Raw genomic sequence first — 123,010 nt, 5'->3', positions numbered from 1 at the left:
TTATAGAAAATGATAGATAGTTCCTCTGTAACATAATAACTGTAACAAACGGGTATTATTTGTGAGGTATAAAATATTCATTTGTTGCATTTATTATGTTACGGAGTAAGCATATGAAAATCATTGTACTGCGACTGGCTCGAAAGTAACAGCGGACTATTTAGAGCGCAACTCTATTAATAGGTGAACAGATTTACAAATTAGCTGATGTTATTTATATGGAACTATGGAACAAATAAAATTAAGCATCCCAAAGTAGATTCGCAGAAGTTGTGAGAATGACATTAGAGATTTGTTTTGCAAGTCAGTTGTTATAAGAGTAGTACTTTGTTGTTTGATTCCTTCAATTCACATGATGAGTCCTCCTTCACCAGTTGGTGTTGGAGTTTATAATAAATGTTTGTGAAGGAAACTCAAGAGTTGCTTCAAAAGAGAATGTGAAGAGTCCCACATTGATAGAATAATAGGTAGTGTAAGGGGTTTATATACATTACTCTTTCTATACCCTTTGAGTTGTGTGACAAAAGGACTTTTAGTGGGCATGTGGTGAGTGGAGTCACCACGCCCGGTCTGGGCCAGGGCCATGGCCATGGGCTTTGGGCTTTGGGGAATAAACTTAACTTAACTAAAGTTTTGGGTTAAAAATCTGTGGTTTTTAGCCAGTAATTAGGTTACCGTTTTTTCCCGAATTTCCTCCCTTAAGGAGCCGTTATTTCCTAATTACGGGCCATTATCTCCTCCCACTAAGTCGGCTGGTAACCACGTTTTAACCCTATTATCCTTTTATAAATACGTAGGTTACTGTTCTCTAAAACACACAGAAAATCAAAAACACCTTCTTCTTCCACTCTCGAAAATCTCTTTCTGGGCAATATTCAGGATCGTTCTCAATCTGATTTTCCATCTACACTGGAAACTCAGAGACCGTGTACCCCTGGAGGTTGATTGCTAAGAGGCCGTGTGTTGTAGCGGGGCAAATTCAACTTTAGGACAGTGAATTCTTCACGCCACGGTTTTCAGATAAGTTAAATTTATATTGTTAGCGGTTTTAGTTCCTACAGTTGGTTGATCTTCCTAGAAAGAACAACTAAAGATGCCTAGGATTTGGTCTGATGCTGTACTAGGAACCAATTTAATCTCATCTTTTTTAATTATTCTCATCTTTGGATTTATAGGAATCATCATATCTTTTGGAGGTTCAATCTCAAAATAAGTGCAAATGTTAATTTTGTTTTATAAAACAGAACCAAGTGTTCCAACAAAGGCAGAGACTACTGAAATGCTCTGATCATACTATTCGGTGAAACTACCTACAACCCATAAATTTATATCTACATAATCAAAAGTAGGATTAGTTTAAAAAGATTAGTGAAACTTCGGATAATTTCTGTTGGTTTTTCACACTATAACTTTAGCTTTCGTAGAGTCGTGTCGGGGTGAAACCATAACATAAGATTATATCTCATTATATCGTTGTTCTTTTGGCTCACTATACTCTAAAATAATGATTTGTGTATGAGCAAAACTCATGTTCACTTACGACTTTCACGTATGCACCTTTCAACATAGAGATCAGATGATTAATGCTCACATTTGAGGGTGTTCCAACCACAAACTTCACCTGATTATTACAAATTTGTGCACACTATAGGAGAATTGATACATTTATCCGTCGGGTCATCCACCAATTGTAAATGGAGAATAAAAAAAATATATTGTCGAGTTGAATTCCTCTAATTCATTGTTCAATTTCTTGTGGGTAAATTACCAACTAGGCAAATAATTTTTTTTCCAGATTGCCAGGAGCCTTGAAGGTTGAAATGACATCAAACTATTCACATATTAGTATATATATATATGATGGGCCGAAATTACAATAAAACCGATAATGCATATATTATTCATATATTAAATATGATGTTCTACAACATAGAAGACCAAAGCATACAACCCCATACTCTCTCTAGGTGCTTGAAATTACCTTCAGCACTTCATTGCCATAACTGGCCACAGAACATATTCAATAGGACGAGGGAGGCGAAGGGGACGATACCGAAATGGGGCAATTTTGAAAAAGAATACCCTAAAAGAAAAACACAGCTGAGAATTTGAGGCCTTCACCACATTAATATTGAGTGATCTGCAAGCGAAATTCTCAGGAACTTCTCACAGAAGCATAGATGGAGCTGTTTATACCAACATTGAACATAAGAAACACGGACAAATCCGTTTTAGGCCTAAGACTTGCTGAAGTAAGACTTTGCTGAACTGAATACGTCTCCTTTCTGCCTCTTGTATTCATTGTAGCGCATGAAGAAATAACTCAGATAATCAAAATCTATAGGAGACATCTTTGCCTGTCATTAAAGAAGAAAATCAGAAAGATATAGCTTAACATGATGTTTTTCGATAGGTACCATTTAGTTAGCAGAAATTTAGGTACCTGAATCAGAGCCCATAATGCCCAATACACATGAGAAACTAACATGAAAGAGTTTGTCTCAACATAAAGTGCTTCCAGATCATCGTCGAGTACCTGTAAAAGCAAAGACCAGTATAAAACTATTAATCTTCCCTCACCAAAAAAGGAAAAAAGGAGTAGAAAAGGATAGTGAAACTAACAATAAACGAATAGAACAAAGGGAAGAACATAGATACTTTGCTGGACTGATGAAGTGCGCGAGCTATTTTAAGTGACAATTTTACATCTAATATTATTATTAATGATTTTTATTTCGGAAGGGGGGAGGAGGGGGGAGGTTGTTCTTACACGAATTGAAGTATGGAACTGCATATGTTCAGCATGATCTTCAGTAAATTGCGATCAAAACAAACATTAATATATTTCTATACCAACTCGAAGAATTAGACTACATCTAGTCATCTGGTGTCAGTGTCACTATGTCAAATTTTTCTCCCACTTCTTTCGCAGTTCTACCAAGATACTAGCCATAGCAATAAAGAGCAAGATCACGCCCATATAGAATGATAAAACAACATTCTGCAACAAGCTCATCAATACACCCAAATTTCTGTTTCCAATATACACCAAACACAAAGCAATAAACTATAGAACTCTTATAATCTTCAAAAGCCCTAGTCTTCAAGATAAAAATTTCGCAGCCAACAAGTGACCTCCTTCCCCAATTACGACCTGATATATTCCTTCATAAAGCGTGCTGCTCTAGATCCTCCCAAATCGGCCTTCCAAACCCTGGGGATTTGATCCCAATCGCATACTAAGCACCACCACAGGTTGCTGAGACAAACAACATTGTTTCGGTAATTCCTGTGTTCAATGCACACCATAGACAAGATTGCACCTATACTAAAGCACACCACAAGGTATGTTGAGGGCTGAGGCACAAAATTAGCCTTCCATATCTGAATTAAGAGAAAGACTCAGGTCAAGAGACAAAGAATGCCTAAATAATGATTCTCTCCATTTATTTTTTTGACTTTGCTCTATTGTAATCGTTGAAGCAAAGATTCTTCTTTCAAGGTCAGTTGAGGGCTGAGGCACAAATGCTGATATTAACTGAAATCACTCTTGATTATCTGACCTCAAAGTTAAAGCATCATAATTTCCTTTTCTACAAAATTAATGATGCATCATGAACATCATTTGCTTGAACATTCTTTTCACCAAAATCCCAATGTTCTACAAGTCACAGAAACTAGTCCTCCATGAACATTATATATACAATAACATTTGCTAAAAGCCAAAATTCAAAGAAAAACTGAGGGGAATATGTGTGCACTTGGATTTGTACTTAAGGTGGGAAGGGGAGAAGTGTGCTCGAGGGGGATGGGTTTTTTCCCTTTTTCTAGAGGGGGAGGATGGGCACATGATATAACATAGCACATTATGTTTTATAATTGAGGTTGAGCAATTTTCTTTTTCTTTTTCTTTTTGGACAGAGGAGGCAAAAGAAAACTTGATTCATCCTCGAGGAGTTTCCTGGCAGCACATAGGCCCTTAGTTCACTAAATGACTGAATAAATAGCCAAAAACCACAAAAGCAGCAGATCTTTTAATAAAATTGCATTTTAGCTAATCAGATCTAAATGGGTGATATGATCAAGTGGTAGCTAATGGGAGCACCTCAACATATTTGTACATATTATACATATATGACCATATTCTTAGTCTTATCTAATGTACAAATTTATGTTACCTACTTACCTATGCAGCAACCATTACATCACGTCATAATCGAAGATATAAAATACACCATAGACTACCGCATAAAAAGGTCTTCAAAAGCCAAGGGCATAAAGGCTGTTATATGATTGACTCTATACTATTCAGTATTCAAACTTTTAGTATACTGACCTGCCAGACGTACTTGGGAAATGGCATCCCTCAAGGCAAAGAATAGTGTTTACCGTAGCAATAAACATATAGGGGCAAGGGAAAAAAGAATTCCCTTTCTTTTTTCTCTTTTATTTTTGAGAGGGAGGCTTACAGCAATACAAGACTCCTATATTATTTTCATTGATATTGACAAATATGTCTTCTGCCCACATGGATAATTCTTCTTAAAATCTATCTGCCACGACTCCCTCCTTCGAAAGAAGAAAAGAAATACAAGAAAAAAATACCAGATATACAGTGCATTTTCCTCCTATTATCATAGATGAGGTGATCTAGAGATGAGTAAGCCGTGAAGACACAACCCATCCAAGGTCGTGGCATCTTTCCATCCTTACATACCTCTTGTGGTGCATCAGGAAGTAAGTAGTGCCTGAAGAAGTGGTACTGTTCATCTTTGCTAGGGTATCTGCAGGATAACAAATTACAGATAAGTGGTCTGCACTTCAAGCCACTTCCTCATATCCAAAAGGCACTTCAGATGAGTAAGAAATGTTACGTACAGGCTGTAATCGCAATCATATCCAGCATATTCATTGAAATGATTACCAATATCAAAGCCTCTGTAGTTATATGAACCATACTCGAAATCTATTATGTACAGCTTCCCTGCCAGTCGAAGTCAAATGAAGTAAGATAAGTACTCAGGGCACTTAGTATGGGTGTTTTATGTGATCTATTAGTACATGTACCTTCCTCTTCGTTCAGCATTAAGTTCCCAGAAAGCAGGTCATTGTGAGAAAATACCACTGGAGCATCAAGACGGTCCGTTAGTGCCTGGCATACAGCTAAAATACATTATTAGCAATACTTTGACATTCAAAGAAATCTGAATTAGTGAAAACGATTATAACCTACGAGAACAATGAGAACTCAAAACAGACAACAAATATTGCAAATCAGCCACTTTCAAAGAAACACACATATGCTTCTAATAAAGAATTCAAAACAAAAAAAACCTGCATAACATAGGCAGAACAAGACCAAACACCAGGGCACGCTGTCACGGATGGCATTCCACGCCCCGCAATGTTCGCTGGGCTGCGGCAGTGGGCTGGGCGCCCTGCGCTGGCCCAACGGAAGCTGAAAACGCCACAAGGCGTCTGGTGGGCCAAACGAGCTCCAAATGGGCTCAAATTTTGGGGTTCGCCATATTTTGGGCCAATGAAGATAATGGTCGAGCCAAATTTTCAATTTGAGGCCCAAAAACAGGTCATGGTGCACGGGTATTCTCGGTGGTGCACCGGAAGCTTCTAGAAGGGCCTAGCAAGGTCTTGGAGGTGAGCTTCTAAGCTAAGGTACTTCTAGAATGTGTTTAGAGTTTTCCTTGCTGTACATATGTATTGTAGATTATCTAGATTGTTCTAGGCAGCATGTGTGTAGAACCCTCCAATTGAGGAGGTGAGGAACTTTCTAGAATTTAGGGAAAGGAGGGATGGAGGCCTATAAATAGGCACCCCCATTCATTTGTACATAAGATCCAACACTTGTAATTTTCTCTCAACCAATTTAAGAGCTTTCTCTTAAACCCTCCCTTATTTACTTACTTTCGTAGGCATCTTGGACACGTACCCATGTCGGACATGGGTATCCAAGTCTGAGCAACATAGCTACGAACAGATGTCATAAAATTGAGCAGATTGGCTCACTATAATTCTAAATGGTTGTCAATGATAATCTTCAAGTAAAACAATGATAATTACAGAATAATAATGTTACCTTCAGGTCACTAACTTCACTCTGAATTTCTTTAAATGAGATGGTTTGATACTTCTCCTGTTTCTCGACGTCATCAAACTTAAGATTTGATGCTGCAGCATACAGCCAAAAATTAAACATGGGATTCAACAGGCAACCGAGCAATAATGTATAACTGCACAAGAATACATGAAAACTGATGTGCATTTTTCACATTATTTTCCCAACACCAAATTCTAAAACTTCTCCTTCAGTTTGTGTATGTGTGTTAAGGGGAAGAGGGGAGCAATTTCTATTATTCAACTGTTGAAGATGCATACAACATCAAAGAAATAAATTCATGCATCCAATTTGTTTTCTCTATAATTCATCTAAAAAAAATTGAAGATTATGATAATATTCAGATCCTCGGGTCACTAAAACGCAACCAATTTTGAAGGTAGATTTAAATAAAAACGTGGATTTTCACATCGATGAAGTTTCAACAGATCATAGAGAATAGGGTAAATGGGTCAACGAAAGACAAAAAAATAAATTGTCAACAAACAAGCGTTGATAATAAATACATCGATAGTATAATATTCAGGTAGCGAATCAGTCAAGAACCAAACCTTTCTCAAAAAACTTCGATAGATCAATCCACAACTGGGACTCTTTAGAACCAGGAATTTCCACTTCATGAAACCTCCTCAGCTCCTTAGCTATTACAGCTGCCAGCTTTGGTTCCCTCATATCTACCCCATTATTTTGAACATTAAAAATCAGTAGATTAATAGCTATTTTGAACATTAAAAATCAGTAGATTAATAGCTATAAGTAATCCGGCAAGCAAAAACATTATGATTTTCCAGTGATGCCCATACCTAAGAATAGGACCACTATGCATACATCATTGATTTGTTCTTGAGGAGACTCACTCATTTACCCATAATTTTTTTTTTTACTATCAAAACATGTCAGGGTACCAGATCCTTAAGATTTTAAGCCAATCACGCCATTTCTAAGATGGAAACGCAGAAAGATATAGCCAAAGAAGATGAGATAGCTTACAACCCCACAGTACAATACCCATTTAGGAGAGCTAATAAGATGGAGTAAGGATGAAGAGTCCGTACAAGAACTTATATGATACTTACCCGGTGGAGTAAGAGTTCGTGCAAAGATGAAAGACTGAACCATGCCATTTCCAAAAAGCGCGAGCAACTTGGCACCAAATCCTGCAGCTGAGAGGTATCTAATAGCCTATAGCCAATATGCACTAACAAATCAATCATTGAACACGCAGTGTGCACAACACAAAGCAATTCAACATAAACTGGCCATATCAGCAGAAACTAACTATTTCTCCAAGAAGAATAGATGCATATAATGTATGGAGAGAAGAATTATATCCACTCAAAATAAGTTCAAAAATAAAAGCATGCTGCATTCAAGTAGATTGTTCCTCAAATTTCTAATCACAAATGAATAGCATACCTATTCCGTCTTATACGATTCTCACATTTTTCTATACTAACCAAGAAAGATATTTATTACACAAACTAAAAACATGACCTGTAGAAAATGTTGGTCCATTTGAGGAGAGAGCAGACACTAGAGGCATGAAGGGCAAAATATGCTATACAATATACTTCCTCAGTTTTTAAAAGAGTGCAACATTTTAACTTTCGCATTATTCATGTATCAACTTTGGCTCGAAATTTTTTGACTAGTATATATAACAAGATTAAGTAGGTAAGAGGTTGTTGGATTTGTCTTATTATATAGTTACAAAATATCAACATTTTATAATTTACAATAATAGATATGTAAAGATATTGATGGCCAAAATTACGCATCGGCAGGTGTGTAAGTCATATTGTTGCATCCTTTAGAAAACGGAGGAGCTACAACCCAAAAATCTAAACCTGCTTCTAGAAATGCTATAACACTGAAAACCTCCCCAAAATGACTCAGGCAATTTCATATTGTAGAACTGATGTCTAGTTTACTGTCATCCTCACCCAAGAAATGGATTAATTCAGAAACAGTCCAGCAGAAAAGACATTGGCATACATCTCTTTACACAGTTTCATGGTATGCATTTTTCTAAGTGATCTGCTGAATAGCCAAAGCTTAATAAAAGTCAATGTTCTTGGGAAGCAATATTGCGAAATAGTACAGGACCTACCAGCAGTTCCCTCTCGCGATTGATAACATAGTCGGTATTTGGTCCATACAACCTAACAGTTATCGACACCTCATTGCCGGCTTCCTCCTTGACCGTAACCTTCAACACTAAAACAGATGTCAGACAAAAGGATAACTTACACTAATCAGCCCAAAATGTACTCCAATGAATCAAACAATATACCCAATACATACCCTCCATCAGAAAGTAATTGTCACCTCACCAAACTCCTTTATAATTATGAATATGCCATAACTTTACTAGAATTACCTTTTATAGTAGTTGGTCAATATCACACTCTCCCAATCACTCGTTCAAATCAACAGTATATTGAGAAATCCAATCATATATCATTACTATATTACGAAATTAAACAACATTTTCTGATCATATATTAATCACACTATCACAGTTAAAGAAAATCACAACTTTTTTTTATAACTTCAGATGGTAACTGTTATGAGTTTACACTTTTTCAAAAGCTAAAAACATAATCTTGAAACAGAAAAAAGTGGTTTCCAGTTTTCTCGTTGTCATTTTTCAAATTTAACATGATTTACACAAAATATTACTACTGCAAAATTCATTAGAAACTATTAACTATACATTATACAAGTATTAAGATATTAAAACCAAAAACTAAAAACTTATACGATGTCGAAACTCGAACATATATAGTAAAACAAATGAGAATCACTCACATAAATTGGTAATGCCTCCAGAAACAGTCTTCACAGAAAAGCATGAATCATCCAAATTCGCCCATTTCTCGAATATATCCTTACATAACTCTCTGAATCCAATACAATCAAATCATATCAGATCAAATCACACTAATTCATTCACACAATAACATACTAATTTAATCTTTATTTTACCTTCCAAAATCAGTGAATCACACTATTCATAAGTAGCATAATTCATAATTTAGCTCCAAATTTTAGGTCAAAAGAATACTAATCGAAAATTCAAAGATTTCTCAGTCACTAAACCCTAATTTAAGAACTAAAAGAAGACGATGAACAATTACATGATGCGAGGTTTCATGGCGGGAAGAGGGAGAGAAGTGTCAACGGAGAGAGAAGAAGAAAGGATCTCCGAGCTTCCATTAGAACGAGCTTCACCTGCTTCTTCAATGGCTCCCATGTTTTCGACTTTTTTTCCAGTAATGGTGGAGAGAGAGAGAGTAGGTGGTTAACAATGGCGGAAGTTTTGGGTTTGTTTGGATTGCCGGGAAATTATTTTATATTGGAAATGAATGTTTTGGAATTGAGATCTTTTTGTGGTGGGTTGAAATGTTGTGGGCCGAACTTTCACTAGGAATGCCAAACGTGTCCTAAGATTGGATTTGGACCTCTTTTGTAAATGTTGATTGATGTGTGTGTATATATAAAAATACAAAAAATATGTGATAATGGTTATGGCTTTTTAAAAGTTGATAAAAAAAAAATAAAAAAAAAAGGGGCCCCCAAAAAATTTTATTAATGAGAGGTGACAAATAAAAGACTATTTAGTAATCATGGAAGCTTTTTTTGTTGCTATTATTACATTATTTTGGAATTGTTATTAGTAAATAAAATTACTTGAGATTTTGCAATAATTGTCTCAAGTTTGTGAGAGTAGAGAGATGATAACAACAACGAAGTTTTGGTTTGAAATTGATTTGGGATTGGCTAATATAAATTGTGGAAATAGTCTTCGTGACAAATGATATAAGAAAAGTAACATCACATAGAAAATGAGTTGTTTAAATAAATGTTTATAGATATTATAAAATCAATGTTATACTTTGACCAATTTAAATTATTAGTTGCTTGTACGTAGAAGATAGTTCACCAGATTTAGTTTCTAAAGTAATTGAGTTGCTCACCCTTATTTCTTGTAGGATTCGACAAACCTCGTCATCTCAAATTAAAAGTTATTAAATGTGAAGAATAGTTCATGCAAACCCATACAAACTATACTTAATAGTTAATCCAAATTTTTACTTGCTCATAGAGCAGACGAAGTGCACCTAACAGAATCAACTAAAAGTTGAAAATCATTAACTAGAGGATTAAAATTAATCAAGAGTTAATATTTTATGTTTGAAATGTCCTTATTTATGTACACTATACAATAATACAACTACTGAGCTAACTTGATTTGAGTCATAAAATTTGTTTGTGAACTTGGTCCAACTTTTGACCAATTAAGCAATCTTTTGTAACCAACTATATTGTGTCACCACTATTTTACCATAAAATCTGGTTACACCTGAGAATTACTATGCTTGACACTTTTCTGAAATATAAACAATGGTGAGTGGGGGTTTTTAAACTCTCATAAGTCATATCTTACCTTATAAAAATAACCAAAACAAAAGTAGACCTTCATTATTTTAGAATTATTTCTTCGGTAGAAACTCTCTTGCTTATCGCACGCAAGATCACTTGTTCGCTTCAGGAGACTCTAATTCCAACGAGTAAAAAAGAATGTCATAACGCAATGCAAAAAATAAACAAGAGCATCATCATACCACTTGATTTTGCTAATAACAGTAATGCGAATAGGGTCGGGGTTAGGATGTTGGGGGCCTGTGCATATTCTTGAAATGGGGCCATTAAATCTCCACTTTTTAAAAAATAAATTGTTTTAACATAAAAAAAAAAAAAACTTCAATGGATTATAAATAGAATGTCAAATTACATAAAACATTTACTAGGAAAGTACTTGAGATATTCAATTAAAAAGTGAATAATTAGTGGACTAATTAATTAAGCTATAGATTTTGAATTTTTTTGGATGGAAATAGGAAAGGTGAAGTATCAAAGATTATGGTGGAAATAAATGAGGGAAGATGAAAAAATGAGGGTCAATGAAAAGTGGTCACAAATCAAGGTGAGAGAAAGATAAATTCTGAAAATTTGTGACCCTTCTTGAAAAAATATATTACTAAGATTTGACCTTTAATATTTCGGGCCCTTTCTACCACCCTAGTCCAAATCAATTACTGCTTCTAAATCATAACAATAATAATATATACAATTTTTTCAGAGGCTCTGTGCAGTCGAGCACCTTACACAGGTTAAGCCTCGCCTTTGAACTTGGATGTGATTAGCAAATCGATTTTTGTTGAATGGATATAAGTTTGACGAATGGTGGATCAAATTTTCAAATGGGTCGTAACTTGCAAAAAGAAGACTAAACCGGAGGGTTTCTAGGCGAACTCGATGTTTAAGTTAGTTGCTTTAACAATGAAAAGCAAGAGAGTGAATAGAATTACCAAATGTATGTGTTTATTTTGCTAATTAAATTTACCCTTTCTTTGGTCACAAATGGACTACATATAATGGGGAATAGGTTTAGAGGGCCTTGGGCCAGCCCATCGTGTACCTTTATTCCCACTTTCCTTGCTGTGGGCCTGCTTCTTTCATCATGGCCTTTTTACTACCCACAAGGGCTTGGGCCAATATTTAGACCACAAGACCACCTGGTAAGTATATATATATATAAAAGCAAAATCTTGTCCCTTGATTCTTTAGAGTAATCAGCCAAAAGGAGAAGAAGACTAGACATATAAACTAAAGACATATATATTTATATAAATTTGGCTTGTTATCAGATTTGGAAGACTTGACATGCAAATTTTTTGGAAAATCAAAACTTTTGGACCTAAGATTTTAGATCAAAACTTAAATCTCCTCTATAATTAGGCCACAATAACTTTGATATTCCGACCTATAAGTCTTTGCAACACTTCGTATAAGATTATTGCAAAATGTCTTGTGAACAGGTTACAGCCAATTATGAATTCCATTATAGGCCAAAACCAAAATGTGTTTGTCAAAGGTCGATCCATAAATGATAATTGTATCATCGCGCACGAAATGCTATCATATGTTAGAAAATCTAGGAAAAGTCCAAATTATAGTGTAATCTTAAATTTGGACCTTAACAAAGCTTATGATAGGATAAGTTGGTCATTCATAAAGGATACTTTATTGGCGTTTGGTTTCCCGCCTCTATGGATTCACATCATTATGGAATGTGTGACTACGGTCACATACGCAGTGCTGGTTAACGGTGAGCCTTCGGGGCTAATCAAACCTAATGTAGGTTTGAGGCAAGGAGACCCGCTCTCCCCTTATCTCTTCATAATGTGTATGGAAGTATTGTCAAGGAAGATCATACAACAACAAAGCATAGGGCTCATCAAAGGTCTAAAAATCAGTCGCAAAGCCCCAGTGCTCTCTCATCTATTCTTCGCGGACGATGCGCTTTCTTCATGAAAGGGAAGATGGATAATATCTGGAACCTGAGGAAAATATTGGATTCTTTCTGTAAGGTTTCAGGGGAAATGATAAATATTCAGAAGTCCTACACTGTCTTTAGCAAAAATACACCAAAAAAATTCATCCGTTTGCTAAATAAAGGCCTCAAGGTGAAAAACAAGGAAAAGTTGGGCAATTACTTGGGATGCCCTATGGAGGTCACGGGTCACTCTCTCCACACTTTCAAAGATATTCCAGAAAAAGTCATATCCACCATCTCCTCGTGGAAATTCTCAGCCCTAAACCAAGCAGGGAAAATGCTACTCATCAATAGCATCCTGGTTGCTTTTTGCCTCCCACATAATGGCTACATACCTACCACCCAAAAAGATCCTCAACAAGACTACATCAATGTTCCTAAAGTTCTGGTGGAGCTCAGTCATGATAAAAAAACCAATCTATTGGAGGAAACGTAGCCTATTAGAGAAACATAAATGGGAGGGGGGCCTTGGGCTTAGGAACCTACAAGCTATTAACGAAGCGGTTTTATTTAAACAAGCTTGGCGAATCCAAAATAATCCACATCTCCTGGTTAGCCAAATGTTCAAAGCCAAGTACTCGGAGAAATGGTTCGAGAATAGCATGCGGGGGAAGATACATAGGACGAGCTCGTGGGGAGGTAGAAGCATCATGAAATGTGTGGAATCCATGGCTGCGGGAGTAGGAAAAATAGTGGGGAATGGAAAAACAACAAAAATCCTGGGCTCCAACTAGGTGGGGAACAACCAAATAAAGTTCAAAACTTGCATGCCACCCAACCAAGACAACCATCCGATATGGGTGAGCGACTTGCTCAATGAAAACAATAATTGGAATGAGGAAACCTTAAATGAATGGTTTGACCCTCAAACTATTAGAATGATCAAAACTACCCATATTCCAAACCACGACATACAAGACGAGTTCAAATGGAAGGGGACTTCACATGAAAATTTTGTAACAAGCTCGGGGTATTGGTATGCCATGAGCAAAAGTACTGGAAGCACAAATCCTAGTATATTCTGGAAGAAGTTCTGGAGCCAAAAATTCTGGCCAAAATGGAAGTATTTCTATTGGAAGCTAGCAAATGGTGCATTAGCCACCGGAGTAAACCTTAGAAAAAGGAAAATCCTAAACGAGAGTCCTTGCCCACTATGTGGGGGTAATGAGGAATCAGATACTCATTTGTTCAAAGATTGTGAGGTTACAAGGAGGATCTGGAGGTGTTCAAATCTAGGCATCAACTCTCAACAATCAAGCAATATATCGATAGCAATATGGTCTAGGAACTGGTTGTGGTATCTCATGGAAGAAGGAGCACAAAATGATGAAAGAACTTTTGAATTCATGGCCATCCTTTGGAGTATTTGGCTGGTTAGGAACAAAAGATGCTTCAACCACAACAAAAACTTTAGCCCTGAAGATGTGCTCCATATTGTGAAAAGTTGGAAGATTAGGGCCTCAAAAATTGTGTGGGATCTAGGCCACAACAAAAACGAGGAAACAATAAATCAATTGGAAACAAAGAATGACCCGATACACTGGAGCCTAAACTGGAATAGTCAATATGTCTACACCAAACTGCTTGTAGATGGGGCGTGGAAGAAAAATGCCGAGGAGAAGGATGATCCAGGAATAGCAGCGTATGGTTGGGTTCTACAAGACAGAAATGAAGAAATAGCAAGGGGAGGAGAAATCATCAATGCCAACTCGGCGGCCCAAGCAGAAGCATTAGCCACCCTCTTTGGTATCAAGGAAAGCTTGAACAGACAAACCATGAATCTGGAGGTGTGGACTGACTCAAGAATACTAGTGGATTGCATACGAGAAACAAAGAGAGCTCACGCTTCGTCAAAAACTATCATCCGAGATATCCAGTTTTTAGCAACAAAATTTAACTCTTTTAAAATTACCCATGTCAGTAGAGAAAAAGTTTCAAAAGCCCACCTAATTGCGGTAAAAGCAAGAAAGGAGGGAAGTAGGATGTAATTTTCTTTTGTTTGTTGTATTATGATGCTGTCAAAAAAAAAAAAAAACTTTGATATTGTTTTTTATGAGCTCTGATTGATATAACTAGGGGGCTTTAATGAGTTGCTCTTCTTTAAAAAATAGCAAAATAATATGAACCGAATAACTGAAGTGGATACAAGATGTGTATATTCACCGAACCCCCTAAGTGATATTTGTACTAGGAATGGGCCGATCAATCGAGCTTTCTCATATGACAACCTATAGAGATAAATGCAATCAATGAGAAGTGGATTTTAAATTATTGCAAATGAAACTTATCATCATAGTTCAACAAAAGTGGGAATTATATTATAAAAAAAAAGGTGCGAGTTCACATTATTTTTTAATTTTTTCCCCTAATATTCTTGCAAACTAATGCTAATTAAACATGATTTTTTTTTATCCATGTGAGCCACGAAAGCGGTACAAAGTATAAAGAAGGGGAGGGGTATTTGAACCTGTGACCTATTGTTCACAGCACCTCAATCTTAACCACTAGGCCAAGACATCATTGGTAATTCAACATGAATTTATAACATGACATAATTAAATTTGCATAAGAAAGTTGTTTTTCGTTAGAAATTTCTTAATTTTTAACATAAATAAGTTAGCATAATATAAAGTCTTGTAAACATGTTGCTCAAAATATGTGATCGAATTCTGTCTACACCACCACACCTAATCGCTCGTTAGTAGTCTTAGTACCCAAAAAAAAATAGTGTTGGTGACTTGGGTGTCAAGCCTTCTAATTCCCCAAATAAACAAAAAAAGCCCAAACTAGCCAATTGTTGCACACTTCCACAATTTAGGGATTTTGCCGTGACACCCAAGGGTGTGAATAAAATAAAAAAGAAACAAAATCAATCTCTCCCATATAAAAAAACTAACACATTTCACCATTTTTGTTCTCCTTCACTCTACATCTCATCAAAACGCACAACAATGGCGGATCTTCCATTAGATATAATAACCTCCATTCTTACCCGACTACCTACTAAATCACTTATTCGTTTCAAATGTGTTTCAAAATCTTGGAATTCTCTCATCAAAAGCCCCAATTTCGTTAATATTCATCTAACACAATCTCTCTCTTCCAAGAAGCAACTTCTTATCTTCAACTATGGAAGTTTCTTGGAGTCTACGCCATTAAAGTTGAGTTTATCTGATCTTCATGTTACTACTAGTGCAAGGTTTGATTTACCCACTTGTTTTTCTGGGTATGAAGTTTCAGTTTGTGGGTCTTGTAATGGGTTATTAGCTTTGGTTTGTAAAAATGTTGATGACCCATTATTGTTTGAGATTATTTTGTGGAACCCATCTACTAATATTCATTTTATACTGCCTCGTAATACTCATGTTGATTTTGGTACTGATTTTATGGGTGTTAGTTTTGGTTTTGGGTATGATTGTAATGTTGATGATTATAGAATTGTCAGGATTGTTGATAGATTTTACAATAGGGATCACTCTCATGCTCATGGTCATGCTCATGGTCCTGATGATGATAATGGTGACCTTGATTATGGTGATAATGGTGAGCTTGATTATGGTGATGGTGGTTTTGATGGTGAGCTTGATGATGGTGGTGGTGGCGGCGCTGTTGATGTTGATTATGGCGATGGTGGGGGTGATGATGATGATGATGATGATGATGATGGTGGTGGTGGTGGTGGTGGTGATGGTGATGGTGGTGATGGTGAAGATACTGATGGAAGTAATGAATGTAGTTTTGGTTTCATATACAGGGAAGTAATGGTATATAGCTTAAGAGAGAATACATGGAAAATGATACATGTTGGAACATTTGGTGATAAAATGGAATGGTTTTGTCCTGGTGCAGTCATAAACAACCACATAATTCACTGGATTTTCTGGAAATATCTAAAAGATGAGCCTCGCCTTCGAGGGTTTGATCTCTCCTCTGGTGAATGGAATAGATTACCCTTACCAGATTTCACTGGAAAACAGAACACAGATTGTCCTAATGATGCTGATTATGATTCCTTCAAAGCTAGTGATATAGTTGTTTTAGGTGTTTTGGATGAATGTCTATGTCTAGTGACTCGAATTCTCCCTCAACTTGACAATGTTTATGTTTGGGTTATGAAAGAGTACGGTGTTGAAGAGTCATGGACTAAATTGTTTAATGTCATTGAGGCGAATATTGTTGGACCATTGTCGAGTTCTCCACTTGCTTCTTCCTATGAAGAACATCAAGTTCTGCTGAGAAGAGCAGATGATGAACATGGCCTTTGCTATTACAACTTGAAGAGCAAAACTGTGAAATCTGTTCCTAGGATTTCTAGTAGTCTCAAGCTTCATGATGTCAACCTCTGTGTCGAAAGCCTTGTTCCTATTATGCCGAATATGATTGCAGAGTGATGAATATATACCCTGCTAAATTTTTGGCAGGATAGTTATGTTATTATTAGTTCAATTACATGAGTAGCTTTTTAATTTAGATGGTTCCTAGCTGATTGAAAAGTCCCTTGTCTGATTGCCTTTTAACAGTCTTTTTACATTGTGTCTTCTGTAGTATGTTAAGATCTTCTGGTTGTGTTGTTAATATATATACACTTACAAGTTATAGTTTGGAATGAATTATCTTTACATTTGAGCAAGCTTATGAATGATCTTCTTCTACAGGGCAACCTTTATATGCATGATATGGTTCCAAATGCTGCTCATTATGTAATCACTAGCCTATGTTACTCGAACACTTCATGATAACCCAGATATCTTATTCGATCCTTGGCACCCTGTGATAGGTACTTCATTATAGGCGTTAGGCACTTCTATGCTTCATTTTGAGCCAAAATCATGGAATTTCTTTTTGTAAAATAGCCTAGTCACAGTCGGACACACTTGTGGGTATGGGATGCAAAATTCGAATTCAGTTGTCTTTAGTTGATTTATGCCACTCTATATGCTTATCCTAGAGGCTGATGATGGCTAAGCGTGACTATAGAAGAATAAATAAGTTTCTTAAGTAGAGCAGGAACTCAATTGCTTAGAGGTTGTTTGCGAAACATACAATGTTTTCTTAATTGGTTGTTTAGTGTCATTTCTCACCTTCCAACTATGAAATTACTCCCTTTTTTTCAAGATTATACCATGATTACAATGTGCCCGGGTATGTTTCATGCCTTACCTCAAGATAATGTTGAATCTAACATAAACTTATCATGATTTTCTTCTAAATCCTATTTACCTCAAGATAATGTTGAATCTAACAAAATAGCTAATATATACGTGCATACTGCATGCTCAAAGGTTCAGCAGGATAGCAGATTAAATTTGATTCAAGGCATTAACAAAGAGATAATACAAATTCATCTTTAGGAGAATTTGATGGGAATTATCTTAATTGTCAAAAAAAAAAAAAAGTTTAACAGACTTTTAAGAATAATACAGTAATTTTAAATTTGACTAACTCACGTGACAAAATAAAGAGAAAAGAAGCCTTAGATTGTCAAGAGAGTTATTTGTGATCAATTTTCTTATATGGTCTGAATTTGAGATTATTGTTGTCAATTTTCTTTTATATGGTTAATGCCTTCTCCTGTTCAAGTTATTTTAACTTATTTAATATCTTATAAAATAAGATTAGATTAGATAAGATCAAATAAGATAAGATAAAATAAATAAAATGTTATGTTCAATATATCTTCACTCATCTGAGAAAAAAAAATTAAGATAAGATCAAATAAGATAAAATAAGTTCAGATAAGATAAGGTAAAATAAATTCAATCAAACGGACTCGAAATAAAAGATTTTCAGTCAAATTTTTTTTTTTTTTTTAATACAAAATAAGATATAAATAAGATCTGCATGGCACTGTAATTTACTTTATCATCGTGACTCAAAATTGCAAAACCAAACTCTTCTCACCCAATCAAATAACTCTATTTCCTAATGTTTGTATATTTCGATACATAATTTCCTATATATACCATATGTTCTGCTCAATTTGGTGAGAAACCATTCAATATATTTTACTCATCCTGCATTAAACATGGTTCTCATATTGAAAAACCATGGAAGTACTATTGTAATACCTTTAGAATTGGTGTTTCACATACTCTCAATGCTACCGGTAAAAACGTTGTTACGTTTCAAAAGCGTATGCAAAGATTGGTACAATATCATCAATGACTCTTATTTTATTAAACTCCATCTTTACCAATCCCTCAAAATTAATTCCGGTCATGATCGTTCCTTAGCTCATACCGATTTCAAATTACTATATCTTGTAGATGATATTGATTTCCCTTGTCAACAAACAATACTACATTGTCCGAACGAAGTCGGTTCGGACGAAATCAAACAGGTGTTTGATGTAATTGGCTCATGTAATGGATTGCTTTGCTTACGATCTTGGGGTAAGATTGATGGTTTCATTATATGTAACCCATCAACACGGAGTTTTAAATGGATCTACATGCCTATTACACATTTGGGCAAGACGCAATATTGGTTGCGATGTGGTTTTGGTTATGATAGTAAAAAGGATGATTTTAAGATTGTTTTGACACTAATGAAGGGGTTTGAGATAGTAGTGTTTTCTTATAGCTTAAAGTCAGATACTTGGGTACCTTCACAATCACTACCTCTTTACCAAAACATTATTTATCAAATTCAATGCGAAATTATATATGGAAACAACATGCTACATTACTTACTCCAAGTGAAAAATGAGAAGGATGAGTTGGTCCGAATTATTGCTCGTTTTAATCTTTGTTCTGAACAATGGGAGGCCGATAAGTTTTTTTTACCAAAAAAAATAACTTACGAGTGCAATAATAATTATAATGATACGGTACAATTAGGGTTTATAGATGGATGTTTAGGTTTATGTCATAATCATTCAAAATCAGTGGATATATGGGTGATGAAGGAATATGGTGTTGAAAGATCATGGACCAAATTGTTTTGTATTTCTCAGAGAGTACACCATTCATCTTATTATGATGTGATTGGTGTTGTTAATTCCACAAGGGGACCAGAAGATCTGTTGTTGTTTTGCCCTGCTGGTCTTTTTTGGTATGATCAAAAGCATAAAACATTCAAGAATTTTAAATATGAGACGTTTCATTGCCAAACAGTCCACACTTATGTGGGAAGCCTTGTTTCTATACCAGGTTGCTCACAAATGAGGTTGGAGAACAAGTGCTCTGAAGACTGAATGAAGACGAAGAAACAATCGGCAAGTAGGCCAGCAAGAGTAATGTAGTCCACTGGAGTGAGCTTAGGGCCAGCTTAGAGTACTGTAATGAAATATCAAGCTTTTGGTCCGGTTTGGCACTAGCGTTTTAGGTAGCGGCTAGCAGTTGGACAAGATCAAAACGCTACTTAGAAAAATTATGAGTGTTTGGTAAGGTAGTGGTGGTAGTAGAGGATAACAATATCATCTCTACACGTACGTCAGAGATTTATAGGTGGTAGTAAATAAACACTATATAATAGTATAAGATAGAATTGTTAACCAATGTTTTTAATTTCTTTTTCCTTTTATTGTTTATCAATTGTTTTATTTTACGGAATTCATTGTTTTTTTAATTATAATAGTAGTTATGTGATTTAAGTATTTATTTAAATATAAAATGTAACTAATATTTTACAATATTCTATACTCCTCATTCCGCAAGCATTTTAGTTAAAATAGGAAATATAAATTTTTTGAGGGTTGAATATAATCTTAAATGTATACACATCTTTGAGCAGTTAAAAAGTCGTATACTCCTTTTAGTGTAAGTTCTACTTTTGTCAAACACTTAAATAACTACTTTAATCACTAGCTAATCGCTAACAATTACTAATAGACCGTTAGTAGCTACCCCCAACAACTACAATTACTACAATAACTAACAACTATTAGAACTTCTAAGTTGCCAAACATGCCTTAGTATATTAAGCTATTTAAAATACTTGGTAGTGTACTGGTGTTATTACGTGCACTTGAGATTTAGAGTTAGCCGATTTAGTTTGAAGTAAAATATAAAAGTTATATGAGTGTTACTTTGATTTGCATATATAGTACAATATTACTTGAGTATAATTTTTATATGTATGTATTCTTGTGCCTTGTGGTTAACTGTCTTCTAATCATTCAATGTTAAGATTCATCTTTAAATGACTAACGGATGCTCCAAATCATCTTTATAACTTCCTTCTTGTCTAACAAAGGAGAGAATTGGTACGGGTGAAATTATTAGAAATACTAGCCTTATATGCACGTAATGTGGGCAAAAGGTAAAAGGAAATTCGGTTGGATAATAATATTATATACGATTTACGAAAATTTGTTCATAATGTTCATAGTATTTTTTCTTTTGTTATTTTAAAAAAATTAATAAATAGAAAAAGTTTGTAATAATATTTGTTAATTGAGGTATAATCGTAAAGTTTTATTTCTTAAAAATCGCGACTTTCATAAAACAAAGGAAGTTGCTTACTCGTATAATCGTATTCCTTAGATGGAGAAATTGTATTCAAGAGGATAAAGACATCATGTAGCATGCTACTCTATGAATTATCTGGAAGAGTATATAACTAAAATGGCAGACATCATCATAATTTAGAAGTCACGAAAGGTAATTAGCTGATAGTATATCTGAAAGTTTGCTTGAGGAAGGGAAACTGGGGAAAAAAAAGGAATGGTTTGGGAAGAAGATAGAAAAATTCATTGATGTGGGATTTGGAACAGTAAAATCAAATAACACACGTAATGTTGTAAACATGTGGAAAAGATGATTTAGGATCGTAATTAATGTAAATTATTGTCCTGGCTGCTCAAGAGTGAACAAAGGACAGGATGGGTGTTACCTAATTTGCTTTTGAATTCGCCAATTCACCTAAAATAAGTAAAAAATGAACCAAAATTGACGGTAATTTGTTTTTTTTATCTAATTCTAGTTACCATAAATGAAGACAATGCTCCAGAAGTATTAATGCATTCATACTAACAAAGTAAATATGAAAATTATATTTGTCAAATATTTTATCAATCAATACACAATTAAGTACTGCGTATTACATTGAAACTATAAACTTCAATCAATTAATAAAATGAAATAGTTTCATTTAACAAATATTATATAAATAAAAAAATGACATATTAGGTAAATACAAGCATGACAAACCTTTTGCTAAACAAACACTCAAATCAAAGAAATATAGTATTAAATTTTTTATTGACGCAACACCCTGTTCTTGACTTGAAATCAAATTATCCACTTTATTCGTAATTTATCAAGTAGTGTACCTAATTAAAAATCAACTAAAAAAATAATATTAGAAATCATAAATAAAATCAATAAAATTTCTTTTTTTGCTCTTAGAATTTAACATTGAAAAGTAAAAAAAATACTGGTAAGAGACTTAAGTGACAGTGACTAAACCAATCAAATTTTGTAACTAAAAAAAATTATGTTCAAAATTTGACACTTATTTATGCCGAAAAAAATCGAGTTTTTGTCTTGAAAAAAATCCAAGCTCCTCTTTTTTAATTAGAATGTCAATTTTTAATTAGAATAAGTGGCTCTTATATGGCAAATTGTGGGATAACATTACACTAATTTTATTGGAAGGTGTTACATGAGATGGACTAATCACTTAACCTAAGGTTAGATCATAATACTGAGAAAGAAAAATAAAGAAATGAACTATTATTAATATTTGCAAGTATAAAATGTAAATATAATGGACTTTTTTTTTTTGAAGGGAAACACGCAATAATAATACATTACTGTAAATCAAGCTCCACCAAAATTTGTAAACTTTTGGGGAAAAGTTTGAGTACAAATTAATTCCGAGTCTTCACCAATATTCCAACAAGCAACTAAATAAGCTACATAATTGTCTAACCTTTTTATATGCTTACAAGAGAAATAATCAAAAGAAGATGACAAAAAACAATTTCCTCATACATCAAATAGATGGGAGCAGCTCCTGTACTCCTCTTTTGAATGTGATGACTTATGGCAGACCACACAATGTACGCATAATGGACTACTACGATTATAAAATAGTGAACGTTAATCCCGGGTCTTTGTTCCCTCTTAAGCATCCATAAATATAATGCATGTTAACTAATCATTCAATCAATATATGTATCTATTTTGTGTTATGTAACTAACAATTATTTCAGCATTATGGGCCTAAGCAGAAGGCCCTCAGTCTCAAAAATAATTGTTCCATCCCATAATCTATCTATATAAATATACTAAAAGGCGTTCCAAAACAATGAATTATGCCACGTGGAGCTCTCTCGAAGAAGTTTTAGTTTATGAAATTTATGTACAATAAAAAAATTAGAAATTCCATAGTATATATTTTGATCCCATGACCTCAAGTTCATGTACTAAAGTTTTAACCACTGGACTAAGTTGTATTTAGTATTATAGTTTTAAAGTACAATATTAATAAATGGAACATTTTCTTACCCTGAACATAGCACGGGCCTAATAACTAGTTTCTGTGGAAATACCGATAATATTAGATGATATTTTTTAACATAAAAATATTAATAACTCGTAACATCACTTAGAACTAAAACTATTTGATTATTAATTACCTGCATTAATAATTCAATTTTGTTTATTCAATGATTATTTTTTAATACTCGAGTATAATTTAATAGAAGTTAGATTACTTCCATCGATAATTTAAATCTCGAGTATTGCTCATATGACCTAATCTAACCTACAAATTAGTAATGTTCCGAAGTAATAAGGTACTCGAATACAGGGAAGTAATCCTCCATATCTAATTTTGTCCTCGTCAAACCAACTTCTGGAACATTCAACATCTCCTTCAGATCCAATTTCCTCCCATAATCGTCTGACCAATTAACAAGCTTCCAATTTCAAATTACTATTTTTATTATCTCATTATCTCATACTTGGACGGTTCAAATTCAATGTTATTCTCAAAGGACCAACTCAATCATGTCAAAAGGACAACTCAATCAAAAGTTTAAATTAAATAATGGTTAAAATTGCCGGAATAGTTTTATACTTTATCAGCTACTAAAAAGTTTCATTATTGGTTTGACTTGGATTTTAAGGTTGCTAAATTGAGACAAAGGAAAGAACTCGGAATCTAGGATTAAGAGTGTAAGTGTTCAGACAGATAACATGTGTGGGATGAGTTCACTGGCATATAGATCAGAATATATAAATATATTAGCAAACTCATAATGATATACATAAACCTCCCTTAAACAACAATTTAAGGAAAGTCCCTAATCCTTAATAATCCCTCATGTAACCCTAAGCTCCTCTTTTCCCTTTGTTGTTGGCTGTCGGCCCTGCCTCCCTGATCAGTAACTAAGGTGTCGGGCCTCTGCCGCCTGCCGCCTCCTCACTCTCTCAAACTCTGTCTCATCTTGTCCGTAGCCTACTCACGAGTCACGGACAAGCTTGGTTTCTCTTTGCTCATCATCTGCCATTTGCCAGTTACCACTATTACTGAGCTTTATTTATTCTCTTGATCACTATATTCACTAATATATATAGTGATTTGATGAATTAAATTACAGTACTATTAGGGCTTGTTTGAGTTTGACAGACATAAAATATATAGTAAATAGACTTTTTAGGAAGTGGAAGAATGTGAAGTTATTTGGTTTAAAAAAATATATATAGGAAGTTTCATCGATCTCTTAAGAATTGCGACTTTCAGAAGTTGCTTACTTGTATTCCTTAGATGGAGAGATTGGATTCAAGAGAATAAAGACATTATGTAGCACGCTACTCTATGAATTATTTGCAAGAGTATATAACTAAAATGGAAGAGGTCATTATAGTTTAGAAGGAAAGGTGATTAACTAATAAAGATTTGAAAGTTTGCTTGAGGAAGCCAAAACTGGAAAAAAGGAGTGGTTTGGGAAGAAATAGATAGAAAAATTCATTGATGCGGGATTTGGAACAATAAAATCAAATAACACATAATGTTTTAAACATGTGGAAAAGATGACTTAGGCTCGTAATTAACGTAAATTATTGTCATGGCTGCTCAAGAGTGAACAAAGGTCAGGATAAGTGTTACCTAATTCGCTTTTGAATTCGCCAATTTACCTAAAATAGACTAAAAATGAACCAAAATCGACCGTAATTTTCTTTTCTCAATTCAAAATTCGCAGGGAATTAGAAAATTAGATAACACTGATAAGGATTTATGTAAATAAAGTTTTAGTTAGAACAATCTATACTAATATATTAAAAGACCTTCATAAGAACGTTTATGTGCCATGTGACACTCTCCTCTAAGATTCTAATGCATCTGCTCTATTTTCATGTCAAACGACCTCAACACGTGACCTTTGAAAGGAAAAGTGATAGATTAACCATTGATCCAACATAACATCATTGATTAATATTTCAAAATAAAATATAATAAGGTCTTGTAATTATATCTCATTAGACTATACAAGTAGTAGATATCTAACACATTAATGGTAATGATAATAGACTATTGTGGTCAATTTTTTTCTTACAAGACAAAAATTTAAAAAAAGAAACAACCCGGAGCATCGCCCGGGACACTCACTAGTTATTATATAAGAAGGTGAGAATATTCAAAAAGTAAGCCATTTTAGTGAAAACATATACTATAGTCCTTTCTTAACGGTCGATCACAAGGTAATCTTTTTTCTTGAAAATGTAATCATATAGACTGATTAGCCTGGCAAGGGAAAAAGTGATTACATATTTAGCCAAAATAACTTGTTGGTCAATAAATATAGCAATTAAGGATTCTCATGTTCTCATCATATAAGTAGAGTTAACATTAGAACCTATCCTATGTAAACTATATCATTTAATGTCTTTATTTTTCTCTCATCAGCATAATAATTTTAAATGGGGTAGTTACAAGTCGCTTGTCAACAACTAAAAATTAGAAGAGAATTTCAATTATGTAAATTGGCATTATTTGCTCTATTAAAATGTTAATTTGTACTAGATTACCAATTGATGATTAAAATCAATAAAAAAAATCCCCCTAGGAAAGCTAATAGAATTATTATTATTGGTTTAAATTAAATTTTTTAAATTTTTCTATAACACAAACTTCTAATCGAAAAAAACCAATTCTCTTCTTATATTGGAGTTTCACTGCATTTTCAAATATGACATTCTCAAATTTACCACACATTAATACCACATACAATAACAAAAAAAAAAACAATACATTATCATTAAAAAGACAAGTTAAATTCATACTAAATAAATTTTTCCATAACACAAACTCAATTACAAACACAAACTTCAAACCAAAAAAAAAAATCAGTTCTCTTCATAGATCAGAGCTTCACCGGATTTTCAAATATGACATTCTCAAATTTACGAATACTTTACTGTTAATCAGGTACATAATCTGTTATTGAAAATAAAAATTTGTTTGTAATGTTTATGTTCAGTAAATATTAAGAATATATAATATGTTCGAGTATATTTAAACTCAAAATACAGTAAATCTTACGAATATGTGTTGTGTTAGAATTTTTTTCAAAAAAAATTAGACTCAAATTACATTTTATTTAAAATTTCATTCAAGTATAGTTGAAATTCTAATTAAAATCACATTCGAATGGTCGGGGAAAAAAATCAAATTTCGTCAAAAAATATCTTCAAATTTGTGCCCAAATATTAAAAAAATTTAGACAAAATACTTCAACAAGAATTTTTTTTTGTACCAATATATTAAAAAGAATTTGAGAAAAAAATACTTCAACCCAATATTAAAATCAAAAATTTGTGCCCGTAACCAAATTTCAGCCCATCAACTTGATATTCAAAAATACATTATCGACGACATGAAGAGCATCGCCATGACAGCCAAAGCCAGCTCCAATGATGACGAAATCATAATCGAAGGTCTCAGGAGAGTGAACTCGGTTACTCGGGAGCTGAACTCGGCGAAAACTCATTGAGAAACTCAAATGCTTCTCTTCGAAGTCCACAAAAGCGAAGATTGAGCTAGAGAGGTTTATTGAGGAAGAGGATGAAAATAAAGGAGAGAAAAAGTAGTGACGACTGCATGCATTGTTTCAATTAAATAGAGAGGGAAAAAGAATTGCGTGTAATTTAGAGATGTGTTTGCGAATTGGAAGAGTACCTAAGAATTGAAGAGAGAGAAAAGTGATTGCACTATTTCTGTCTCTTTTTGTCACGGTTCATGGGGGTAGTTTAGAGCTTTCATAAAAAACTTTAGTTAGAGATACAATTTCATTACTTATACTTTTTTATTAATGTGTTTTTAAATACTATTTGTAAGTATTTCAATCTTACTCACAAAATGGAGGTGAATTTAGATACGAACTTCGCTTTTTTTGATTTGTTTACTACTGAGTAATAGTTATTCCTAAAATGTCGACGCACGCATAGGGTGCATAAAAAGCTAGTATAAACTATATCATTTAATGTCTTTATTTTTCTCTCGTTAGCATAATAATTTTAAATTGGGTAGTTACAAGCCGCTTATCAGCAACTAAAAATTAGAAGAGAATATCAATTATGTAAATTGGCATTATTTGCTTAATAAAATCTTAATTTGTACTAGATTACCAATAGATGATTAAAACCAATATAATAAAAAAATCCCCCTAGGAAAGCTAATAGAATTATTATTATTGGTTTAAATTAAATGTCTTAAGATGTATATGTCCTTCACCTTTGCTTAAAAAATTAAATCAACAAAAAGAAAAATGATATTGGACAAAATATATTAGATTTAGCATGGATAAGTTCAACGAAACTTAATTAAGGTTAACAACAATAATACAACTTGAGAAAAAAAAAATTAATATACATCCAAGTTGTGAAAAACAATCTAAGTCTTATACATGATAAATTGCCTTTTAAATCTAAGGATTATTTAAAGAACTTCATGAGGGTATCCCCAGCTCAAGGCCATGTGAATCCACCCTGAGGGCTACATAGTACTGACATGAACTACTGATATCTAATTCTAATTAAATGCTAAAATGGGTCCCAAGTAAATCTAAGGGCCTTCGTAGTTACTCGATAGACTATAAATAGGAGGTATTACATGCTTCATAAATCCTCACTACCCTAACAACTCCTCTCTTTCTCTTTCATTTTTTTTCTTTGAGTTCATAGAAATCTTTAATGGCAGCCATGGATAATCACTGCATCTTCCTGCTCATCATCTTCGCCGTCTCGGTATCATATACAATAATACAAACTTCAATGTCTATATATATCTTAATGCATGCTCATCATCTTCTTCTCTATTCTATTTTATTTTTGGCTCATGCATACATTTAATTTAATAGTATGATATTATCGTATATATGATCTTGATTATATTATTACTACGTGATATCTTAGCTTCAACTAGTTGCTGCTGATGTCGCTACTACAACTTCTCCAAGTGCAAAAGCTTACTGGAATATGAAATTTCCAGGAGTATCAATGCCACCAATTCTGGAGTATATGATGCCAAAACCATCAGGTACATATATATATATAGAGTTAATTTATAAAGAAATGGGTAAACTAATAAAGACCGGAGAGAGTATATCAGTATATATATGTATATTATGTATATATATATACATAGGACTCAATTAGTAATGATTTTGTGTTTGTGTTTGTTTATTGAATGGCCAGGATTTGATTACCAAAAAGGCAAAGCTAGCTTCAACAGGGACAAGACTATGGCCCTCTACAATTGGTACATATATATATATACATGATTTTCATCCTTGTATTATGGAAGTGCTTAATTCCATGTTAAGTAATAGTGCTAATAATGTACCTGCTGGTGAATTACATATATAGGTATAGCTATGATGTGAAAACATCTGGAACACAACTTAAAAACAAGATGTTTACCTCCATGTTCATCCGTGAAGATGACCTACTAAAACCAGGCACCATTCATGAGCTGCAATACTTAGGTCAATCCGACCTCGGACCATCCTTCATGACAAGGGATGAAGTCCAGAAATTACCATTCACTTCATCAAACTCACTACAACTACTTTCAGCTTTTGGCATTAACACCGCCTCCAAAGAAGCAAAATTGATGCAGTCCACTTTGACTCGTTGTGAAGATCCTCTCAAATTTGGTCACCATACATGCGCTCCTTCTTTAGAAGATATGGTTGATTTTGTTTCTTCAGAGTTCCATCCCTCAAATCCAAGTGAAGATCTTAAAGTTCTTGGTGTTACAGTCACCCCTCCCATGCAAGTTAACCAAAGGTATGCAATTATAATTGATGGATTATGAGCCTATAGAACAGATTGATCGTGTTCAAGTAATTAAGGTCGTGTAACTAATTATAATCTCGGATTAAATTCCATCTGTAAATAATAGGTACCTCATAACCGGAGTAGAGAAAGTTGTTGAGATTGGGAACCCTACAATAGCTTGTCACAAGGTGCATTCCCTTACGGAGCATTTATGTGCCACCGTATGGAGGGGGCAAGGGCTTATCGCGTTGAACTCCAAAGCCTTGACAACAACAATCTGAAGGTGGATACAGCTCTTGTAGGTTGTCACCATGACACTGACAAATGGAGTCCTTCCTACGCCGCTTTTAAGCTCCTTGATCTCAAGCCTGGACAGCCTATTTGTCATTTCTTGCTTGCAGACAATCTTATCTTCATAAAAAAGGTTGATGATATAAAGATGGTTGTATCGTCATAATAGCATATATAGCTCATGATTTTTCACATATATGAATTTACGTTTGTGAAAACTGGTTGTATAATTGACTAAGTATGTATCAAGTTGTACGAGTTGGTGATGAGTGTATGTCGTCTAAAATGTAATTTAAGAACCATCAAGGCTCAAGGTATTTCCTTGGCCAAGCTAAATCAGTTAATAAAACTCTCATCCCATGCTTTCTCTTGTTAGAAAGCTGATATTTAGCAAAAATAAATTCCCTTACTTAAATTAAGTCTACTAGTTTCTTGTTTCTATGTAATATTATGCTCCAAGATATTAAGGATCAATTCTTGTATGGTACTAAATGCAATTATCACTGTTATTAACAAGAAGATTATTTGGGGAGGAGTAACACTACTAAGCCCCAAAATAAGCAAAAAGCTAAATAGCTAAGAAAACTAACCAATGATTATCACAAGTTGGGCATTGACAAGGGTTTATATGAATTGGATCATACAAAGTAACTTTACATCCTTGGCATGGCTTCGCCAAGCTTTTCTACAACATTTTAGTATCAGTCAAGTTTTAAGTTTTAACGTTAAAAAAGCTTAATTGTTAAATACCTAACACTATAGAGAACGGTGAAACTGACAATATTTCTTTTAGTCATTTAGTGAAATATTAGATACTTCTTCTATTTAAAAAATAAAAGTTGTCAACAATTACTTTTTTGACGATCTCCAATACATTTTTTACGACTCTTAATATCTTTAATTAAGTATCTTGAGAAAAAGTTTTTATAATAGCGACTATTTTAAAATGAAAGAAGTATGTAACAGTTACGGATTTATCCTTCAATGCGCGTTTATTACAATACATATAAACCATAATCCATATGCATCCAAAATCTAGCTAAGAAGAATATACCCTTTTTGCATCAGTGGCAGATTGAATAAGTTTGATGGTGGTGGAAGCGGCAAGAGAGACGGCGACAATGAACGCAGCTGAAAGTAGCTCCACCTTTAACAAGTGCTACAAGTGGCTGGGGAACTTAATTCCATGTTTGTTTTACTTCCACTGAGGACTTTTATCGAACACTTGGTGGGCTCCTCTTATTCCTAGATTTTGCCGTACGAGAGACTAGTGTTTGTCCCGAATGTGCAGTTAGAATAAGTAAATAGGCTCTCCTTAGTCCTTAGTATAATTCGGCCCAAAGAAGGAATATTACACAACTGATAATATTAGATTAGTAGTAATGTGTTGTAACTTGTAACCCTAGCGCATAAATAGTGAATGGATTTGGGGATACTATTTTAATCATAGGGTGGATTAGAAGTCTCGTTGTAGACATGCAGCAGCGCTGCAGCGCCATGATAGATTGATAGTTCACCTCACAGGCTCACGCTATATATAAGGAAAATATACAACTACAACAATAACAATCTTCTAATTTTGATTAAATCTTTCTATATTAGTACAACACAATGTAATTTATGAGTGCAGATCTAATTTTCAGAATCACCTATTTTTTTGCATTTGATACAATTGCAAAATCACGCGACCCCTTATTGGAAATCCTGACTCCACCACTTAACTTGAGTGTATAATTAAAAACTTAAGGGTGGATAATTCGGATCAGGACCAACTTTGCCAGGTCTACTCTAAGTGTGATTTCTCTACCTGAATGACCCCCTTTAGGTGATGCATGAAGCCAAGCGATCAATTTGGTTCTAAGATTGACATAGGGCCAAGTACAATTTGTCTTTCCTCTTGAGTAATTCATTCTGCAATGTAAAATTCTGAACAAGTAGAGATGCATGTAACTGCTGCAAAATGAGAATTAAATAGTTATCTAAGGCATAACTTTGCTGAAATAAATTATGTAAATCTGATGAGAGCACAGAAATAGCCATGCATAAGAGAGAAGAGCCCTAGGCTCTAGAAAGTGCATCTGCAACCACATTCTCCTTACCAGCCTTGTATTGTATCTCATAGTAAAATCCCATCAATTTGGATGACCAAAATTGTTGGAAAGGTATGGAAATTTTCAGTTGTAGCAACCACTTCAAGCTTTTTTGATCCACCTTAATGATGAAATGATCACCCATCAAATATTGTTCTCATTTTTAAACTGCACATACAATAGCAAGCAACTCTTTTCATATATTAAAAGAGCTTCGCACTTTGGGCCCAAAGCTTTACTCAAGAAACCTATAGGATGATCTTGCTACATAAGCACTGCTCATATGCCTAACTTTGAGACATCAATCTCTACTACAAAGGTTTGGTGAAGTTAGGAATTGATAGGACATGTGCAGTAGTAAGAGCATGCACGTTTCAGTTGCTTAAAGGCTTGCTGAGCTTCATTAATCCATCCCCATGCTCCTTTCTTCAGCAGGTTTGTCAAAGGTTTAGACATCAAGGCAAAACTCTCTCACAAAATTCCTGTAGTAATCAGTCAACACCAAAAAGCTTCTTAAGTCCTTTACAGAAAATGGAGCAGGCCAATAACTCACTACATAAATCTTAGCTTGTTAGAATCTGTTTCAACTCCTTTTAACGGATATGAAATGACCAATGTACTCAACCTTAGTATATAGCAAAAGTTCATTTACTGACCATAGCAAACAACTTATTCTTTTGCATTAATTCAAAAACTTCAGCAAGGTGTGTCCAATGAGTCTCTAAAGAAGGATTGTAGACTAAAATATCATCAATAACACCAATACACTCTTTCTTAACAAAAGTTTAAAGATAGAATTCATCCAACCTTGAAAGGATGCAGGGGTATTATTTATCGTTGATTGCACAAACTAGTTAACATCTATACTAATATATTAAAAGGCATGTCTAAACCAAAAACAGTGCCACGTGGCGCTCTCCCTAAGGGAGTTTTACTCCGTGTAATCCACAACAATAAAAAATTTAGAAATTGCATAATGTAAGATTTGATCCTGAGACCTCAAGAACATACACTAAAGTCTTAACCACTAGACCAAATAATATTTAGTGTTATCATCTTAAATTATAATTTTAATAAATGAAAATTTTCCTACCTGGGACGTAGCCCGAGCCTAATAACTAGTTTGTTTATAATCATAGCAGCTAAAAGCTGATTGCTACATTATTATGTAAAATTACCAATAAGGACATGTATATAATTTATTGTTGTACATTTTGTTATTTATTAATGCAATTTTTAATAAGTTTAGGACATAAATGTAATTGGTCATTAATTCCCAAACCTCTGATGTCAAAAAGCTCCTCCTCCTTCCAAAAAGAGCTTTTAAAACTCAATAAATTAATTAAAACCTTTAATTTTACCTCAAATCTCTCTTTACCAAACCACACCAAAAATATGCAAAAGGGCAGTTGAGTCATTTCACAATGTCAGCAAACCACCTATTGGCATTCTTCGCTACAGTAGTAGTAGTACTGTACTACTTCCCACTCCACTCCACACTCTTTCTCTCTCCTCTATTGACGTTTCACCTTCACACCTCCAAAAACACTAAAGTTTTTCCTCCCATGGCGGAATTTTTCGATTCCCATTTCACCATTATTACTCCTCGTTTTTCCCCCTCCTTTTCTTTTTAATCCTCTCTTTAAATGGTGATTTTTCCCTGATCACGAAAAAGGCAGACGAAAAGTTTTTCTTTTGTTTAATATAATTATATAAACAACAACATTAGTACTACTCCTAGCTAAAAATATTTTAACTTTCTCTTCTTCCCAAAACAAAAAAAAAAATCCGAAACTTTTCTGATTCTTCTCTATTTTAAATGATTGATATATAATCTCTCATTTTCTCAAAAGGATGGGTGAAGGGTTTTGATTTTTTTGTTACAGTTTTTTTTTAGGGTTCTTCATTTTTATCTTTCTGGGTTATTTTCCTTTCTCATTTCCTTGTTCTGGGTTTTTAAAATTTGCCATTTTTGGTTACTAAGAAAGGTTTTTTATCTCTTTGCTTTACATACAAGTTTCCTTAAACGGTAAAAAAAACAAAGAAAGCGACAAAACAATGGCACCCTGGACCAACTATGATTTTCCTTCTCTCACATCCTCACCTCGTCCCTCATCTGGATCGACCCGTTTTTCATCTGGGTCAACCCGTTTTCCATCTGGGTCGACTCGTTCTTCATCTGGGTTTAGTGGGTCCCACTCGAATCATCGAGGTGGGTCCCACCGTGGTGGTCGTGGTGGGTCCCGAGGTTGGTGGGGTCAGGTGGGTGGTGGTAGTGGTAGTGGTGAGAAGTTTGTTGATGATGAACCAAACCCATTTATTGAAGAAGTTTGTGAGAAATTTGATGAACTAGAAGTGATTGAAGAGAGTAATGAAATTGCAAAAAATTTGAAAAATGAATCAAATATGATAAACTTTGATGCATATGAGGATATCCCAGTTGAAGTAAGTGGTGAAAATGTGCCAAAACCAGTAACTACTTTTGGTGAGATTGATTTAGGGAAAGCTTTAAATGAGAACATTAAGAGGTGTAAGTATGTTAAACCTACCCCAATTCAACGCCATGCTATCCCCATTGTTATGGATGGTAGGGATTTGATGGCTTGTGCTCAAACTGGTTCCGGAAAAACTGCCGCCTTTTGTTTTCCAATCATTGCAGGTATTTTGAAGAGGGTGCCACCGTATCGGCCACCGTTGTCTCGTGGTAGTAGTGCTAGTGGTGGTGGTAGTGGTAGGATGATTTGTCCTGTTTCTCTTATAATGTCCCCAACTAGGGAGCTTTCTTCCCAGGTGATTAATTTGATTTTGGGGAATGATGTTTTGATAATGATAGGATGATTATGTTTTTGATGTTGATTGTTTAGGTTTTATTTGGTGTGTAATGGTTTAATTTGATGATTTTGTGATATGGGTATGTGTGTTTTTGTTTGTTTGTTTGTTTAGATACATGATGAGGCTAAGAAGTTTGCTTATCAGACAGGAGTTAAGGTGGCTGTAGCATATGGAGGGACACCCATGGCGGATCAGGTATCCCAAGATCTTGGGGTTTCTGTTGTTTATATAATTAATGGTTTTATGTTGGAGTATTCATTGGAAGTTGCATTTTTTTTTGGACCCTTTTGAATAATGTTATGTTCTGTTTTCATGTTCATTAAGAAGATATTTGTTTAGTGCTCATATTTGTGGGGTCTACTTTTTATTTTATATGTGCTTGTTGCATTTGTTTTGGTTTATGATTATTAGTTTTCATGTATAAATAGTTTAAGCATATGTTTTAGTGCTTCCCCTGTTTCGAAGTTGCTACTCTGAGTAGGATATGGGATGTATTTGCCAATTACTATGCACTATTTAACCTGTTTTCTGTGCTTATACTTGAAAGAAAAATTGCTTTCTTTGCCTTTTTATTTTCTGTTGCATTCTCGTCTTTTTGAGCTTTCGTTTTCGTTTTCTCCTGTTAAGAGCATTTGTTCTTTATCTGGTTACTTTTGGTTCCTTCTCTGTAAACAAAGAAGCATGGTAGTAGTGGACATTGTGGACTAGTAGGATATGTGGTAAGTGCCAATGTATGCACCCACAATTACACATAGTGTATTAGTGTATCTTGAGCGTACGAAAAAGCAGTTCAGCCTCTTACCTGTTTTCATTATCATTAAGTAGCTATTTAACTGTTGTAGCTTGTTATTTCCATTTTGGAGTATCATTGAATATTTGAATTTCATTCCTTGTATAGATAACTCTTTCTGATTTAAGGGCTTTGTTTTTGGGCTTCTATGGCCTAATTTCTCTGTTAGGTTCATGCTTGTTGCTCAAACTTCTTAGATAATGTTTATTTATATCATCACTTTTTATGTGTTTGATATCTCCAGTGTTGGATATCTTCTATTGCCAACCTTGTCCTGATTTAAGATTGATAAATGTCATTTTCGGATATTCTTGTCACCTTTTAATTTCATATACTTTACTCAATATGCAGCTTCGTAAGCTGGCAAAAGGTGTTGATATTCTTGTAGCTACACCAGGGCGCTTGGTTGATATGATTGAGAGGGGCAAGGTTTCTCTTCGTATGGTCAGGTATTTGGCTTTAGATGAAGCAGATAGAATGCTCGATATGGGATTCGAGCCTCAAATTCGCAAGATTGTCCAGCAGATGGATATGCCTCCACCAGGTTCCAGGCAGACAATGCTTTTCAGTGCCACATTTCCTACTGAGATACAGGTTATTTCTTTTAACTATCTGTTGCAACCTCTTTATTGTTCCATGATGTGCTGTTCAATCAAGACTTGTGTCTTGTACTGTCATGTGAATACTTCTTTATGTTATGTTTTGTAGGCAGTTTTTCTACAATGTATGTGTTTTGTGAGAAATTAAGTGTTTGCTAATTTAAGAGAAACTGATCGCTTTTTCTTATAATTAATTTTACACCTCTAATTGGCAAGAGATTAAGAAAAGATGCTAATATTAGAGTAAAAAAAGATGACAGTGCTTTGTGAGAAAAATAATAAGTGATAATATCTGGAACTGAGACAGAGAATGTTGATGTGATGTAGAAGTTATGTTGAAGTTAATTCTTATTTCCATTTGGATGTGACATATACCCAACAAGGTGCTGTAGTAGGTTAACTTTTGCCTTAGTTGCTGAGCACTCGGAGTCAATTGTCCTTCTCATGCTTTCTTCAATGTGTACAAGTAGAAAAGTGCCTCTTAAATCCTGAACAAACATAAAATTTTGTTGCTCTAGCTCTGTTCCTAGATTGTTAATTATTTATTTGTTTGTGAAATCAACTTGTGCAGTGAAGATAATCGTCATTGTTTGGCTTGTTTCATGCTTCCTATCTATTAGATGAATACATTGATTTTCTTCGTCTCGTGTTCTAATTAATTTCATGTATGGTGTGGAATTAACTAATATTCATGGGGTTATTGTGCAGAGGCTGGCGTCTGATTTCCTCAAAAATTATATTTTCCTGACTGTTGGAAAAGTTGGTTCAAGCACGGATCTGATTGAACAAAAAGTTGAGTTTGTTGCAGATTATAACAAGAGACAGCATCTCAAGGACCTTCTTATGTCCCAAAAGATGAATGGAACTAATGGAAAGGTATACAATAATGCCAACAGATCTGTTCAGGGAAAAGTTTAGTGTCTTCTCTGTGTACAAAATTAAGGAGGATGATGCTTTACTTCTTTATTTTCCTTCTGTTGCAGCAAGCTTTGACCATTGTATTTGTTGAAACGAAGAGGGGAGTAGATGATCTAGAGTACTGGTTGTCTTCTAATGGCTTTCCAGCAACAGCAATCCATGGTGACAAAGTTCAATGGGTCAGTACTCATTCATATCCCGTATTATATATGACTTCTCTTGAAAAATTTCCTGCTGTTGCCTACACTTTATTAGCATCAAGATATCAAACGATGATGGTACAACTCTAATGAAATTAGTGGTTTTCTCTATGTCAAGCCTTTTGCTATATATGTTTGTTATAAGTATCATACTCTGTCAAATTAATATGATAATGCTAGAATTTCTGTGCTTGAATTGTTCTGTTTATATGATGTTCTTCAAGTAGATATTGTCCCAAATTCTCGGAATCAGAGGTACTCCCTCTGTTTTTTTTTATCATTCTCACTTTCTCTGGGCGCGTCTCCCAATGCACTTCTTTGAACTTAAATATCTTTCATTATATATTAGTAAAAATTATAACGATTGAATATTAATAATGTATTAATTGAGACGAATCAAACAAGATCCCACATGACTATATTTTTTATTATAGATTGAAAACAATTGAGAAGATTCTCTCTATGTATGAATAGTGCCAAGATTCTAAGTGAGAAAGATAAAAAAAAACAGAGGGAGTATGTTATTATTTTTAGAGAGAAACCCTTTATAAATTATAATAGCTGTTTTATGTAGTGGCATATGAATCATAAATTCAACTGCCGCAGTTTTATTCGGAAATGTGACTACTTTTTGCTATAAAATTTAAACAGTATGTGACTTGATTCTTGACTGAGGGAGTAAACAATCTTGTATTTCATATTGCATTTGAACGAGCTGGTAAATTTCACTGCTCTATCAGCAAATCGTAGCTTATATGTTTTTTGGCTTTTAGTTGAATGTTGTTTTCTGTCATCATATTCTTTAAATTATCTACAAGTCAACCATTATGGACGTGTTGCAGTTTTTCAAGTGTAGCTTTAGATTTTAAAGCTTAGCAGCTTATCATGCTTGTTTATCTGTTTCTTGGGTGTGATGTTCTCTCCCTTGTTTAATGTCTCAAACAGGAAAGAGAAAGAGCTCTGAAATCTTTCAAGAGTGGAGCCACTCCAATCATTGTCGCAACTGACGTTGCAGCACGAGGCTTGGACATCCCATGTGTGGCTCATGTCATCAACTTTGATCTGCCTCGAGATATCGATGACTATGTTCATCGCATAGGTCGTACAGGACGTGCTGGTAACTCAGGCCTTGCAACTGCTTTCTTCAATGACAAGAACCTCGGAATTTCCAAGGCACTCATTGAGATCATGGAAGACAGCCATCAAGAAGTTCCTTCATGGCTTGCAGAATATGCTGGGTCATCCTCATATCATGAAAGCGGGGGTGGCAGCAGTGGTGCTCGCCGTTCTCGAGGTGGCAAGTTTGGTGGCCGTGATTACCGAAGTTTCAATCAAGCTTCAAATGGGTATTCGGGTTATTCGGACTACTCCAATACTTATTCGGCTCAAGTACCAAGTGCTGAACCTTTTATCGACACTTCTGCTGCTGATTCTTGTAATACCCCGGAATATCGTCTGACTCATGGTTATGAGTCTATTGTGGCCAGTGGCTGGGAGTGATCATGGTAATCTTTAGTAGTATTTTGGCAGACTTTTAAGACTGAAACTACATAACTGATAGTAGGATGTAAATGGGGTTCAAGTTCGACTTTTGAATGAAGCTCTTTCAAACCAACCACAATAGCAAGGCAAAGTTGTAGTTAATTTTCTCTAGCTTTTGGGTGGCGTGGTGCATTAATTGACATTGGAAGTTTTTGTATAGGTGGTTGGTATATCTATGTTTTTTCACTGGTTTAGATTTCAGAACAGTATTTGAGAAATGTCAAATTGCTTGATATTCTGTTATGCTATGCATGATATCTTTATCTACTCTAGTTATTATAAATATTATAAAGGCTAATGGATTCATCTAATATTCAACATTTGGAATCTCTTTTAAATACCAAGTATTCCTATGCTTTATAATACTACAATATTATAATAATTTATACTTCTTCCTTTTTTTTTACATATTAAATTTTCTATTTTGAGTAATAACTTCTCTCTATTTCTCTTCTCTCCAAAAATTGCGTAGAGTCTGTAATTTGAAAAGTGTAACATGTAAGAAAATAACGGAGGAAGTATGTAAAAGAATGATACTCAATAAACAAGAGTATCAAGAAGTAAACTCTGATGAGTACATAACAGATGAATCAATCAACTACAAAGTTGACACAAGTGATCCTCGGTATTTTAGACTATACTTTCCATGCAATTTCTTTCCCAATTGCTTTGGTATACAAAGCTCTACCAATCTTCAGCGTGACATTCGAGCCTTCAATGTTAGCAATTTCAATTGATATCCTTGGAAGAGATATGATCTCATGAAGCACCTGAAATTAATTCATCAACAAAAGTTTATACTCAACAATGACGGAATGAAATCAATCAAACATTTATCACAAATTATAATGCAAAATAATAAAAGTAACATACGTGCATACGAATCTTTACCTTGTCAATGTGATCGACATTGATCTCAGGTCCAAAATCACGCGTAGCATCAGCTAGGATGTAAAGCACGACACTAGTTGGCAATATGCCATGCATATGGAACTCGATCAATCCTGCTACTGCTACACAAGCGTCCTCACTAGCTATCGGACTCGTAAAACAGTACTTTATGTTGACAAGGTATCCATCGACCTTGTCTAAAGCAACGATTGCCCCAAGCTTCCTATCTCGAGGCCGAACCTCTGTATCCAAGACATACTCAATAGTCTCCTCATTAGGGAACCTCGAAAGAGGACGAGGAATACTAGCTCTATGTTAAGAGGTTTGATCATCAAAGAAAATTGTTATCTATCTATAGTAAATACGCCAATACATAACAAATAAGCTGGATGAGGGTAACAAGCATATATGAAGGGAAAAAAATATGTCCATGTTAAATACTATATATATTGAAGATGTTGCAACTTGCAAATCAGCTAAAACAAACTACATAGCATGCATTTATGTCTCTAAAAAACTAGAATTAATCTTTGAACAGTAAAAACGTTAGTGGGAGAATATAATCTAACTAGTCTTTTTTTACTTGATATTTATTTGGGATTTGATCCCCATAAAGATAATAAAAAATTTACCTATAAAGTCTAATTCAATAGAATGAATTACATATTGAAAATATTGAATCTAATAAATATCATGAATATTAACATATGAACTATTATATCAACTCGCCATCACAAATTGAATATTATAAATTTTGAATAACTAGATTAGGAAACAATAATAGATATTAAGTGATGATTACTAGATTTGATAAAGCCTAGTACTATACCTTAATAGTACTCCGAGCGAATGTTGTTCTTGGAAGCCAAAGATTGGAATACGGTTTGGTGACAGAAGAAAAAACAATTCCAGCTAGGAGCTAGCCATATATATGTGCATTTGATGTTCTCAACAGAAGTTGATGTTCTTGATAGGAAGAAGCAAGTGGAGCAGGAGTAGTCGACAATATAATGGTCCAACACCAACTATATTGGCCTCAATGACATTTTAAGACGTATTTAGTCTTCAATACAATGTTTGCACTGATGCATAAATCAGTTTTCATTCACAAATCTAACACCAAACTGTCAATAAGTGCAACAAGTATATTGATGTCTCTCAATAATGAAAATCGCCACCGCCTTTTGCATACTACGTAAGTACATTAGTTAATGAGTTAAGTTATTCCTACAGACCACAACAATCTGGTTAGCTAAGATTGTCTAACCAACTGATCTTTCAAGTTTCAAAGTCAGCAATTGGTTTGCTTCCGCACTAAATTCTTTTGGAAGCCTTGGGACGACATCTTTGGTGAACTGATTAATCATGACAGATATAGCTTGCTCTTGATCAATTCCTCTCTGTTGAAAGTAGAAGATCTGGTCTGCGCCGATTCTGGAAGTACTGGCCTCATGTTCAACACGTACTGAAGGGTTCTTTGCCTGTTACACCTCGAACATATATTGGTAGCAAAAGAGAAATGAGAAACTCAAACATTTAATACCCTTAAGAATAAATGGAAGGTTGTTGAGATATTCTGGGCATGATTTGTTATGATTTGTTAGGATTATTTTTCTTAAATTGTATTCCTATCTTTTAGGAAGTATTCCTATCTTTTTGTATGTGCCTCCCTATTAATATAGGGGAGATTGTTTCACGTTAATAACACATGTCAAAATCTTCTTCCTTCTTCTACTATCATGGTATCCGGCATAAACAATCAAAAAAAGTGCAAAAAGAGTGCAAGATTAAAGTACTAAATACTTCAAAACTACACCACATATCATTCAGGCATAAACATTACTGAGTGATGAGCTAAAACTAAATACAAGCAAAATTATAAAGATACAAGCAAAATTATAAAGATAATGAGGTTTATCTACCCAAGTTGAACTGAGCTTGAATGCCTAAAACATTACTGATTAAGAATGCTAAATAAATCGACAAGATGCATAAACAAGTATATAGCAATCAACACTATAGCAAAACTTACAGATATAGCAATAAAAGTATATAGAATAAACTACTATATACTTCAAAACCACACATATTATTCAGGCATAAACAATCAACACTATACAAGCAACTTTATAAAGATACTAACAGGTTTATCTACCCAAGTTGAAATGAGCTTGAATGCCTAAAAAATTACTGATTAAGAATGCTAAATAAATCGACAAGATGCAATACCTCGATGTAAGGGTAAGTATTGGCGGAAGCTTGATCACCAACAAGCATTGAATCGCACTGAGATGAGTTGCGAGCATTAGTTGCGCCACTCATAATCTTCACAAGACCTCTATACACATTCCTAGAAGTACCAGCAGATATACCCTTGGAAATAATCCGGCTCCTAGTATTTTTCCCCTTGTGTATCATCTTAGAACCAGTATCCGCTTGTTGATGATTGGTAGTAACAGCAACAGAATAGAACTCCCCGATTGATTCATCACCCTCTAGAACAACACTAGGGTATTTCCAAGTGATGGCGGATCCAGTCTCAACCTGAGTCCATGATATCTTTGATCCTCGACCTGCACATAAACCCCTCTTTGTGACGAAATTATAGATACCTCCTCTTCCTTGAGCATCACCAGGAAACCAATTTTGCACAGTGGAGTACTTAATCTGAGCACCACTAGCAGCATACAACTCTACAACAGCCGCGTGTAGCTGTTTTGAGTGATGAGCTACAGCCGTGCACCCCTCAAGATACTCCACAACACTACCTTCATCAGCAATAATCAAAGTCCTCTCAAACTGACCAGTTTCAGACGCGTTAATCCTAAAATAAGTCGAAAGTGGAATCTCACACTTAACACCCTTTGGTATGTAACAGAAGGATCCATCACTAAACACAGCAGAATTCAATGCAGCATAATAGTTATCACTATTAGGAACAACCTTACCCAAATACTCCTTGATCAAATCAGGGTATTCCCTTACAGCCCGCGACATGGAACAAAAAATCACCCCAGCATCTGTCAAACTAGTCCTACTCTTAGAATCAGTATACGCAGTTCCAAAGGATTCACTATCATAAACAAAATCAATAGCCACATTAGTTCCAAGACGTTTCTTTTGAGTTAAGGGTAAATTCAACTTGTCCAAAAATTGTATCATATCAGAATCAACTTCATCTAGATTATCCAAATTGGGTTTTTTCTTAGGAGATGAATAATAACAAATGTCCTGGAAATCAATAGGTGGGTATTGATTATCAGACCAAATTGGTTGCACCATGTTTAAGAATTTATGGTATGAATTTAACCTAAAGTCAAGCATCCAATTAGGTTCATCTTTCAACTTAGAAATCAATCTAATTTTGTCTTCTGATATACCTTTTCCTATGGTAAATGAATCCAAATTGTGCTTAAAACCATATTCATACTCTTTATTCTTATTCAGTAAATTATCAAACACCATATTTTTACCTACTGGACAAGAGGAAGAACAGCAGATCTGCATTGCCGCACGTTTAGAATTGTTCGTTGGTGTTAACAACATTCCTGAAACTCCATTCATACAACCAACAAACATCCTCTTTGCGATCGTACCGTCTTTCTGCAATTTTTATGTATTCTTCTTCTTTGGGTTATTTTTTTTTTATAAACGTCATACAATTACATGGAGTATTTTTTTTTTATTGAAATAGTAATCCTTTTTGGAAAACATATACAAGTACTTTTTATGAGAATATATAATTTTTTAAAAGATAATTATTAAATTAAATGGTTACAATAAAATTATAGATATTATAAATATTGAAATCTAAGACGTTTATTTTATAGGTTAATCTTGTCCATTGATTTAACTGAATCATAAAAACATAAATCAATGAAGAAAATGCTAGTTTCAATATAAAAAATGAATAATAATGTATTACTTACTCTTCAGTTTAGAGCCATATAAAAATAGCTACAAGAATTTGCATACTATTTGTCATAATAACATTTTGAACATTATGAGACATTTATTAAAATTATCCATGTTAATCTTATCTCATTATTGTCATGTTATTATTTCTAAAAATCAATACTTCTTCCGTTCCGTTGAAACGTTTGCTTTTTCACGCAACCCAACACGGTTCTTTAATAATTAATATCTTTAGTTGTACACGCGTAAAAACTATAAAAAAAATTATAATTTGATAGTATGCATCGAGATGATTCTAACAAGATCTCACTTGACTATGTTTTTCTTTATATAATGGCGATAAATTAAAGTGAAAATTGATCAATGAATAGTGTCATTTTACGTTACATTTAAAATAATACGGAGGAAGTATTTATAAAGATAGAGTTATAGTATATAGAGATAAAAAAATACATATCTATAGTTTAGAATACTAAAAAGTTGTTTAATTTTGACTAAACAACAAAAAAAAAACTAACATTGTATTGTAATTAGTGTAAAATTGTATTGTATTGTAACTAAAATTGAACTGTAATTCATATGCTGTACAAGGTCACTAATAAAAACACAAATAGGGTTACTAATAATGCATACAGCATATATGAACTTACTCATTTTGTCACTCTGTTTGATAAGTCACATTAAAGATGAGCCGCAGTAGCAGTAGCCGTAGCAGTGGTCAAAGCCTTAGCTCTCTTCTCATTCATACGTAAGACTATGATTGGAAATACTTTTCAAGCCAAGTAAATTAATTTTATTGAACATGATGAAGGAAAAGAGATTCCAAAATTTCATGCTCACATTATAAGCAAAACACCAGTAGATAGTTCCATTCCATCTTCCACGAACTGCAGCCTGCAGGCATAAGGAGTAAGGACGAATACGCTGCAGCCTAACCACCCGGTAAATGACAGACAATTCTTTCAAAACCTACTGTAACTGTTCACTCAACAAGCGCTTTTCTTCCTCCTCAACTCTACTTAACCACTTAAATCCAAGATCGCATCCTGCATTAGCAGCAATCTGGAACTGCTCTTTGACCAATTCTATCGGGTTCACTTCCGAGCTCACATAGTTTTTTTTCACAGTTTTGCTTCGCTTCTTCACGTTAAATTTACTGATGGACTCTGGTACCTTGTAACCTGAAGTAACAGAACAGAGATGCTATCAAAATCTATGCTGCATTACTAACAATAACTCAATCACATAGAGAACTCCGAACAGGCGAACAACCCAATCCATTGCATGAAAGGAAAAAGGAAAAGGAGAGATAAGTTGGAAAAAGAGCTGAAAATTTGGCAAACGTATTGCATAGGTAAGATAAGGAGCTCAATTTTCCTAACACTAAGGATTGTACGCATAAACAAGAAACAATATGTGAGAATGCCATTAGAATAAATAGGAGTAACCACTATGAACAAGGAAGACACCTTGGCAAAGACCTAAGTGTTTGCCAAAGGTTGTCTACTAACACAAAGGTAAGGGTTTTAACGAGCAAGACCAAGTCTAAGCTTGTGGTTGATCAGCCTGGATTGCAACCAGTGATACCTAATTCGCTATCTATTCGCCTTTTGAATTCACCAATTCCCCCAAAATGAGCCAAAAATGAACCAAAACGACCATAATTCGCTTTTCTCAATTCGCAATTCGCGGGGGGAAATAGGTAACACTGCGTTGCAACACTGCATTCGAGCTAAGTCAAGTTCGTGCTTATCGAGCATAAATTTTCAAGCTTAACTAAACCTTAAAACTCAACGTGAGTTCAAGACTAATAACCAACTGGATATGGTTACCTACATTTTGTAAATACTTTTGAGCTTCTCACCAATATTATACAAAGTTTATTATTGAACTCGAGTTGAATTTCAAAATATATAAAATGAAAAGGTTCAAGAAAAAAGTTCAAGTATGTTAAGATGCTTTTCGAGTGTAATTTAGTTGTGCTTGCCTCGAGAAAATTTTGCGCAGAGCTCAAATAGTTATCGAGCCAGATTGACTCATTAGCACCCGCACACTAGGGGGTCATAGATATACATAAACAACAAACCATATGTTCCTCGATCACGTTCGTTTTTCGACACCACACATGGACTATAAAGTTAAAGTGGAAGTATTTTCTAACATGAATCTGACAACATTAATAATAAATTAAATTTATCATTATATTTTGATAGAATTATGGTCAAAGTTCAACTTTGAAAAGCTGAAAACCACACTTAATTAGAAATGGAGTTAGAATGTGACATTACAAAAAGAATAGATAATTGTCAAGAGCAAACCTTTAAGGAGAAGAGATCCATATGCTATAGCTGCACCAGCGTGTCCCTGCAAATACAGAACCAAGGTAAATCAAACCCTATCTTAGAGTTACGTATCTGGAAGATAACCTCCCAGTGAGCTTCTTTTCTCTCCGGCTAATTCTTTTATTGGACTTCAAAAACTACCAGCTAGACAACTGAACATCACATATATGTGTAACGAAATGACATAGCTTAGACTGAATTTAAGAACTGATTATAGAAATAAGATGAACTCTGATTGATAATTTATGGAAAACAGTGAAATAAAATGATAGCTACAAGCTTTTGAGAGTTGTTCTCTCCCATTGAACTCTTAAAAGCTCACCAAATACTCATCAATTTTCAACATGTTTTTTCCTCTCTAAATACTCATCAATATGAAATGATTTTCCCCTAACAGACCCCCTAGCTTATTCCCTAAGTTACCCATAATTACTAACTTCTACAGATAATGTCTAAAACACCCCTCCCTCCTAATACCAATTTATTGCAACATTATACTATACCTAAACTTGAACATCAGTGAAGGCTCAAGGCAATGGAAAAGAAACACTTGGCACTAGTAAAAGCTGTCACAGAAACTTTACGAGCGATAACTGAAGGAGATGTTGTGTCCTTACAGATAAATCACAAAACCACCAGAGCACATGCGAATAACCAATAACCTGCAGTTCATAATTGATGCATGGCCCAATTCTTGTTCCAAAAGGCCAAACAGCCAAATCCTTGCCCATTATACATACATGTGAGTCGTGCAGTCTTAGCCAGGGACTAAGTGTGCAGAAGCTCCATCTAAGATCCACTTAAGACTGAAGCAAAAATGAATATCCAAAAGGCAAAAGCTTCTTTAACAAGATCAGACGGTAACCTAACATCCACGCACAAACAAACTGAACTCCAAGCTGCTACCTAAGCATAGTCGCATACGCTTATCACTAACTTCTCAGTTAGAATCGGCTCAATACAGAACTCTGCTCTGACTATTACTGGCTCAGTTAGTGCAGAAACTCTAAACATCATGTACCCACTATCAAATACAGCTGAGAACCCTTGTGATGTTTGTGCATATGCACAGAGAGTGCACAATGACGCCTGCGAAGCTCTCGAAGTGCCCCTTGGGGTGCTGTCTGTCGAGGGTAAGACGTGTGGGGGAAGGGTTGATGCAAGAGTAGGGAGTGCGAAGGAGCTGGAGTGGGGTGCGCCTGAGGAGGGTTGGGTTAAGGTGAATGTGGATGCGAGTGTGAAGGAGGAGTGTGGTGTGGGCTTGGGTCTGGTGGGGCGTGATCATAATGGTGAAATAGTGATGTGTGGCTCGAGGAGTTGGACGTGGAATTTCGCAATGAAGCAGAAGCTCTTGCTGTGAGATGAGGAGTTAGAGTGGCCAAGGCTCACGGACGCAATATCGTAGTCGAGAGTGACTGCTTGGCCATTGTTAATGCTTTGGAGCACAATGCATCGGGAACGAGCTCTTCATATTTTAAATTTAGTTGCTTGCTTTGATAATGTTTTGTGGTCTTATGTTAACCGTAGAGGTAATAAGGTAGCCCATGAATTAGCTCATAAAGCTTCTTTGGAGGTGGGTGAGACTATTTGGGATGATGATTTTCCTAGTTTTGTAGTTGTTGGTTCTCATTCCGATTTAATGAAGTAATCTTCCTTTTGTGGGTTTCTTCACAAAAAAAAAAAAAAATAAAGCTGAGATGCAAGAAAAATAGCTTTACTACCTTCTCTGCTGCTCTGTGAAAGCACCACATAGCAGATCCAATATCTTGCCTCACACAGTCCCCCGTCAAGTACACAGCGCCTAAAAGGTAAAGAGCACCTGGATGCAACTAAAAACAAAAGGGTGCCATGAGACATTCGAACGTATTGTATCAGTTGACTATACCAAGCATGAAAATACCTGTTCAACAGCTTTCTCCAGATAATAAAATGCTTGCTGAGATGATTGAACATAGTCATTCTGCCAAAACAAAGTAAAGAATACTCATATAAGAATTTTCTTTATTTGAGCGAATCAATTTCAGAGTTAAGATGTCTATATGAATCCAAACTTTGCAGCAATCAACAGGGACTGTGCTTAAATTGATGTCCATAAGCATTTACATCACAATATCACCACTTTCGACCTATACTAAGAAAATCATAATTATTCAAAAACTTTCAGAGACTAGAAGATAGTTCAAAAGAGATTAGCTACACTACAATTCTCTTAAGACCTCCAAACAAATTAAGCTATCAAAAACAGAGATTGCTTGGTGTACATACAGCCATACATACCAGAAGTATCAGGTTTATAATTTAAATATAAGGACCTGAATCGCACAACTCGATTCTCACACTATTCTCATTTGTAAAAGCAGCAACCAAACTATTAAGACATAAAGATACGATAGTACCAAGATAAAGAAAACAATTGATAGTTAAGAGCACTTAAAGAAGAAATAACTTCTGGCCTTCATGGTAGTTTATAGGTGCTAAGAGTGAAATAAAGAGTTGAAAGGTTGTAAATCAAGAAGCTTTGCTGTTATGAGTCTGCATTTGTCATTAATGAGGGATTACTTTCTAGTGACCACCTCTATGGTTTAAATTTTAGACAATGACTAACTTTCACGACACAGTGTCCACTATCCTTTCTGTCTCACACTCTTACTTCAGCACTGATCAAAAATCCTCCCAAATGTGGAAGGGTATTCAACCATTAGAAAATGCCAAAACCCATAACAAACTTGAGCCACATTGCTGAGCCCTTAACAAACCAATCTCTTTGTAAATCAGAGCCCCAAAGCTCCATTCTCTACCTCCTAGAAAGAGTAAGACCAAGCCAATCAGATGGCCAACATGTCCCACAATACACTAAGACTCTTTTTGCCAATCTCCTTCGAAAAATTTGCAGATTGAAGTAGGGGAAATATTCTCTACACGTACATAGTGCACATAGCACTGCTATCTTTACAGAGTAGTGAGATGGTCCAGTAGTGGAACATAGGGAAATTTAATTAATGCAGAAAACATTAAGAGCTGGAAAATCTCCTTCGAAAAATTTGCAGATTGAAGTAGGGGAAATATTCTTTACACATACATAGTGTACGAAGCACTGTTATCTTTACTAAGTGGTGAGATGGTCCAATAGTGGAACATAGGGAAATTTTGGACAATGCAGAAAACAGGAAGAGCTGGGAATAGAGGCCTTAGCTACTGGAATCCTGATCACCAAAGGAGTAATCTCACATGAGAAAAAAAAAGAGATAAACATAGAAAAATGAATGAGGAAGAAAAAGAAGTGTCCCCAAAAACAATTTATACATTTCCCTGCATTGGAATTTTCCTACCAGCAATCCTTGATAAACCATGACTTCAAGAGTTCAAGTTATCCCTTCAGATTCAAATGCCAAGGCCCCAAACAGAAAGAAATCTTTTTCGCCAGCTATTTTTCAAGTAGAAAATAAGGAAGAACTCGAAATAGCCCAGCAATTTTGACATCAGGAGCAAAAATTTTAGTTCAAAACTTGACGAGCAAACCTCGATTCTTAAGCGGCCACCTAATTCATACAGTGCATCAGAATTTCCCATTTCGGCAGCTTCCACCAGCAAAGCAGCTCCTCTGATAGAAAGAAAATTTCAGAATAGATCACTCATGAGTTAACTATGATTTGTGTTATGCAATTCATCCTATCTATCAAAGAAAGATTAGAAAACTCGTGGTGGTGTAGTATACGATTTTATAAACATAGTATGGTGAAAAATGATGAATCAACTCAGCAAGAGATGAGACAAAAGCAGCAGCAATGGATTTTGGAACTGGCACGACGCCAGTCACTTGTTTATGCACAATATTTTGTTTATCAGAGGTAAAACTAATTATTTCAGAAGTGTGATTAGAAGGAAAAAAGAGCACCAACAAATACATAAAAGGCAATCACATAAAACATGATGATTACTCAACATTATCGCATAACTTACACTGCTTTGCAAGCTCCCGGGACATGGTATTTAAGGTGTAGCTTGGACAACCAGTAGCGTGCAGTCGTATTTGAATTATCAACTTCTAAAGCCAACTCAAAATTCTCCTTAGCACCCTGGTATAACAATAATAAAATTGGATTATATCTTAAGCGTGTAAATAAAAATATTCATCACGATGTAGGACAATTACGAGCAATTGAACAAGTATCATCAAGGCGATTATTAAACACCAGTAAGATGCTCTAGTCCTAAGGAGGTTTACAAGAGGGATCAAGTTCCAAATTTAGAACACCTTGAAATAAAATGTCATGAAACAGGTCATGTATGCATTAGCTAATAGAAGATCGAAAAACGCCTAGCTACTCCGGGAAAAACACGAAGCAAACAGAATTTAGTTTGTGAGTCTATTATAACATGAACTCACCCTAAGAAGAGGAATTAATCGTTTATCATTAAGTTCACAATAATCAATGACTCTATCAACTTCCTTCATAGCACTCCACCCTTTTGCTATAAATTCCATGGCTTTCTTGTTTCTGCTGTGAATCCCTCTCTGTTTCAGTAATTCATTGCTATATGGTAAGACAAAAGATCAATTGAAAATCACATAACAACATTGCAGAAAGACATACCAACTGAAGGAAACCCGAAAACCCAGAGTTAAATCTTGAACTCTCCTTCAACAAAGATGATCTCAACATCATTTCTCTGAATGGGTCAAAAAGCAAGCAAAACCATATGTTAAACAAAGGTAATTTGTTATAATTAGCCTAACCCAGAAATCAAAAGTACAAGAAATAGGAGATTTTGAGAAAACTGGCAGCAAATTCTCAATTCCAAGGGAAAAAAAAAACAAAGATAGACAGTAAAAGGTTAAGACTTTGGTTCAGGAAATTCATCAAACACCTGATAGGCAAGGCAATTCTCTGATGAGAAAACTGTCAAATGTCAATTGAACTACTGCAAATCTTCTCTATAAAGTAATTTTGCGAGTATGAGAAGACAAAGTTCCGAATTTAAAGATGATGATAGCAGAAGAGTAATTGAAGCTCTGGAAGAAGAAGGGCACCTTCGAATTTTCAAAGGGTTAATAGTAAAGTGAATATGCAAAATGGGAAATGCAAAAGCTAAGCAAATCAAGTAGTCGTTAATCGTTAAAGTAGTTTGAAAGAAAAGCAAGAGAGGTGTAAGGAGGAGTGAAGTATGAATGGGAGGAGAAATTGAGGAATTATTAGGGGATTTGATACAAAATTGTACAAGTAATTGTGTTTATGATTAATCTATAGGAGTAAAAGTTTAGGATTGGTAATTTTACAAGTCTTTGATTAATCTATAGGAGTAAAAACTAAAGAAGGAATCTTATAAATTCATAATTTCACTTTTTGGAAGTTTAGTACGAGTCTGGTACGATACAACTTCCTAAAGTTTTCTTTAGGACAAGTGAATCTCATTCACGAGTTTTATTTGGTCAATTTAATGTTAGGATAAAAAGAAAAGAACTTAAATCAAAATACTTAATAGCAGGGCGATACATTTATACAAAACTTCTATCTCGAGCACATGCAATGGAGCCGTATACAATCAAGTGCAATCCAATCCATGAAATAATTCGATCTATGGACAGCATCATTGTGGTAAGGTCATAATGCCAGAAGAATCATTAGATATTCCATTTCCATGTATTGATTGTCCTGATTGAACCAATGACTATTCATGTTAGGATTATTAGGAGCGTAATGCCCTTGAATTATTCAAATTCTAAATAGGTAGGACACTTTGACTTCTTTATTGAGTCACAACACATAATCAAGAACTACAAGTGGGGCATATTTGCTAAGTAGATCCGACAATACAGGGATGAAATTAAAGTCGAATTATGTTGCTCTACTATGCGCTAATTAGATTCATTAACGGTTGTTAGTTGACTAAGATGGTAAGATGGTGGTCATATAAGTCAAATTGTTGCAAAGTATTATTTGAAAATTCACCAACCGAACCAACTCGGCCTAAAAATAGATGGCATTGAAGTGTGCGATTTATATCCAACTAGAGGGTAAATGCTAGGCCCCTATGACTATTATAAGTGGCAGAGTAATCTTACTACCATAATCAACTGATATTTAGCTTTATGTTATTTTGACTCGTCTATTCACTTTCATAGACTTTAAAGTCATTTTCATAAGGCTCATAAGGGATCACAAATGCTTTCAAAGCTAAGTATGGAAGTATTTATTACAAGGCAAAATATTGCCATAGGAAGATAGTCCTTTAAGGCATGGTAAGGCTAAAGTTATGAATGTTAATGATACGCTATAGTACACGCTTTAGGACATTTATGGGGTCGAAGAATGGGCATGGTGACTCATGAGATGGATCATGGGGGTCATAGGAAACCATTTGAGAACATATTTATGCCTAATAACGAGCATATGCTGGCCTTTGGAGGTATTTTTAGATTAAACTAGAAAGATGCTTGATAAACCGTAAAAAAAATTTCAAGGCATAGAAGAGGACCTCAACCATCTGTGAGTAATCTCACGGTATCTGGTATGCTCTCAGACAAAACAAAAAAACTGATGGATAAAAAAAAAGTCTGGATGCAACCCAAGATTAGCCAATTTTAAAGGTTATAATACACACTTTTTGAACATTCTCGAGACCCAAACAACAAAACTCATGAAACACGTCATAGGGTCATAGAAGACGATTTCAAACCATATCCACGCAAATAATGAAATTGTGCTAGCCTTTGTAGCTATTTTGGAGTTTTATTAGGAAAAAATCTCGATAACGCATATAAATCATTTTAAAGTATCGGTGGAGATCCCAACTACTCATGAGTAATCCCTTGCCATCTCAAGGCCCTTAGTAGGTCTCTAACAAAATGCATTGTCCAACATAAGAGTTTAGATGTATCTCAAATTTAGCCAAATTTGAAGGTTACATAATACATGTTTTTAGATATTTTTCGAAACCAAGCAACATACTTTATAAGATGCATTATAGGATCATAAGAGAGACCATTTTAAAGCATATATAGACATGCGGCCTTTGCAACTCTATTACGATTATATTAGAAAGACACCTAATAAGACATATATAATTTTTCTATTAAGGCATCAGATTAGGACCCGAACTCGCGAATAATCTCAATGCCGCTCAAGGCCCTTGGGAAGGACTTAAAAAGTAAACATTATCGGAACAAAAAAAATTTGGATGTAGCACAAAATAGCCAAATTTAAAAGCTATTATACACATTTAAGTTTAAACATTTTTTAGACCTAGATAAAAGGATTTCATGGGATGTATCACGGGGTCACATGAGACCATTTAAGATCATATTCATACCTTAGAATAAGCATATGACGGCATTCAAACTATTTCAGTGTTAAATTGGAAAGAATTAGAATAAGTCGTAGAAGATATTTTAAGGCAATGTAGAGGATAACAATCACCGAAGAGTCAAACTCTATAAAAGGTCCCTGAATATTAAACATTGTCTAGCATAGAGATGTCTAATAATGACTCGAAAAAGTTTTATAATGGCCCAAAATAACCAAATTTGAAGGCTCAACACATGGATCTAGATATTATCGTGGTTTGAAAAATAGACCTCATGGCATGCATTCTAAAATCGTAGGAGACCATATGAAAGTATCTTAGGGTCATATGGTAGTGTTGACAACCAAGTAAGGCTTGACCTAGATAGTGGTAAGGAAAGAACCTTCCAACCTCGAGGTTGGAGTTCGATCCCCATTAGGGGCACTTCGGGAGAGGACTTCCCCTTACCACCCTCCCAATCTCAAAGTATTTGCCTGCAAATCTAGAACGGATTAACCTGCGAGAGGTGCCGATCTAAAAGAGCCATTCATCTTACCATGGGGTCCCCACTAGGGGGAAAAAAATTGATAGTGTTGGCAGGTTGTGGAGGTAAACCTTATTAGATTATAATATTTATTACAACTTTGTGAGACTGTTAACTATCCAATTATCATTTCAATATATCCTAACACCCTTCAAAAGCTTATTGATGAAAAACATTGTTGAGGCAAAGAATAACTCAATAAAGTGGTAAAATTCAAGAATTTATTAAGTAGTCGTCTGGTATACAAGAAATAATATAAGTAATAAAAATTCCTATGATTTTCAGATTTGAGTAGTTGTTTGGTTGATAGAAAAGTGAGGAAAATAGAGGCAATGTAAATTCATGGGAATTTGTAATTCCCACAAAATGTAGGAATTTATTAACCTACCCTCTTCTTGGTCACTCACAATTCCTACATAAATTCCTATGAATTACAACTTTCTTTATGACTACCAAACAATTTAAACTAATTTTCATAAAGGAATTAATTTCTAACAAACTGTAAATTCCTATGGGAATTTCAATTCCAATTGCAACCAAATAAGCACTAATATTACTAAGAGCTTTTCTAATCCAACTTATTTTTTAAACTTATCTTATTATTTCTGAAATTCTTATAAAAATTACTACTTACTATATATTGAAATAGATGTTACATTTGAAAATGCAATATTCACCTACAATATTTGACCATATATTTTTTAGTTTTAGATAAAATCAACCGTTACTATATGACATATTGCTGGATTCGTCTCAATGTAGACTTTTATAAAATTAGCTTGCTATAATTTTTACTAATAGTACATAATTAAATTTATTAATGATCAAAGTACTACGCCAACAAGCGTGAACGTCAAAGTGTAACATCTATTTTGTTAAGTCGAAATTCAAGTAACAAAAATCGGTGCCCCATTAACCAGCAACCCGAACCCGGTTGAGAATCAAAGGTCTCTCTCATGAACTGAGCCTCCCTATATAAACTCCAAAAAGAGAGGTTTCGAAACTTCCATTAAATAAAAACATCAATTCAATCTATTTCTCTCTCCGCAAATTTCACTCATTAAAACTCAACTGTTTACAAAATTGATTCATAATTTCTGGGTTTTCTTCCGAAAACGTCGAATTTTTTAGGGTTAGGGTTGTTTTCTTTAGAAGTTGTTAATCAATGGCTGCCGTTGAGCAAATTACGGAGGGAGTTAACAACTTGAGCGTCATTGATTCTGGGAAAAAGAACCGAATTCAAGTTTCGAACACCAAGAAACCTCTTTTCTTTTACGTTAATTTAGCGAAGGTGAAATTACAATTATTGCATTTTGATTTTATGATTTGGGTTTTTTTTTTTTGGGTTGGATTTTCTTGTTTCTGGGAATTTATCGTTTATGTTTGATGATTTTTTCTTTTGCAGAGGTATATGCAGCAACATGATGACGTTGAGCTTTCTGCTTTAGGAATGGGTATCTTTTCCTCTTTCTCTATTTAATGATATATTTTTTTCTTTAATGTAGTAAAAGAGGCAAATGTTGCATTATTTGCAATTTGTAATTGAGCTGCTGTAATTGAATTTGTGTTTTAAGATTATGGGTTGCTAGAAATTACTTCCTCCGTTTCATATTAATCGCAACATTTAGACTTTTATACATATTACACCCTCCATTGATATAGTCATGTTAGATTCGTCTTGATACAGGCTTTCAAAATATCAAACATTTTATAATGTTTGAAATGTTTGAGTTAGGAGGCGTGAAACACTACATGAGGAAGTATGTTAGAAGGCAAAATCATGTTTATCTCGTCGTAAGATTAATTAGGGCTGAACTCATTGTAAAATGCATTCTGTTGAATACAATTTTGATAGACTCATGAAATTATCATTTAGGGAATTAGGGTCACTTGGCATGAATTTGAGTGTTTGAACTTCTCTTCCTCATTCTAGTATCTTTAGCGGCAATTTATTATTTCAATTGGAATGAGCTCTACCCAATTAGATTTTGGTTGTAGGATTAATTAGGGCTGTACTCATGTGTGAGATGCATTCTATTGAATACAATTCTCATAAACCCATGAAATTATCACTTAGGGTTCTTAACATGAATTTGAGCTTTGAACTTCTCCTCATTTTAAAATATGTATCTTTAGTGGTAATTTATTATTAAAAGATGTAATCGCTGGAATGAATTCTACTCAATTAGAAGTAGTTTCTTTGCAAATATGTATGCTGGCTCTACTTTCAGTTTTGTCGCGATTCTTGCAAAAGTTGCATGCTAACTGGTATATGTCCTTTACTGTGTTCCAAGATCAGTCTGTAGGACACTGGCTTTCACGGTCCTTTCTTTTCTTGGACTTTTTCTGATTTGAGCTTTGTAGAGGATGTCTTTTTCTGATTTGGTGTTTCAGATGGATATGAATATTTTTTTGTTCTTGTTTGAAGATTTTGCTATGTGATGTTTGAGATGAGGATTGAGGAACATCCAAGCAGGTGTAGGGAATTGGGCATTATGATGCGGTTTAGAATGATAAGACACATCAAGCTATTGACAGTTTTCTGTTACTTCTAATGTAGTTAGGTTTTTTTAAGCTGCAATGATCGATTACATGCTATGTTTAATTCTGATTTTGATCGACTCCATGTGTGTCACGTATTGTGTTTCTTTTAATGTGCTTGCTGCTTTGACTATTATTTTCCTCTCAAGTACTGCTCTTACTAATTTTGTTTAAAATTTGCAGCCATTGCCACAGTTGTCAGTGTTGCAGAAATTCTCAAAAATGGTGGGCTTGCTGTTGAGAAGAGTAAGACCTTTACTTTTTTTAGGACAGCTTATAATTTGACCACATATTTGAGCTTATTATGATAATAGCGCACACTTGCTTGATCTTTACAGAGATCATGACTTCTACTGTTGATATAAAGGATGATTCAAGAGGGCGACCAGTCCAGAAGGCAAAGGTAAGCCTGAATTTTGTAGCACTCTAACTATGAAGTTAGGAGTATTGTTCTTTCATATGTAATCTTGTGCATGAACTTTCATTTCTGGTTCTGGCTTATTCCTTTTTCCAACTTAGCTCAACTTATCTCCCCTGATTTCAACTTATTGGCTCTTTTCTGAACATGTATATATATTTTGATTTATACGTGATAGCCATTATTAACTTACTTTACTTGAAACTCAATTTATGAGGTGAATTGATCAAATGTCCAATTAAGTTTGCACTTTGAGAAATCGATGATTGTGTTTTTATCTTTTCCAGATAGAGATACTGCTCGAGAAGTCAGAGGACTTCGACAAACTAATGGCAGCTGCCGCAGAGGAAGAAGCTGTTGCTGCAGCTGAAGAGCAGAGTTAATAAAGCTGAGTTTTTTTTTTCTTATGTCATAGGGCTTTGTTTTGGGTAATTTGAGTTGTTCTCAAGTAGTCATGTTCTTTCGTTACAAATGTCAAGGAATTTGATTCCAAGTGAGCATGTAGTTAAGTAATTTTTCCCCCTGTAGTGTAGGTTCTCACAAAAAGTTGTGATTTGGAAATTGGTTTATGTCAGAACTTCTCTACATTCAGTTTCTTGGATGTATTCTTTTCAGATTCCTGGATTCATTGTGATTCGGGTTAATGAGATTGTGGGATATATAATTCGTGTTTCTGTTTTCCAACTTACCGTTGCCTGGAATCGAGTTGTGGTATATGGTCATATCGCATCTGGAGCTTTCCATGACTGTTAGTTTTCTGGTGCTGTTGCTTGGAATGTACTTAGTTTCTTTTGTGTTAGTGAGAAATCTGTTTTTTACATTCAGTTTCTTGGATGTATTCTTTTCAGATTCCTGGATTCGTTGTGATTCGGGTTAATGAGATTGTGGGATATATAATTCGTGTTTCTGTTTTCCAACTTACCATTGCCTGGAATCGAGTTGTGGTACATGGTCATATTGCATCTGGAGCTTTCCATGATTGTTAGTTTTCTGGTGTTGCTGGTTGGATGTACTTGTTTTTATTTGGGTTAGTGAGAAATCTGTTTTTTATGATTTTGCAATTCTGGGGACTTGCAAATTTAGAATGGGCAGTTTATGATATTTCTCATTCTCAGCCATCCACTGAACAACAAAAGACGCAAATGAACTCTCTATGATGTTATTAATACAAAACCTATAAAATTTATTATACACCCGGCTGTATCGTGACTCCGTGAACATGGTATACCCAAGCCTAGTTTTTTGCTCTTTGTTTGGAATAATCCGAATGAGCAAAATATAATGAAAAGGAGAGTTTAAAATGAGGAATCAGGTACTAATACTTGTACTATAAATGATGGTACTTTCTGGTACGGCTTGCAAGAAGATTACGTTCCAGGTTGTTCTAGCAATCAGGTGTATATTGCCAGAAGAAAAAATTGTTCTATACTCTCTTTGATATCGAGGGGATCCAAGCCTTTGATGTTCAACTTTTACATGACTGATCTCAAAATTCAGCTCAATTGTCATTTTAGAGATGATGAGGAATCAGAGTCCCTGAAGGAAATGAGAAGGTGTAATAGTAAGTACTATCTTGTCACCCTTTAAAACGGCGATCTTTTGCTAATTGTGAGGCACTACCTACGAAAGGACCCCGATGCAATCCCTCCTTACAAGACTATCCACTTTGATGTGTTAGAGTCACGTATCCAGGAAGACTTGAGCGTGTTGGCTCTCTAGAGGATCGAGCCATTTTCGTTGGACGGAATCAATCCTTCTGTATTAAGGCCACTGACTCTCCTGGAATTTATGCCTAACTCTATCCATTTTACTGATGATCTTTGTTGTCATCGCGTAGAGTGGGGACATGATATGGGAATTTTTAGATGGCATTATCAGCTGTTGCTACACTTACCATGATGAAGAAATAGAGGAGGTTCCATTTACCAAGCCACTCTTTTGGGTTCAGTCTAACTTTCTCTTCACCAAGGACCTTTTCTGATTACTGCACCCCGGGCTAAGTACAACTGCATTCTCATAAATTTTAGATTACACAATTCTACTCTGTAGTACTTGATTAATAAAAGAGACTGCTTTATGTAGTTTTATGTTTACTGTCACCTGTTTGTCACCCATATTCATATTCTTCTCGTTTAATTACAAAGTTTAATACATGCATACTCTCACTAGCGAAAGATATCCCAAGTTAAATAATTATCAATTATCTTTATTTAGTTTTACATGATTCTCTCTTTTCAAAACATTCCAAAATTTCTCAATCCAATAACCCTATTGGCCCGTTTGGTAGTTGGTTATAAATGGTGGTAATGGGAATGAATTTGTGTGTAAATTTGTGAAAAATATCATTGTCCATTACCATGGTAATGCTAATTTATCCTAAAGTGTCCACTTTCCTTCTTGAATTTTCATTCCCATCCAATACCACCTTGTAGGGTGGTAATGAAAATTGCTTCCCCTTGGAGACAAAAACACAAGTTTAGGGGTGAGATTGCTTGTCTATGGAGAAAAAATGGCTCCCCATGGAGATTTTAAGGGTGCTTTCCTAATAAAATTACACTTAAAATTCATTCCCATTACCGCAATTTATTAACGACTACCAAACGGGCCGTATAAGATTAAGGATTTTTTGTCCCAAACTACCTTTAACTTTCAAGTTTTTGCGAGAAACTACCTTATAAAAAAATTGTTGTCCTAAACTACCTTACTTTACAATTTTGTTGTTGACAGCTACCTTATGCCGTTTCTGGCGTTGACTTTTGTTTTTTCAGTTCAAAATTGTGGGAAAAACAAAATTACCCTTGTGGGAATTGAGGAGGGTGATTGTTTCAATTTTAGTTTAAGTAGAAGAGGAATTTAATGGTGGATTGGTGGTACAAAGTGTCACATAGATATGAGGGAGAGAGCGCGTGCACACCGGAAAATGAGGAAATTAGGGTGGGGAAAATTAAAAAAAGGGTTTGAAGAGGTCAAGTGATATAATGTGACAATAAAAAAGCGGAAAAAACAAAAGTCAACGTCGGAAATCGGCCTAAGGTAGTTGTCAACAACAAAATGGTAAAAGTAAGGTAGTTTGGGCCAACAATTTTTTTATAAGGTAGTTTCTCGCAAAAACATAAAAGTTAAAGGTAGTTTGGGACAAAAAACCCTAAGATTAATTAAGAGTAAGTTCAGAATTGTCTGGTTCTAAACACGCTTTTAGGGCTCTCTTTAAAGATACTGCTCAGAGGCCTTTAGAAACTAATGGCAGCTGCAGCAGAGCGAGAAGCTTTCATTACAAATGTCAAGGTATTTGATCTCCAAGTGAGGACGTAATTAAGTAATTGTTTCTCTTTGGGCTTTGGTGTAGGTTCTCACAATAAGTTGTGATTGTTGGTTGTCAGAACCTATTCTATGTTGTATATTCAATTTCTTGGATGTATTCTTTTCAGTTTCCTGAATACTTTAAGGGCCTGTTCTCCCCAGCTTATTTTCAGTTCAGTTCAGTTCAGTTCAGTTCAGTTCAGCTCTAATAAGTTCAGTTCAGTTCAGTTCAGCTCCAATAAGTTCAGTTCAGTTCAGTTCAGCTCCAATAAGTTCAGTTCAGTTCAGTTCAGTTCAGTTCAGATCATTCAGTTCAGTTCAGTTCAGCTCTATTCTTTTATAACCATTTTGTTAAATATTATTATTATTATGTTGGTATAATTTATTTTACTAATTACTATTATTATTATTATTATTTAAATATATATCATTACTATTAAGTATTATTATTATTATTATTATTATTATTATTGTTGTTGTTGTTTCTATATATTTTTTTATTATAGCTTTACTAATTATTATTACTAAAATTATTAGGAGGAACATGGTTTAGGTCAAAGCACAAATAAACCCACTTTTTTTAGCCCATAAACCAATCAAATCGCGTCAAGACGGTTTATGACGTAATTTAACCCAATCATTATTTTTATTACTAAATATTTTTAAATTATTAAATCTAATTATTAAAATAGTAATATTAATTTACTTCTTAGATATTATTGTTATTATATATCATCGTCAAGTATTAATATATTAATACAAATAATATAAAATAATTATTATTAATTATCATTACTATCATTAATTATTATTATTATAATTTATGATTATTAATATTATTTATTTATAACTATCATTTAAAGATATTCAAAATACTACTATTATTATTATTCATTATTATTACTTATCATTATAATTATTATTTAATATTCATATTATTATTGTTTAAAATATTATTTATATATTTATTACATTCAATTTATTTCAATGTAATATAATTCAATTCAATTTAATTCAATTCAGTTCAGTTCAGTTCAGTTCAGTTCAGTTCAGTTCAGTTCAGTTCAGCTCTGATAAGTTCAGTTCAGTTCAGTTCAGCTCCGATAAGTTCAGTTCAGTTCAGTTCAGCTTTGATAAGTTCAGTTCAGTTCAGTTCAGTTCAGTTCAGCTGTTTTATGCCGAAGAGAACAGGCCCTTTGTGTTGTGTTTGGGTTAATAAGATTGTGGGATATATAATTCGCGTTTGTCGTTGCCTGGCATCGAGTTATGGTATATGGTTATATCACATCTGGTCATCTGGAGCCTTTCTGATTGTTGGTTCCCTGGTGAAGTTGTTTTTCCATTGATGTAGCATTGCCTTGATATACCAAGGCCCTTTGAAAAAACAATCGCTCTTACTTATCGCCATAAACAAATTGAGTTGCTTATCTGACAGTAAATTACAGGAGGTTGTGGTTGCAACCTCAAAGATATATTGCCACTAGCACTCCAGCATTGGAAGCACTGGGATGTTGCAAGGTTTTTACTTACTCCAAGCTACAGTTCTTGATAAGCTAAGGGTCTGTTCTCTTCGGCATAAAACAACTGAACTGAACTGAACTGTGTTATAACGGACGTGAGAGAGAAACAAATTATGAATGCAAAAAGCAATAAAAACAGACAACAGATTTACGTGGTTCACCAATTTGGCTACGTCCACGACAGAGAGAGGGAGAATATTTTATTATATGAGAAGAACAGATTACAGAGAGAAAAGAATGTATTTCGTGATAAGAAACCTAGAATATAAACAGAGTATTTATATCCGTCAGAAAAACGCGAAAACGCGTTAACCGGGCAGCCGCCCGATCGGGTCGGGCGAACCCGCCCGATCGGGCGGTAATTTACTTCCTCCCAGTTTCGTTGCGCGCCCGGTCGGGCGAAGTCGCCCGAGTCGTTGTTCGGTGACTCGCCCGATCGGGCGAACCAGCCCGATGCCATCGGGCGACCAGCTTTTACTTCTTTCCTCAGCGCCGTTGCGGGCCCGATCGGGCGGCCACGCCCGACCCGATCGGGCGGTCTCCCGAAACCCCTTTTTGACGCATTTCTTCGAACACCTTCGATGCACAATGATTCAAGGCATATTTCTACAAATCTCCACCTTGACTTGAATCCTCTCATAATAACCCAAAAACAGATGCATTGATCACAACGCCCAGAATCTCCCAAACACCAGATTTGTCCCAAAAGACAACCAGATCAGATTAGTCCCTAAGGACCCCAGAATTGCCCAAGGAGGGCAATTAACAATCACGAACATTGAGTAAGTCCAAACAATGTTGAAACTTACTCTGCGGAACCGGCTTGGTGAACATGTCAGCAGGATTATCAGCAGTTCCTACCTTTTTCACCTTAATCCTAGTCTCACTCCTTAGGAAATGGTATCTCACATCAATATGTTTAGTCCTCTCATGATGGACTTGATCCTTAGCTAAACATATTGCACTCAGACTGTCACAGTAAACAGTAGCCTGATCATGATGCAACCCAAGATCACTAACTAGTCCCTTTAGCCATATTCCCTCTTTAGCAGCTGCTGTCAACGCCATGTACTCTGCTTCAGTAGTAGACAAAGTAACTGTAGCCTGCAAAGTTGCCTTCCAACTAACGACAGAACCACCAAGAGTAAATACATAACCAGTCATTGACCTCCTACTGTCAACATCTCCAGCATAATCAGAATCCGAATAACCAGTGACTAAACACTGGGTATCATTCCCATAAATGAGACCAACATCAGAAGTACCTCTTAGGTACCTAAAAATCCTCTTGACTGCCTGCCAATGCTCCTTACCAGGATCACCCATGAACCTACTTACTACACTGACTGCATGTGCAAGATCCGGCCTAGTGCAAACCATAGCGTACATCAAACTCCCTACTGCACTAGCATAAGGAACCCGACTCATGTACTCCTTCTCCTCAGCAGTTTTGGGTGCAAAAGCCACAGACAAATGATTATTTGAAGCACTTGGAGTATCTATAGGCTTTGCAGTTGTCATGCCAAACCTTGATAGAATCTTCTGAATATAACCTTTCTGAGATAAGAAAAGTTTCTTCTGACTTCTTTCCCTATAGATCTCCATCCCACAATCTTCTTTGCAGCACCCAAATCTTTCATCTCAAACTCAGCACTGAGAAGACCCTTTAACCTCTGAATATCAGACTTAGCCTTAGCAGCTATAAGCATATCATCTACATACAGAACCAGATATATGAAAGAACCATCACTCAACTTGTTATGGTACACACAGCAATCATACTCACTCCTGTTGTAGCCCAACTCAATCATGTAGCTGTCAAACCGCTTATACCACTGCCTAGGAGACTGCTATAGTCCATACAAGGACTTCTTCAATCTGCAAACATAATCTTCTTTTCCCGGAACTTGGAACCCATCTGGTTGTGTCATATAAATCTCTTCTTCCAACTCCCCATGTAGGAAAGCTGTTTTCACATCTAGTTGCTCAAGTTCAAGATCCTGATGTGCAACCATTGCTAGTAGCACCCTGATGGAAGTATGTCTGACTACTGGTGAGAAAATCTCATTATAATCTACCCCTTCCCTTTGTGTGAACCCTCTTGCAACAACCCGAGCTTTATATTTAACCCCTCAGTAGGTGAAGACCCCTCTTTCTTCTTGAAGACCCATTTGCATGTCACAATCTTCCTTTCCTTAGGACGTTTAACTAACTCCCAAGTCTGATTTTTATCGAGAGACTCCATCTCATCTCCCATTGCAGCAAGCCATAAAGTAGACTCGCTTCCAGAAACAGCTTCCTTATAGGTGGATGGCTCATGATTTTCAACCTCCACCTCCTCAGCAACCTGAAGTGTATAGGCCACCATATCTTCAAAACCATACCTCTTTGGAGGCCCCACACCAACTCTTCTAGCTCTATCAAGTGCTACGCTTGGTTGATGAATTTCAGATGGCTCTTCTTCATGTTGATCTTCTCCACCTTGGTGCTGTGATTCACTCTCAGCCTGAGTGACTTGCAGCTCCACCTGTTTATCAACATCTCCACTGACGGACTCCACAGTAGACTTTACAGAAGGGTTAAGCATGGAATTTTCATCAAATATTACATTCCTACTATGTATGACACGATTTTCAGAAGGTGACCATACTCTATAGCCCTTAACCCCAATCCCAAAACCAACAAATCTACCCTTCTTAGCTCTAGGTTCTAATTTTCCCTCATTTACATGATAATAGACAGTAGAACCAAAAATTCTCAACAAAGAGTAATCTGCAGGCTTACCAGACCACACCTCATAAGGTGTCTTGCAGTCAATACCTGTGTGTGGTCCCCGATTGATCAGATAGCAAGCTGTGCTTACAGCTTTTGCCCAAAACCTCCTAGCCATCCCAGCATTTGAGAGCATGCACCTTGCCCTCTCCAGAAGTGTCTGATTCATGCGTTCTGCAACTCCATTCTGTTGTGGCGTGTTTCTAACAGTATGATGGCGAGCAATCCCTTCATTTTTGCAGAACTCATCGAACTCAGACCAACAGAACTCCAGACCATTATCAGTTCGCAGCCTTTTGATCTTCCTTTCAACTTGATTTTCCACTAAAACCTTCCACTGTTTGAAATTCTTGAAAGCATCACTTTTATGCTTCATCATAATCACCCAAGTCATTCTTGAATAATCATCAATCATAGACACAAAATACCTGTGACCTCCAATAGATGCAACTCGGGAAGGTCCCCAACAATCAGAGTGAATATAGTCAAGTGTACCTTTAGTTGTATGAACCGCCTTTGGAAACTTGCTGCGATGAAGCTTCCCAAACACACAGTGTTCACAAAACTCTAAGCTTTGCACCTTGTGCCCACATAGAAGATCCCTTTTCGACAGAATTTGCATCCCTCTTTCACCCATGTGCCCAAGTCTCATATGCCACAACTTGGTCAACTCCTCCTTGTGAATCTCAGATGATGCAACAGCAGCAGAATCTGTCATATTAGACCCCTGAAGAATATATAAGGTACCAACTTTAATACCTTTCAGAACCACCTTTGAACCCTTGTAGACACTCATAGCTCCACCTTCACCTTGAAAATGAACCCCTTACTATCTAGAAGACTCAGAGATATCAGATTCTTTGTCATTAATGGAACATGCCTAACTTCGTTCAAGGTACAGAGTGTACCATCATGAGTCCTCACCCTTATAGAGCCTATCCCAACTACTTTGCAGGCAGCACTGTTAGCCATAGAAACATTGCCTCCATCTATCTGCTTGTAGGTTGAGAACCACTCCCTGCATGGACTAATATGATACGATGCCCCAGAATCAAGAACCCACACATCCCTACAATGTGACTGGCTATTAACTACTAGGGCCAGATCTTCCTCAGAATCACCTCCAGTTTCTGCCAAAGCAGCAGAACCTTCACTTTTATCCTGCTGTTTCTTTTTCTTAGGACACTCATTCTTCCAATGCCCCTTCTCCTTACAGTAATTACAGATATCAGTAGTTTTAGGACCCTTAGAATTCGAATTTTTAAAGTTCGTTTTCTTTTTACCAGATTTCTTTTGTCCCTTCCCTCCAGTAACTACTAATCCAGATGCCTGATTTTCTGTACTAGACCCAGAAGCCTGGTGACGGACTTCTCTAGTATGCAGAGCAGATCTTACTTCTTCTAACGACAGACTATCTTTACCAACAATAAATGAATCCACAAAATTCTCATATGACATAGGCAAAGATACCAACAGAATTAAAGCAGCATCCTCATCATCTACTTTAACATCAATATTTCACAGATCTAGTAAGATGGTATTTAATTTATCTAAATGATCTCTTAAAGACGTACCTTCCTGCATACGCAGGCTGAACAGACGTTGCTTCAAAAGCAACTTGTTGGTTAGAGATTTCGTCATGTACAAACTCTCTAACTGCAACCACAGACCAGCAGCAGTGTCCTGCTCCGCAACTTCAGTAATTATGTCGTCAGACAGACACAACATAATTGTTGAATGTGCTTTCTCCTCCAGAATTTCCATCTCAGCGGTAACCGAATCCGTTGCCTTCTTGGCCAACGGTGCCCACAACCCCTATTGCTTCAGTAAAGCCCGCATCTTGATTTGCCACAGACTAAAACTATTCCTCCCAGTAAATTTATCAATTTTGACATTCATCCCAGACATCTTTCTCACACAGATCGATCACCAAAGCTCTGATACCAATTTGTTATAACGGACGTGAGAGAGAAACAAATTATGAATGCAAAAAGCAATAAAAACAGACAACAGATTTACGTGGTTCACCAATTTGGCTACGTCCACGGCAGAGAGAGGGAGAATATTTTATTATATGAGAAGAACAGATTACAGAGAGAAAAGAATGTATTTCGTGATAAGAAACCCTAGAATATAAACAGAGTATTTATATCCCGTCAGAAAAACGCGAAAACGCGTTAACCGGGCAGCCGCCCGATCGGGTCGGGCGAACCCGCCCGATCGGGCGGTAATTTACTTCCTCCCAGTTTCGTTGCGCGCCCGGTCGGGCGAAGTCGCCCGAGTCGTTGTTCGGTGACTCGCCCGATCGGGCGAACCAGCCCGATGCCATCGGGCGACCAGCTTTTACTTCTTTCCTCAGCGCCGTTGCGGGCCCGATCGGGCGGCCACGCCCGACCCGATCGGGCGGTCTCCCGAAACCCCTTTTTGACGCATTTCTTCGAACACCTTCGATGCACAATGATTCAAGGCATATTTCTACAAACTGAATTGAACTGAACTGAACTGATCTGAACTGAACTGAATTGAACTGAAATGAATAGTGATATGTTAGAGTAAAAGTATTGTCAAGAGCTGAACTGAACTGAACTGGTCTGAACTGAACTGAATTGAATTGAACTAAATGAACTGAACTGAATTGAACTGAACTGAAAATAAGCTTGGGAGAACAGGCCCTAAATCAACAAGAGGTTACCAGACCTCTAGCCACGAACGAGTTGGCATTTAATGATATTAATAACCGAAGTTATGCATTGATAGACGTGAAAGTTAGGCCTCTGCTCTTTTGGCCCTTCCTGTCATATTTATATAGGGTTTGCTCAACAATGTTCTGGTAAGTCACATTCTCTCTTTATTTCAATTAAGAACCCAAGAAAGGTAGTACAAAATGAAAACATACAATTTCTGCTGTAATAGAATTCTGAGAGAACAAAGTTCTGATAACTAGTGTAAAACTAGTTTACAGTCTTCAGTTTAGGGAAACAGAACAAAGCTACAAAAAACAGGAGAATCCATAGTTCCTGTGTGTTTATGGCAAAATCAAAAGAAATTCATATTAAAATTTAAACTTGCATATTCTAGTTAAAGTACTAACTATCAAGATCATAATTCAAGCTGTGGTTGATCCTAAACCAACAATCAGCATTTATAGTTACAGAAACATATGTAGCCACTCCCAGGTGGGCTTTTCTCTACGCAAATTCCAAATCCATTGTATTTCTCATAGCAAACTTTACGACAATCATTTAGGATGCAATTATCAGATAAAGCTTTATGACATTGTTTTTGTGCAGTAGTTATCGTCACAATTGCTGCCAAAACAAAGAAGCAATGTTAATGAATATAAATTAAAGCGCGCATTTAAATCTACCTCACAACGGAAAAAAAACTTCTTTCATATACTCGAGTGTACCTAAACATACTCAAAACAGAAGTTTTGATAGTTCATAATATACCCTTGAAAGTATAAACTTTGTCTATACATGTATAAGTACACCATACACCCGAGTGAATCAAGGATAGCATGTTGGATAGCATGTTGAAAGAAATATCATACTTCTTTCATTTCATATTATTCGTTACAATTCTCAATTCACGGACTTTTAAGCAATTTTTGGAAAAGAAAGAGGTAGAGAGTAAAAAGAAAAGGGACCTATGTGAAAGGAGAGAGATAGAGAGAGTTTATTGCTAAAAAAAAGAAGTGTAGCAAGTAATGTGAAACTTCCCACAATGAAAAGTGTAGCGAGTATTATGAAACGGAGGAAATACAATAACGGCCTATTTGGTAGTCGTTAATAAACTGTAGTAATGAGAATGGATTTTAAGTGTAATAATTATTAAGGAAGCACCCTTAAAATCTCCATGGAGAGGCATTTTTTCTCCACCGGCAAGCAATCTCATCCCTAAACTTGTGTTTTTGTCTCCAAGAGTAAGCAATTTTCATTCCACCTACAAGGTGGTATTGGATGGGAATGAAAATTCAAGAAGAAAAGTAGACACTTTAGGATAAATTAGCATTACTATGGGAATAGATAATGATATTTTTCATAAATTTATACACAGATTCATTCCTATTACCACCATTTATAACCAACTACCAAACTGGCCGTAAAAGCAATGGATAAGTTGTTGAACAATGTACAACTAAAAACCAATACAGACCTGACAAAATGATTAGAAGAACTATGATTCTGGTTGGAGATAACTTGGCCATATCTTTTGTTGGGTGTGTGTTGAATGAATGAACTAGCAGAAGATAAAAAAGAATAGGTTGGTGTTGTGGTGCTTTAAGTAATGGATTCATAATGAGAAGTTTGAGCCCTATATTTATACATAGGTCATGCTAAATAATTGTACTACTAACATAGTAAAGATACTATTATGCGTAGTTATATCATTCCAATATAGTTAAATCTTCCTGGTGCAAGAATCATTATGTATCATATAATTATGGGAAGAGAAGATATCATTCCAACATAGTTATATCTATCAGTGTGAAGGAGATATATTTCTTGTAAATAAATTGCTGGAAGAATCGACACCATTTAGAAAGAACAGCTAGAGGAGATTTTAGATCCTTTAAGAAATTATTGCAAGTTCTAAATCACTTTTATTTAATAAAATTACCATTCTTTATTATTCCTTTTTTCAAGAAGAAAAGTTGATTGACACCAATAATCAATCCTGTCTATGCCTCACATCTTTTAACCATCTTAACTAGTTTTTTTCCTTAGGCGATGCCTCAACGTCAGTTACGATAAACAAATATGTTATTATTTTTAAATTTCATAATTTATTTTGCTACTTTTCGTATTTGTTGTTCGTTAAGAAATTGAAAAATTCATGTCACAACGTGATAAGTAAAAAAAAAAAATTGAATGGTTTGAGTTTGAAAACAATATCTTAAAAAGAATTGTGGTCCTAGAATATGATATCAATATTTTCTTGTAAGCTACGTAATAAAAGTGTTAGAGATGTATATATTTGTTTAAGTCTTTTTAGTTAACTATAATTATTACAAGACTTCATCATATTTTATTAGGCTTTCTTTCGCACGCTTTTTATATATTTGTATAGATTCCCCATTAGTACTTCAATAAAGATGAATTATTAGGAAATCTGGGAAAAGTTCAACAATGCAATTTGGATATACAGCTATAAATTTGGATTCGCCTATTATAGGGTATAAAAATAGGTTTACCATGGACTAATTTTCGTTGATTATTTGCTCAGCTGAGATTAAATCTTTTTTGTTTAGAGCCTTTAAAATGTAAATTAATAGCCTTGGATAAACATAAACCTGTCTTCAGATATACCTTAGACTCAAGGAAGAAAGCAGGGAGCTGCTGAAGATTATATTTGCAAACTAATTCTACACAAGTTATAAATTCAAGCCCGTATATTGGGGAATGATTCTAATTCAATATTAAGTAATGTAGATCAAAAATTATTAAAAGAGACAATCTAATTTTAATACTTCCTCCGTTCTATTTTAAATGAAACATTGTGCAAAATGACACTATTCATTGATCAATTTTGACTCCAATTTTTCGCCATTATATAAAGAAAAACATAGTCAAGTGGGATCTTGTTAGATTCGTCTCGATGCATACTATCAAAATATAACTTTTTTATATTTTTTACGCGTGCACAACTAAAGATATTAATGATTAAAGAAGCGTGTTGGGTTGCATGAAAAAGCAAACGTTTCATTTAAAACAGAACGGAGGAAGTATAAAAGTAGACCTAACTACTAAATAAATTAAACTAGTCACTGAAAGAAATTAACCTAATCACTATTAGATTAATTCTCTTTTTAATATTGGGCTTACTATTGCCTAATTTTAATTTAAATGTAGACGGTTTCTTACAAGACAAATTTCTAGACAAAGTGTAATTTGCCATACAGTTCCTGTACTGAAAGATAATTTTAGAAGATAGGACGAAGAGAGAGAAATAACAAACTTAACTTGGAATTACATAAAAGGCCAAAATTTTTCATGTTTCATACTACATCTGATGTATGATGTGCAACACAAGAAAGTAACCTACAGATGAACTGTTGTCAAGATTTCGCAAAAAATCAATCAGGACTTGAATGATTTTGATGATTTTGATGACCCTCTGTTTGATTTTGATGAGCCTTTGTTGGATTTTGATGAGCCTTTGTTTGAAGTTCCCTTATACGGCGATTTCTTAAAAGATTTTTTCTTCGGGTTCAACTTGCTCGACTTTGAGGATCCCCCGTCTTTCTTGCCCTTGCTCTGTTTCTTCTCGTCCTGCACATTGATCTTTCGAGTAACAGCCTGTATCAAAAAGCCAAGACAATGTTTTAATTCTCAGTTTAATGGAGGTTGATGGTTAATCCTGCAACTTTAGCATAATTCATTGCATACCTTGTCAATACTAAATCCCTCATGAGAATGCTTGGAGATTAGCTTGTTCAGAATTTTCTCAGTTTGTTCTCTCTCTTGTGAACCCATTCCTTTTCCTTGAGCGACAGGAAGAAACTGGAAATACCGGCAATTAAAAGGAAGAAGACAACATCAGCTTAAAGGATTTGAAGAAAACAAATTTAACAGAGAGAAGTCTGGAGATACAAACCTTCCGATGTTTGCCTTTGTTATTTAATGGCTTTTCTCCGGGTAATTTCTTGTCAAACTTCCCGATACTAGCAGTGGACGTTGCTGCTGCACCAGCTACTTCTTCCAGTTCAGTTTTGCTGAGTTTTTTTGGAGCAGGACGAGCTCCACTAATGGGCAAGGCTGTAGCAGCTAGCTGAACATGGCTGTGAAAAACATTCCTATAAGCATCTTCCAAGTATTTGTTTTTCATATATATATTTTCGTTCCCAGTCAATCCCACATCTATCATAGTTATGGATGGTAATGATAATTTAAGAACACTCATTTGAGAGTAGTTGCATACCATAAAGAATTTCTTTATAGAAGAACAAATCTATAACTATTACTGCTATTTATCACTGCATACCAAATACGAAACAATCAATTAAAGTAGATCACTTTCCTAAAACCTTAAAAATGTTATGCAAGGCTGTTAAGTAACTGTATACGCTAAACTAGGTAAGACAATGTAGAAATAGTTTCCAGTTTGTTAAGCTCCAAGAAGAAAGCAAAGATCAACTAGTATGATACTCTTATTTGAGGACCCAGAAACATGATGTACTGTATATCTAGGCATATTTATATGTTGACTGGAAAGACAGTTGTCATTTTGTTTATGCGTTGTTCATTCTTTATCGACGGCATATTCCTGATGAATTATATATATATGCTGTTGGGCTCTTTACCATGCCACCCAAAAGATTGTGTGGCCTGATTGGGATACAGATTAAGAGCAAGGGATGAGTCGGTCAATGTCAGAGGATTTAAACCACCAACCTATATAACATTAGGCATCCACTAAACAATCCTCCCCGACACTAACCAAGAAACAAAAAGATCTATTGTCACGCTTGACCAATACAAGCTAAATATTCCTATTCAGAAAATTAGAAGAAAGACAAGAAAAATAATATGAAAAGAGACAGGAAGGATGGTGAACATTTAGCAGGAAGTATTTGGAAAAAGTGAAACTATAGATCTAAAGATATAGAAGAGAAAAAGGGAGACATAGGACTGCCCCAAGTTATCTGGAGAGCACATAAATTTCGACATGAGAAAACAGGATATCAGCATGCAAGAAAAAGACTCCTTCATACGGTTGATAGTGGCAAAACTTATCAACTATGATTAAAACAAGCAGAAAAAAATGCATTAAAATCAACACAAAGTAAATTTGGTAAACTTAAGAAGGTACATTGAAAGCAACAAAAAATTTGTAGTTTGTAAGCATCAAAGAGAGATCGAGATGTGTGAAAATGACACTATAAGTTATTATTGCTTTCACAGATCCATAAATGCTTGTAACTCATAAGAAAAAAGAATGAATAAGACTTTCTTAATCTTAGGCCTCTACTAGAATCACGGGTCTTAATCTATAGACCATCTTAATCTTTTAACCTTCTAGGGTTTAAGACGGCAAGACTCACCGCCCATCTACACAAGATCCTCACTAGGTGGTAGTTGTTTCACCTAAAGGTGAACTGAGAAATATAGATTAACTCATGGAAGACAAGGACAAAGCTCCTCCATATATAAAAGAAGAATACTGTATGTTATATTAGCTCAAGCAATGAAATTTATCAGCACAAGTAACATAGGGGATGGCATGAGCTAGACTTTGGATTACTTATTCACTTATTAGAAGGTGGATATTCATATCATTAGGAAGTAATTACTAATTATCAGGGATAAATCAGCCTCTTGAGAAGTCCTTGAGAGCACTAGCTTTTACATGTGTAGTATGGGATCAAAGGGCTAAAGCCCTTGCTAACACTGGAAATCATATTGTTATTATGACCAAAAACCATCCTCATTTGTAACTGCACAACTGCAGATTGTCTCTTGAACTACTTCTTGAGTTCTCCACTCCCTTCCCCGCGGCCTAAACCTGTTTCTGAGAAAGCAAACAGAAGGTTTGAGGAAAGTACCTCGGCAGGGCACCACTGTCTGACGCTTCCTTCAGATTCCTCAAACGGTTTTTCTCTTGTTTCTCTACTCGCTGTTTCTTGTCAACTTTTTGCTTCTGAAACGGATCCGTTCCAGGCTCTGCAATGACCCAAAAGAGAAAACCACAGCATTGGTCACAGAACATATAGAGATTCAACAGAATATCTCTAATTCTATACTACACAATCCTCTTAAGTATGCCGAAAGCTAATGGGAAATTCTGAATAAAAAGGAAATATATCCAAAAAAAGAAGAAAAGAAAGCAGCAGTAGGCTTTACCATCAGTTGGCTTGGCCACAATGATGGGCACATCATTTTCATCATTTGCACGATCATATCCATAAGTGCGCTTCCAAGTACCACTCTTTTCATCATATGCAATTTTGTCTTTCTTGCGATTCTTTATGCCTGAAATATTATTCCAATTCAGGGTTAGCAAATTGTGGCATGGTCATGTAAAGATTCCGCAGGTCCTTACATATAAGAAAATAAATCGTCTTACCCTTCTTCTGCGCAAACTGCTCCCACTTTGTTGGAGGCCTTGGTTTTGGTAGCTGGAAAAGAAGATAATAAATGCATCAACCAGAGTATAATTTTACTTTCGAGTTGCTATCCTCCTAGTCATATATTCACATGGAACAAGAATGCAAAATTAATGAGCAATAGCGTCAAAAGCACTGCCTACTGAAGCACTTAATTATAATCACTTGAAAGAAGGAATATGCCAAAACTAGGTACACCAACATGCCAATCCTAGTGCAAAAGAATTGCATCCACATGACCTACACAACCTCTCTCATCACACAAATCTAATCTTTTCAGAAAAGGAGACTCTAACAGAAGGGCTCCAATAAACTAAAGAAAACTTCTGGTATTGAGACTAAAAACAGAAAAAGTACAATACTAAGATATATTGGCACACAAAATGTCCTGATACTTTCAGATATCATCATAGATGTAATATCAGGATGTCAATTCTAGAAGCAAGTTTCTCTTATTGGGTCAAAAGCACTCATAGAACATGAGAATGATGCTCTGAAAGTTCCAAAACATCACTGCTTCTCATACAACCAAGAGAAGAAGTGAAATTGAAAAAGTCGTCAGTAAACCAACGAAATTATCTCATATCTTGCACTTCATTGACAAACAAACAAACAAAATAACATAAAACCACAATCATAGGCAAGATGTTAAACTCATGTTCTAATGATATTAGATGATATACAAGCCATAACAATAATCTAAGTTCAATCATCAACACCTTAGACCTTGCATCTTGGTAGAAAGTTTCAGTTAACTATGAATGCAGTAATACGAAAATCGACGATTCCTCAAAACACAAAGCTAAGATGATTTACATGCTGCTGTCTAGGAAGTCTAGTAGTAGGTGGTGGCAATTTGATAATGGGTCCATCCACATCTTCTGTTGCAGGCAAGTTGAAAAGGGAATCTGCAAGTGCTTGTGCCAATTCAGTTCCCTTCTCCAAGCATTCCTTCACCAACTCATCCCTTCATTTCAATATAAAAAAACCAAACACAAAACTACTACCATTAGCTTCTCCTTCACAAATTCAACAAAAGTGAAAAATGTTACACCTTTAAGTTACAGAATCAAGAACAAATAACACCCAAAAGTTCACTTTTACAAAAACAAAAATGAAAAAAAAATAAAGAAACAATGAGTTCTCAACAACATCCCAGTGTAAAGAACTTGATGAACTTAAACATGGGCAAACAAAAATATGCAAATTTTACTCAATAAACAAAGTAAAAGGCAAAAAAACACAATATTTCACAAAAAAATAAATCAAAAGAGCAAACTTTTACCTTGAAGATGGGATAGAACGGAAGTGATGATTAGGGTTAAAAGCTAAAAGATTTCCCAAATCAATTTGAAATCCTTTCTGGGTTTCCATCTCCCCCATTTTTCTTTTCTCTCTCTTCTAAAATTTCGGAGCTGGAAATAAGTGAAGTTGCAAACTAAGCCCTAAAAAACCAAACAACCAAACTGTATAAAGTGCTTATAAAACGACGCCACTTTCAACAAATAAAATAACAAAACGCGTCGTTTTATCACCCACCAAACTAAACACCTTTCCTATAAATTCTACTTGTTTCTTGACCTTCTTAAACCCTTACCTTTTTGCTCGACTGCAAAACCCTAGCCCCTCTTTCTCTCTCCTCCCTTCAGCCACCATGGTAATTTTTCTCTCTTCTTCAATCAATTTAAGTTTATGGGTTCTGTAATAATTTCTGGGTATTAATTATTAGTACTTAAATAAAATGATATGATTTTTTATTTGATAATTATGTAATTAATCTCTGTTTTTTTCTTGTAAAATTGCAGACTTTGGAAGCAGTAAACCCTAAAGCCTACCCTTTGGCAGATTCCCAGTTGACAATAACAATTATGGACCTTGTTCAACAAGCTGCCAATTACAAGCAACTCAAAAAGGGTGCTAATGAAGGTTTGACCTTTTTTCTTATTTGGGTTTTAAATTAAGGGTTTTTTTTGGGTATGTTTTTTATGTTGTTTGATTTTATCGGGTGTTTTTTAAATTGCAGCAACAAAAACCTTGAATAGGGGTATTGCTGAGTTTGTAGTCATGGCGGCTGATACTGAGCCTTTGGAGATTCTTCTCCACCTTCCATTGTTGGCTGAAGACAAGGTATAAAAACTTTCAGTTGATTATTGTTGATAATCTTGCTTCATTTGCTTGAATAGTTGAATGTGTTATTTATTCGTCGTGGCGGTTGAGACCGAGATATTATGAACTATGTTAAGTTGTTAGGATTTGCAGTTGTAATTTCTGAAATGGAATATCAGTAGTGCCGTATTTTAGCTGTCAATTGTGGTATGTGGATGTGTTGAACTATGTGATAGTATGTATTTGAGATCATTTTGGAGTATATTAGAGGTGGAGTTTGTGCTGTACATTGTTGTTTAGTTGGATTCTTTTGTTTGATGCTAGTTAAGAGCATGTGTGCGTGTGTGTAAGTTGAGTCATATTGAGGATTGTTATATTTGTACAACACTCAGCTGCGTGCAAATATTGGTAAACCTTTGTCCTTTTGGTGTCCTATGGCTATGAAAGGGAACAATTTCTCATAACAATTCATGTTAGCCGACCCCAAATCGTTTTGGGTCTAAGACTGGAAATGATTTAATCGTGTATTTGATATTACTGTACATTGTGGTAGTATCTACAAGAAGCTTCCCTTTCAGTGACTTAGTGATGATGTATTAGTTTTTATTAGGGGCTTCCTGTCAGTCAAGTTACATATGCTCATAGTTGGTGAGATGTGAAATGCTGCACAAAATTAGGATTTGTTCTAGTCATTCTGTTGTGTTCGCATTTATTTTTGATCTCATATTACAAGTTTTATGCTTTAGCTGATAAGAGATCATGTATATGTGCGAGTTTTAGGCTATTATACTGGCATCACACACTGGGTACTTATCTTCAATATAGACATTAAGCTGACGTGAATAGCTTAAGTATAGCAAGAACATTTTACCAATATCTGTTTGCCTTGAATACCTACTCACAGTATTATGTTTCTGGCTGACTTTTGCTAGGATTGGTTTGAACATACTCCTAATATGAAATCTGCTATGTGATTTTATCTTGTATATTTTATGAAGTATACTCTAATTTGCTGTTGACAGAATGTTCCATACGTGTTCGTGCCCTCAAAACAAGCCCTTGGCCGTGCTTGTGGAGTTACAAGACCAGTAATTGCTTGTTCAGTGACCTCCAATGAGGGAAGCCAATTGAAATCACAAATCCAACAACTCAAGGTATTTTCTTTAAACAACCATTTGATTGCTTCATAAACTATACTCATATCTGATTGCTTTAGGAAATTAAATCGGTTTCCTGATATATCGTGTTGGATGCGTAATGCAGGACGCAATCGAGAAGCTTTTGATTTGAGAAATAGTCGACAGATGCCTGTTCGGAGTGATAGGCCTCTTGGATTGTAAACGTCTGCTCCTTGGAGGCTTTGACTGATGAAGTTGTTGTGCCACTAGGGAATAGTCTTTTTTTTTTTTTTACCTTCTTTTTTGGTAATTTGAGTAATGGATTAGTGTTTTTGAGAGTGGAATCTGAGGAAAACTATGAAATGTGATGTTGAGCTAAATTTTACAGTCTACTGTTGGTAATCTATAAAGACTTTGTGACTTTACTTACTGGTTTTTCTTCCCCTTTCTGTTGGGTCACAGTTACAATTAATTTGTATTCTAGAACAACGTTAAATTGAATCAAGGTCTTGTTAAACTTATTTCATTGTTTAATTGGAGGTATTAGGTCTTATTTATCTTATCTTATCTTGTGTACCCCATCGGACAACCCCTCAAAAAGAATTCTCGGGATCCTAAAATTTTAAATGTCTTTAGTGAATATTGATCCTAAATAACAACTGATCCAATATTATTGTTGTAGGAAGATTATGATTGGTAATTCAACTACTTCACATATAATTTCAAAGATTTCATGCACTCTGATACATGTATAATTATGTAAAGATTATACTTCCTCTTTTTTTTAACTTAACAATGTTCTACGCCTTTTGTCAAATTTTTTACTAGTTGCAAAAATTTCTATTCTTTAGCAATAATTTTCTTTATTTATCTCTTTCATTTTCTTGAGCCTTGTGCAACTTCAAAATGGGCATGCGTAACAAAAAAATGAAGTATATGATTAGTAGAATAATAAATTTCTTCAATATAAACGGACACAAGGTATCGAAAGATGAGTCAAGTTTCAAATTTGAATGCATTTATTTGGCTTTATATGTATAAACCAACAAGTTAACTTATACATGCAATTTATGAACAATAGGAAATTGTGTAATCGAAATACAATCAGGTCATTGTGATTGTGTTTTTTTTTCCCCAAAGGCAAAATAAAGGGGACTCACTTGAGAAGAGATAATTGGATAAGGGGAAACCCTCAAATGAGTCTCATGCAATTTGATCCCTAGACCTCATGGATATGAGGTCGGAAACAATGTCACTGCTCCACCAACTCAACCTCAGTCATTGTGATTGTCTTGTGCTAGCCATTGGTGTTTGGAGAAAACATAAAGAGAAAGGTAGAAAACAATAATTCTACATAATTTTGCTACTGTTGAGAAACAGTGAATTGGAAAATTTCACTGTTCAAGCATAGTGAATGTCATGCCATGCATTTACTGCATGTTAGGAAAGTTTTTCGTCCGCGCAGAAATCGTTGAAAATGTTATGTTAAAAACAGTATACTTTTGCCTATAAATACCGATGTAAGAAATCAGTTCTTCACATCAATGCAATACAATACTCTCTGATATATTTGCATAACTTCTCTCTCTATTTCTCACAACACGTTATCAGCACGAGTGTTCTACCGGAAATTTTTTTTAAGGTATCTTTAAAATTTTTACATCCATTTTGTTTTTAAGTTTAAATTTTTTTTCTCCAAGCCCAACCCTTTTACTACCCGAACATGGACCAACAAAGTAACGGGATTAACATTGTTTTACACAATGTCTCTGTCTCGGGTATTTATTTTGGATAGAGCGAAACAATGTGCCATTCACTACCAACCCAGCGAGGGGAACTGTAATACAGCCCCGACCCAGTAACCGTAACAACGGTACAAATACTCATACCAGAGAAAACCCACAAACCCCTGTTCCCAACACCAATAATAACCCTCCTATACAACCAGCTGAAAATCAACCTCCGCCCAGTAATAAAAGAGATAGAGATGAACAGGAAGAAACTAGTAGTAAACGTCACCATACTACTAACGCAGAAAACAAATAATTTTAACGCCACCTTCATGGAGGGCAAGGACATTTTATTTACGTTATTTTATTTTATCTGCTCTTAAACCGCCTATATGGACAGGTTAATTTTTTTTATTGCCACCTATATGGACGGCCTAGTGAAATGATAGCATTATTATGTCTTATATGTGCAATAATGTCGTATGTATGCAGGGAAAAGCATTCAGAACATTATTATATATTATTGTCTCTAATCTTCTACTTTTTTTTGCATTTATAGTTACATATATTATATTACCAATTTACTAGCATGCTCTAATATATATTTGTCAATATTAGAATTTTATTGCGTTGTATATTTTTTAACTGTATATGAACTGCACAGTTAGGGATAACCCTCTATAAAAGCGGATTACCATCCCCATTTTCACCACATATCCCTTATCTTCTTCCGATTTTTTTTCTCTAAACCCACAAATTTTTTTTCCTTCTTCCTCAACCTTCCGGCCACCATGTTTAACGCCGACGACAACCGTCCTCCACCCTCATCTTCCTCTTTTGAAGAGGATTTTAGGAAAATAAAACTCTACTTATTTCTTATAGCCGGTTTCTTTTTCCTCCTCATGGCATTAATGATATATCTCCTAATACATAAATAGGAGACAAAAAAAAAAAATTTCCCCCGGAAGAATGGCGAAAAATGCACATGAATATCAATTTTTTTTGTCTTTAAGTGCATTTTAGGAAGTTTTTTTTGTTTATTCACTTGTTGTATTTTGTTTCTATTTTTGGTATTTTCTTGTTTTTTTTTGCTTAGCTTCATTATTGTTGTACGCTATTTTTAGTTTTTTTTGTTTGTATTATTTATCTATAATAATAATGATATAAATCAGGGGGAGATAATATATATGTGATTTATCATCATTACTAATTTCAAATATTTACCTATTTGTAGTCAAAAGAATGGGAGATCTAGTGAAAAGACAATTTAACATACTAGATCTATCTGGGCAAAAGTTTTTAGAATGGACGGTGGACGCCCAAATGAATTTAAAGGCCCAAGGACTGGAACATACAATTAAAGATGTGACAACCCAACAAGGGGATGCAACTACAACAGCCGCATCAGTTAAAATTGCGACTGTACAAGAAAAGGCAAAAGCCTTAGTCCTCCTAAGACATCATTTACATGAAAGTTTAAAAAGTGAATATCTACTTGTGGATGATCCAAAAGAACTATGGGATAGCCTAAATGAAAGATATGGGCATCACAAAAATGTGCTTCTCCCAAAGGCACATTATGACTGGACCAATCTGAGGTTCCAGGATTTTAAAACGGTCAGTGATTACAATTCAACATTGTTTAGAATTGTATCATTGTTAAGATATTGTGATCATCCCATCACAGAAGAGCAAATGATAAACAAAACGCTCTCCACTTTCCACGCCTCTAATATCATATTGGCAGAACAATACAGGTTCAGAGCTTTCAAAAAGTACTCTGAGCTAATCTCAGTACTACTTGTGGCTGAACAAAATAATGATCTTTTGCTGAAAAATCATAATCTTAGACCTACGGGGTCTTCAGCCACTCATGAGATAAATGCTATAGAAAGCTCTAATCCACCAGAAGCAAATGCTATACATAGTGGTGGACGCGGTAATTACAACGGTCGTGGGAGAGGACGTGGTAATTACCGTGGCCGAGGGCGTGGACGTGGAAGAGGCCGATTTTCCCCAAGAAATAATAATTTTAAACATTCTGATAAAAATTGGGGACAATCATCTGGAAATCAGAGGCAGACGTCCTATAAAGGAAATGATACTTGCCATAGATGTGGCATGACTGGGCACTGGGGCCGCACATGTCGTACTGCCAAACATTTGGTAGATCTATATCAAGCTTCAATAAAAAACAAAGGAAAAAATGCTGAAGCAAACTTTGTTAATGAAGCCACTACATCCATGCCCAGCCTTGATGTTTCAGATTTTTTTATGGATGATGCTGAAGTTGAAAATAAGTTTGTTTAGATCACAATCGATTAATGTGCTTAGTTTATTTCAACTGCTTCAATATCCACTTTCATGTATTTGTTCCTTATTATTAATAAAAATACGTATTTTTCTTATACTAATCATCGTATTTATTATTTATGAAGATATGAATTCATCAGAAGTTGGAACTAAAGAACAATGTCTCCTGGACAGTGGGACAACACACACCATATTGAAAAATAAAGAGTATTTTTCAAAACTTACAATATTCCAAGCAAATGTTAGTACAATTTCTGGGACAGCCAAGCTAATTGAAGGCTCTGGAAAAGCTTGCATTATATTTCCAAATGGGACAAAATTGATAATTAATGACGCATTATATTCGAGTAAATCTCGAAGGAACCTCATAAGTTTCAAAGATGTACGTCAGAATGGTTACCATTTGGAAACAATGACAGTGAACAAAGAGGAATTCATATGCCTAACGGCAGAGAAAAACGGCAAGAAATACATCTATGAAAAATTGCCAGCAATTTCCTCGGGACTATATCGCATAGATATACGTCCGATTGAAATTAATATGATATCTAACCAGAAGTTAGATAATAGAAAATCATTTACTCTATGGCATGACCGATTAGGCCATCCTGGCACAGGAATGATGCATAGAATCATTGAAAACTCAAATGGACACTCTATAAAGAATGTCAAAATTCCTCGGTCAAATGAATTAACATGCTCTGCATGCTCACTTGGCAAATTGATAATCAGACCATCTATAAATAAGATTGCCACTGAATCTCCAATGTTTTTAGAAAGAATTCAAGGAGATATTTGTGGGCCTATTCATCCTGCATGTGGACCATTTCGTTATTTCATGGTATTAATTGATGCCTCTACTCGATGGTCACATGTGAGCCTTCTGTCAAGCAGAAATGTTGCATTTGCAAAACTTTTGGCTCAAATAATTCGATTAAGAACTCAATTCCCAGATCATACAATAAAGAAAATAAGATTAGACAATGCTGGGGAATTTACATCCCAAACATTTAATGACTATTGCATGTCTATTGGGATTATTGTTGAGCACCCTGTACCTCATGTACATACACAAAATGGTCTTGCTGAATCATTAATCAAAAGACTACAATTAATTGCAAGACCATTAATAATGAGGTCAAAATTGCCATCTACTACTTGGGGTCATGCTATATTACATGCGGCAACATTGATAAGATTAAGGCCGACAGCCTATCACAAATTCTCACCATTACAATTAGTATCTGGTCGAGAACCGAATATCTCACATTTGAGAATTTTTGGGTGCGCTGTACATGTACCTATTGCTCCTCCCCAACGTACTAAAATGGGTCCACAAAGAAGGATGGAATATATGTTGGATTTGAATCTCCATCAATTATCAAATATTTAGAGCCAACAACTGGTGATCTATTTACGGCTCGATTTGCCGACTGTCATTTTAATGAGTCGGTATTCCCATCCTTAGGGGGAGAGAAAGTGGACCCACAAAATATAAAATCGGAAATTACATGGAACGCATCGCAAATGTCGTTTCTGGACCCGAGAACAAATTCATGTGAACAAGAAGTCAAGAAAATTGTTCATCTGCAAAGTATTGCAAACCAATTGCCAGATGCATTCACAGATTCTAAGAAAGTGACAAAGTCACATGTACCTGCTGCGAATGCTCCGGAACGGATTGAAATTCCTAATGACAATAAGGCAATTGAAAATGAGTCAATAGCACGTCGAAAACGTGGCAGACCACCCGGTTCTAAAGATTTAAAACCAGAAAAATGAAAAGGCAAGGGGAGACAACGAACGAAATTAATATAAATCTCCCAACAGAGCATGATGAAAACAAAAATGAAGAGAAACGTGTTCCAGAAGAAAAGGAACATGAAAGCGTAGACAACAATGAAACTTCAATTAATTATGTTTCTACAAAGAGACAATGGAATCGAAAAGATGTTGTCTTGAATGAAATTTTTGCTTACTCGATAGCGGTTGAAATGACATACGATGAAAATGATGTAGAGCCAAATACAGTTGATGAATGTCGCCGTAGAAAAGATTGGCCAAAATGGAAAGAGGCAATTCAAGCAGAATTGAGATCACTTGAAAAACGTGAAGTATTCGGTCAAATAACCCAAATACCAAAAGGTGTAAAACCAGTTGGGTACAAATGGGTATTCGTGAGAAAACGAAATGAGAAAAATGAGGTTACTAGATATAAGGCAAGATTAGTAGCCCAAGGCTTCTCGCAAATGCCAGGGATTGATTATGATGAGACATATTCTCCAGTAGTCGATGCAACTACACTAAGATTTCTGGTAAGTTTATCAGTTTCGAAAGGATTGCAAATGAGATTGATGGATGTAGTGACCGCATATTTGTATGGCTCACTTGACACAGATATTTATATGAAAGTTCCTGAAGGACTAAAACTACCAGAAAATTGCATGCCCAAAGAGATGTTCTCAATAAAATTGAGAAAATCACTCTATGGGTTAAAACAATCTGGAAGAATGTGGTATAATCGTCTTAGTGAATACCTATTGAAAGAAGGATTCAAAAATAATCAAATCAGTCCCTGTGTTTTCATTAAGCGATCTAAATCAGGATTCGCGATCATTGCTGTATATGTCGATGATTTGAACATTATCGGAACTCCTAGAGAACTTGAAGCGACTGCAAAATACTTGATGAAAGAATTTGAGATGAAAGATCTCGGGAAGACAAAATTTTGCCTTGGCCTGCAAATGGAACATCTAAGAAATGGGATTTTTGTCCATCAATCAAACTATACAGAAAAAATCCTGAAACGTTTTTCATGGACAAAGCCCACCCAATAAGTTCTCCAATGGTAGTGCGTTCCCTGAATGAGAAAGATGATCCATTCAGACCACGAGAAGAAAACGAAGAGATTCTTGGTCCTGAAGTACCATATCTAAGTGCAATTGGTGCCTTAATGTACTTGGCTAACAATACTCGACCTGACATAGCTTTTTCAGTAAACTTGTTAGCTAGATACAACTGCACCAACAAGAGACATTGGAATGGAGTCAGACACTTATTACGTTATCTTCGAGGAACACAAGATCTCGGATTATTCTATCATCGAGACCAATGCGTCACTCATTGGATATGCAGATGCTGGCTACCTATCAGACCCAAAAGGCTAAGTCTCAATCCGGATATGTATTCACTTATGGAGGTACTGCAATATCTTGGAAATCTACAAAGCAGACTTTGACGGCCACATCATCAAATCATGCGGAATTAATTGCTCTTTATGAAGCTGGAAGGGAATGTGTATGGCTAAGGTCAATGATCAAGAATATCCAAGAAGAATGCGGGATGGAAACAATAACAACAAATCCAACTATCATCTACGAAGACAATACTGCATGCATCACCCAAGTAAGCGAAGGGTACATCAAAGGAGACAGAACTAAACATTTATCACCAAAGCTCTTCTTCACTCATGACACTACAAAAATCCGTGATTTTAACTACCGCACAAGATAGTCGGTAAAGAATGAAAAACGGTCGGTAAATAAATTACCGACCGCTACGCAGTCGGCAAGATTTAGTCGGTATATCAGTGGTCGGTAATTCGAGATCACCGACTGTCTAGCAGTCGGTAAAATTACCTACCATCTAACAGTAGGTAATATTGAATTTACCTACCGCTAGGCAGTCGGTAAAGTTCAAGAGAAAAAATACAAAAAACTAACCGGTAAATGGAATTACGAACAACTTATTTCAAAATTCAAAATTTTTGATGTTTTGAATCACAAATCTGAAACAAAATACGAATAATTTTAGCAGTTTATTTCAAGTCTCTAACTTTCACAATAACAAGATTTACAATTATTCATAACTTATCTCCCCTCAAAAAAAAAAATTATTCATAACTTATCACGAGCAGTTACACCAACGAAGTAAAAAAAAATCAAGATGAATATTGATACAATTGTTAAATGTAAAGTTTCTGTAAAAAAGAGGTAAAAAAATCTTTAATCCAACAACAAAAGAGTATAGATTTGTAGTTATAATATCTATAGATTTGTAGTTATAATATGTAGAAAACCTATTACAAATGATGTTATGAACAATAAAAAATAAATTAAAGCAAAAGAATACAACAATTTACAAATTTCAATATCACCTAAATCTGAAAAAAGAAAATCAGACTATTCTTAAAATCTAGATCTAAACCTATCATAAAACAACATATGAAAACCTTGTATACAACATTTTTCGGCAACAAAACAATTATCCTCCGGCTTGGATGTATTGTTCGAATTCTGCTGTCTTATGGGTTTATGAGGGAAATTGATGAAGTAATTTTCTCAAAGAACATAAAAAAAAATAAAGCAAGTGATGAAGTGATTGAGAGTAAGAAACAGGATGTTTGGAAAGGAAAGAAGCAGGAAGTAGAGTGAGAAAATAGATGGGATCATAATAAGGGAGGCGGAGGAGTTTATTAAATTTAGGGTTATTAGTTTTTAGTGGGCCGGTTTAGAATTGGTGGTCGTCTGTTCAGAAAAATTACCTACCGATAAACGGTCGGTAATCATTTTAGGCGGTAGGTAAATACCAACTGCAGTGTAAGCAGTCGGTATGTTTTATATTACCTACTGATCTTAGAGCGGTCGGTAAAATTCAGTCGTTAAAAATGCGGATTCTAGTAGTGTGACCTCCAAAAGGAAGGGACGATCAACATTCGACAAATCCAATCATGTGAGAATCTTGCAGATTTATTCACCAAATCCCTTCCGGCGAAGAAATTTGAAGAATTAGTCCGAAAAATTGGAATGCGTCATCTTCATGATATATGCTAGATTCAGGGGAGTATTATATGCGCTGCACTCTTTTTCCCTTCGATCAGGTTTTTATCCCACCGGGTTTTTCCTGACAAGGTTTTTAATGAGGCAGTTGTTTTTAAGCATATAAAGATACATAATAGTTATACTCTTTTCCTAGTTACGGATTATTCCCACAGGATTTTTCCTAACAAAGATTCTTAATAAGATAACGTCTATTATGAATTATAAATGGACATTCAAGGGGGAGTGTTGAGAAACAGTGAATTGGAAAATTTCACTGTTCAAGCATAGTGAATGTCATGCCATGCATTTACTGCATGTTAGGAAAGTTTTTCGTCCGCGCAGAAATCGTTGAAAATGTAATGTTAAAAACAGTATACTTTTGCCTATAAATACCGATGTAAGAAATCAGTTCTTCACATCAATGCAATACAATACTCTCTGATATATTTGCATAACTTCTCTCTCTATTTCTCACAACAGCTACAAAGTATGAATTTTGCACTGGCACCTAATTGTGAAAGGCTATTACTAATTACAAAACTGACCAAATTATATTAAAACTGTGAGCGTGCCGGAGTGGTTATCGGGCATGACTAGAAATCATGTGGGCTTTGCCCGCGCAGGTTCGAATCCTGCCGCTCACGCAGATATTAATTTTCTTTCATTATAGATCTGTTGCTTCTTTTCCTATGTATTTTTTTGGGAGGGAAACACACGTTGATTCCTAACACAATTTATTCTCTCTTATTTATCTAATTATCAATCAAACTTTCTTTTAACTGTACCTTACAAATGTCTCTTAGCTATCTCAAATGATTAAATCAATGATCTTGCATTTCGACAGCAAAAAAACTAATCCGAATGATATGTTTACCTATGAATTATGATGTGAATCTCAATTCTCATGTGCTAATGTCCTACAACATGTCATTTGTAAAGTCTTTGATATAATATGTCTAAACTTCCTTCAAAAATTTAATGTTTTGTGCTTCAGTTGAGCTCAAACAAGCCCTTCTTTGATCTCTAATCTCTCCCTCTCCAAAAATTTTATTTCTAGTCCTAACTCCCCTGCCATTTGGTATATCGCCTCGGACCTTGGATGAGATGTATCATCCGAAGAGAATCCGTGCATGATCAATGAACCATTCGTGTTACCTACATCAACCCAGCTGAATCCAACTTCTTTTCTGACTCTACTATCTCTCATTTTCCTCCTCATTGTTGCAACCTTCTCCCAGTCCCCCTTTTCAGCATACAAATTCGACATTAGTACATAAGAACCTGATTCATCAGGCTCCATTTTAATCAACCTATTTGCCATCCTCCGGCCCATTTCCATATCACCATGAGTTCTGCACGACCCTAACAAGCTCTGCAAGGCAGAAAATGATGGTCCTTGAGGAATTTGATCAATAAAGTCCTCTGCCTCTTTTAATCTTCCTGCACGACCCAGCATATCCACCATACAAGCATAATGCTCTGCTGATGGTTCAATCACGTTGTCTTTGATCATCGAGTCCCATATCCTACGGCCCATATCAACCATGCCCTTTCTTCCACACGCTGTCAACATTGAAAGGAAAGTGATATAATCAGGTCTTACACCTTGGTTCCCCATCTCATTGAAAATTTGCATGACGGAGTCATAGTCTCCATGTCTTGCATGGGCTGAAATTATGGCTGTCCAAGCAAATTGTGTCCTTTGATAGGTTTCTTCAAAAATCCTCTTGGACTCGTATAGGCTGCCTCGCTTTGCATACATATCAAGGAGGGCGCCTGAAACAACTGGGTTGGAATTAAATCCAAGTTTCAACAAGTGAGAGTGGCATCTTTGTCCATGCCTGAGTGAAATGGCTTCAGCAGACCCAATTGCACTCAACACACTGCCAAAGGTGTACTCATTCGGTATGGTCTCTGATGCAGCTGAGCAGAATGCCTCGATAGCTTCTTGGTAGCACTTGTTTTGATCATATCCAGATATCAAAGTATTCCAAGACACAATATCTCTGTAATGAAGCTCCTCAAAAACCTTCCTTGAATCCCCCATTGACTCAAACTTCGCATACATGGTGACAAGACTGTTAGATACATTCAACTCTGACAGAGACCCAGTCTTTAAACAAAACCCATGAATCATCCGACCTTCATTGGACAAATTGCCAAGTGTAATGGCATGCAATAGCCCAATAAAGGTTATATCATTCGGGTAAACTTCATCAATCCTCATCTCGTGAAAGAGGGAGAGTGCGTTCTCTTGGAAAACAGAAATCATTGTTGTCCAAGAAACCACATTTCTTTCAACCATGCCTTGAAATACTAGCTTAGCATCTTCATTTACCTCGCACTTTGCGTATGTTGACATCAAAAGGTTACAAACTCCACAATCTATTTCATATCCAGTCTTAATACTCAAGCCATGTAGCAGCCTACCCATCTGCAAAAGCCTGTCACATCCGCAGGCAGAAATTGCAGCAGTTAATGAAACATTGTCTAGCCTCACTTTCTGTCTCAACATTTCACAAAATGTGTTAATTGTTTCAAATCCATATCTTCCATCTAGGCCATACCCACAAAGTATAGCATTCCAAGATACTGAATCTTTGGTGGGCATTTGATTAAACACTTTCTCAGCTTCGATAATTCGACCCCACCTAGAGTATAATGTAATAAGTGCATTGCCAATGAAAACCTCACAATTCAACCCTGATTTTAGTATATTTGATTGTAACTGAAATCCAAATAAAAACCCTTTATTATCCAAACAAAATGATAGAGCTGTAGTGTAAGTAACCGGGTCAAAAACAACACCATTTGCATTCATATGAGCTGCAAAACACAAAGCATCATCCGTGTTCTGAAAACCCAACAAAATGGTGTTATAAGACACAGTATCAGGCTCATTTAAGCTATTAAATATGCGAAGAGCAAGATCAAATTGCCCTGATTTACAATACATACTCATCAAAGAATTCAATACGGAGCGAAACTGAATAAACCCAGATGATACAGCAAAACTATGGAGCATTGTACCAGGTTTAGGGTCTCCACGACAAGCTTTAACCGCGATAGCAACGATATCTTCATCAATGCCATAAAGATGATTATGCTGCAATTCTGTCTTGAAGACATTAAGAGCTCTGTAACTAAGGTTATCATGTATGTAACTGAGCATGTAGTTTTTAATGGAAGGAAAGTTTCGTTGAGGACTTTTATCAAACAGTTGGTGTGCATGGTTGGTTGAGTAGTATAGCCGTTGATATGGTAGTGGAAACAGAATTTTGAAAAAAAGCTGGCGGGTAAACATATGGGGAGGTTAAAATTTAACCCAGATAATCATTTTTAGGTTATGTAAGAATTGAAAACAAACGCCCCCTTAAAATTGTAGAATCTTGACATTTATCTTTTTGATGGGGGCAAGCAATATGTGGTTAATGGTAGTCTTCATATTGGCATGTGCTCATATTTCGTGTGGGATACAAGAAAGTAACTTACATGGACCACATTTTTTTTTTAGCTTACACTTTCACTTTTTACGCATGTAATGTAAAATTTTGAATACATATATCTCTAATTTTGTATTTGTAAAAATGATAAGGAGTACATATAAAAAAAAATTAAAATGAATCTAACAAGATCCCACATGAATATCTTTATTTATGTATAAATCACAAACGATGGTTAAAGTGAAATTTGTGAATAGTGTTAAATGACAAAGTGCAACCTGTAATAAAAACAAGGAAATATCATACTTCATAGGATTCATAGCTTATCATGTAACATATCCTTTGTTTATGAACTAACATTTAATAAGACGATGGGTCCGTTTGATTTAACTTATTTTGTCTTATTTCATCTATCTGAACTTATATTATCTTATTTATTTTGTCGTATAATATCTTATGTTTTCTAGAGATGAGCGAAGATAAGTTGAACCATAATTTTATTTAATCTGATCTTATCTGATATGATCTTATCTTATTTGATTTGATCCGATCTTATCTTATCTTATTTTTTCTAAAATAAGTTATAAATTGAACAAAATCGAGCCTATATAGTTATATTCATGTGAATCAGACCAATTTAGAGGCATACGACCTATATGATCGCATAGGTTTTTAAAAATTAGTCATGTTACAATTCAGCTGATAATTCAAATCAAGTGTAGTTATTTTAGTGTATTTACATTTTTAGGACCTGTTTTCTCCAACTTATTTTCAGTTCAATTTAATTCAGTTCAGTTTAATTCAGTTCAGTTTAATTCAGTTCAATTCAATTCAGTTCAATTCAGTTGTTTTATGCCTAAGAAAATAGGCCCTTAATTCAACAAAAATGACATGGATCCAACAAAAACGACATGAACTATACAAATAATGACATAAATTTCATGTCAATCTATTATTTATTTATGTCATTTGAGTTATGAGTCCACTCATGGTACACCCGGGTGTACCATGCTCATGGTACACCCAGGTATTTTCGTAATTAATTGGAACTCTAAGGACACGCTGGTAATTTCAAGTACTCTCTCTCCTCAACCTCCTCCTCTTCCGCGTGTTTCGCTGCCATTTTTTCCAGCTTTGTTGTTGTTCATTTCCGTTGATAAGGAGTCGTCTTCTTCCGGCGAAAACGATGGCGGTTTCTTTCTCGCTCTTCTTTCTCGTCGGAATCACGAAATCAAAACTTCCAGATCTGAAATTTCGAAATCAAAACTTCAATTTCCAGATCTGAAGTTCGCGAAAGATCAATAAAAAGGCCGATACGCTCGCCGGAGAGGTTTCCAGATCTGTCTTTCATGGCTGCCGGAGGTATTCATCCTTTTTTGTCATTCTCTCTCTAGATTAGGTTAAGTTAATTGTGTTTTATGGTGATTATGTGATTTTGTGGTTTCAGTGATATGCACTTTTGCAATCAACCAATGGAGAAAATTTGAGAGCAAAAGAGTTGAACAAAATGGGAATGAATTGCTTGATTCGCTGTCAATTTCAGTTCAGAAACTCAAATGAATTTGTCTTTAAGTTGATTGTTGTAATTTTCTTTGTTTTTGTCAAGAGATTGATAATGGAGTTTTGTGTGTATTATGAAATTTTAGGTGTTTCCAAATGATTCGAAATTGTTACACAAGTTGCAAGTTATAGGATTTGATGAATATGAGATTGTAATTTTTTCTCTTTTCTTCCTATATTGATAATTTGATTTGCATGTTATTAGAATACTAGTTGTTGAGGAGAGAGAAAGTAGCTTATTCATGGTGGTGGTGGTGTGCAACAGTGTTCATTTACATAATTTGTGCTCATACAAGTTTGCTCATTTTCTTAAATGAGTATTTGTGCTCATTCAAGTTTGCTCCTTTTCTTAAATGAGTATTTGTGCTCATTCAAGTTTTGCTCATTTTCTTAAATGAGTAGAAATACTTACTCATCTACTCATTTTACTCATTTGCTCTTTTGATCATTTTGCTCATTTGCTCATTTGCTCATTTCCCATTTTGCTCATTTGGCGAAAATAGCCTTGGATGTACCATGAGCATGGTACACCCAGGTTTACTATAAAGATTCCCTTTGAGTTATTTTTACTTAAAAACAGTGATTTGTGGATTATTATGCCATAACTATGGTGTAACAGTTACCCTCCAACAATTTGTATTCATACAATAGGGAATCTTTTTATGTGGTTTGTACTTGTTCAGGAAGCAGGACCTTCCCCCCTTCACCAAACATGCAACCGCTAAAATAGTATTGGTATTCCTCATTGCTATTGCGAATTAAAGGACTGAGATCTGCAGATGAGTACTACAAGGTACAAGCATTTGAAGCGTGAAAGTGAAAAGGATGGGATATATATGATCCAAGATCTTCATATCTAGTGATAAGATTGAAGAGACAAAAAGGAGGGTGAGAAAAAAGAAGGGCTTACAAATTTTGATTACATTTCTTTGTTCTTTTTACTCTATGTTGTTAGGAAATAGGGTGTTGTAGTTTGATTAATGCGGAACAGAAAATCAATGAAATAATAAAGGTGAGAAAACAATAAAGATGAACAAACAAAGAACACAAGGATTTACGTGGTTCAGTCAAATTTGACCTATGTCCACAGGTGGGGGATTAGAGCTTCTTTACTATAATGGAGAAAATCAGAGAGAATAATACAAGAAGTCCTAAATTCTAGAGGCTAAAAGTGTTTCATAAGTTGTGTGTAAATAATGAACACTAAGAGGTCCTTTTATAGCATAAGGAACCCCGCACAAAATACCTTATAATATACTCCGCACAAAACCCTAAATAAGAAAAACTAATTCGGAAACTTATCTTCAAAACCGCGAGTCGCGGTATGCTCTCGGCAGTCCTTCGTAAAACGGGCATAACTTTCTCGTTTCTCATCGGAATTGGGGCATATGACCTATCGTTTGGAAGCTCTTTGAACAAGCTATCACCTCCAATTTAAATAACGTCAAAATCATTTATAGATTGAGAGATATGTGCATTCAAAATTAGTCTTATGTCATTCACAAGATTTCAAGTCATAATTAACATATGTGCATCTGGATTTTTTTATGTATAACTTAAAGTACTTAACAAGAGAAATGATCGCACTACTAGACGAGATCATAAAGTAAGCGATATAGTGTATGTAACACTTCAAAGAAGAGTATTATTACTTGTTCACAAACTTTTATATGAGGCGGGCCACACCTTCAACTAATGGTGTGGCCACCCCTCCTCCTTTCCTCTCAATCCCCCCCTTCCTTTCTCACGCCTCCTCTCTTTCTCTTATTCTTTTTTTTTTTAACTTTTTCTTTATTCTTTTCTTTTTTTTTCTCCTCTCTCATTTTTTCTATTTTTTTTGCCTCATTTTCTCTCTCCACTTATTTCCCCTTTTTTTTTTTTTCTTATTTTCTCTTTTCTTTCATTTTTTTTTTAAAAAACTCTTTTTTTTTTCTCTTTAATGTCTCTCATTTTTCCTATTTTTTTGCCTCAATTTCTCTCTCCTCTTATTTCTCCTATTTTCTCTTTCCTCTTATTTCCTCTAGAATTTTACCATTAACACATTGATAAATAAGGACGTGGCCAGCTAATAATAAGTCTAAGCTATGCCTTATAATGATGCTCGTGTCCCCTTTAAAAAAAGCCCAAGCGTGAATCCGTTTTCGGATAACCATATCTGAATGTACGTGTGACCCTTATTATTTGTAACCTTATTTTATGATACGAGGAACCCATTACTTCATAATAAGTAATTATTATTATTTGTACCCTTATTTTATCATACGAGTAACCCATTTATTCTACAAGTAACCCTCATATATATTTTCAAATGACCCATTATATTATAAAAGTATCCCATTATACATATATAAAGTAATCTTATTTATTCATAAAAAGTAAAACGCATTGCTTTTCAATATTAAAGTGTTACTTTTAGTGAATTAGAGATTATTTTATCGAATACTAAGGGGTTATTCTACTGACACTAGGGATTACTTTTTATAATGCTAAGGGGTTACTTTTACTAAAAGTATAGGTTACTTTTGCTATCATTAGCGGTTACTTTTACTATAATTAGAAGTTACTTTTACTGAAAGTATATGTTACTTTTTGTAACTGTAAGGGGGTTACTTTTGCTATAATTAGGGGTTACTTTTACTATAATTAGGAGTTATTTTTTGTAATATTAAGGAGTTACTTTACTAAAAGTATGTGTTACTTTTGTAATTATAAGGGTTACTTTTATTGAAATTAGGGGTTACTTTTTAATTATAAGGGGTTACTTCTACAGTAAATAGAGGTTACTTTATAATTATAAGGGGTTACTTTTGTAACTATAAAGGGTTACTTCTACAGTGAATATGGGTTACTTTTTGGAATTATAAGAGGTTACTTTTACTGAAAGTATAGGTTAGTTTTTGTAACTATATGGGGTTACATTTACTATAATTAGGGGTTACTTTTACTATAAATAGGAGTTACTTTTATTGAAAGTGTAGGTTACTTTTTATTATAACTAGGGATTACTTTTATTGAAAGTAGATGTTACTTTTTGTAATTATAAGGGGTTACTTTTACTGAAACTAGAGGTTACTTTTTACGAGAAACCCATTATTTCGTAATAAGTAACTATTATTATTTGTACCCTTATTTCATCATACAAGTAACCCATTTATTCTACATGTAACCCTCATATATTTTTCAAATGACCCATTATATTATAAAAGTAACCTCATTAGTTAATAAAAATAACCTTAATTACATGTCTGAGTAACCTTATTTATTTGTTCGAGTAACCTCATATGTTCGCAAAAGTAACTCTAATTATTTTATAATAGCTTAAAAGGTTTATAGAAAGTAATCATAATAATAAGAAAGGTACAAGTAACACATTAATTAGTTCATAAAAAGTATCCCCATTATATATTTAAAGTAATCTCATTTATTCATATAAAGTAAAACGCATTGCTTTTCAATGCTAATGTGTTATACTTTTAGTGAATTAGAGATTACTTTATCGAATGCTAAGGGGTTATTTTACTAACACTAGGGATTACTTTATATAATGCTAAGGGGTTACTTTTACTGAAAGTATAGGTTACTTTTTGTAACTATAAGGGGGTTACTTTAACTATAAATAGGGGTTACTTTTACGATAATTAGGAGTTACTTTTACTGAAAGTATAAGTTACTTTTTGTAACTGTAAGGGGATTACTTTTACTATAACTAGGGGTTACTTTTTGTAATGTTAAGGAGTTACTTCTACTAAAAGTAGGTGTTACTTTTGTAATTATAAGGGGTTACTTTTATTGTAATTAGGAGCTACTTTTTAATTATAAGGGGGTTACTTCTACAGTGAATAGAGGTTACTTTTAGTAATGATAAGAGGTTACTTTTTAAAACACTTCCTCTCACTCCTTTGAATCTCCCCTCTCTCTAACTCCTTTGCCCTTCTCTATCTTCCTTCCTCCACCACAACTACCACCTTCCACTGTCGTCCAGCTTGTCATCACTTTACTAACACCACCCTATCCAACGCCACCATTCCACGCCCTCAACGCCACCACTATTGGAATTCGTCATCTTCTCCTTCATCGGAAGGCTTAATCTGATTAGCCATAAAAGTACCAGCACCACACTCAGCATTAGGGCACTCCTTCCTCAACCTCTGAATCTTAGCAGAATCAGAAACCTTATAAAACTGAAGAACATGCACAAGCAAAACACAGACACTCAAACAACTCGACTTAGCCAAAAGATAAAGCAGGATATTACCGAATACAATTAATCACAAAATTAGGACTTTCAGAGACCACATACAACTTTCAGATTAAAGCAACTTAGATTACATTCATTGTATGAATAAACCTCACAATATATTTTTTAACCAATAAATCAAGATTTCATCAACCACACAATAATTTCAACCAATTGAATTCTAAATCTACAAATTTACGATTCAAGCATCTCATATTAAATCATCAACCACATAACAACACATTCAAACAATTATAGTCTACAACCACACATTTACGATTCAATTCACAGAATAAATTAACCTCACAATTTTTCTAAACAAAAAAACAACAAATTCATTCAACTCAAGGCTTAGTGTAAGTCTTCACCTACAACAAATTCATATAACGTTAAATTCAAAAAAAGGATTTAATATTCATCAACACTACAATAAATTCAATCAAATAAAATGTGCGACCATCTTAACCTTCTTCTTCTTGTGCTTAATCTTCTTAGTCTTAGTGTAAGTCTTGTTCTTACGCTTCTTAGCACCACCTCTGAGACGGAGAACAAGGTGAAGAGTTGACTCTTTCTGGATGTTGTAATCAGCAAGTGTGCGACCATCTTCAAGTTGTTTTCCGGCGAAAATCAGACGTTGTTGGTGTGGTGGAATGCCTTCTTTATCTTGGATCTTTGCTTTCACATTGTCGATGGTGTTCTTTTTTTTTCATTTCAGGGGAGATCTTGTGATGTGCGGTCGTAACTCTCTCTCCTCTCTGTTCGACATTGACGATGATGTTGAGGAGGAGGAAGACGAGTATTCCCCTAGATCTGAGGAGGGAGGAAGGAGGATCGAAGAGGAATTGGGGTGGGAGGAGAGAGAAAATGAGTGTAATTTGGGTAGTGTGTGGGGGAAGGCAATAAGGCATGTATGAGTCATGAGTGTATGACCCGTGTATAAACCAAGTGGGCGGGGAAGGAGGTGGCCACACGGTTTGAGTTTCGTGTGGTGTGTTGTACAAAAAACGCATTGTTACTTGTTAGTTTTATGCGTGGATGTAGATAGAGGTATTTTAGGCATTTTAATAAGACGTAAAGTTTTGAGATGTTTCCTTATAGAGAGATATTTCGAAAAGCTATTTAAAAGATTAAAATTAAAATTAATAGAGTATATACTAAAATTTTAAAAATATAAATATAACCAATATCTAGTGATATATGGGGTAGGCTTAAGTGGTGAGCTTTTCCATCTTCTCTAGCAAGGTTTGGGGTTTAATTCCTAACCCAAGTATTTGCTTGGGATTTCGGAGGGGGAAGGGGAGGACAATTGGGGGTGTTTGGCTTGTAATGGGCCTCTAGATGTGAGCTCTGTGCAAGGACAGTCCACAAGAATTCTTCTTACCAATTTACTTTAAAAAAATATCTACTGATATCACCAGTTGGCCCATAGGCCCCCTACCTTTAGAAAAATACCCTAACCTACAATGGCATCATATGATTATATCTATAATATACATCAATATTGGTAATGACATACTAAAGTTGTTTGGCATATTTGGTCAGGAGATCACCTTGTAATCTTATAGGATCACAACGTCGAATCCTTGCATCTATGATGATCGGAGGTAAGGATCTCCTTATCTTTTCTCCTACTCATAAATGCCTAACCCACAAATACTAAACTAAAAAACCATGAGAATTGAGATTCATATATGGTCTTTCTTCTTACCAAATTAATTTTTTTTGGTAATGATATGTATTAATTATACGGATTGCCTTGTCAGACCTTAATTATCTTAGAATAGTAATGACTTATAAGTTATAATCTATACTAATATATTAAAAGGCGTGCATAAACCAGGAACGGTGCCACGTGGCGCTCTCCCTAAGGAGTTTTAGTTCATGTAATCCAATCCATGTACAATAAAAAAAATTAGAAATTGCATAGTATAGGTTTTGATCCCGTGACCTCAAGTTCATGTACTAAAGTTTTAACCACTAGACCAAGTTATATTTAGTGTTATCATATCAAAGTACAATATTAATAAATGAAATTTTTTTTCTTACCCGGGACGTAGCCTGGGCCTAATAACTAGTTTAAATTTAAAATATGTCCAATCCTTATACGTACATAATTAAGTGATGTCAAGATTCTAAAAAGCAAGACAATACACTCACTTTGTTCCTTTGAGTTGGTTACATTTATAATTTCTATGCATAACAAGAGGAGAGATGTAGTTTTGTATGGGGTAAGACTGCATTATATGATGGAGTTATAGGGGGTGTTTAGCAAATGGCTTTTTGTTTGGCTTTTGATTTTTAGCTTTTTAGTTTGGTCAAACATTTAAAAATTATGTTTGGTTTGTGGCTTTTTTATTGGTTTTTCAGCCAAAAGCTACTTGGAGTAGCTTTTCCTTCTTGGGTGTTGGCTTTTTAATAATAAGATTACAAATATATCATTATGGTATAAGTTGGATGAAAAAAATTAATGTCCATAATGGTCATTTTATAGTGTAACAATCAACAACCAAAGACAATTTTACCAAACATGTTTATAAAATAAAAATAGTTAAACAACCAACACAAACAGCCAATACAAACAGTCAGTCAAACCAGCCACATAAAACAGCCAACCACCAATTACCAAACAAGACTATAGTGTCACTGATATATGATTATGTGGATGATCTTCAAGTTAATTACTGTATCAATTGTACAATGTAGCATCAGGCGTATCAAATTCTAAATATATCCAATACTATTTTTTAACTCACTTGTGTTAAATATGTATGTAATTGATAGGTTGTCTTACACCCGTCAAAAATAATTCCTGCAAAACCTTCTAACAATTTAGTAGGGTAAGTAGGGTCGAATCCACAGAGAGATGGTCGTTTTATCTAGTTTATAAGGTATAGAGAAACTAAACAAGATTACAAATATTTGAATTAAAGTTTTAAACTAATAAACTACGAAAATCAAACTAAAAAGGATATAGGGTAATGGTTCACCATGTTTATAACTATAATCTATCAAAATATCATCAATAGTTCAATCAATCAGATATCTAGAGCACAGGTTAATCCTTGGTCAGGCATTAACGCTCTCAAATCAACATATGCTAGTACGGTCGCTCAACATAATCAGATTTGCTAATTGTAGGTAAGCCTCTAAAGAATACTATCTCTCGATCTATGACTCTATATTAGCAATATTTAATCAGACAATTGATCGGAATGCAAGATTAACAATAAAACACTAATCAATTAGAGAAATAAATAACTAATCAAACCACGAATAAATATCAATCAATAATCATATCATATAAACATGGATTCCCAAACCCTAGAAATAAAACTACTCTATCATGAAATAAATAATGAAATCTAAAACTATAAAAGAAAACATAATTAAAGAAATCAACAAAAGAAACTAATAAAATTCATGAATTAATGAAGAAGAATAAAAACTAGGGTTTACAACTAAAACTCGAGAGAAAACTAAAACCTAAGAAGATGAAAAATAACGTGAGAGAGGAGGAGGAGAGAGAAAGAATGAAAACCTATCTAAAAAATATTCATCCAATATGACTAGGAAAATAATTTACAAGATAAGAAAAGTCTTAATTAAATCATTAAGAGGTGGATTAGTGATCGCGCGTAAGCGTGGCAGATTCCAACAGAAACAGTGCAATCTTCCGAAAGGCATAACTCCTTGACTAGAAGTCTCCTCGGGGCATGCCACCTATCGTTGGAAAGCTTTCAAGTCTAGTTTCCGAATATGCTGGAATTACTCGATTTTAATAAGCACATCAAAAGTTATGATCAGAAGAGTAAATGTGACTCCTTTTTCACATTTCTTCTAATGATTTTTCGCTTCGTTTTTGCTCAAATTCGTACTATAACATATCCATACGATCCTTATTCATTGTAACTTCTTTTCAAGTGCTCCTAATCCACTAGTTTAGCTAATCATACTCCAAATACGTTCTCATTACCTGAAATTCATCAAAAACAAGAAACATACCGAATAGGAGTAGAATAACATAACTTAATTGTAGAATCTCTTCTCATCATCCGCTGCTAATTTTACGTTTTGCTCATTTTACTTTTTTGCGCATCGAACTTTTTTATGCTCATTTTACGTTTTTCTTCTTTTACATTTTTGTTCATTTTATGTTTTTGATAATTTAATATTTTCTACTCATTTTATGTTTATGCTCATTTGTTACTTTTTTTTTTTTTTGCACATTTTAGGAAGTTTTTGCTCATTTTAAATGGTTTTTACGGTTCTCACCATAAGAGGGTTCTCATTAGAACCCAACCCTATATATAATTATATATATATATATATATATATATAATATATTATATATATATGTATGTATATATGTATGTATATATATATATATATATATATATATATATATATATATATATACTTAATCTGAAAACTGAAAACAAGGGTAACTTTTAACCCCTTTAGGGTAACTTTTAACACTTTTAGTTCTATATATTTCAAGGATAACTTTATTTATTATAAGAGTAACTATTACCACTTTTAGGGTAACTTTTACCATTTTTAGGGTAACTTTTAGCAATTTTAGGGTAATTTTATATATATTTCAAGGGTAACTTTTAGCACTTTTAGGGTAACTTTATATGCTATAAGAGTAACTTTTTCCACATCTAAGGTAAATATATATATTTCAAGGGTTAATTTTCGTAATACAACACTTCCCTTCCAACTACTGCTCGAAAGTTTTAGTGCCATTTTGTTTTCCAATTACAAAAACTTGACACTTGATGTTGACAAATGACAAGTAACACCTCCGACGAACTCCTCCCCAGTACTCTCATGGTAGTCGACGAACAAATACCTGACGACGATCTTTCCGGCGAATTAGCTCACATTCTCTCTCACCTCTACGTCGAAGAAGCAGCGAAGACCATCGTTTTGTCCAAACGATTCAACTCAGTCTGGAATTCGGTCACCACATTCACCTTCTCCGACGAAAAATATTTAACGAAAAAGTTCAACAAAATTAGTAAATCTTACAAAAATTCATATAAACCTACACAATTATCTCTTTTAGAGCTAGAAAAAATTAAACCTAAAACATAGTATCGAGATCAAAAAAATAACGTATAGCGAAAGAACAATTCCAATCCAAAAAAATACACTAATCTAAGCCAAATAGAAGAGAGATAAAATCAAAATTATACCAAAATAAGTGAAGGTTGGTAGATAATCTCCAATTACATCACATTTTGCGCTACAAAAACCTAAATCCTGAAATTTTCTTAAAAATTTGTTCGAAGCAGTCTGCTCATAGCAAAAAAATCAAATGAAAATAGCAGATTCGAAACAACAAAAGTAACTGAAAATTTATTCAGAGGTTGCTTCTCTTTTCATTGTGGTTGGATTCTTCATCTTCCTAATATGATATTATCGCCATTGTTGTGATTAGGAGAGAGAAAAAGAGATTTTTTCAATAGAAAGGTGAAATGAGAAAAAAGAGTTAGAGAAGAAGTTGAGAGTGAGATGATGACAATGGTGAAATGCAGTTGAAGAAGAGTAGGGAGAGAGAGAAAGGAGCAGGTGAGGAGAGAGTGAGAAACTCAGGGTGAAACTATGAAAGAAGGGAGGAAAGAGAAAGGAGCGTGATTTTTACCCAAAAAAATGCAGCATTAATGTCGGCCACACAATAAAAAATCAACGGTGTGTATCTTTTGTTTTCAGTTTTCAGTGTAAGAGTGGTTTTCACAAGATACATATATATATATTGCACCATGATTATCATCCGGAGTTGGAATCTGACTTTATTAATAAGGACGGAGCAACTATCACACTATTTGGGTTCAATCGAATATGTTTTATGGGATAACCATGATCTACTCATACCACTTATTATCTAATTATTGTTGGACAACCTTATCTATAGCTTAGCTTGATTTGTCAAAAGATCAAACAATTACTAGCTAGTTGAAAGGTTGTTATTACGCAACACTTACTTAGGATCCTAATTCTTAAATAATGTCCAGCTAACAAATGCACTATATATGGTAACTTATCCCATGCATTTATAATTTTATATATATAAGCTCTTGTCTCAAGTCTTGAAAACATTTATCAAGTTAGATGCTTAATTTTAGCTAATTGATTTGACACCATACATAAGATTGAAAAATTATCTTGAACTATTTCATATGTCTCAGATCCTGATTTAAATTTGAGTTCGAATAACTATCCACTTATAATAATTATTTCATATGTCTATACTAATTATAAACTGTATTATGAACTGATTGTTAGTGTGACATCCACTGACCACTAATGATATTAAGGATATATGTTTAAATTATATTCTATATACATACAAAAACTAATTATCCAATGGAATTATCTTTTAATTAAACAAACAACAACAGTATCTCATGTTGAAGTTATCCCCCAAATCTTGAGATCAATTATTAATTGGAAATGATGATAGACTTTTGAACAAAAGCTCCATTATATTAAAGCTCTGGAATCCCTTTTTCTGATTAAATTAGCAATTAGCAACATAAGTGGTGCACTTTATAGATGCTATTATTAAGCACTTATTCACCAAATTAACATGAATAATTTTACAGCTCCTCCTCAGGATCCATTGATGTTGTATGGTATATAAATGCACATGATTTTCCACTTTATCATGAGAAAGTGCGCAGATTATGAATTAATTAAACTGATCAGTACGTTTTCACACTCTTAAAAAGTACTATTTTATATTGAGATATAAACTTATTAAATCATAGTCCATAAATATCTGACCTGATATTCTTTTTGGTGGTAATAATTTCATTTTTTAAAATTATACTTTAATTTGCATACAATCTTCTGTTAAGACTGTAATAATGTTAAACATGTAGTTTGTCTTTTGGTTGTAATGAATTTTTTACTAATAAAATGACACAGATGTGGCCTTTATTCAGCAGTCAGCACCGATGGAACTGATGAGATTTACGCTCATACTCATCCTAATAATGTGCCAAGTTTAATGGCTTTTAAATATTTCGAATCATATATATAGGGGCAGGATCATATGAAAATGCTCCTTACATGAGAAATGAGAATGAATTTCAATCACACAATTGGATTAGAGTTACAACACTTGTTCATTAGATTTATACCACTCTAAAAAATTTTGAGTCCAAAAAAAAAAAAAATTTTTTGATTTTTTTTTTTCTAATATTCTTTTTTTTTTTGGAGTTACATCACTTTTTCATTAGAGTTACATCACATATCTATAAGAGTTATAGCATTCTCATTTCTCATGTAAATATGCAGCTCTTAGGGTTGCATATAAGACATAAATACACTACTTAAAATGAAAATAAGTTGTGAATTTCGAATTTATGGAAAATTTTTGCATCAACCGATGTAATAAATGATCAATTAATGCAACTTATTTTCATTTTCAGCTTCTTATATACAGCCCTTAGGGCTGCATATAGCTTTCCCATATACCTAATACGAATAATTCCTTTCTATCTTGTGTACATAAAATATTACACTAATACACCCCCTCAATTTTTACAAGGTGAAACAACGAATAGATTATAATAAAGATGTTTAGTAAACAAATCAGTAAAAAGCCAAATTCCTCCCTCCAAATCTTCATCATTCCCGCAATCTCTTATCATCCCTCCCCCACCATGGTCCCCTCCTCTTAATTAGTTTCATCAAGTGGAATGTTGATGCCTCGGTTAACCTCCTTGCCTCTCTTTTAGCCATCGGGAGTTTTGAGAAACTCGAGTGGTAATTTCATGTATGTGTTTATTTTCGAGCCCTATCTCCCACATTGAAATTAGTTCCGCTGAGGTTTCTGCAATCCTTCGAGCCATCAAGATCTCCCTCTCTTTCCCTCATGTTCGTGACCATAATATAATTATTGAATCAGACTCAGCCAATGCAGTTGCTTGGTGTAATGCTATCCATGGAGGCCATAGGAACCTAAATTTTCCTCCCAACTTCATCCACCATGCTTTTGATAATCTCTCTCTCTCTCGATCAATCTGTCACAAGGGAAGATCATCCAATGTAGTTGCTGCTGCGCTTGCTAAACAAGGCTTAATCCATGATTCAGAGTTTCTAGCATGGGTTGAGCATCAATCTTGAGCCTACATACCATTGTTATTTTGTTGGTTATCTAGACTTGTTTGTAATGGGCAAAGTCTCTTGCCTTGTTTTTTTTGCGATTTTCTTGTATGTGATTTAAGTTATGTACTTGTGGGCCTAGGATCGACTTGTGGACCTTTTACCTGAATTTATGGCTCTTGACTTAATATAATAGCACTCAAAATTATCAAAAAAAAAAGGAAGAGGTTGTTTGAGCCAAATAGTTTCTACAACAGTGTATGCAACTGCGCGATATTCAGCTTCAGTGGAGGATTTAGAAACAGTAGGTTATTTTTTCGAGCGCCAGGAAATCAAGCTCTTCCCAAGAAAAACAACATAACCAATAGTAGAATGACGAGTATCAAGACAACCCGTCTAATCTGCATCAGAGTAGGCAATAACAACAATGAGAGAACTGTTGATATGTAAGAAAAGACCAAACTCCAACGTGCACTGCAGATATCTGAAAATTCTTTTTACAACATGAAGATGAGTAGTACCAAGAGTATGCATAAACTGAGACACCATATTAACAACATAAGCAATATCTGGACGAGTCATAGTTAATTATTGCAAAACACCAACCATACTACGATATATAATATGTGGGATCAGCAAGAAGTTCTTCGTCAAGAATAGACAATGTCACTCTAGAGATAATGCAACATGCGTGTGAATTGGTTTAACAATATGGAGATCAAATTTACGGAGTAAATCAGAAACATACTTATTTTGAGACAAAAATAAAGCAAATGGAGTACGCACAATCTGAACACCTAAGAAATAATGAAGATCCCCTAAATCCTTCGTAGCAATTGCAAATCGAGAAAAAAGGATAAAGACGAATTTGTGTCATATTAGCTTTACCTCAGATCGAGTTCATATTATTTCATCACTTAAGATCACATAAATCAGTGCTTTATAATATCATTATACTGTATATACTTGATCTATAATAACATTAACATAATTGAACGATTGTAATGTAGATTCAGTCTAGAATTTGATAAGGTGTTTTAATTAGTAATGAGATTCAAGACGGATTTGTGGAATTATATGTAGACTCCATCTCTTGTAGGATTCCGATCACATTTTTGGATTTGTATAAGATTTTTTTTATTCAAGTCTGACTCGAATCATATCTGGAGTCAATTGTGCGACATCCCTATTACACTTCATAATTAAGATACTTAGAGGTTGCATAAGACACTTTTTTTAAAATTGATTGAATTTTTTGTCTTTGTGAATCAACTTAATTATATAGATGATGATAAATGGAGACAATTCGATCTTTCTATACTCTTTAATCTCTCTTTAGAAGTCTGACCTCTACATGAATTTTTGTCTTAATTAACGTGTGAATTTTATTTCTCTTCTCTATTAAAACAGCCTAGCCATATTTATAATAGGGCACAAACATAACAACCGAGTAAACCTAAGAATCTGCATCGAACAATCGAATCTAACGAGTTGCCTGCCCAGGCCCGGGTGAAGCCCGCCTGGGCTAAAACCCACTGGGTGACCCAGGGCTGCTCATTACTTGCTGCCGCACAGCTATATATGCTTGCTGCTGCGCTTCATGCTGCTGTGAATGCTGCTCCTCGACGATATGCCCTTGGCTCTTCGCCTCTTCGCCACGCGAGCACATCGTCGTGGCTCGCCCGTCGCTACTTGCTTCATGAATCATGATAAACATCTTCAAACCATATATCCCAACAATCAACGTACATGCATAGTTGCATACAGCATACTTTGCAAAAGTGAGAGAAGTATTATATTATTATTCAATATAGTAGTACTACTTTTTTTTTCTTATTTCCATGATCCACTAATCCAAAACAATTTTGTTGCACTTTGTTTTTGAGTGGTTAATAATTCTGTTGCACTTTCTGCGAGTCAAACAATTGAAAATTCCACATTATATACGTGGAGACAGGAGACCCAAGGGCTAACAATATTACACCAAGAATATACTCCATTGAAATAGACAAGGAATACATAAAATCCAACAAAATTTGTCTAACATAGGCGTCCGATTAGTTGCAAAGAATATCCTTTTTTGTTTTGATAGATACACAGTACTCACAAATCACAATGTTTAGATATAAAGGAGTTTCGATTCCGTCCTAATTTTGGATATCAATGTAATAAATTTGACTAATCAAACTAGCTAACATTCATTTAGTTTTTTTTTTTTTTTTGACATTGAAAAATTTTGCATTAATTGAAAATTAGAGTATAGCCTAATGCTAATACAACCAAACATAAACAACTATCACTAACAATTACTACATGAACTCGAACATACTTTTTAAAGAAAACACTAACTATTATGTGTCCAGTTCGAAAGAAGTTTTTCTTGAGCGATGGCGGGTGAGGTTGGATATGAGAAGATTGTGAGATACAAAACCCTGACGATCTTCATAGAGAGATTGTCGTACAACAGCTAGTAGATCCCAATGTCTACTAAACGTGAAATCCCAAGGTCCTTGATAAACCTCTTGGGATTCTCCTGATTCAACTAACAAGGAAGTCACATTCTTTAATTAGTGACTTCTGACCCTGCTGCAAGGGTATCAGGAGTTCAATCACACTAGACTGAAACTCAAAAGACGTGGAGGTCTTGACGTGCCCCAAAGCAACATTCATATAGTTACAACGAATATCATATATATGCTACTTTACTAGTACTTTTTTCTCTATATTATTGTTATTTTTTTAGTTGATAAGATGAATGACCCTACTGAACTGACACATTACACAGGTATAACCAGTCAGGTTTGAAGGTCAGATTCCTTGAAGGAGGGGGGATTGTAAGGGAAACCTCACCCCAAAGAGCTCCTAGTGATGAGGCCAAACCTTTACCAGACAAGCTTTGCTTGGTCTATATTATTGTTGATGACATATATACTCCTTTTGTTTCTGTAATCTACACAAATGTATTTTTACGCTAGTCAATTACATAATTTTAGAAAAATATATATGTATATGTGGAACCTTGATAGACGCGTTTCAATATATATATTCAAGATATTAACTTTTTTATAATATGAGGCAAAAAAAACTATATTATATCTTTTACTCATATAAGTTGTTTAGTGCTCCATCCATTACTCTTTTATGTTCTCAATTCAACTCTTTTTTAATGTAAAAACAATTCTAACTATAGAAAGATAAAAAAGAAACTGATGGAATAGACACTAATAAATAATAGTATTAGCCATAAAGTTGTGTGTAAGTTTACAATAAAAAGACTCACAAGGACTGTCATAATATATAACTCTACCTCCAAGTACTTACATATTATAATTACCAATTATTAGTGTAATATACGCTAATAAAGGATAGAAGGGACTCTTACCTAGTTTAAATCTGCATTATACTTATATAAACAGTGTCAGGATTGATCATTCAAGGCTAATCACAATTAATCCCAATTACTATCACATGGTATTGGAGTCAACAGCGTGACATAAAGGTCATCGATTCAAATCTATACATCTCTCCTTTCTAAGTGGAATGTTTAGTGTCACATATGATAGAGGTATGTGTTGCATCCACATTTAAAGGCCAATAGGCTATTGCCTGAAGAGAAGTAATAGAGTATAAAACTATTATTGGGACTCCAACCATCAACTTAACCTTTTTGATTCATTTGGTCTTTTGACATAGTATCATAGCATATTACACTAATTAACCTCTCTGTGGTTGAGTTAGCCCTTGGCTATTTTCTTCGTAGTCCGAATTGTATTATGATAATGTCTCTCTGCTACTTATCTTAGAGCTAATCTCATTCAACAGGATCATATTAAACATAATAATGTTGATTACCACTTTGTTCGCAAAATGATTGCAAAAGGAGGGATTCATGTTCGACATGTTCCTACGAAGTTACATATTGTTGATTTATTTACTAGAGGCCTCTCTAGTGATTTATTTACTAAATATCATTTCAATTTATTCGTTGTTTCACCCCCATAAAAATTGAGGGGGGTGTATTAGTGTAATATGCTCTGAAAAAGAATAGAAGGGAATTTTACTAGTTTAGATTTGTATTATATTTTTATATAAATAGTATGAGGGTCAATCATTCAAGGTTAACCACAATTAATCCCAGTTACTCTCACACAAATCATTATCATAATTATTGAGAGGTTTACTAGACAAGCTTGATATGATAAATCAATTTTAGACATTGTTACTATAGACATTATGACGAGATTTCCTTATTAAATTGCACAAATCTCTTATTATGATTCAGAAACATAACTTATTATCATCCACCAAATAAGTAATAATTAGTTTTTAGACTCGAACTATGCTTCGCATAAGTAAGATTTTCATTTATCAATATTGTACTTTAAAATGATAACACTAAATACAACTTGGTATAGTGGTTAAAGTTTTAGTATATGAACTTGAGGTCACGCAGGATTGAATCATGTACTATGCAATTTCTAATTTTTTTTATTCTATATGGATTACATTAACTAAAACTCCCTTAGAGAGAACGTCACGTGGCACCGTTCCTTTTTTAGGAACGCCTTTTAATATATTTGCTAGTATTTGGGTCCGAGCGTTGTCCCGAGTTGGTATTGTTTTTCGAACTTGATATGCATTTTTTTTCATTTCCATTAAAATATATTAAGGAAAACTCAACATTTGAAAGGTACAACTATAATAATGTGGACACTTAAACCATGATTAAAAGTTGGTTGAGATGGTAATTGTGTCATGTATAATAGCAAGAGGTCACGGGTTCAGATCTTGTTGTAGCCTAATTTTACTTTTGTTAATTAACATGACTTGTGTGTACACACTGGACAATTCTAATAGAGTAATAGAAGTTCCACGTGACGTGTATATATGGTCACGCACGTCTTTTAATATATTTGTATAGATATAGATTGTACTTGACCTTTGTCTCTCAATACTTTTTTTATGGTAAGCATAATTTGTCTCTCAATACAATATCCATTTGGTTTGTGAGAGAGAATTATGTGAGTGATGGGGTTAATAGTATTTTAAGACCCAAACCATATAAGAAAACTAGTTATGATAGAGAATATACTTCTCTTTGGTTTAGCATTCTTATTTCGATGTAATTATTATCCTAATATAGTTAGTATCTTAGTTGGGGAGAGTGATGAGAACCTATGTACACCCCCCAAACAAAAAATTCATTTTTTTTCTACTCCCTCTGTTTTTTATCATTCTTACTTTATTGGGCGTTTCTCCCAATGTACATCTTTGAACTTGAATATCTTTCGTTATATATTAGTAAAAATTATAACGATTGAATATTAATAAGTACTAATTGAGACGAGTCAAACAATACCCTTGTACGGTATTTCAGTGCGTCGGGCTCCACTTTTCATTCTTCCTGGTTGTTTGTGTCGGGCTCCACTTTTCATTCTTCCTGGTTGTTTGTGTCGGGATCCTCTTTCCCCTCCACCCTATTAGTGTCGAGATCCCCTTCCCCCCCTTTTAGAGTCGGGCTTCCCCTCCCTCTCCCTCTCCCTCTCCCCCTAGTTGTTAGGCTCTCCAACTAGTTATGTTTGATGTCAGTATGTTTGATTTTTTTCGTAAAATGCGTGTTAAGTATCCGAATAATAGGAGTGTATTTTTTTCGAGTTCTTAAAGATGTTTGATGTGGTTGGTTGTGGCCATCGACAAGTCAGTTGGATTAGGATTAGTGGTTCAAGGTTGTAACAGTAGAATATGTAGTTTTTTGGGAATATGTGCCGAGGGAAAAAGGGACGCAATCAATTTGTGAGCATGGACGAGGCGATGATAGTTTTTCATGGTTGGGACGTATGTTTTTCCGGTTTTTCATACCGAAGGTGTGTTTGAGAGCTCAACTTGTTTGACTCTCTTTTTAGTTTGACATTGATCTTACTGGTCCTTGCCTTAACAACTTCAATCTGAAGGCAGCACCCCAATTGCATCTAGGGATTTTCAGCATCACGCGCATTCATCTACGTTTCTCCTTCCTCATGGAGAAACCTGAAATACTCTCGAGTGAGAGTAATGACTCACAACGGAACGTGACTCTTCAAGAGATCATGAGCCTAGAATCCCAATCGATAAAAGATTGTTGGGGTTGCTCATGGAGCGGGACGCGATACTCACCGTTGGTTGTTCATTGTCGGGATCGTGAACGTCATCCGCTTCTTCTACCACTTCCATCAGCCACCTGAGGTTCGAATCCACCATCACAATTAGCGACCAGCGACGCCCCCTCCTAAGAATCTTTTTTATCGGATTTACTTAGTTTTATTTTAAATGGAATGTACGAGCTCATAAATCTCCTTTAGGTTTGTTTGGTTTAGGTTTGGTTGTATTAGCATTAGGTTGTAGCATTAGGTTGTACTTCCTCTTTTAATTAATGCACGATTTCTCGTTGTAAAAAAAAAATAGTATCAACAATCCAAGTGAGAACGATAAAAAATAGAGGGAGTATTACAGATCATGTGCTGTCTGAAATATGTTGGAGTTAGTATATGTTTGGTAGTTTTTCCTACTCCAAAAAATTGCTTCAAAAGAACAAAAAGTGCTTTGTCCCACATTGGTAGTTTAAAGGCTTTTTCGCTTCCTTATATAGAGTTTCCTTCTTCATACATTTGTTGAAGGTTGAGTGGGAAGAATCTAGTCACCACACGCGCATGCGCGTCGACCGAGCCGAGCTCGGGTGAGGGCTTGTGGCGCGGCGCGTTCGCGGTTGTGGAACATTTTAGTTCAGTTACTTCATTTTTTTGTGGAAATCGAAATTCATATATTCGCTGATTTCGTAACTGATTATTCTTGATTCTTGCCGTTATTAATGTTTCCGTTTTCCCTTAAATTTCGCCTAATTGATTGTGTTACCATTTTTTCTTCTAGCTTTTCCTCTATGAATTGAAGCCTTGCTTCATCAGTTTTCAAGATACACAGAAAAATCATTCTTCTCTCCAAAATTCTAATCACATTCTCTATATTCTCTCTAATCTGGACATTGTTCAAAGTGTTCTCAGACTGTGACTCTGTACTACACCGAGGAGCAATGGTCGTGTAACCCTGGAGGTAGGTTGCCAAGAGTTCGTGTATACGTCACAGTGTAAATTCAACTTTAGGGCAGTATTTAATTCCTACAAAATAAGCATATAATTAAAATGTTGAAGTATATTAAACTTTTCAATTAAGTTAATTGGGGGGTTCAAACCTTGACCTCCAACCCTACCTTGTTGATCTAAGATCACTATTGTTTGAAGTAGTAGGTGAAGCATGAAAAAGACATGGGATTCATGCGTAGTTAATATATAGACATAATAAAAGTTTCTCAAAACTTGATTAAGGTTCTTAGAATTTGGATGAATATATAAGAGGTTCGGAATAAATGGGCATTAGGAATTAGGATTTGGATGTATAAGAGGTAGGGAGTAAATGGGTTGTCTAGTTATGGGCATAAAAGTTTCATCTTTTTGTTATACACTCTACTCCATATATGTTTGAGTGGAGCACTTGGATGATCATGTCGTTGTTGTGATATGTTTCTATTATTATAGTAAGGCCGGTGCACTTCTAAATATCATTCCCTTTGATCCATCAGCTTCCGTATATCTCAATTAGATCTCTGCACCGATTTATCAAAACATAATTCTTCTATATGTAAGATCTCGTCGTCTTTTCCATTTAAGGAGCTGTCTTTTTAGCTCATGAAATTTCCGACTCGGTTTTTTTATTGTATTTCTTGTCCATAAATCTGATATAAGACAGTTTTACCGTGAGTTATAATAGGATATAGGTAACTTGTTGTCTTAAAAAGGTCACGTATGATAGAAATGACTCCTTTAAAATATAAGGTGACCCATTATCAAAAAAATGATCCCTTTTACTTGTATATAGCTTAGATCTCTTTTAGCTTACAAGTAACCTTTATAGTGAATAAAGTGATGTGATTTTATAATAATTTTATTATAAGACAGTCTTACGTAAAACTTACTAGTAGTAATCAATTGGAAATAAATTTGGGAGGTTAATAAAATAGGAGCAATAGCTTCATTGCTCACAAGTTTAATATTGTAGTCAAAGTTGATTAGAGTTTTTGGGTAACAATATAATGTAACATGCATATTATGATACTAATATACATAAGTGAATGTTGTATAATCCAAAAATTATTCGACTCGCGTTAAATCGTGAAAATGAGATTATATCCATCTGGAATACTAAAGTTAAAGTTTAATTGTTTAGATCCTAGTTTAACATAACTAGCAGATGTATACAAATAACATCAAACGTGAACCTATAGTAGGTAAAGGATTAAATTGATTGTCTCTTCCTTTTTAGTTTTATCATCGCATAATTTAGTTTTTTTTATCAAGCCGCCCCGGGGAATAGGTGCCACCTCAACAACTATATTCTAAATCGTTAAGCCCCACAACCCTTACATCTACATAAAAAAAAAAGTCCTTTGTCTAAAACTGTAATTCTATTAGCAAATTCATTGCTTAAACTCATATAAATCCAATAAGAATTTTTCTGTTGTATTCAGAGAAATCTTTCTTTGTATCATTTCCCAAAAAATTGATAAACTAAGTGGATATAAATCACACTCGAATGAGAATAACGTACACATTGTTTGAAAATATATTAGTTAAACATGAAGATCATTATCTTGTAACAACCAAAGAAATTGAAAAATAATCCTGTATTATAAAGGTAAAGATTTGTTATAATAATTAATATCTAAGAAACTTTCTTATTGGCCGGCATATAAACAGGATTATATTCGTCGACTTATGTACAAGTTACATGCACAATAATAACTACACCAACTAGACAATATGGTACAGTAATTTCGATCAATAATTTATGCAAGCAGCAAGTGTAGTCTGGATAAACAAGAACAAAAAAAACAAGGAAAAATTGATTTTATCAGTCCCAACTATGGGCGCCCTGATAAAAACAGTCCCAACTTCAATTTATTATTGTTCAGTCCCAACTTTTGGAGGTATTTTATAATAACGGTCCAGGTTCACCAGTAACCTGTTTAAGAGGTCACCTCCCCTCCCATGCTCTAACCCCACCCTTGCCACCCCCTTCCCATCCCTTGCCACCTCCCTCCCTGCTCCAACCCCCTCTCTCCCCTAAACCCACCACCCCCAAAACCCCAGCCCCTCCCCCCCGCCAGTCGCACCGCCCCCTGCCCTTCCCGCCAGTCACGCCGCCCCCCTCCCTTCCTCGCCAGTCGCGCAACCCTCCCTCCCCTGTCCCTTCGCGCCACCAGCCTCCGTCGAGTCGTCGGTCTTCATCTCTTCTCACTCAGCCCCGTCGAGTCGTCACCTCCTCTCAATGTTTGCCTCGTCGCCGTTTGCAGCGGCATTTGCGGGGGAAGGGAGGGGAGGGGGGTTGTGCGACGGTTGCCGAGGAAGGGGAGGGGAGGGGATGCTGCGGCAGTTGCTGGGGAAGGGGAGGGGGATGCGAGCGGTGGGTGCGGTAGTTGCAGGGGAGGGGACTGCGGGGGTGGGGGGGGGGGGGTGGGGACTGCGGGGTGGGGGGGGGGGGGTGGGGGCTGCGGGGAGGGAGCTGGTGGCTGGTGTTGGTGGTTTCGGGGAGGGGGCTGGTGGGCCTGCTGGGGCTGGTAGGGTCAGGTTGGTGGTGGGGTGGTGAGCTGGGTGGGGTGGTGGGCTGGGGTTGTTAGGGGGTGGGTTTTTTTTGGCAAGTTTACCTGCTACAGCAGGTTAGAAACCTGCTGGGACCGTTATTGTAAAATACCCCCAAAAGTTGGGACTGAACAATAATAAATTGAAGTTGGGACTGTTTTTATCAGGGCACCCATAATTGGGACTTATAAAATCAATTTTTCCAAAAAACAACTCAATGTCTCATACCTTATCGTAAAAACATATAAAATAATTTTCCAAACAATGTGTAATGCGTTGTACTGTTCTTGCTCCTGTTCTGATAATCAGTTAGCCTCTTTCCTTTTGAACTGGGGAAAAAGTGATCACTTTCTCTTCCCCTTTCCATTAATTTAATGCTACGTACAGTTTGACCTTAGCTTGATTCAATCTAAAGTAACATAATTATGCTCCATTAAGCACGTGTAGGACACATGCATTGTTATTAAAATCCTAATCTTACCATCTTACTTTACTGGTTATTACGATTCCAAAAAAACTCATCAATTTCGATCCCATGTAAAATCTAAAATTTTTAGGGATTTTTCATTCCTATTCAACGACTACCATAATTGACATGGTCAATCTTATAACGTTAAACTTGCATTAGTTGTATCTATTTTAAGGAAATGTGATTATGGATCAGGCCGGGTTCGGGCAGTGGCCCAAAAAAATTCCATTAAACGGGCCGGGCCTCAATTCGGGCCGAATATTTGTGCCCAAAGCCTGTTATTTCGGGAAAAATTAGCGAGATTTTTGTGCCAAAAACGGGTCGGGCCAAAAAAATTGACTAAAAAGTCATTTTTGGCTTGCCCAAAGCCAAAAAAATTCGGGCCTGGCCGAAAAATTCTGCCCAAAAACGGGTCGGGCCAAAATAATCAGCTCTAGTTTTAAGTACTCTAAGACGTGTCTACCGTGTAAGAATTTGCAACAAAGCATTAGGTTGAAATTTAAAATCAATTATTGTAAGTTAAAAATTTGTAATATTCTCCCTTGTATTTTGTTATTGTTAGCCATGTTAAAAGTATAACCAAATAACCTAATATTATATGGTACAAATGAATTACCTTGATACCAATTTGAGTGACTCATTAAAATAAGCCTCCATTATTTGTCCTGATTTGATCATAAGAATCATGTTGCTTCCATTATAATCATCAAAAAATTGAACCAAACTTGAATTATTCTGAGATAAGTCAAGAGTAGATGTAGATGAAGATTTATGTGGGCTACAAATATTCTATACATGTCAACTACTCCAACTTTAAGGTTCATAAAATCAATCTATATATTTATCTTCATGCAATTAAGTTGACCCCACCATGTATTTGACCTATCATAATTCATGAATTTGGTTGAAATCTTTTTCAATTCTCCTCATCCCATCATCAATTGCTATGCAACCAAGTTCTTAAAACACTCTCTCTCTCTCTCTCTCTCTCAATCATAATATTCTTCTTTACTCTTGGCTCCACTAATAGTGCCTTAAAGTGTTGTAGATAAATACATGTTGCTAAGCTCTCAATCTTTTACAAAATAAGACACGAAAGCATGCTTGTGGCTCCTAAGGTCTGGAAGCAACTTTCGGTATTCATATTTGATTTGATCCGCAGATAATAATTCTTTTGCAATGCTAACCTGTTAGGCCTTCGGTTGTCACCCAATTGAGACTAGTAAACTAGTGAGTGATTAGGACGATGTCCATGTGCTGTTAGACGTCTTATATTTGGCGAGTCATAAAACATTAATTCAATATACATTTTATTTCATCCAGTCTGTATTTCACTTCAGTTCAATTTCTCTCAGTCCAAAAAATAGAGACCTTAGTAAATAAAAGACATGTTATTCATATCAACCATTTAAATCAATAATGTTACGTAAATCTTGATCATGCCATAAAAATAGAAAAAAGTAAGCCAATAGTATGACTTTGAATTTTGACTAAAGAAGCAATAAGATTGTAGAAGATAAGGGGCGTTTGGTTTGGGGTTTTAGGAAAGGGTAAGAGAACCAACTAGCTTCATTCCCTTATTTGTTGTTTGTTAAGACATATCAATCATTCCCTTTACCCTCTCCTTTCCCCCAAACTCCACTACTTTCATTCCCCATCCACCCCCAAGGTTTCACTTACTCTTTCTTTCTTCTACCCCATGGTGGCTTTGACCAATCCTTGACCACTACCACCAACCACCAACCCAGCCACACAACCACCACATCAACCACCGAACCCACCACCCCAACAACTGAACCACCACTCCAAGCCCCCTAACCACCTTGACCGCCACTGAAACCACCAGGACCGACACCTAAACCACCATTACCGCCAATGAAACCACCACGTTAACCACCACCGCAACTCCGCAAGTACCCTAACCACTGCCTAAAGCCACCGCACACACCCTAGTTACCCCCCTCCGCTCGAAAATCCTCATAACCCACCCGAAATATAAAAAAAAAACCCACCACCTTAAATATGCACCACTAAGGATGGAAAAACATTTTCTTATCATAAACCATGGCTTTAAAAGGTCAAATTCGACCATAAGAGCTTCAGATTTGAAGATTTTATGGTCGAATTCGACCATTTAAACCTCGAATTTCACTTTTATGAAGGTGGTGAGATAATAAAGAAGCAACAGTGAGAAAGGGGTGACATAGGGGCTTGAGGCGGACCGTTGGCGGGGATGGGGAAGCAGCGGCAGTACGTTGGAGTTATGGTGGCGGCGGCGGTGCCGGGGTGAGGGAGGGAAGCGACAGCCGGCAATGCATCAGGGAAGGCAGAAATGGTGGAGGAGTGGTGAGAGGAGGAAGAAAGGTGCAAGAAATATTATAGCAACCAAACAACCTTTTTAATCAAAGGGTTTTTAATTCCTTTCCCCCTGTACCACTTTCTTGATTCCATTCCTTTTACCCTGTTGAAACCAAACGCCACCTAAGTGTATTAGTCTCTTATATTCGTACTTGAGGTAATCAATGAATTTGATCTTTACATAGACAATGTTTGTAGTTTCTTTAAATTGTAAGTATGAGGTTGATGTAGAGTGAGGCTTGTTGATAAAGGGAGGTAACTAATAGATTGTGTATTGTCCATAAGAATGATAATAGTAGTATTAATTTGGAGTCATTATTATTATTATTTTTTGGATTTTTCTATAAGGTAATCTTGTGTTATAGAGTTTTGTACGTTGTAATTCCAAATGTTTTATGAGCTATTTTCATTTATTATATCTTATTTTCCATTCATTACACTAATTACATTAGAAGGGAAATTTCCCACAAAAAATTACTTTGTTGCTTCATGCATTGTGTCCAATCTTTATAAACTTGAAGAACTTTCTCTCCCTCAAAATTTAAGTCTAAATAGTTGAAAATAATGGAAAACTTAATATTGACTTAATGAAAGTGTGTAATAACGTAAAATAAGTAAAAAATTTCAAGGGTACAAATTAAAAGAAAAAAACATCAGAAATACAACAGATGAAGATACTAAAACATACTACTACCTTCATTTAATTTGTTTTTAATTGTTACGCTTTTCTTTTTATTTTATTTTTTGGAAAAGAAAAGGAAACTAGGTTAAACCTTAATAGAAGTGAAACCTTTTATAATAATTTTAGTTAATTATTACACTTTACTTTATCAGTTTATCCATCCTTTAATGGTAATATGTAACATCATCAACTTTATTTTTTCACCTGAAATACTCCATCACCCGTTTTATTAATCCACCAAAACCTTCTCTTTTCTCTCTCCTTCAATATTTCAATGGTTCTTCTATGCTTTTGGTGTATCACTTCTTTCATGATTTTTAATTTACGGATCAATTACCTTAGTTCTTCCTCAAAGTAAAGTGTAACAATTATTTATAAACAAAAGGAGAATTACTTATTAAGAAGTTAAGGATCAAAGAAAGAAAGATAAACTTTTAACTTTCATTAGGGTGGCATACTTTGTAGGTTCCAAACTCCGTACTACGTTTTTATCTATTTAGGGATCCTTGCTACCCTATCGTAAAGTCGTATAATCAATAACAAATATAGAACTATATCTCAAGTCCTAATCTACACTGTGCGTGGTAGCACTAAACTGTCCTTAAAGACAGTACAAGTTATTATTGTTTACCAAATTACCACTTTACCCTTCTCTAATTGCAATTCAAATCTATATACAAGTAATTATTTCTAAATTTAGGGTTTAACATTGAGCAGCATGGAAAAGTAGACCTACGTACCTAATACCCACTTAAAAGTTAAAACTAGGTTCAACTCACTAGTATCTTTAAGTTCAAAAAGATATCATTAGTTATCAATAATTTACGTGAATATGCATGTCAATACAATTCATTAAACCTTAATCTATTTTAATGTATATATATGAAAGAAGGGGTTCTTCGCCTGTCCATATCTACACTTAATCATTCTGATTTCTGTCATTCTGTGGCTGTTGTTATATAATAAGTGATACAATTCATGTAGTGTTGTTAGGGTGTTTAAAATGCCAATGTTTCTAGTCTTTAAGCAGACAAGTTCTACATATGAATCATCGATGCGAGTTATCGACCTAAGAAACGTGTAAGGGATTTTCCGAGGTAGACATCTTGTAAATAAGCTACTCCATCAGTCCATCTATAAGTTCCTGTAAAACACGCACAATTTCCAAATTTACTTTGCCGATAAAAGTTTTTGATAAGATGATAAAATAGATATACAAAATGGTAACATCAAGAGTAATTCACGCGCCGGGCAAAACTTCTTAAAATTATGCATGCATGCACTTTAACAAAGTAGCATGCAAATACCTAGTTGTATGTGATCAGAGGCAAACCATACTCGGTTGTGAAGAGGGCCAGTCTAACAAATAATTCTAAACATGATGGTAAAAGAGTCCTAGTAGTACCACCATTCTGCTAAAGGCAACTAGGCATGCCATTCCTTTGGATGTTCACTGCACATACACCTCAAATATGTTTCTAAACACCTGTTAACCACCTCTGTCTGACCATCTGTTTCAGGGTGATAAGCTGAGGAGAGTAGAAATTCAGTACCATGTAAACTGAACAACCCTTGCCAAAATTGGCTTAGAAAAATTGCATCCCTGTCACTGACTATACTCCTAGGCCACCCATGGAGTTTAAAAACAGAATCTAAGTAGGCCTGAGCTACTTGCAAGGCTGAGTAAGGATGTGACAAGGGTATGAAGTGGCCATACTTACTTAACCTGTCAACTACCACAAAGATGACCTCATATCCAGCTGATTTGGGCAATCCAGTAATGAAATCCATCGAAACATCAACCCACACAGCTTCTGGAACTGGCAAGGGCTGCAGTAATCCAGGGCTAGCAGCTGGATCATATTTAGAAGCTTGGGACACTTTACAATTCCTGACAAACTTCCTCACATCTTTGCTAAGACCCTTCCATTGAAACAAATTCTTGACTCTTCTAATAGTCAAGTCTCTTCCAGAATGACCACTTTCTGGTGATGAATGCAACCAAGTAATGATCTTAGATCTCAAGTTAACATCTGGCCCAACTACTAACTTGCCATGTTTCCTTAGCAATCCATCCTGCAATATGAACTTGTCCACTGGCTGAGCTTGCTGTAACTGATGTAGAACTGCTAGCAAACTGTCATCTAATACATAACTAGCTTGCAAAAGCTCAGTTAAGTTGGAAGACACAATAGAGATAGCCATACATAGCATCTCAGAACCCTGCACCCTAGACAAAGCATCAGCAACTTGATTTTCCTTTCCACTTTTGTACCTAATCTCATAGTCAAAACCCATGAGTTTAGATAGCCAAAAATGCTGAAATGGAGTTGAAATCTTCTGCTGCAACAACCTTTTCAAGCTCTTTTGATCAGTATGAATCACAAAATGGGTGCCTACTAGGTATTGTTCCCATTTTTGCACTGCAAACACCATAGCTAGCAATTCTTTCTCATATACAGAAAGTTTTTGCCATTTTGGACCCAATGTCCTACTGATAAAAGCCAGAGGATGATTGCTCTGCATCAACACAGCTCCAATGCCATCCTTAGAAGCATCTGTCTCCACTACAAATGTTTTACTGAAATCTGGAACAGCAAGTACAGGGGCAGTAACTAGAGCATGCTTAAGAGCAGCAAAAGCTTGAGTAGCTGAAGTAGACCAAGAGAAAGCACCCTTTTTCAGCAAGTCAGTAAGGGGTTTGCTGATAAGAGAATAATGATTGACAAATTTCCTGTAGTATCCAGCCAATCCTAAGAAGCTTCTCAATTCCTTCACAGATTTAGGAGTTGGCCATTTCTCTACTGCAGCCACCTTATTTGGGTCAGTTTGCACTCCATCAGCTGAGATATAATGACCCAAATATTCCACTTTGTCCATGGCAAAGTTGCATTTGATTTCTTTAATGAACATAGAATTAGTTCTCATTAGTTCAAAGACTGCAGCCAAATCTGCCCAATGAGTGTCTTTGTCTTTGCTATAAACTAATATATCATCAAAGAAAACCAGCACACACTTCCTAAGCAAAGGTTTGAACACCTTATTCATCCACCCTTGGAAAGATGCAGGAGCATTTGTAAGCCCAAAAGGCATTACAAGAAATTCATAGTGCCCTGTGTGAGTCTTGAATGCTGTTTTATAAACATCACTAGCATGGACTCTCAACTGATGATAACCAGCCCTAAGATCCAACTTACTAAAGACTGTAGCCCCAGCTAACTCATCTATAAGCTCATCAATCACTGGGATTGGAAATTTATTTTTAACAGTTTTAGAGTTCAAGTCCCTGTAGTCCACACAAAGTCTCCAAGTACCATCTTTTTTGCCTACCAACACCACTGGTGAAGCAAATGGACATGAGCTATTCTGTATAATTCCTCTATCCAGCATGTCCTGCACTAATTGCCCAATAATATCCCTCTGTTTGAGGGGATACCTATATGGCCTGATATTCACTGGTTTGCATCCAGCTTCCAAAGGTATAGTGTGATCAAACACACCCCTGTGAGGAGGAAGATTAACTGGATCTGCAAACAAGTCCTTATACTGAGTTCTCAACTCTTCCAATTCTGGATGAAGGGGTTGTAAAGGTGTGGTAACAGGCTTCACATCCACAGCCATGAAAGACACATCCCTTACTTGCAGTATACAAAGCTGAACAGCAGTATTCATCAGCTTGGAAGATGGTGCTCCCTCAACTACCTTTACTCTTTGAGGATGCATACCTTGTAACCTAAATTGTTGTCCATGAACCAAGAATTCCATTAAGAGTGCTTTAAAATCCCAGCAAATAGGTCCTAAGGTGGATAACCATTGAATTCCTAAAACCATATCACATCCCCCTAAGGAGATCAGCATAACATCAGCCACAAAAGATTGCCCCTGCATACTCCACTGAAATTCCTTGCATACATGCTGACAATTCAGCTGATTACCATCAGCAACAGCCACTGCTTGGACAAGTATAGATTCAATAGCACACCCCAACTTCTTAGCTAAACTCAGATCTAGAAAATTATGAGTAGAACCTGAATCTACTAAAATGTGGAAAGGTTTGTCATGAACTCTGCCTTGCACTCTCATGGTTTGAAAGTTTTGATTTCCAGACAAAGCATTGACTGAAATCACTGGTTCTATATTATCAATGTCACTATCATCCTCATCATTACTTATTCCATCTGCACCTCCAGAACTACTAGCAATTTCCACTGTAAACAATTGAGGTTCCTTAAACTGGCATTTGTGATTTCTATCATAGGGTTGATCACAATAATAGCAAAGCCCCTTTGCTATTTTCTCAGCTCTAACATCTGCCGGAATGTATTTAAAATTTTTAGCATTTCTTGGAGTAAATGATTTGGTCACAGGATGAGTAGGTTGGGAAGAAGGTTTCACAGGTGGATTTGGCAACAAGGGAGGAAGTGTTTTAGAACCAAAAGGAGTGAATTTAGAAGGCTTGTATTGTATAGATTTAAGAGTCTCCTCTTGTAATCTAGCAATCTCTACTGCAGCTGACACAGTTTTGGGCTTAAATGCTTTAACAAAAGGCTTAACTCCAGACCTCAAACCTCCCACAAAACTTTCTAGAATGTAATCATCAGGCAGAGAATGATGATGTTGAAGAACTACAGAACTTAAATCCTCAAATTCATCTATATAAGATTCTAAAGAATCAGTTTGTTGCAACTTATTGAATTGTTCAACAACATCAATTGTTGTTTCATCCTTAAATCTTGCAGACAAATCAACCACAAATTCAGTCCAGTCTACATTCTTTCTCACAGACAAGTAACTAGCTACCCATTTTTCAGCCTTTTCAATCATGAACAATGACGCTAAATCAACCTTCTGTTCATCAGGTATCTTACACAAATGAAAATATTTGCTGCATTTTTTAATCCACAATCTACAATTAGAGCAATCAAATTTTGGAAACTCTATTTTAGGTACGTACCCCAAAGGTTTAATACCAACTGTTCTAGGAGTTCTAGGACTTCCTTGACCTCCTTCACCATTTGAAACTGTGTTTGTAGACACGTTCTCAAGCATCTGATTCCTTAATTCCAGGATCAATGTCATCATATCATCAATCTTTTTGGATTGATCATCCACCTTCTTTGATTGAGCACCAAATTTCTGCTCCAATGATTTGATTTGTTCCTCCATATTACTGCTAGTTCTAGTTACAGGTGCCAGTTTTTCTCAATTTCTTTCTGAAAAATAGGGTGTAAGATTGACAACAAATTACTCAACAATTTCCTGTAATTTGTAGTTCAACAGAATCAGGAGGATATCACGAGTTGGATGAGCTAATATAAAAATCTTTATGAACAGAATTCTCCTCACTTTTCGACAAAATAGGGTGTGGATGAGATTCGAACTCGTGACCTTTTTGTCACACTGGCTCTTGATACCATGTCAAGGGACCAACTCAACCAAAAGCTTAAGCTGATGGTTGAGGCCGCGGGAATAGATTTATACTCTATCAATACCAATAAAACAAGATATAACTATTAAGCTAAGTATGGTAAACCCGATAACTACCATCCCGAACCCGACTCGAACCTGACCCAAACCGCTATTGTCCTAACCTGCTGATAAGTATCCGACCCACGCATGACCAGAAAGCACCCGCTACAACCTACAATAAACCCGACATGACACCCCATGATCACGAAAGATGACATGTCCCAAAATTAATTGTGTCGAACCCGGCCGAATATGAATGAAGAAATGAACCGAGACTAGGGCTGCCAATGAGTTGAGACAGCTCGCGAGCTACTCGAACTCGGCTCGGTCAAAGCTCGGTCAAAACTCGACTCGGGTGAGCTCGACTTGAGCTCGAACTCGACTCGACAGGTTAACGAGTCGAGTCGAGCAACTCAATACTCGACTCGAGAAACTCGTGAGATACTCGATAAAATTTTTATATATAGACTTTTAATTTTTTAAAGAAATTTTAACTTTATTTTTTCTATAAAAAATACTTGTACTTTTCTTTTTTAAAAAAATGAAAAAAAAAGTATATAAAATGACCAAAGAGCAAATAGGACTATATCAAATGACCAAAAATCTTGAAACGAGTTCGACTTCGAGTTGGAAACGAGTTCGAGTTCGAGCTTGAAACGAGTTCGAGTTCGAGCTTGAAACGAGTTCGAGTTCGAGCTTGAAACGAGTTCGAGTTCGAGCTCGAGTTTAGGTTTCGAGTTCGAGTTCGAGCTTGAAAAATTGAAACTCGCGAGTTTTCGAGTCGAGTCGAGTTTAAGTATGAGTTTTCGAGTTCGAGTCGAGTTTAGTCAAACTCGAACTCGACTCGCATCATTGCCAGCCCTAACCGAGACAGACTTGACCGAATTACGACCATTCCCGACCTGCACCCGACATGTTTGATTTAATGACCCGACAAAACCTGAAACCTAAAATGATGACCCCAACATGAACCTGACTCGAGTAACTGAATTGACAGCTTTACTACATAGCAATAATTATAGGCTCTATAAATCAATCGATAATTTCTTCCTTTAATCATATCCTATGCTACCTATGCCATTCATCATCAATATACATCCAGTTGACTCTAGTATATTCTTTGGCAGATTCAGTCAATGGACATGAAAACTTTAGCTTTCTAGCTAGCTCCATTAATTTCTTCCATATTCAATATTTTTTGATTCGCATCTATTTGTATGGTTTGTATAAAACGAAATCTTAGCCTAACCAATTGGTTAGGTTGTAGTGAGGCCATGAGTCTTCTACACATGATTATAATTATGATCCTACTTTTTCGTTTGAGGTCGGTTTCAAGCAACTTTCAACCTAGAGTAAGGGATCTTATTACTCTTCGACCGTTGACCTTTATAGCACCTATCTATAAGCTAAGTTGAGAAACTTTTGTATATACCTAGAAATGACGAAGTAAACATTCCCTTATAGGGTAATTTCTCACAAAGTTATAGGGTCCCCTTTTTAAGGAACGTCCTCTCCTTCTATTCATTAAATCAATGGTATATTATTGTGAATTGAGAGTGAGAGTAGAAGTGAAACAACCTCTTTACCCTCTTATAGAAAGAAGAATTCTAGAAAATTTTAAAAATATGAGTAAAAGCACCTTAAAGTAATAATTATAAAATAAGATAGCATGTATCTAATCTGTATTTCGTCTGATCTTTTTCTCAAGTAAGAGAATTGTTACATGTATTGGTGATTTGCATCTCAACTTTTATACATCGCTCCACAATTACTTAAAATCTCCCAAAAAATAATTAAAATTACCTCTATAACCTTTTCTCTTTTTTTTCTTAACTCATCACCATCCACCTCCTGCTAAGCACCCACCACCACCCACCTCCGATCCTGCCACGACAAGCCCTTAACCCTCTCTCTCTTCGGCCTTCTCAAACCCTTAACCCCTTAATTCTCTCTGCTTCTCAGTCGCTGGCCACCTCTGCTGTGGCGCTGTACCCGGACTTCCAACGGCCTCTCTGGTACACCACCCCCGACGACCTGAGACCAAGACCACCAGCGGACCGCTCTCCCTCGACCCTCAATTGATTTTCGCGAAATTTTTTTAGGCTTGGGCGAACGTCCGCGGTGGATGTTCTCCCCATGGCCGGAACGTTTGGCCTGGACGTTCCGCCATGGGTGGAACGTCCACCGCGGACGATCGCCCCATGGCTGGAATGTTCAGGCCAAACGTTCCGGCCATGGGGAGAACATCCACCGCGG

The 123,010-nt window shown here is 35.3% G+C and overlaps 11 protein-coding genes, 2 long non-coding RNA genes and 1 other non-coding gene across 17 annotated transcripts; 7 read left to right on the top strand and 7 right to left on the bottom strand.

Annotated features, from left to right (window-relative positions):
- Positions 1 to 1,821: 1,821 nt before the first annotated feature.
- LOC104902060 (probable ethanolamine kinase) lies at positions 1,822 to 9,533 on the bottom strand. 2 transcript variants are annotated; one of them, XM_010689722.4, is made up of 11 exons: positions 9,274 to 9,517; positions 8,945 to 9,036; positions 8,244 to 8,350; positions 7,210 to 7,315; positions 6,685 to 6,807; positions 6,095 to 6,186; positions 5,068 to 5,152; positions 4,879 to 4,984; positions 4,718 to 4,784; positions 2,444 to 2,536; positions 1,822 to 2,357 (listed from the first exon to the last, which is right to left on the bottom strand). In XM_010689722.4, exons 1-11 carry the CDS (start codon positions 9,387 to 9,389, stop codon positions 2,238 to 2,240), a joined length of 1,107 nt encoding a protein of 368 aa, XP_010688024.2. In that variant the 5' UTR covers positions 9,390 to 9,517; the 3' UTR covers positions 1,822 to 2,237. The 2 variants fall into 2 exon arrangements, with proteins under 2 accessions (XP_010688024.2, XP_048490238.1); XM_048634281.2 differs by lacking the exons at positions 1,822 to 2,357; positions 2,444 to 2,536 and adding an exon at positions 2,782 to 3,384 and having other exon boundaries at positions 9,274 to 9,533.
- Positions 9,534 to 15,479: 5,946 nt separating this feature from the next.
- On the top strand, positions 15,480 to 17,098 carry LOC104902456 (F-box protein CPR1). The gene has a single exon (XM_010690246.4). The coding sequence runs from the start codon at positions 15,488 to 15,490 to the stop codon at positions 16,925 to 16,927; it is 1,440 nt and encodes a 479-aa protein (XP_010688548.3). The 5' UTR covers positions 15,480 to 15,487; the 3' UTR covers positions 16,928 to 17,098.
- A 1,001-nt stretch (positions 17,099 to 18,099) lies between these two features.
- On the top strand, positions 18,100 to 19,731 carry LOC130589948 (F-box protein At5g49610-like). Its single transcript, XM_057391606.1, has 2 exons — positions 18,100 to 19,137; positions 19,492 to 19,731. The coding sequence occupies exons 1-2, from the start codon at positions 18,562 to 18,564 to the stop codon at positions 19,729 to 19,731; spliced, it is 816 nt and encodes a 271-aa protein (XP_057247589.1). The 5' UTR covers positions 18,100 to 18,561.
- Positions 19,732 to 27,626: 7,895 nt separating this feature from the next.
- Positions 27,627 to 29,328, top strand: LOC125492426 (BURP domain-containing protein 5-like). Its single transcript, XM_048634882.2, has 5 exons — positions 27,627 to 27,733; positions 27,902 to 28,025; positions 28,184 to 28,247; positions 28,355 to 28,777; positions 28,893 to 29,328. Exons 1-5 carry the CDS (start codon positions 27,680 to 27,682, stop codon positions 29,047 to 29,049), a joined length of 822 nt encoding a protein of 273 aa, XP_048490839.2. The 5' UTR covers positions 27,627 to 27,679; the 3' UTR covers positions 29,050 to 29,328.
- A 1,286-nt stretch (positions 29,329 to 30,614) lies between these two features.
- LOC125492428 (uncharacterized) lies at positions 30,615 to 33,839 on the bottom strand. The gene is made up of 2 exons (XR_007269029.2): positions 33,699 to 33,839; positions 30,615 to 31,012 (listed from the first exon to the last, which is right to left on the bottom strand). It is a non-coding gene; the product is annotated as an uncharacterized LOC125492428 (long non-coding RNA).
- LOC104902059 (DEAD-box ATP-dependent RNA helicase 37) lies at positions 32,567 to 38,343 on the top strand. The gene is made up of 6 exons (XM_010689721.4): positions 32,567 to 33,939; positions 34,093 to 34,176; positions 35,123 to 35,365; positions 36,079 to 36,246; positions 36,354 to 36,467; positions 37,434 to 38,343. The coding sequence occupies exons 1-6, from the start codon at positions 33,208 to 33,210 to the stop codon at positions 37,986 to 37,988; spliced, it is 1,896 nt and encodes a 631-aa protein (XP_010688023.2). The 5' UTR covers positions 32,567 to 33,207; the 3' UTR covers positions 37,989 to 38,343.
- A 1,663-nt stretch (positions 38,344 to 40,006) lies between these two features.
- Positions 40,007 to 43,194, bottom strand: LOC104902058 (UPF0051 protein ABCI8, chloroplastic). The gene is made up of 2 exons (XM_010689720.4): positions 41,151 to 43,194; positions 40,007 to 40,402 (listed from the first exon to the last, which is right to left on the bottom strand). The coding sequence occupies exons 1-2, from the start codon at positions 42,498 to 42,500 to the stop codon at positions 40,184 to 40,186; spliced, it is 1,569 nt and encodes a 522-aa protein (XP_010688022.2). The 5' UTR covers positions 42,501 to 43,194; the 3' UTR covers positions 40,007 to 40,183.
- A 146-nt stretch (positions 43,195 to 43,340) lies between these two features.
- On the bottom strand, positions 43,341 to 50,448 carry LOC104902056 (hypothetical protein). 3 transcript variants are annotated; one of them, XM_019251425.3, is made up of 9 exons: positions 50,211 to 50,448; positions 49,774 to 49,849; positions 49,566 to 49,694; positions 49,139 to 49,254; positions 48,698 to 48,779; positions 47,079 to 47,138; positions 46,900 to 47,007; positions 45,155 to 45,200; positions 43,341 to 44,017 (listed from the first exon to the last, which is right to left on the bottom strand). In XM_019251425.3, exons 2-9 carry the CDS (start codon positions 49,843 to 49,845, stop codon positions 43,806 to 43,808), a joined length of 825 nt encoding a protein of 274 aa, XP_019106970.2. In that variant the 5' UTR covers positions 49,846 to 49,849; positions 50,211 to 50,448; the 3' UTR covers positions 43,341 to 43,805. The 3 variants fall into 3 exon arrangements, with proteins under 3 accessions (XP_019106970.2, XP_057247139.1, XP_010688019.2); XM_057391156.1 differs by having other exon boundaries at positions 49,774 to 49,851; positions 50,214 to 50,448; XM_010689717.4 differs by having other exon boundaries at positions 50,048 to 50,446.
- A 3,536-nt stretch (positions 50,449 to 53,984) lies between these two features.
- Positions 53,985 to 56,649, top strand: LOC104902055 (hypothetical protein). The gene is made up of 5 exons (XM_010689716.4): positions 53,985 to 54,297; positions 54,412 to 54,460; positions 55,731 to 55,793; positions 55,886 to 55,950; positions 56,253 to 56,649. The coding sequence occupies exons 1-5, from the start codon at positions 54,172 to 54,174 to the stop codon at positions 56,346 to 56,348; spliced, it is 399 nt and encodes a 132-aa protein (XP_010688018.1). The 5' UTR covers positions 53,985 to 54,171; the 3' UTR covers positions 56,349 to 56,649.
- Positions 56,650 to 69,507: 12,858 nt separating this feature from the next.
- Positions 69,508 to 74,123, bottom strand: LOC104902054 (ribosome biogenesis regulatory protein homolog). Its single transcript, XM_010689715.4, has 8 exons — positions 73,952 to 74,123; positions 73,483 to 73,633; positions 72,627 to 72,678; positions 72,404 to 72,532; positions 72,106 to 72,223; positions 70,158 to 70,341; positions 69,950 to 70,063; positions 69,508 to 69,859 (listed from the first exon to the last, which is right to left on the bottom strand). The coding sequence occupies exons 1-8, from the start codon at positions 74,047 to 74,049 to the stop codon at positions 69,641 to 69,643; spliced, it is 1,065 nt and encodes a 354-aa protein (XP_010688017.2). The 5' UTR covers positions 74,050 to 74,123; the 3' UTR covers positions 69,508 to 69,640.
- Positions 74,124 to 74,167: 44 nt separating this feature from the next.
- LOC104902053 (uncharacterized) lies at positions 74,168 to 76,452 on the top strand. The gene is made up of 5 exons (XM_010689714.4): positions 74,168 to 74,323; positions 74,472 to 74,592; positions 74,690 to 74,793; positions 75,795 to 75,926; positions 76,036 to 76,452. Exons 1-5 carry the CDS (start codon positions 74,321 to 74,323, stop codon positions 76,060 to 76,062), a joined length of 387 nt encoding a protein of 128 aa, XP_010688016.1. The 5' UTR covers positions 74,168 to 74,320; the 3' UTR covers positions 76,063 to 76,452.
- An 8,863-nt stretch (positions 76,453 to 85,315) lies between these two features.
- Positions 85,316 to 85,397, top strand: TRNAS-AGA (transfer RNA serine (anticodon AGA)). The gene has a single exon. It is a non-coding gene; the product is annotated as a tRNA-Ser (tRNA).
- Positions 85,398 to 85,474: 77 nt separating this feature from the next.
- Positions 85,475 to 88,234, bottom strand: LOC104902052 (pentatricopeptide repeat-containing protein At4g32430, mitochondrial). Its single transcript, XM_010689713.4, has one exon. It carries the CDS (start codon positions 88,055 to 88,057, stop codon positions 85,754 to 85,756), a length of 2,304 nt encoding a protein of 767 aa, XP_010688015.2. The 5' UTR covers positions 88,058 to 88,234; the 3' UTR covers positions 85,475 to 85,753.
- A 10,424-nt stretch (positions 88,235 to 98,658) lies between these two features.
- Positions 98,659 to 99,705, bottom strand: LOC125492344 (uncharacterized). Its single transcript, XR_007268916.1, has 2 exons — positions 99,195 to 99,705; positions 98,659 to 98,972 (listed from the first exon to the last, which is right to left on the bottom strand). It is a non-coding gene; the product is annotated as an uncharacterized LOC125492344 (long non-coding RNA).
- Positions 99,706 to 123,010: the final 23,305 nt, after the last annotated feature.

Source organism: Beta vulgaris, chromosome 8, assembly GCF_026745355.1.
Source record: "Beta vulgaris subsp. vulgaris cultivar EL10 chromosome 8, EL10.2, whole genome shotgun sequence".
Taxonomy (NCBI): Eukaryota; Viridiplantae; Streptophyta; class Magnoliopsida; order Caryophyllales; family Amaranthaceae; genus Beta; species Beta vulgaris.
Note: the sequence above shows the minus strand (reverse complement) of the source record. Positions and strands in the feature narration are given on the sequence as shown.

Coding starts and splice junctions, on each gene's coding strand:
- LOC104902058 (XM_010689720.4), bottom strand. CDS start 42,500: ATGTTTGTTGGTTGTATGAATGGAGTTTCAGGAATGTTGTTAACACCA. Junction 40,403..41,150: donor ATACTTACCCTTACATCGAG/GTATTGCATCTT, acceptor GAGGTGTAACAG/GCAAAGAACCCTTCAGTACG.
- LOC125492426 (XM_048634882.2), top strand. CDS start 27,680: ATGGCAGCCATGGATAATCACTGCATCTTCCTGCTCATCATCTTCGCC. Junction 27,734..27,901: donor TCATCATCTTCGCCGTCTCG/GTATCATATACA, acceptor GTGATATCTTAG/CTTCAACTAGTTGCTGCTGA. Junction 28,026..28,183: donor TATGATGCCAAAACCATCAG/GTACATATATAT, acceptor TTGAATGGCCAG/GATTTGATTACCAAAAAGGC.
- LOC104902053 (XM_010689714.4), top strand. Junction 74,593..74,689: donor CAAAAAGGGTGCTAATGAAG/GTTTGACCTTTT, acceptor TTTAAATTGCAG/CAACAAAAACCTTGAATAGG. Junction 75,927..76,035: donor CACAAATCCAACAACTCAAG/GTATTTTCTTTA, acceptor TGCGTAATGCAG/GACGCAATCGAGAAGCTTTT.
- LOC130589948 (XM_057391606.1), top strand. CDS start 18,562: ATGGTTCTCATATTGAAAAACCATGGAAGTACTATTGTAATACCTTTA. Junction 19,138..19,491: donor GCTTAAAGTCAGATACTTGG/GTACCTTCACAA, acceptor TGTATTTCTCAG/AGAGTACACCATTCATCTTA.
- LOC104902055 (XM_010689716.4), top strand. CDS start 54,172: ATGGCTGCCGTTGAGCAAATTACGGAGGGAGTTAACAACTTGAGCGTC. Junction 54,298..54,411: donor TTTACGTTAATTTAGCGAAG/GTGAAATTACAA, acceptor TTTCTTTTGCAG/AGGTATATGCAGCAACATGA. Junction 55,951..56,252: donor GACCAGTCCAGAAGGCAAAG/GTAAGCCTGAAT, acceptor TATCTTTTCCAG/ATAGAGATACTGCTCGAGAA.
- LOC104902060 (XM_048634281.2), bottom strand. CDS start 9,389: ATGGGAGCCATTGAAGAAGCAGGTGAAGCTCGTTCTAATGGAAGCTCG. Junction 9,037..9,273: donor GCCATGAAACCTCGCATCAT/GTAATTGTTCAT, acceptor TATTGGATTCAG/AGAGTTATGTAAGGATATAT. Junction 4,785..4,878: donor TATGATTGCGATTACAGCCT/GTACGTAACATT, acceptor GTTATCCTGCAG/ATACCCTAGCAAAGATGAAC.
- LOC104902052 (XM_010689713.4), bottom strand. CDS start 88,057: ATGTTTACCCGCCAGCTTTTTTTCAAAATTCTGTTTCCACTACCATAT.
- LOC104902054 (XM_010689715.4), bottom strand. CDS start 74,049: ATGGGGGAGATGGAAACCCAGAAAGGATTTCAAATTGATTTGGGAAAT. Junction 72,224..72,403: donor TGTGGCCAAGCCAACTGATG/GTAAAGCCTACT, acceptor GGGTCATTGCAG/AGCCTGGAACGGATCCGTTT. Junction 70,064..70,157: donor ACAAAGGCAAACATCGGAAG/GTTTGTATCTCC, acceptor CGGTATTTCCAG/TTTCTTCCTGTCGCTCAAGG.
- LOC104902056 (XM_019251425.3), bottom strand. CDS start 49,845: ATGATGTTGAGATCATCTTTGTTGAAGGAGAGTTCAAGATTTAACTCT. Junction 47,139..48,697: donor GTGGCCGCTTAAGAATCGAG/GTTTGCTCGTCA, acceptor TTGTTTTGGCAG/AATGACTATGTTCAATCATC. Junction 44,018..45,154: donor TGGATCTCTTCTCCTTAAAG/GTTTGCTCTTGA, acceptor CTGTTACTTCAG/GTTACAAGGTACCAGAGTCC.
- LOC104902059 (XM_010689721.4), top strand. CDS start 33,208: ATGGCACCCTGGACCAACTATGATTTTCCTTCTCTCACATCCTCACCT. Junction 34,177..35,122: donor GGACACCCATGGCGGATCAG/GTATCCCAAGAT, acceptor CTCAATATGCAG/CTTCGTAAGCTGGCAAAAGG. Junction 35,366..36,078: donor CATTTCCTACTGAGATACAG/GTTATTTCTTTT, acceptor GTTATTGTGCAG/AGGCTGGCGTCTGATTTCCT.
- LOC104902456 (XM_010690246.4), top strand. CDS start 15,488: ATGGCGGATCTTCCATTAGATATAATAACCTCCATTCTTACCCGACTA.